This window comes from Sorex fumeus, unplaced genomic scaffold (assembly GCF_029834395.1).
Source record: "Sorex fumeus unplaced genomic scaffold, SorFum_2.1 ptg000003l, whole genome shotgun sequence".
Lineage (NCBI taxonomy): Eukaryota > Metazoa > Chordata > Mammalia > Eulipotyphla > Soricidae > Sorex > Sorex fumeus.
Genome location: NW_026606060.1, coordinates 36,261,074 through 36,405,252, shown reverse-complemented (window position 1 = coordinate 36,405,252; position 144,179 = coordinate 36,261,074). Strand labels below are relative to the sequence as shown.

The 144,179-nt window shown below is 41.7% G+C and overlaps 2 protein-coding genes across 3 annotated transcripts; both read left to right on the top strand.

Moving 5' to 3' along the window:
- The first annotated feature begins 23,812 nt into the window (after nucleotides 1-23,812).
- On the top strand, nucleotides 23,813-135,167 carry POC1B (POC1 centriolar protein B). Of its 2 annotated transcripts, XM_056117486.1 has the most exons (12): nucleotides 23,813-23,989; nucleotides 24,529-24,613; nucleotides 50,474-50,645; nucleotides 59,724-59,903; nucleotides 79,169-79,276; nucleotides 79,394-79,509; nucleotides 80,821-80,954; nucleotides 83,248-83,316; nucleotides 84,719-84,871; nucleotides 91,275-91,355; nucleotides 126,624-126,842; nucleotides 133,763-135,167. In XM_056117486.1, the coding sequence occupies exons 1-12, from the start codon at nucleotides 23,960-23,962 to the stop codon at nucleotides 133,865-133,867; spliced, it is 1,452 nt and encodes a 483-aa protein (XP_055973461.1). In that variant the 5' UTR covers nucleotides 23,813-23,959; the 3' UTR covers nucleotides 133,868-135,167. The 2 variants fall into 2 exon arrangements, with proteins under 2 accessions (XP_055973461.1, XP_055973462.1); XM_056117487.1 differs by lacking the exon at nucleotides 91,275-91,355.
- GALNT4 (polypeptide N-acetylgalactosaminyltransferase 4) lies at nucleotides 24,944-27,036 on the top strand. Its single transcript, XM_056117484.1, has one exon. It carries the CDS (start codon nucleotides 25,211-25,213, stop codon nucleotides 26,954-26,956), a length of 1,746 nt encoding a protein of 581 aa, XP_055973459.1. The 5' UTR covers nucleotides 24,944-25,210; the 3' UTR covers nucleotides 26,957-27,036.
- Nucleotides 135,168-144,179: the final 9,012 nt, after the last annotated feature.

The following is a 144,179-nucleotide window of genomic DNA, read 5'->3' as shown; positions in this document are numbered from 1 at the left end:
AACACAGTAACAATAAGTCTCACAATGAAGACGGTACTGGACCCACTCGAGAAAATCGATAAACAACGGGAGGACAGTGGCCCAAATATGGACAATTATTACACTCCTGCTGTTAACTTCTGGTCCAAACCATTGAGTTTTCACCTGAATTATTTTAACAGCCTCCAGACTGATCTCCCTGCCACTCCTCCATCCGGCTCTGCAGTCTTTCCTTCAAACAGCACCCAGAAATTTTTAAATTGCCAGTCAACTCAGATCAATTCCCTGACTCCGTTTCCTGCAATGGTACCCCCTTCAGATTGAAAGGAAAAACCAAAATCTTACAACGGAGAACAATTCTCTTTCCCTCCATTATTTGGTTGACCTTGTGTCTACTCCTCTCTGCATTACTCACTTCATCCTGATCACACTGGGTTTCTTTGTCTTGAACAGGTCACATCCCCACCTGCCCCTCTGTCTCGATTCTCTCTTTTCTGGCTAATATATTCCTCTTTATAGCATTTAAGTCTCACCCATTTCTGTGCTCTCTACCTGAACATCTTTTTTTGAAACCTCAAACTTCCCCCCGCCCCAACCCTTTCTGTTTTCTCTCCTCACCCTGTTTCCTTGAGTAGACCATATCAACTTATAAAATGCTAATGTAACTCATTTATTGTTTGTTCTTTGCCTGTTACTCTCCTCCCAGTAGACATCAGTTCCATAAGGACAGAAGTTCTGCTCTTTCATGTGGTCTCATAGTGTGTGGTGGATAGTAGACGCTCAATAAATATCTGTTCTATGAATTGTTTTTATGTAGATACACTGCCCAATCTAATGCAGCCACTTATATTCTAGGAATAAATGTGTGTTAGAGATGGGGAGTGGAGGGATGGCTGACAGCTGAGCTGAAATCATGCACTCATTCCACAGCATTTTATGAAAATTTCCAATCTGGTTTTTAGTTCATGGACATTTTTGCAAGAAGGTCATCATGATACAAAACACATTGAATTTTCCTTCTTGCTGATGTTTAATATGTGCATAAAGCCTACCTATCATAAGTGCATGACTTGCACTCATTTCACAAAAAACTTTCTGCATAATTGATACTCATAGGAGGAATCCCAGAATGCCCAGTGCCTAGATGCCCTCTCCCCCCACCCTCCGTACTTCCCTTCCTTACTTCTTACACAAATCGTAGATTTGTTTGAACATGTTTAACGTTGAAGATTCCTTCTTGGGGTGCAGCAGAGATGTGGCTTAGGGATAGAGCACTCTCCTTGTTGGCACGAGGCCAAGAGTTTTAATCCCTGCCTCAGCCACATACACTAGGTACAGTCACAGAGGTTCTGTTATGTAACTCCCAAAACAAGTCCAAAGTCTCCTGCACCCCATGGGTGTGTACTCTAACTGTGTGAGCACCAACTATCAAGGGTGGGACCCCTGGGGAACACCATAACCAAGAATGCACCCTGAACGAACACTGAGACCTCACATGTTCTACTGCCCCCTTTAACTCAACAACAAAAGGAAACTGTGTGTGGAAAAACAAAAGACTCCATCTTGGCATCCATTAATTCTCATATAAAACAAGTCTTTTCTCCCCCTCAGACAAAGAAAATATAAAACACTTTTTCTTTTTGAAAGTGCAACAGGACCAGACGTTGGACTTGTATGTACGAGACCAGGGATTTGATCCCCAGCACCACACCCCAAACTCCACTGCTGCCCTCACATAAATAAAAGGAATTAATCAGAAGTTCACATTTCAAGGAAGATTTTCTGGCAAAAAAAAAATCAATGAAACATACATATTGTATGTACCTACTTTTACCTCATGTATATTCAGGGAGAACTCTTAGAAATATCTATTTCTAATACAGTGCTTTATCGCTTCATTGGCCCGGAATATCGATTTTCTCACGCACAAAGGAAGCTTGCTGAAGAATCCTTCCATTTCAACCGAAGACTCACAGGCTTGCACATATGTGGGTGAGCTGTTATTCTCTTGCCTGCACATCCCCAGTTCTATTCTCAGAGCTTCTCTTCCCTGCAGAAGCAGATGACTCAGACTTCCTACTGCTTCCCGCCTTTCCCTCAAACCAGCCCTCAGACCGCATGGGGAATTCCCTGTGCCAATTACTCAGACGGGAGGGTGCTGGCCTGAATGAGGGGGGTCTCTGAATGGTGGGGTGGGGGGACTGTCAGGGAGTGGGCAGTCTCTCCGTGGGCAGAATCCCCCGTGTCTCCATCTGTCCATTTGTCAGGGAGAAAGAGAGACAACCTGAGCTTCCCTGGAAACAACAGATTCCTGGGCAGGGGCCGCTGGGTGGGCGAACTTATTGTGAAACATGATCGGAAGTGGGGCTGGAGTTATAGCACAGTGGGGAGGGCGGTTGCCTTTCACGCGGCCGACCTGAGTTCAATCCCCGGCATCCCATATGGTCTCGCGAGCACCGCCAGGAGTAATTCCTGAGTGCAGAGCCAGGACTAACCCTTGAACATCATCACAGGGTATGACCCAAAAAGAAAAAAAAAACACCTTGATCATAAGACTGGTGACAGGGCTGCCTGAAGGAAGAACCACCACACGTGGATGTTGTATTTGAAGCAATTCGGCTTCCCTGTAATACTCCCCCAGCCCCATACACTGCACAAAGGAGAAAAAATAGCCTGTGCCTGGATTCTCAGTGAGCCTTCTCTCCTGTCATCTCTACATGCTGGTGACATGTGAGACTAAGTGGCTATGGGAACAAGAAACATACGTGAGAACAACAGCATGGGCTTCCTTTCACCACAGCTGACCTGTCCACGGCAGCTGCCACATGCCCGTCTGCCTAAAACAGAAGGAGCCACTGAGGCCTTACTTGGTGCCACTTCCTGGGGACAGGAGCTATCTGGATCATTTGGGGCTACTTTGTTATGGAGGGGTCAATAATTTGCTTTTATCACAAGATTGCATATTCACTTAAAAACATATTTTTTTATTGAAAAGAAACTGTGTTGCAGGTGAGAGGAGCACTTAGGGGAGCTGAAGGCCATTCCTGTTGCTGACCAGCCCAGAGGGCCTGACAACTCGACGCAGAGCCCAGTGTTTGGTGCTGGGGCAATCGGGGACACCCTGGGTAGGGATCAAACTCAGGTTTGTTTGTTTTTTTCTTTTTTCTTTTTCCTTTTTGGGTCACACCTGGCGATGCACAGGGGTTACTCCTGGCTCCGTACTCAGCAATTACTTTTGGCGGTGCTCAGGGGACCATATGGGATGCTGGGAATCAAATCTGGGTCGGTTGCGTGCAAGGCAAATGTCCTATGCGCTGTGCTATCGTTCCAGCTCCAGTTTGGTTTTTTTCTAACAAAAATTTTACTGTATTTTCGGAGGAGTTGGGCCATACCTCGAAGTGCTCAGGGATTGCTCCGGGTTCTGTGCTCAGGGATCACTCCTGGAGGAACTCAGGTGGCAACAATGGCCATATACAAGGTAAGTGCCTTAATCCCCTGTACTTTCTTCAACCCCACAAACTTGGGTCCTTGCACATGCAAGTCATGTGCTCCTGACTTAGCTCTCTGGCCCCCGTGGCTGCACATACTAAAGGGATATCTTTCTCCCACCAGCATAGCTATATTTGAGAGACTGTAAAAATATGACGGCACTATCATTGCCTGTGGCCACAGAACTAACTTAGTGGGCAATAACTGCAACATTGTTGCAGAATTCATTCTTCTCCCTTCATCTGAAAGCAGCTAGGCAGATGGAATAATGGAATAAGCTAGTGAAAGCCCAGTGTGAGCGCCAGTTGGCAAACATCTCGGGAGGTGGGGATGCTGTCCTTCGAGTCGTTGGTTGGCTCACTGGCCAATACACGGTCCTGAATCTACCGTACTGGGAACCCAGGAAATGGAATAGACTGTGATTGTGCTCTCTGCTACACTTAAAATTGTCTTCAAGAGTTTTCCCTTTGGGCCTGAGTGGGGGTAGGTAGTTTGCCTTGCACTTGGCTGACCCGGATTTGATTCCTGGCACCCCATATGTTCCCCCAGCCTGGCCATCACAGATCCCTGAGCAGAGAGCCAGAAGTAAGCCCTGAGCACAGTCCTGCCTGCCCACCCCTCAAAACAAACAAACAAACAAACAAAATGTGCTTCCTTCCTGTTCCAAAATGTCATCTCGGGGGACCCAGGTGCCAGCATACCTCCCCCAAGAGGAACATTTCATCTCTGAAGCCTTGACAATAACCCCCCACCCTCTGTGGAATGGGACACTATGATTAAGTCTGTTTCTCAGGAGAGACTGGGCTGTTGTGACAAAATGGGGACAATGGACCCGAAAATGTGTGACTGGTGGTGGGTTCAGATTTCCCCTTTCCTGGGACCCAGCCGGAAAGAGCCCCCCCTCCCACGGTCCCCGTCTTCTATCCCCAACACACACACACACACACTCTCTCTCTCTCTCTCTCTCTCTCTCTCTCTCTCTCTCTCTCTCTCTCTCTCTCTCTCAGAGAGGCAGCAGAAAAAGGCAGCCAAAGCTTTCTGCAGCCCCACTGTGCATTCGGTTTCTGCCACTGAGGAAATGGGCTGCAGAGGTGGGCTGTGTGCCTGCAGGCAGGCCAGGCAGCACTCTGCTCCCGTTTGCCCTTTCTTGTCAGGCACTGCGACCTCGAGGAAACCCGAGGAAACCCATGTCACACTGACTTTTCCTTGCCCTCTGGTGAGAGGCTGGAGTGCCAGAGGTCAGCCAGGCTGGGGATTTTCTCTCCTGCTCCCTCCCTCTGCTCTGCCACCTGACACACACACACACACACACACACACACACACACACACACACACACACACACACATAGAGTCTCGCAGCCCAGGCCTGCCTGTCCTGTCCAGTTCCAGCCCCCTGCAGAGGCTGGGTCCCCCTCAGGTCTCAGGGGTGAGGGATGGGCCCTGGGTCACTCCCCAGTTCTTGTTGATCCTGGGAACCCTGCCTACACCTCGGTAAATAATCCCTGCAGGAAATGCTTTTCAGTTAAACCCACTGGGGGCCACCATCTGTTGCCTGCTGAGGCTTCAGTGGCGAGAGCAGGGAACGTGGAGAACGGAGAGAACTGAGCCACAGGAAAACAGGCTAGTGCGACAGACAACTGTGATGCAATGGTGGTGTGACAGGCAGACCACCATGCAATGCGTGTGTGTGTGTGTGTGTGTGTGTGTGGTGTTGGTACCAACCAGCCCAGACAGAAGCAGCCACTCTGTGAGCCTCCGGGTGTGATGGCTGAGATGGTCAGCTAGAAAGGGCCTGGGAAGAAGTTCAGGGAGTCGCACCCGGTCTTAACAGCTGCCTGAGAGGCAGGTCTGAGAGGACCCTGGTCTCACCTGGGGCCTCTGGCTCTGAGACTGGAGTTGGGACTCTGAGTCCTGCTCAGATGCCTGGGTGGAGAGGACGCTGCCTCCCCATACCCCAGCAGAGACCAGCACCACTGTGGCGGGGCTGATTCTCCTTATCTTTACACTCTGCCTGGAAGGCCTGACGACAGCCCTTCAGGCAGGTGGCCCTTCCAGTGGAGCTGTGAGTCCCTTCTCCCCACACCTCAAAGCGGGACCCGACCCTATAGCACTTCCGGAACTCCTTTGCCCTTACCCCCTTGGACCCTGTGGAAGCAGCCATCTGCTCAATGCAGAATTTTTTTCTGCTCATTGGCAGGTGGCCAAGCACTTATTTTGTCTCTGTCTCTCCAGCTCTGAAAACACTGCACAGGCTGACGGAGTATTGTGCGAATAACAGACCGTTGCGATATTAATGGAGTGCCTGGTGCTCTTCCCGAGGCTTTCGGCTGCCCTCTGTGAGAAGCTGTTGTTGAGCCTCTCTGCTCATTCACCCAGAGACACAACTCAGGCACTTAAAGGGCGCTTAACATTATCCAAGGAAGACAAGGCCCAGCATAGGAAGTTTCCCCTTTCCAGGCCTCTACAACCCTGCCCTGAGTTTGTTAGGTCATCAACATCCCCTGGACCGGGGAAGAGACAGGAGGCGGAGGTCCAGCACTCACAGTCACATGGCCGTTTCCAAAGGCCAAAACTGCTGAGGGAGGGATGGAGAAGAGAAGAGAGAGAAGAGAGGGGTCCTTATGGGAGGGATTCCTGGCCGTGTGACCCAGTCAGCGCTGGAACAGAGGTTCTCTGCTTTTCGAGATCTGGAGGAGTATACCAGGGTGACAACTATAGCTTTCTTTGTCCTTTACCTCTGTGCAGAGGGACTTTTGAAGCCATCCACAGCTGCCACAAGCAAGGCAGGGAGAGGAGCACCCTTTGATCTGTGTGGGGAGCCACAGACAGTTCTGCCAGAGAAGAAGCCCTTCTGATCCCGGTTCCATCCACAGGGGACACATTGAACCAGCTCCTGCAAAGAGCACATTGGATTCTCTTGACAGGCCCAGAAGAATCTCTAGAGGTAACCCTGGGCACTTGTCCCTCTTATCTTTAGAGGTGTACGGTTTGTTCCCACCCTCGCCAGAATCAGAAGACTGCTGAAAAGGAATGCTTGTTTATAAAGAAACAAACAAACAAAAAAGGTAAAATAAAAAATGAATTTTTGAAGACCTGATAATACAAAACCCGCTGACTTAACTGACTACATGCATGAAAGGACAGAACTAGCCAGAGTGGTCCAGAATAAGACAAGTCAAATCTGGAGTCTCTGGAATACGGAAGCCATGGTGGTATTTACCTCTCCGAGTTGTCATACTAAATGAGACAAGAACCTGGCACACAGTGTTTTTGCTGTTCCCGTTTTGTTTGCAGTGCTGGGGATCAAGCCCCTGGCAAGTGCTGGATTCCTACTCCTAGAACTAGGCACATAGTAAAAACTTTGATGTTCAGGGCCAAAGAAACAGTACCTCAGCTTAGACACATGCCTTGCATGAGACCAATCCAGAGTTGATTCCCAGAACCGCATGTGGTCTCCAAACACTGCTAGGAGTGATCCCTGATCACAGAGCCAGTAATATGCTCTGAGCAAAGCTGGGTGTAATCCCTAAACCAAAAGCAAAACATAACCACAAAAACGCCATGCTCATTTTCTTCATTGTAACTACAGATTGATAAAAGTGCAATATATCTGAATACGAAGGGGAAATTTCCCATCTAAAGAGCAATCCCTTTACACCTCCTGAATCTAAACCCAAAGATTTTTGCAGGAAATCCATTCAATCCTTCATCTCTGTTGAGGTTCCTTCTGGGAACCACTTAAAGGAGAGGATTAAAGGCGAGAAATCCTTGAGCGCCCTCTAGAGGTACTTGGCGGTACTAGCTTGAAAGTGCCAGTGCTTTCTGATATTCTGTTCTTCCGCTTTTGTCCCCACTGCTGTTTGGCTGTTTGTCTCTCTGGATCTACCTACCCACCTCTCTAGGAAGAATTCGAAGCTGCAGAGACGAATTCTACAAAAGAAATAGCAGCACACTCTTCCATCCAGTTCTTTCTGAAATAAAGACTTTGAAAAATCAGGGTCTTCCAACCCTGAAGACCCATAAAGCAGATTCAGCTCGGTGACTGGAGAAACTTACTCTCCCTCTTACGCTTCCATAGGTAAAGCTTGACCCTGGACAAACACTCCTCGTTTCTTGCCTCTTTGCTTCCTTTCCTCCATAGGGTAGGGTTATCTGGGGCTGGGGAGAAGGGGCAGGCCATTCCCAGCTCAGCCTGGACTGCTCTCTCTCCCATCTTAATTCACACCCACACATCTGTCTGCAAAAAGGGAATATTCTGATTTGCTCTGTTTAGCTGGCTGAAAGCAAAGCAGTTTCACTTCAATTCAGCAAGTCTCTTTGGTAGTATACCTACAATCTTCTTGCTTGCGTTATCTATATCAAAACCAACAGTTTGCCTCCATCTCTCTGAAACCTGAAGGGCTCAAATACTTCTCCATTTGGTTCGAAAAGAGCTCTTCTAGGAGGGTTTCCTTAAAAATCATAACCCACAGGGGCAGGAATGGGTAAGTTGCTTGCTTTACATGCAGCCAACCCAGATTCAATCTCTAGCACCCCATACAGACCTCTGAGCCTCCGGGAATGATCCCTGAATACAGATCCAGGAGTAAAGCTCTGAATACTACCAGTATGGCCTAGAAATACAAAAAAATTAAAATTCACAATCCACAGACTGGATTCAAAGGTGAAGGGGCACTACTAACATGGGCTTTTTTTTTTCCTAAATTGGTTCCCATGGGGGTATGGTGCTGCCAGCAGGACAGTCTGTACCTGTGAGGCGAGTGCACCAGCAGCCTGATGGCGCCTTCAGACTTCCAGATACTCCAACATTGCTGCTGTGCCTTTGACCAGACCCCAAAAACTTGGGGCAAAGTTTACCAAGAAAGTAAATGGCCAAAAGTTAGGTATGTGGGAGACGCACCCACAAACCACCTCCGGCTCAGCTATATAATTGGAGGCATGGCTTCTCTGGTTCCTGATTGAACTGGTTCCTGATTGAATGGCCATGATCCCAGGGACTCAAACAAATCTCGAAACCCAATGGCTTTTGGCAGAAATACATCCTGTCCCTGCAGCAGGTTACCGGCACCGGGCCACCCCATGTGGGAATAGGTTTTGTGCCTTGGCCTGTTCCCCCTGGCGGCCACCAGCTGGAGGCCACTGGAGAATCAGGTTTGGGCCTGCAGCGACAAGACACGTAGGGTCTCATGGGATGGGGGTAGAGCCAGCCCTTTCCTCAACTGCTTAATGGCCATGATCCCAGAGACTCAGGAACAAATCCCGAAACCCAGGAGGTTTGGGCAGAAATCCCTTTAGATTTATGTGTTAAAATTTCAGAATTTCAAAATCGCATGGCCACTACTGCAGCCACGCAACATCATATGTTATTCATAACCAGCAATAGAAAACAAATTGTCTACTCAGCAGATCTGCGTGTTGGGGTAAAATCCCAAATAATAATGGTAGGCTTGGTGTCAAAATATTGAATGTAATCAAAGTAGAGAGAGAGTAATGTGGAAATCATCTGCCCCACACATAGGGGATGGGTGTGGGATGGGGGTATACTGGAGTTTTTGGTGGTGGAGAATGGGCACTGGTGAAGATACGGGTGTTTCATTGTATGACAGAGACTTAAACCCAAAAGCTTTGCAACTGCTCTCACGGTGATTCAATAAATAAAATTATAATAAAAAAAAAGTAAGGTGGAGTTCATGCCCAATTCAATCAGCTAATCAGTGGCTGAATAAATAGCAGTACTCCTACATAAAAGAAAAATCACTGTCACTATCACTGTCCTCCCGTTGTTCATTGATTTGCTCGAGCGGGCCCAGTAACATTGTGAGTGTTATTACTGTGTTTGGTATATCGAATATGTCACGGGTAGTTTGCCAGGCTTTGCCGTGTGGGCAAGATACTCTTGGTAGCTTGCCGGATAAATTGGTTCCCAGTTCCCTAAAATTAAGGAGTTTTTGACCATAACTGACTTCTGGCTTGTGGTGATAATTTCAGTGACAGTGTGACTACTTTCCTTGAGAGAATCCCTGAGAGTTGCAGCTGTTCTGCTTCAAGGAGGCATGCATCTCCCAGTTCTCTCCAGTGTCCATTTAGCTAGAGTTGCAGGATTTCACAAATGAGGATGCAACACTAGTTTGGATGACTAATTTAAAGCAAAAGTTCAGATATAGAGTCATTTTATTTGTACGGCTTTTAGTGTATGTCCAATACAATTCATACAAATCACAACAAGGGCATCCTATAGTGCACCTGACAACACTATAATCTAGTGTGTCACACTGATTTTTGTTATTTTCTTGGACCTAAAAATTAAGAAAAGTTAAGGTTCTTGTCTGCATGCAGTGACCCAGTTCAAGTTCCCAGCACCACACATGGTCAGCCGAACACTGTCAGAAAGTGACCCCTGAGCACAGAGCCAGAAATAACCCTTGAGCACTACCGTGTGACCCAATGCCTTCCACCAACATTAAAATTGGTTTTTTTTTCTACACTTGGAATTCTTTTCACTTGTTTTTACACATTAACATGTTTTTTAGAAAGAATCGCCAGGGGTTGGAGAGAGATAGCAGTACATGCTTGGCATGCAGGATGTCCAAGTTGGATCCCTGGCACTGCCTGGCACTCCCAACACCAGCAGCAGTTACCCCTAAACACAGAGCTGCCAGCACCCCCTCCAGCGGTGGTCCCAAAACAAAACAAAATAAGAATCAATAGCCCCAAATGGATTTAGTCTTACTGATTGCTTTCGACCTAATTAATTGCAGTTTGAGCCTCTCTAGAAAAAGCGAAGATTTAAACTAACCAATAAGGAATTTCTAGGGGTGATGTGCATAAACTGCCTGCCAATTCAAGTGTTGGTTTGGGCTGAAATCTTCCTTCTTCTTTTTTATTTTGATGAGACTGTGTCCCACCCTTCTCCCACCTATGGAAACCTGATGTTTGGAAGATCTTGCAGCTCCTTTGCCTACCCAGGGCACTGCTAGATTTATTCAGCACTTATTAATATTTTCATTTTTTCAGATTTTCTCCCTTCCCCTTGTTGTTGTTGTTGCTGTTGTTGTTGCCATGTTGTCAACTACACATTGGCTGCATCACACTGGAGATCACACACTTGTGGCGGTGCTGGGACTCACAGTAGCAGTCCCATGGATTATTAACTCAGTGTGGGACTATGGCAAAGGTTGAGTTTGGGGCCCCATGAATGCAAGATGGTGTTTTACCAAAGCACATCCCCAGGCCCCCTTCAATTACTTAACAAGGCCAATTAGATCTCAAAAATTAACTTGGTTGGATTTTTTTTAATTTAACAATATCTGATATCCCCACAGAGTGTAGTGCTTAATGATATTAGTAGGATATGTAAATCCACATAGCCGCCAGGCCAAGATTATATTTCACAGGAAAGGGCACTGGTTATACAAGATGAATAGCAAGTAGTAACCTCTTTCTGAGCACGTCAAGTCAGAGCTGTATATTTGCATTTATTTGAGGGGCAACGCAGCACTGGATTTATGGAGAGTGGATTTTTAGGCTTGGTTCTGCCAACTCCCAGTTGAACCAAGTTGGGCTGATAAATAAGCCTACCTGGAACACTGCTTTTCTATTTTTAAAGGGAAGGAATGGGACAACTGGTTCTCCGGGGCTAATGGCATTGCATTTTCATTATTGTTGTGTTCTGAATATTCATCATAGAAAGAGTAGCACATGCCAAATTTGATCAGCAGTATTTGTCAGCAGCAGGAGGAAAGTCCGTTAATGACTTTGTAATTGGTGATAATAAATCGTCTAGAACATGAGTAGGTCACTTCTTCATGCCCCTTTGCACTATTTCAAGAACTGCAGACTTAGCACAGGAAATTGAAGCCTAGAATCTTGCAGAAGTATACAGTACATTGCTTTGACAAGAGCTTAGGATGCTATGAACTGACATCCATCTTAATTTGGTAATAGATAAAGTAAAGTAAAGTAAAGGCCCTCCCGTTGATCATTGATTTGCTCGAGCAGGCCCAGTAACGTCTCCATTGGAGACTTTGTTGTTACTGTGTCTGGCATATCGAATACTCTCGGTAACTTGCCGAGAGGGGCAGAGGAATCGAACTCGGGTCGGCCATGTTGGCTGCGTGCAAGGCAGACGCCCTACCCGCTGTGCTATCGCTCCAGCCTACCAGATACTTAGGAGAAAATAGATTAAGGCATTTCATGTCAATGCAGAAATTAAAACTAATTAAACATATTTTTATTGTAGTTCAAACCACGTGGTTAGGGTTAACATACATGGTTTTGGCAGTCAAAGTTACTTCATCTTCACCACCACCAGAGTGCCCAAGATCCTCCACCACTGCGTTTATGTCACACTTCTGGTCCACTCTTCTCTTCCCTGACCATCTCTCCCCACTGCTTGGTAATCTCAGATTTGAGTGGTTTAAGTGTCCTTTTATTACCCCTCTATCTGATGCATGTCGTGCAAGCATTTTGTCCATTCAGTACTGGGCTGGAGCGATAGCACAGTGGGTAGGGCTTTTGCCTTGCACACAACCAACATGGCTGACCCGAGTTCCAGTCCTCTGCCCCTCTCAGAGAACCCTGCAAGCTACCAAGAGTATCTCGCCCGCACAGCGAAGCCTGGCAAGCTACCCGTGGCATATTCGATATGCCAAACACAGTAACAACAAAGTCTCACAATGGAGACGTTACTGGGCCCACTTGAGAAAATCAATGAACAACAGGAGGAGAGTGACAGTACTGTACTTTTATATTTTTATTCTTTTTTTTCTTTTTGGTTCACATCCAGTGATGCTCGGGAGTTACTCCTAGCTCTGTGCTCAGGAATTCCTCCTGGTGGTGCTTGGAGAAGCATATGGGATGCTGGGGACCAAATCCTGGTTGGCTACACGCAAGGATTACCCACTGGGCTATCACTCCAGTCCTGTATTTTTATTTTAGACTGTTTCTTTTGCCATGCATAGCTTGTTAGTTTGATGTAAGTTCCCTTTGTTTTTTGTTGTTTTGCCAATGAAGTCAAATTACTGATGCTACCTATGAGGTTCGTGTCTATAGGAGAGTTTTGCCTAACTGACTTAGTATATTTTATGCCTTCTGGTATAATCTTATGGCCTTTAGGTCACTCTGGTTTAACTTTTATGTATGACTTGAGATACAAATGCAGTTTAACTTTTTTTTCATGCATCTACCCAGTTTTCCCAGCACCATTTGTGGAACAGATTTTCTTTCCAGATAGTGTAATTTAAAGTCAGAGAATGCTGTATCTCCCACCTTCTTTATTTCCTTAGAGTTGTTTTGTCCTTGAAGAATGTCATCGGAATTTTGATTGGATTTACACTGAATAAATAAAATGCTTTGGGTTAGGATGGGTATTTTGAAAATGATGACTTTAATCTATGAATATAAAATATTTTTCCATTCCCTGACGTCCTTTTATTTCTTTCAATAGCGACTTGGTAATTTTTTTTTTTTGAGGTTGGGGGACGAGGTGGTGTGTTATTGATGCCTCTGAAACTATGTACAATGTTGGGAGTCAGACTATGGTCAGCGATGTGCAAGGCAAGTGTCTTACCTCTGTATTATCTCTCCAGCACCCTCAATGGTCTTTAATAATATATTGTTTAATTTCTAAATGTTAGAAGAGGTTTGCCTGACCTTCTTTTTATAATTAATTTCTACCTTTGTGAGATTATGGTCTGAAAAGATGATTGCTGTTTTCTATTTTAATGACTTTATAGTTCTCTCCCCAGTATGTGGCCTATTTTGGAGTTCTTTGCATAGTTGAGAAGACTGTGGTCAGCCTTTTTGAGTTGAAATACCCTGAACATGTCTGCTAATCCCAGTTCTTCTGGTTCCTCATTTAAGGTTCCTGTTTCCTTATTGATACTCAGTTTGATCTGTCCAATGATGAGTATTAAATAAGATATTTAAAAGGTATTAAGGGCCCTCTGGAAAGAAAGATGGCAGCACATGGGAGCCTTGTGGAGAGCCAGGTGTGAGCCGGTGGTGGTGATGGGGTGACTAAAACCTCATGGGAAGGGGGGCATCCTTCACGCCCTACCGAGGTCACCAGTTGCCCCCCACGAGCGGCTCTCCAGCACGGCCACGGCCCCAGAAGCACAAGGACTTAATGCAGAACCCGGCAGCTTGGAGCAGAAAAGTGAATGGACTATGCATTAATCCACACCACCATGTCTGCCCGAAGGGGAAAGGGTGTAGCTCCATGGCTCCCAGAGCACAGAAACCAATCTCTTAATTATCTGACTCTCAGTAGAAATACTTCCAGGGTTAATGAGTAAAATAGCAGAAATCCAAAACCACGCGGCCACGATTGCAGCCGTGCAACATCATTTAATTCTTGAACCCAGCTGTAGAAAGCAAATCATTTTACAATGCTTTTTCAGCAGGTCTGATTTGGGGGGTAAACTCTAAATAATAATGGTGCATCTTTTATTGAAACAATGAATCTAGTCAAAGTAGATAGAGTGTTAACTAGAATTCATCTGCCTCACAGGCATTGGGAGGGGTGGGGGGTGGGGGTTTATTGGGGTTCTTCGTGGTGAAAAATAAGTATTGGCAAAGGGAAATGTGTTTGATATTTGCATGACCGAGACCTAAACCTGAAAGCTTTGTAACTTTTCCCACAGTGATTCAATAAATAAATTATAAAAAAATAAATAAATAAAAAAATTTTAAAAAATAAAAGGTATTAAGGTCTTCCACAACTTTTGTTTTGCAGTCAACTTTTCTCCTCCTATCTACTAGCAGTTGCTTTATAAAGGTTGCTGCCCCTTCATTTGGTGCATATATCTTAGTAAGAGATAATTCCCCTTGATTGGCTAACCCAGAGCTGAGGAATATAGCTCTAAAAATCATGTGGTCGGTTCTGGTCCATGTCAGAACAGAGACACGTGTTTATCATTGGCTGCCCATGGCCTGTCTGTAATGTATGATCCGCAAATGATGCTATAAATCTCCAAGTTGTCCTCGGCAGAAAGAAGTTTCCCTACCCTTGTATTCATCAGTATGTAATGTGCATCCCTACCTCTTATTGCTTTCTTTAGCTCGCAAACTATTTGGCCTGAGAAGTAAGTATGGCATCTCTGCTGGGGTTCGTTTTTAGTTACTTTTTTTTTTTAAGTCTACAACTAGACTGTTTTCTAAGCTTTCACTCTGAGGCTGTTTATTTTGAAAGTTCAAGTGAGTCCTTTGTAAGCAACAGAAAGTTGAATTTTTGTTCCCTGATCCATCCAACCACTTTATCTTTTGATAGAAGAGTTCAGTCCATTGATACTTAGGAAAATTATTGATATGAACGGATTTTGGTTGTTCTTGCCCTTTGCCTTTTTTTTTATAGATGGCCTTGGAGAGCTAGTTTAGAGGCAATACAAGCGTTCATCTATTGTTCAGGAGTATTTTTATCCCTCCCTCAAATATGAGTGCAGGGTAGATCATTTTTGCTTAAAGTTTTTTCCTTCCGCAGCTATAAACCTGCCAGATGGCACAGGAGCTATGAGCCTGCAGGGTGGAACCGGGCTGTGATGCTGCGAGGGGTTCCTGCCTGGGGGATAGCTGTTCCCAGGCGCGGACCTGTTTGTTCTCATACTATATGGGGCTTAACAAGACCCAGGACTCTTTCCCACTCAGGGACTTAAAGTGTAGAACTGAGGTCTGTAAGAAACCTTCATACTCAACACAGAGGCAGGAACTAGTGGGTGGGGTGGGGTCACCTCAGGTCAGGCAGCAAACCTGCAGGGGTGGAGCCAGGAGAGCAGCCCACTGGGCCTGGCTCACCTGGAGACTGATGGTTCCCAGCTCAGCTGCAGCCCACTGTGTGGGCGCAATAGGACCCACCCAGATTCCAACACAGGGAACGCCAACATAATGCTGAAGTTTCGTGATAACTTTGCATTCCGCTCCCTCCCACCTGAGTTTGGCATTGAATGTCTGGGGCCAGCTTGCCAGTCTCTTTTTTTCTTCTTGCTGTTTTGGCTTCTCCCCACTGTACCTCATACCCCCAAACACTCCTGAAGTCTGAATTTGTCCAGTTCTGTGTTCTGCAGAGCTTAATCTACCCACATTAGTAAAATTTCTCAGTAAGGCGCCTTGTGTGCTGATGTGCTCATTTCAGTTTTTCTGTCTTGGTGGTAGGGTGCACACGGAACCATTCCAGTCATCTTCATCTCACCTTCTGGTTTTATTCCTAAAAGATGAAATTTTAAAAAGTTTACGTAATTTGGGTCTGAGCGATATTGTACAGCAGATAGGGTGCTTGCCTTGCATGCAGACAACCTGGGTTCTAACCCTGGTACCACATATGGGTTCCTGAACAACACCAAGAGTAATTCTTGAGCACAGAGTCAGGAATAAGCCCTGGGTATGGCATAAAAAAATCAAAAGAGAATAATTAAAGATATATCTTGAAAGCTTTGATATGTGCAATGTTTAAGGAATTGCCAATTTCCTGACATATCGTGCACATTAGGGGAAAACTGGCCTATAATGATGAATAAATTGCTTGTGATCATTTAACAAGTGCCAGGCACACTGTTCTAAGCACTTTCATTTAAATCAAAATTCCTCCGTGTTGGCACCATTATAAAGCGTGGCTGAATAGTTGTGAGGGGCTGTCCCCTGCATGCCAGGAACTCTGAGCTCTACCCAAAAGATTCTGGTAACATCCACACCCCCAGTTGAGACAACCATAAATGTCATTAATGATGCTCAGGGGTGAAAGTGTCCCCAATTAAGAAACACTGATTCATATTATGCAGCTGATCTCAAAAATTCAGACAGCAGTGAGGTCTGTAAGTTTTGCCTTGCTTCAGGACTGGGAGGACATTTCTTCCTTGTCACTCTGATTTCTGGGTAATCTTCAGGGTATCTGAGCACTGCAACGTGCAATATAAAAAGTTTCCAGTTCATGTAGCTCCTCTTCCCATGAGACTCAGACTGAGTCCATGGGGATTGGGAAGCAGAGACTCATATGCGGTCTTGCCCTTTTCTCTCCTCTCAGAGATCCTCAAACCTTAGAAGGGTCAGAAGACAGAAGGATAAGACTAGAACTCCTAGTAAACATTTACGATCTGTAGCAACAGATGGTACTAATATCTATGTTGCTTCTGCAGTGCTAAACTCTAAAATGAATGGCTCATTTCATTTCTTTTTTCAAAATAAATGGAAAATTCCCTGTGTACGCTCTGAGTTCTTTTTACTGCCCTAAGCATAGTAATCCTTTCACTATGTCTTGTTTGTAATGTTTTCATACTGATTCCACAAAGATAATGGATGTAGACTTTACATGCTGGTAAAAGGTGATTATTGGTGTATTTAAATAAAAATGAGTGGTTTGGGACAGGGAATCTGGAGCTCAAAGGGTTGAAACACATGCCATGCTTATGCCAGGCCCTGCGTTCAATCCCCAGCACTCTATGTCCCCCGAGGGTCCTGCCAAGTATCACCAGGTGATGCTGACCCCACAGCATCACACTACCAGGCTGTACTTCCTGGTCAAGCATCACACAGGATGGTCCCCAAAGATTCTCTTGCCCCCAGCACAGTGGGTGTGGTCCCTACACAAAAAGTATTGTGTTTTAGTGTTTTGTTCAAATTGTAAAACTGTCCTCCTCTAACTCTTGAACATACCACCCCTGAAAGGAATTCCTTTCTCTTTAGTAGTCAGTTTTCAGTCCTTTCTTCCCCACACCCCCATCCCTATAGCACTGTCATCCTGTTGTTCATCGATTTGCTCGAGCAGGCACCAGTAACATCTCCATTATGAGACTCATTGTTACTATTTTTGGCATCTCGAATACACCACAGGGAGCTTGCCAGGCTCTGCCATGAGGGCAGAATACTCTCGGTAGGTCTCCGGGCTCTTTGAGAGAGATGGAGGAATTGACCCTGTGTCGGCCATGTGCAAGGCAAATGCCCTACCTGCTATGCTATCACTCCAGCCCCTGACAAACACTAATACTTTTTTCTTTATATATTTATATATTTTGAACATATTGTTTGAGTAGCATCAGATGTCATGTCTGGTTTCCATTACGAAGAATCTTTTCAAGTATCATTCATGTTATAGCATGTTATTCCTTTTTATTAACCCCATATTCAACTATATAGATGTACACATAGTTTACTCATTGGCATGTTAACAGGGGACCCTTGTCTTGTTCTTGGAGAGAAAGATTACAACTTTCCACCATTACAATTTTTACCTCTGAGTATACATTTATAACCAATATAGGTTGAGGCATGTTCCCTTTTACCAGATTTTATCATAAAAGGATGTAGAATTTCGTTAAAGTGCTTTTTTGATTAAGATGATCATATGGTATTTTTCTTTCTTATAAAATGAAATGTGCATTTTTTCATTTAAATATCCTGAGTTGTCCTTGAATCCTTTTTCCCCTTTTTTCACTATTACCAGACTAGTGGCTGTACTTCTGATTTGCAGTGTCTCCTACTATAGAGAATAGAAGTATCTCCTATACTTCTAATTTCCCTTATGACTACTGATGTTAGGCATCTTTCCAGGAGTTTACTGGTCATTTATATATTTATACAGTGAAAAGTCTATTCAGAAAATCTGCTTTTTAAAAAAGATGTGGCAATATGTATTTGAAGAAAAATAAAAGCAGAATGAGAGACTAATTTTATTTGTTTATTGAATCACTGTGAGATACAGATACAAAGTTGTTCAGGATTGGGTTTTAGCCATATAATGTTACAACACCTGACCCTTCACCAGTGTACACTTCCCACCACCAATGTTCAGGGTTTCCCTCTCCCACTCCCTCCCCCACCCCGGCCAGCCTACCTCCACTGCAGACACTTCCTTCTCTTTCTCTATCCTTTTAGATATTGTGGTTTGCAATACAGGTACTTACTTACCCTGTGTCTCACTTTAGCTCCTTTCAGCACTCAGTTCTTGCCCAGAGTAGTCATTTCCAACGACCACTGAAGAGACTAATTTTAGAGAAAGGAGAGAAGTCGGTCATGCAAAGATGTTGGGGCAGAGCTGTCAAGGCAGACAGAAGAGCAGAAGCTATGAAGAAAACGTGGTCACGGAATAAGGGAGTTGCAGCTGGGTAAGGCATGACCAGAAGGAGCCACAGTACGTCAGGAAGCCCAGGAAGCTTCTCTGGTGTGTGAGATGTTCTCATAAACCTGCCAGTCACTGCCAATCTCTCTGACAGCCACTTGACAAGTCTTGCTGAGGCTTCACAGCAAATGACCATCCAGTGCCTGGATTATCGTGAGGATGGAAATGGGGAGAGGGGCCTCACCACCTCCTTTCTAGAGGAAGGAGGGAGAACAATTCTGAGAATAAAAGTCACGCTCACAGCACATGGGCTAGACTATAGAAATAGTGAATGACTACCATTATATTTTTGTTCAGCGGCAGTAATAGCTACATTATTTTTAAATTTAAAAAATTGAAGTAGGAGAGCCAGGGAGATGACAGAGAGAGCTGCAGTGCATGGTTCGCATGTGAGAGCCCCAAGTTCCATCCCTGGCATCACATGGACCTTCAAGTACTGAGCTGGTTGCTGCTCTGAGCACCATGGGGTACGGCTACCAAACCAAACAAGAAACCAAACTAGTACCTCTAAAAATGGAGTTACCAGCATCTCTGGGTGGGGCAGAAAAGTCATTTGCCGGAGTGACTATGGATTCAAGAATGAAAGTAAAATTTCATGATTTTTCTGCTCCCTTCCTCTCATGATGTCACATGTAAGGACATCTATCCGTTTCTTTACATTTCCCTTGCCACTTCTCCTTCAGTGCCCAAATCCCACATTTCTACAGTACTCTCCATCCTCTTCAGTTTATGCCATGAACATGATGGTTAAAATCTGTTTTTTTCCCTCTTCAGTATTTTTTGCTTATTTCCAAAAGTCTTTTTTTAAAAAAAAAGTTAATCCCCTTTCAATCTACATTTCCATGTTTAAATGTATTCATATTTTTCATGCAGCATCACCTATCTCCAGAATTTTTTTTACCTTCACAAACTGAAACCCCAAGCTCTGGCAAATACCATTTCATTTTCTGTTACATCCCTACTTTGTCTCTTTACTTTTAGTTTGTGCATTGATTTAAGTCTGCGGATAACTTCGATTTAGTCTGTGGAGTGCCAACAGATAGCACCAGCCTCACACCCAGGAACTTGTGATACATGAAAATTATTGAGCCCCCATCAGACCTACCGACCGAAGCAGGAATGCTGACGTGAGACTAAGGTCTCCGTGTCTGAAGCTTCCTCTGGGGGAATTTACGTGTTTGCTAAATTTTAGATGACCATCAGTCTGCTCCAAGAGGTATAGATTTCAAAAATTACAGTCTTTAAAAAAAAAGCCCATCTTCCCCTATGAAATTACCCATCTCCCCAGTAAAACTTTCCCTAATTTTCCTAAGAGAAGTACATGTCCAAATACCAATTCCACCATAAGAATATTTGGTCTTGATTGGAGCCGTGGTATATGGGTTGTCTGTGCTTGATTCATCTGTGCACAACTTGGGTTTGAACCCCAATACCCCATATGGTTCCCTGAGCATCAGCAGGAGTTTGCCCTGAGAACTGCCAGATGTGCCCCCCCAATAAAAATAAAAACCCACAAAAGAATAAAAATAAGAAAGAATATTTGACATTATGAAAATATAATAGTATTCAGATATGTTGATTTTTTTTTGCTCATTATGAACCTATTTATATATATATATAACAGCCTTTCTGTTGACTGGGGTGGGGGGGTGCCCAGGAGCTATTCCCAACCTGGTGCCCGGGTACACCCCTCAGCCAGGAGGCAAGGCTTAAACCCAGGCTTCCTATATGCAAAATGTGCCCTGGCTCTTCTAGACCTTTGAACTACCAACCTGACCCTCACCTGTGGAATCTTGTCTTTCCGATTAGATTGAACTGTATGGACCATCATTATGGTCCTTTTGTAGCTTTTTAAGTGAGTACAGAGCTGCCTAGAGGAATTGCAGGTCCTAATCAATACAGAAAATATTTATTGAGCCTCCTTGTTAGAGATCCTTGTGGCAGCTGATACCAAGATGAAGACACAGCCTCTTGTCTCTATGGGCCTTGGACTACTATGAGAACTGTTAGCCCTGCAAGCATAGACATAACAGAGTGATATAAAATAGTGCTAAGGGTCTCTCTTAAGTAACCTGCCACAGAGTAATGCTTCCCAATTGCAGACCATATGCCCCACCCCCCACCCCCACCCCCAGCATATTTCAAGAGGGACACAGATAAAAAAGCATATAAATGAGTGGTTGGGGGTAGGGGGTCATAGCATGAGTGTAGGGGTCAACCAGTAAGACGGGGGTGGGGGGTGTGGGGGGAAACATAGGAAAAAATCATTCTGGAATGGCCAAAAAAGGTTAACAAACAACTGTTAACAGGAAACCAAAGAAAGACATTTTTTTTTCTTTTTTGGGGTCACTCACACCTGGCGAAACTAAGGGCTCACTCCTAGTGGTGCTCAGGGGACCATGAGATGCCAGGGCTCGAACCCGGGTTGGCCACGTACAAGGCAAATGTCCTACCCACTGTACTATCGCTCCAGCCCCTAATTTTATTTTTATAATGGGAATAGGGAGCTGATTTGGAGAAGGGAAGTTTCACAGATCTTTGTTATCTTCTTCAGTCCTGGGTGAAGGCTGGCAACGAAGACTAGCATAGTTCTAGCAAAGGCTCCAAAGTATGGGTATGAAGATGACGTTGTCTGCTGTGGTCAAAGAGTCAGCCTGGCGGAGGAAGGGTGTGAGAGTACTTGGTTTGAAACTCAGACCGAATCTTGACAAAGTATGTGTGAAAGGAGAACTGTAACATGATTTATTCAATATTTCCAAACATCTAGGCATATTATAATCATCTAAAGCTTGATTGAGGACACACATGTCATGTGGGGTTTAGAAAGTAATGGTCTTTTGGCAAGCTACCCAATTAATTTTTAGGTATTTGTTGGCAGTGTGCAACATAAACAGAAAAATCTTGGAGCTATAGAGTGATGTATCACACTAATACTTGGACAGGCAGAAGAGGACTACAGAGACAGAAGTCACAAGGGCTTAAAAGATAAAATGTAGAGCATTTGGAAACTGAATTATGATGGAAACAAATCGTTGTTTCAAAAAAGACTAATGCTAGAATGATTCAAACAGATCTGATACTCTTCTTAGATCTGATACTCTCCCACACTTTGGAGCAACTGTATCCAGATAGTTGAAATTCCTGGAAATAGATCACAAAGTATTTTCATTTCTAGTGTTTATAGGAATGTGAACAGTAGGTGGCAGTTTTGTGCTATGTCTGAAATTTCAAATTTTGAAGGGAACTTAGAAACTATTCTGGAGTTTGAAAAACAAATGTTCTCTCTCTCTCTCTCTCTCTCTCTCTCTCTCTCTCTCTCTCTCTCTCTCTCTCTCTCTCTCTCTCCACGGTGATTAAGTAGATAAACGCAGTTTCTTATTTGAAGAGAAACTGAGAAAGAAGAGTTAGTTAAGGTATTGACTTGTGTTACCTGCTTTCTGGTATTTGAGGATAGCTTATAGATTTTCAAATATTGAGGTTCCCATTCAGATTGGTAAATTCACAATTTGGGGAGGTTACAAAGAATTACTATATCTAGGGGCTAGAAAGACAGCTCAAAGGCCATGTGCATGCTTTGCATTCAAGAGCAAGAGACCTGGTTCAATCTCCTGAACCTTAATGGGCCCCTCTATGTGATCTTTGACAGCTATATGTAAACTATATAAGAATAACATTGGTGATTAATAAAGGGGAGCAAGGTTCTGGAATTCTACCAACTTCAAAGTACAGCTGATACAAAGTATAAAAGCCTGAGGTAGGGATGGCTTTAGACACCATGTGAGTAACCTGGACACAGTTTCCTTCTCTCCCAAAAAATTGTGGCAGTATGAGTGCTGCTCTGAAGCAGAGATAAAATTTTCTCACTTGGGGTTCCTTTTCCTGGAAGAAAAGCAACACAGGTCAGCAATACCAGAAACACCTAAGATTCAGAGTAAATTTTGAATAATTCTTTTTTTTTTATCGCTTCTATTTAGAAAACTTTTACTACTGTCAATTTTTTTTCCCCAGTAACACCACATTCCATTAGTGAAGACCCACAGTTCAAGAAGATAGCCTAGAAAGCATAAGCAGTGAAGTAGATAAGAAAAGATAGGTGTTGTAACCCTTATAGGTTACAGTGGGTGAAGGTGAAGTTGGGGGAGGGGGGTTGCTGCAGACAGATAGATGGGGAAGGCTGGTATGGAGTTTTATGGGAAATTAAAAAAAACTAAGAATTGTCTAGCCCTGAAGTAGCCCAAAGGCTTGAAGACAACATCCCCTTGAAATGCAAATTCTGAGTTTTTTGGAGACAGAGAAACCAAAGCAGCACCTTCCCAAAGAAGTTACAGGAGAAAGTAAGCTTAGTGATAAGACTAAGACGGGACTATCGAGGGTCCAAGACTTTCCCAGTGACAACACCCAGATTAATTTTTACAAGAGCATTAGAAAGGTTAGGGCATTAGAAACACCCAGCTAGATAACATGCAGGTCTTATTCTCCACCCTAGAGATGTGTACTTTTAGCTTTTCGCTTGACCTAATTTTTTATTACGTAAAAGTTTTTAAAAATAAGTTTATCTCCTCTTCCCCCCACCCCCACTCCCCCACGGGCCAGTTGTTAAGAATGCGCCTGACCCTAGTTAGATCCCATGCAGCACCACATGGTCCTCTGAGCACTGCTGGGTGTAGTTCTGGAGGTCCCCAAGGGCGATCCAGGTGGTCCTCGACTCTGCAGGACCCGAGTGCCCCACAACCAAGCCAGCCCCCAGAATACCTCTTGGAGGATCCTCTCTCCCCCGAAAACAGAAACACAACAACAAAAAACCGGTTAAGTGATGCCCATTCATTCATCTGTGCATCTTATTCAGGATCTACATTTCTATCACGCCAGTTTTGTGTGAAAACACAATGATGGGCTAAATTTAAACCTGTCACCCCCCGCCCCCCGCCCCCCTCCCCCCCCCCCCCGGGGTTAGTTCCCTGGCTTCCAGGAGCTAGCAAGCCGCCCCGCCGCTGAGCCGCGCCACCCGCTAGAACTCCGCGGGCGCCTCTCTCTTTAAGGAGGAATCGAACTCGGATCGCATCGATCCCAGATTCCGGGGGTCTCGCTCTCAGCGGCCTCCCCCCGGCCCATCCCCGGGCTAACACTTTCTTTCCAGGGGGTGCGCCTCGAGGTGCGCGAACGTGGCTTTGGCGGACGGTCCCGTCTGACCAGGAGGCGTCGGGCCCTGTCGGCGGCGGCGGGGCCTCGGGACTCGACTGGTCACGCCTTGCGGCGCGGGCCGGCCTGGACCACCGTTGTTGTAGTGACCGGGAGGCGCCGCAGTAGTGGGCACTCGGTTCCGCGTGCCGCTCGGTCCCTCCCCCTTCCCCCTCCCCGGGTACCCCCGCCGGCGGGGAGCCCGGCGCATGCCGCTCCCCCACATGGCCTCCTCCCCGGTAAGGACCAGATGCGGGGGACACCTTCGTGGAACTGCTCCCGCCAAACCCGGGCAGAGCCCGCGCCCGGCCGGAGGGGGCTGCAGGTGCGCGCGGCCAGCTCCGGAGCTGCAAACCCCTCTCCCCCTGTACCGGGGCGCCATCCTCTCGAACCCAGCTCCAGGAGCTGATTCGGTGCACTCTTCCCCTGCACCGCGGAGCCCTGGGCAGAACAGATTGAACCCCGCCATCCCCTCCTCCATGGTTCCTAGAATCCTCGCAGGGTTCCCCTGGAGCGCCTGCGTCAGAATCACCTGGCGGCTTGGGGGGAAAATAAAACAACCACAAAGTTCCTAAGTCGGGATAGCGGCTGGGGCGCGGGAGGCGCGGGATGCGCGGGGCCCCGGGATGCCCGGCGGGAAGACGGGGACTGGGCACCCCGCCTGTCCCCGCAACTCCCGCCCCGCCAGCCCCTGCGCCCCGCGCGGAGGCTCCCCGGCGGCACCCCTCCCTGGGGAATCTCTGCACCCGCTCTCCAAACTTGACACCTTCCCCTGCAGGAGGACCCCACCCTGGAGCGTTATTTTAAGGGCCACAAAGCCGCGATCACCTCGGTGGACTTCAGCCCCAATGGCAGGCAGCTCGGTGAGTTTCCGAAGGCGCGCGGCGCGCTGGCGCTGGGGCCAGTTTTGGCGGGTCTTTGGGGATGTGGCGTTCACGGCTCGGACCACCTGCCGCTGCGTCCTCCCGCGCCGGTGCCCGCGAGGGCGAAGCCGGGTGCTGGGGATGGAGAGCGGCCGGAGAGGGAAGCTGGATCCTGCAGAGGATCCCGCCCGCGGCCCCCCGTTCCTCTCGGCTGTCGGGTCGCCAGGGCGCAGCGTTGCTGGCCCGGACACCGTCCGGCAGGGGGCGGGAGAGGCCGGGGCGGGGTTTGCGCGCCCGCCCCGGGAGGGTGGGGTGCTGGCTGGCCGCGGAGTTGGTGAAAAGTTGTGAGCCGAGCTGGAGCAAGTGCGGGGCGCCGAGTTGCGGAGGGGCTGGAGGCCGGAGGCGTCTCACGGGGACCCTGTCCCCACGGTGGGCGAGCGTCCCTGCTCGGTGACTGCGGAGAGCCGAGCCGCCGGCTCGTCCGCTCCCTTCCCCGAAGCAGGAACTTGAGCGCCCGGCGGCTGCAGCGCTTCACCCGCCCCGCGCGCGGGGTGACTCTGGGCGGCCGCGTCTGCGCCCGCGCCCCCCAGGCTCCGCATGGCCTTGAGGTGGACCTGGGCCGGCAAGAGCTGCCTGCTGCTGGCGCTGTGCACGGCGGCCTACCTCCTGCTGGACTTATCTGTCTCCACCCTGCGGGCCGCCTCGACCCGAGGGCACCCCGGCGGCGGGGCCGAGCGCAGGCTGCGAGCGCCCGCCGAGCCGGGTAGCAGGACGTGGGACCCGTCGCGGCCGCTCTATGAGAAACCCCCGGCCGACCCGGGCGCCCTGGGCGAGTGGGGCCGAGCCAGCAAGCTGCAGCTGGGCCCCGAGGAGGAGAAGCAGCAGCAAGCGCTCCTGGAGCGCTACGCCATCAACATCTACCTGAGCGACCGCATCTCCTTGCACCGCCACATCGAGGACCGCAGGATGCCCGAGTGCCGAGCGCAGACGTTCAACTACGCGCGGCTGCCCACCACCTCGGTGATCATCGCCTTCTACAACGAGGCCTGGTCCACGCTGCTGCGCACCATCCACAGCGTCCTGGAGACGTCGCCCGCCGTCTTGCTCAAGGAGGTCATCCTGGTGGACGACCTGAGCGACCGCGTCTACCTCAAGGCCCGCCTGGAGACGTACGTGAGCCGTCTGGAGCGCGTGCGCTTGATCCGCACCAAGAAGCGCGAGGGGCTGGTGCGGGCCCGCCTGATCGGCGCCACCTTCGCCACGGGCGACGTGCTCACCTTCCTGGACTGCCACTGCGAGTGCAACACGGGCTGGCTGGAGCCGCTGCTGCAGCGCATCGGCGAGGACGAGACGGCCGTGGTGTGCCCGGTCATCGACACCATCGACTGGAACACGTTCGAGTACTACATGCAGACGGGCGAGCCCATGATCGGGGGCTTCGATTGGCGCCTGACGTTCCAGTGGCGCTCGGTGCCCCGGCGCGAGCAGCTGCGGCGCCGCTCGAGGACCGATCCCATCCGCTCGCCCACCATGGCCGGGGGCCTGTTCGCGGTCAGCAAGAAGTACTTCCACCACCTGGGCACCTACGACACGGGCATGGAGGTGTGGGGCGGCGAGAACCTGGAGCTGTCGTTCCGCGTGTGGCAGTGCGGCGGGCAGCTGGAGATCCACCCCTGCTCGCACGTGGGCCACGTGTTCCCGCGCCGGGCGCCCTACGCGCGCCCCCACTTCCTGCAGAACACGGCGCGCGCTGCCGAGGTGTGGATGGACGGCTACAAGGAGCACTTCTACAACCGCAACCCGCCCGCCCGCCGCGAGGCCTACGGAGACATCTCGCAGCGCCAGGAGCTGCGCCGTGCGCTCAAGTGCCAGAGCTTCGAGTGGTACCTGCGGAACATCGTCTCCGAGCTGCATGTGCCTGAGGACCGGCCCGGCTGGCACGGGGCCGTGCGGAGCATTGGCATCGCCTCCGAGTGCCTCGACTACAATGCGCCGAGCCACAACCCCACCGGGGCCAACCTCTCGCTCTTTGGCTGCCACGGCCAAGGGGGCAACCAGTTCTTCGAGTACACGTCCAAGCAAGAGATCCGCTTCAATTCGGTGACGGAGCTCTGCGCCGAGGTGCAGGGGTCCCGCACGATGGTGGGGATGCAGAACTGTCCCCAGGACGGCACCCCAGTTCCCGAGCCCATGATCTGGCACTTCAGGGCCGACCGCACCATTTTCCACCCGCGCTCGGGGCTGTGCCTGAGTGCGTTTCGGACACCTCAGGGCCACGCCGATGTGCAACTGCGGACGTGTGACTCGGGAGATAAAAACCAGATGTGGAAGTTTGAGAAATAGAAAGGCACGGCCTGTGCTTGGGATCTGCAGGCCGACATTGGCTTTGAGGAAGGCCATGGCGCCTTCAGAGAGCCTCGGTGCTGATGAGATTTCTGGGCATCCGTGGCATCTCGGTGAAGGCTGGTTGGTCTGGGCTTCGAGCTGCGGTCACTGGGTGCACACAGCTTCTGTTGCTCACTTCCAAGTGCCTTATAGCTTATTTAGAAAGGTTGATCCTTTTCCTTTATAGAAATTCCACTGTGAATTGAGATACGCAATACATTTAAGTGCCAGATTTAATATTATTAAGGAATGTAATAGTCCAAATAGCATGAAGGATGATTTGTGGTTGGTGGGTAAGTTTCCTGCACATGCTCTTTTTTTTTTTTTCCTTTTTCTTTTTGGGGCTTATACCTGGCAGTGCTAGGATAGAAAAGGAGGGTTGTACCCAGCCGCGCTGGGAGACCATGCTGTGCTTGGATCAAATCCAGGGCTCCAGCATGTAAAGCATATGCTTTCGCCCCCTAAGCTGTCTCCTTGGCCCTACATCTCCTTCTGTGCTGCTGGGGGCTACCAAGCAGTGCCCAGGGGCCAGGGGGCCACTCCCCCTTGTGGTGGATGGTTCAGTTCAGGACCCAAGGATGCAGTTTTGCTTGGGCCTTCGGTGCCACAAGCTCCAGAGTCACCCTGGATGTTTTTAGGGCCCTCAAAGATTGCATCCCGTGTTGTGGAGCTGGGCCAGGCTGGTATCAGGTGCATGCAAAGCATGTGTACCTTAACCCTTGCTGTGTGGTCTCTTTGGCCTCACAGTACCCAGCCCCCTTTTAAAACGAGATTCATCAGTGTGTGGCTTAGCTATTTTTGTTATTATTTTAATTGTTCACAGCATTTGAATTTCTTTGTTCCAGTGTAGGGCATTTTAGATTTTGCTAATTTTTAAAAATATTCTGATTTTTCTCTAATCAAATGGAAATTAAAAAGAGTTGATCTTAAGGAAAAAAAGGCCTAGTTCAGCTATATGACCATTTGAAGGGGCATTGGTTGGAATATGAGTTTGGAGCTCTTTTTAAGTATAAAGGAGACATCTCAGAAAAATATACCCACATCTGAATGAAATGGGTAGACATGATATTCTAGACTTTGTAAGCTTGAGCTATTGGACTTAATCTTTTTTTGATACCTCAGATTGCTTTGATTTTGTAGCCTGCCCTCTCTGTGAACTTGTTTGTGTGTGTTGGGCATTTCCTGATTGCATTTCCTTTTGTTGTGTTTGACCTGGAGAGTTTCATTTGAAGTACCAGAGTACCATACTTGCCTTTGCTAATGCTTACTTGCTTCAAGTGAACACAGTGGAGGCCTTGCTGAAGTTAGACCCTACTGTTGTTACTGGAAGGTGTGAAATGGAAAAGGGGCCTGCTTTGGAGGCTTGCGGTGTCATTCTAGGGAATCCTTGGTGCTTGGGGTTCTTGCTGATTAGCTCATGAAGAGTAGACTCTCAAGAAGATGGCCTTGGCAGGGCTAAATGCTGCTTTTCCTGTTGGATTTTTGTATTTAGCACTTGACAGCTTTTAGTAGGTGGGAGAATGATTGCCCCCAAAGGCTCAGTTCAGGATGAGCCAAGTTACTTAACCAAATGACTTCTTGGGCCTCAGGGTTCTCTCTGTACACTGTGGGTGCTGGTTTATCAAAGCACCATGAAGCTCCTGAGGTCTAGTATATGACTCAGATTGTATCTGACGGGGTAGTCTTTACATAACTTTCATCTACTTACACCCTCCCTGCATGAGGTAATTATGAACCTTATTTTAATTGAATGATTTGTTTGTTTTAACTGAAAGTGTTTATGCTCTTAAAAGAAGATTTAGAAAAAAATTTTCAAGACATAATTACAATAAATAAGCACTTGAACATTCATTAGAAAGAATATACGCACACCTGTGTTCATCGCTGCACTTAGTACAATAGCCAAGATACAGAAACAACTTAAATGCCCAACTACAGATGAATGGATTGAGAAGTCATGGTATTTATACACAATGGAAGACTTTGCAGCTCTTCTAAGAAAAAATAATATCATGTAATCTGCAGCAACATGGATGAAACTAGAGGTTATCATTTCACTTTTAACATGAGTAATTGTTCTGGAGTGGCTCCCATCTATTTATAAAGCTGGAAAAGAGAAATGGCTTTAAAAATTAAAGAGGGCCAGACCGATAGTACAGCAAGTAGGGCGCTTGCCATGCAGGAAGGCTGACTGGGTTCAATCCCTGGAATAACCTTTAAGTGCTGTTGGGATGGCACCCAAACAAATAAATAAAAATTAAGTGAGCTGAGTTCAACTTACAGGGTTTATCTTGGATTCATTAGGAAGTTGGAGCCAGTGTTAATTATTTCATTGTCACATTTGTTGGATCAATTCTGTTTTATCTTTAGTCTTTCATACTCAAAATGTAATCTTTGGGGCTAGGAATACAAATATTTCCAAAAATTCAAATTATTGAAAAGTAAGCATATTTCTAAAAGATTGGCTGATTTAAATCCCATGTTATATTCAAAACTAAAAGGTTAAACTTAGAGTTTAATCTCAACCAATTTAGCTTGGTATAGATTTAGGAAAATGCATGTTTTATAGAGAATCAGCCCATAGTATCATACATAAAGTTGTTCTTAGTGTCTAGTTGAGAATTGGAGGGCTAGCAACTTTATAATATCTGGATTTAAGGAAAAAAATTAGAATAACCATTTCAAAAAGTAAAATTGTTATATATCTTGAATATTTTGTTATGTTTTTTTCTTATCAGAACAAAATGTACAAATATTTTCCGTAAGTTTTCTAGAAACCTTAGAGTTAACTAAGGAATTGTCCAGATTTCATATGTGATGTGCATGGTTCTCACGGTACAGTTGAAAAGAGATTTATAATAATGTCTTGGATTTTGCAAAAGGGTTTCTTGGCAACAGATATTCTCTTAAACCTACCTTTTGCCTTTCCCCAGTCTGCCTTAAAAATAAAAAGTCACTTGTGTTTTTTAATATTGCTATTATTCTTGTTAGTCCTCTATCAAATAGAAGGACTAAAATGGATCTGTTTAGGAATTTACTGTAATTATTTTTATTCTACTATCTTATTGCTCAGGTAGTAGGGGAAAGCTGCATTTAATAGTGAAATACATATTTCTTTATTTTTTTTACATAAATTGCAGTGTGTGACATTTTTTCTTCCTAGAAGAAATTTGTGTGTGTTTCATATCAGCAACTCAGACAGGTGGCTTATTGTTCGCTGTAGCTTATTTAACAGGAGATTTTCACACTTTTATCCAGAGGCATTTCCAATTTAATTATAAAACAACATTGTAGACATACAAATAAAATGCAGTTGGATTCACCAATTCTAATTTATTGGTAACCAGTGTCCTCTTTTATTGTCAACGTTTGAGATTTGACCTCTTGAGTTAATTTACATGCCTAATAGAAAGGTAATAGATATTGTAGACAAGTTTCAGCTTAAGTGGCTGCTAATACCATTAGTCTCCAATTCTGTGAATGATTGGCTGCCTGAGTAGTCATTAAAAATGACAGGCTAGCCATCTGCAGGAGTTCTATAACTCCAACTCACAAGCAATTGTCAAAGAAAGTGTTACTTATCCAATGGTAGGCTTCTGAGTATTATCATGAAATATATAGGCAAAGCAAACTTTTCCAGGTTGAACACAAGTTGCATAGTCTTAGTTTGGCTAGAGTGTCAGTTTTAAATAATAAATTTTTTGTTTTGACTTGTCTATTGTTTTGAATTGTTGTTTTAATAATATTTTCAAATAAGCACAAAGGATGTTGAGTTCAGAGTAACTTGGCAGTGAATTTTTTTCTTGTATTGTGAGTGGTTTTCATTCTTTGCTGTTATTAATGGTGTTTTCTATATTGATTAAGACTCAAAATAAAATTATTTCTACTTATTTTTACAAACGGACTCTGATGGTTTTTTAATCTCTGGGAACACTGTTCCTGTCGGTACTCATTGATGGTAACAGAAGTAAGCTAAGGCTGCAGTATATTTTGTTTGAATTTGCAGACGGTAGAATATTAAAAAGTCAAAGCTTCGACATTATTTTGCAATATATTATTAATTGACAAGTATTTTAGTGTTATCATTAGTGCATACCAGCACCAGTTTTTTTGAAGGGGTGAGTAAAAGGTAAAGGTAAAGGCCCTCCCGTTGTTCGTCGATTTGCTCGAGCGGGCCCAGTAACATCTCCATTGGAGACTTTGTTGTTACTGTGTCTGGCATATCGAATACTCTCGGTAGCTTGCCGGGCTCTCCGAGAGGGGCGGAGGAATCGAACTCGGGTCGGCCATGTTGGCCGCTTGTAAGGCAAACGCCGAAGGGGTGAGTAAGCCCAGGTATTCAGGGCTTTCTCCTGACTCTGCACTCATCTCATGAATCACTCCTTGCAGGCTCAAGGTTAGGTGAGTTGGCCATATGCAAGGCAAACATTCTGCCTGTTGTACTATTGCTCAGGTCCAACCAACACCAATTTCATTTTTTTTGGTAGAAAGAATAGATTTTAATTCAGAATTGATACAAAAGACAACGGCATTGTATATTGAAAGCTTTCCACTTATCAAGTAAATACAGCAATAATATACATGTATATACTGAACAACAGAGTTCCAAAACTCATAGAGCAATGACTGATATAATTGAAGGGAGAATCCGCACTTCTACAATAGTGGGTAACAAGTTAAAAGTCCCAATTTCTATTTTTTGCTCTCTGTTTTATTGAGGCACAGTTGTTTACAATTCTGTTAATGACAGTTTCACGTATGCATCATTCCAACACCAACAGAAATCCTGCTTCCTTACACCAACGTCCTAAAGCTCCTTCAATTCACTCCTTTCACTTTAGGGAAGCTCAGTTTTGTGGATCAACTTTCCAGTTCTGTTGCCTTTGGTCATTTGTTGCTCCCTTACCATGCCTTTTTTTCTCCAGAGATTTGGTTTTATATTTATTTATTTATTTATTTATTTATTGCTTTTTGGGTCACACCCAGCGATGCTCAGGGGTTATTCTTGGCTCTGCACTCAGGAATTACTCCTGGTGGTGCTTGGGGGACCATATGGGATGCCGGGGATTGAACCCAGGTCGGCCGCATGCAAGGAAAACACCCTACCCACTGTGCTATCACTCCGGCCCCTTGGGGTTATTTTTAAAAGAAAAACAAAACTGAAAACTGAGGGTAATGTATTTGGGCCACACCTGATGTTCTCAGGGCTTACTCTTGACTCTGCATTCTGGGATCTTTCCTGGCCAGGCCCCAGAAAACATGTGTGGTGCCACGGATCAAACCCGGGTCAGGTGCATACAAGGCAGGTGCACTACCTTCTGTACTATCTCTCCAGCCCAAAGAGATTCTGGTTTTTGGTTGTTTGTTTTTTTTTTAATGATCTTCTCTGGTTTGTTTGTTTTTAATTCAGAAAATCCTAATTCATTTATTTTTGTTTAATTTCCAAGTTTTTGTGGCCAATTTTCATTTTCAAAGCCTCGTGGTTTGGGGGGATGGTTGACTATCTTCTTGATTTTATGGAGACATGTTTTGTGACCTGGCACATGGTTTGTCTTAGAGAATGCCCGCCCCCATTTTAGCACACTGGGCCCCGAACACCTTTTGTCAGGTTTTCCATCCTTTTGTCTCCTACCAACTCTGCCTCTTTTCCCTTTATTTCTGGTTAGTGATTGGGTGGGACTTGGAGCAATGCGGTGCTTGAGATCAATCCACCCAGGACCTCCCACTTGCACTAGCACGCGATGCACATTTCTGGCCCTGTATCCCACAATTATGTTTCCTGACCCACATCCTACACCCCTGATTCTTCCCAGTCCTGCTCACTGCCTGAAAAGCACTGTCCTGAAGATTTGACTGTGTACATTGCATGCCATGTAGTCACATTTGGGCTGTGTTAAGCCACACATATTTTTAAACTTGTACTTCCTGCCATTGAAAGAGACTTTAGATATGTGTCTGTGATCCCTCTTATCAAGTTAATTGAGGACCTCATGTTCCTCTTTTGCACAGGGTTAGAGAAATGCAGACAGATGTTTAAGGACTTATCAGCATTTCTTATCAGCCCTGTGCAAATTATTTCGAGTGTCTGTATTTCCATCTTGTGACTGGGAGAAGAGTCTGGGAGGTTCATAGAGATAGCATCTGAGAGGCTGCCAGGGACTGGGGTCGAACCTGAGTGACTCCTTCAGCCTAGAAGAATAGAGAATGGTCACCAATGAGGATGGACTTTGGTTGGAGATTAAGGGAAGTCAACTTTGGTTGATGGGGATGTTCTGAAATTGGATAGTGGCAGTGGTTATATGAGTTTGGGCAAAGCACTAAATTATACACTTCAAAAGGTTGAATTAGTGGTGTGTGACTTTTACTACTGTCACTGTCACTGTCCTCCCGTTGTTCATTGATTTGCTCTAGCAGGCCCAGTAACGTCTCCATTGTGAGACTTGTACTAGAGTTAAGAAAAAAAAAATCATTGTCACATATATGCACAGTGGAATTCTACCCTTCTATAAGGAAAAATTAAATGTTTGGATCAGGAAATTAGTACACTGGGTTGAACACTTTACCTTGCATGCAGCAGATTTGAGTTGGCAACCTTGGCAACCCTTGGCAATCCTTGGCAACCCATATGGTCCCCTGAGCCCTGCCAGGAGTAACCCCGGAGCACCGCCAGGTGTCGCCCCCCAAAAAACAACCACAAAAATCTAGCCATTTGTTACAGCATGGATGTACTGAAGGGGATTATGCTAAGTGGAATAAGGGGAGGACCTGAGTAAGTAGAGCAGGTAAGACATTTGCCTGGCATGCAGCCAACCATAGTTCAATCTGTTGAACCTCATACAGTCTCCCAAGCACTACTAGGAATGATTCCCTGAGCACAGAACCACAAGTAAGCCCTAAGAACTGCCGGTGTGGCCCCCCAATAAATAAATAAAAAAATAAAGTATAAGATTCCAGGTGATCTCACTCATGAGCTCTGAGTGTACAAAGCAGTGTAGCACACAGAACCCAAGTCCAAACAGTCCCTTGTACTCTGACCATGACCATGAGCATATGGTTATCAACAGGTAGGGAAGAAAGGATTGGAAAGGCAGGGAGCCCAATGGATGATGGTGGAGGGTATGGTATCATACATTTAGAAGCAGGATAAAAGTGTCCCCTAAAATGGCTATGACATGATAAACTAATGCTATCTCAATAAAACAAGATAAACGAGCAAATATACAAATCCAAAAATCCAGAATCAACCTCTTCCTTCCCCTTGATTGTGATTGTCAACTCGCTCCTCTTAAAACAACAGCAAAATGCGGGCAATAAAGTCGAGAATTTCAAGTGTTCTAGAAAATGTTTCTTTGTGGATACTAGTCTTTAGCATAGGCTAGCTGGATTTGTCATTAATATTTGAACCTTTGGATATTTAGCATAATGAAGAAAATTAAGATTGATAAGTGAATCTTTTGACTTATTATTAGGCTGCAGTGGAAATCAGTGAATGTTGTGATTTTTCCTGAAATTTAATAAAAAGATTTGAAGGTGATCAGGCTGCCACATCCGCCACCCCATTAATCATGAGTTGAAATTTTATAAAAACTATCTACTGAGATAAAATGAGTCCTGGGGTTGCATATTTATTGCCAAAGGCAGAACTGACTAGAGGAGTCCTTCTAAATGACTAGTAATCCCGTACCCACTTTTGCCATTAGCTTTCAGCACATTGCAGGCTGGCTCAGGAGATGTGTCTGCTGCATCCTTGGCTATATGCTTAAACATTTATCTGTATTTCTCTAACCTTGTACAAAAGGGGAACAGGAGGTCCTCAGTTTACTTACATATATTTAAAATACCAGATACTATCCTATGCCCTTGAGATGCACAGAGTTCAGTAAAACTAGGGGGATTGTGTGGGAAAGAGAAATACAGTGATTATTGGCCTATAGATAGTATTTAAAGTCATAGGAGTGGATGAATCTACCCAGGAAAAGCATAAAATGGTAAGAGCATATGTTTCATATCAGAGTCTTAAACTCTTAAAGTTGGAAATGATAAAGAAATCTACGAGGGAATTTAAAAAATGGTAGTGGGAAGCCATTATGGTAGGGTATCATGAGAGCCACAGTCCCAAGTAGGGTAGAAAGACTGAAAATTGAAGAAAAGATATTGAATGGTGATTGGAGAGAATGGAGAGATGTATTTCCGACTTAAGCACTGTATAGGAGGTCTGGAAGATTCGCGTGAAAATCCAGAATTTATTGTGTTTCCCATTGATTGGGTGTGTCTGGCAATTTTCACTGGCAGAGAAAAGGCACACTGGGGTTTTGCCAGAAGGACTGAAGGAGGGAGAAAGAATCAAGGGGTTGGATGCACTTGTAAGGGGATTCCAACTTGAATTGTGAAATGAAAACAATAAAAAGAGCCCTGAGGGAGAACATAGCTGTACATTGGATAGCTGAGTTTATAGCGGTTTGTCAGAGGATGCTGGTTTTCAGTTAGTGATCTGAGAAGTTGTTGAGGTACAGCCGGAACAAGATCTCTAAAGAAGGACCGCAGAATGGGTTGCTGAGAAAGCAAGGCCCCCCTGTTCTGAAATGTTCCCCACTGCCTCAAGTTTGTGGCTCTTTCTTGTTCTTCCTGCCTCCATTAAAGTGTCAGTTATCACTCTGGATAAGGAAGCAACGAACTTTAGTGTTCTATGCTGACAAAGTTCTCATTCTGACTTCCTGCTCTCACTTTCAGTTCTCTAGGCTCAATTTTAAAGTGCATTTCCTGCTTGGTAATGTTTTCCTTACTTGCCTTGAATTTAGGCTCTGCCCCTTAGAGATTTTTGCCTATTTTGTTAGTTAGGATTTCTCCCAGCCCCACCCATATTGCCTTTGATGTAATGGGGTGAGCTATCTGTTAACTTAACAGATACCCATATGGGAACAGTGAAAAGACTCTTGATGAGGCAGAGGAAATATGAAAGAGAAAAGGATGGCTGGTGGAGAGAGTCCCTATACAAAATCAAGATTTAAGTAGTTGGGGAGGGACTTGGAGATACGAAGATGAGGCGAATAGGGAGGTAGATTATTTATAGTAGGTGGCCCCAGGCAGTGAATCACTTAGGAGCAGAGAGAAGGCCAGATAAGGGCATAGCAGAGTACTTGGGGAGTGATATTTCATGGTGATTGATGACCATTGGGATTTAAGACATAAACTTCTTGGGTATGCGTGGCAGAAACCAAACTTGAGCACATAGACTTATTTCCGTCTGCCTCTTTGAAGGGGGTGGACACCTGGGTTTCACAGGGGTAGTGGAATGGTGATTGGAGGGGAGGAGAGCGGCTACAGGAAACAATACCTGGCAGTGCTCTAACCCCCAATTTTCGTTACAGAAATGAAAAGATGAGTAATTTCTATAAGCCTGTGTAGCTAGTATGCAGTGAGCCTGACCAAGCATGGTTTGCTCTCTGATTCTGAAGCCATGATCTTTGCATGAAGTCATTTAACATCTTTTTTCATAGGCTATACTAAAGTTTATATGAATAAGCTTTATTTAAATAGATTTACATCTATAAAATTTTAAAATTTTAAGTCTGTAAACCTATGAAGTTTATAGTTTAAAAGTAGCTTTATAGAATCTTTTATTCACTTTAATTCAGTTTAAAATGAAAACATTAAAGTGAATAAAATTTCTATTTGGGAGAGATTTTTGGACTCCACCCGGCAAGGCTCAGGGTTTATTCCTGACTCTGCGCTCAGGGATCACTCCTGGTAGTGCTAAGAGGACCTTATAGGGTGCTGGAGAAAGAACTAGGGTTGGCTGTGTGCAAGACAAGTGCCCCAAGTACTCTATTATTACCTCTCCAGCCCCCAAATTAGATAACTTTTGAATTGAAGTTGTAACCTTTTCTCCCCTTTTCTTCCTTATGAGTTGCCTTGTTGTTGACCCAAACTTACTTAATGAGTGACCTATTTGTAGAGTAAATGTTGGTAAAAAATAAGTTAAAGTTTCCTTTCTCTGACAGAACAGAAGCAGAATGAAATGAAGAATTGAAGGGGGCAGAGGGAGGGGTGTTGCTGGGAGTCACACCCTGCTGTACACAGGACTTTCTCTTAGCTTTGTAGTTAGGGGTAACTCCTGGCAGTGCTCAGGGGACCATATTCTGTGCTGAGGATTTAATAAGAGTTGGCCTCCTGCTATATTCAAGGCAAGAACCTAAACTCCTTTACTGTCTCTCAGGCCCAGCTGAAATTAAGAATTCAAAAATATTCAAAAATATTTTTACTTGCAGTGAAACCATAATAATGACTGGCCAGAAATTCTTTTCCTATAATCGAATCATTCTTTTGTTTTAGTTCTGAGCAATAGTCAGGACTTACTCTTGGCTGTGTTGAGAGATCTTTCCTGCCAGGGCTAGGGAGGGCATATGTGATGCTGGAGATTGAGCCCTGGTTCGGTCTTTGTTTCTCTTTTGTGATAATAAAGTTTCCAACTCTTTCAGTTTTGAAATTTAATTCCAAGTGTGACAGTAATTCTCTGCATACACTAGAAGCCAGTAGCAGAGTGCATTGTTTCTTTCTGGGTTTGTTGTGCTTTTTTGTTTGTTTGTTTGTTTGTTTGTTGTTTTGGGTCACACACGGTGATTCTTGGGTAATTCCTGGCTCACCACCCAGGAATTACTCCTGGCAGTACTTGGAGGACCATATGAGATGCTGGAGATCAAACCCTGGTTGGTTGCATGCAAAGCAAAAGCCCTGTCTACTGTACTATCACTCCAGCCCTTGAATGCATTGTTTCTTACATTTAATCATCCATGAGAGTCAACTAAGAAAATGGTAAAAATGAAAATTCCTACATCTTTCCCAAAGAAGCTAGCTTTTTTTTTTACCTAGCTTCTTTCAGATGGTGCTTTGTATGTAATGCTAATGGATCCGGTCTATAAATCTCCAGTATTTGGAGAAGCTCTGGGTTATTGGTTAAGTGCATGGACTTTGGAGTCCCATAGAACTGGGTGAAAAGTCAATCTTTTTAACTGTCAATGGTTATCTTGTTGGGCAAGTTACTTAACCTCACCAAACCTCATTTTCTAATCTGTAAGGAAGAATTCATGATATTTGCCTACTTTGTTGTGAGGACTGTAAGAGAATGCTTATAAAGTCTTTTAAAAGTACTTTATCCGCAATAAAGATTTGTATCAGTAAATATTTGTGTCAACCTTCATAGACATGTAGATTTTGAATGTTAAATTTCTTCAGATTGTCATTACTAAAAAGCTTTTTAAAGTATCCATAGCTCCTTTTAGATCATGCTGCCGTAGCAAGCTAATTACTTAGTATTACTGAAAGGGAATCATACTTATTGTCTCATTCAGAACAGAGACATTTTGAATTAGTGTCCTCAATCAGATTATTACACAGTACTTGGATAGTACAGACTAACTCTGAAAGTATAAGGGCTATTAATGTTTATGTAGTCAAGATTACAGTGATATCTTTTTATTGTGTAACACTCCTCCCCTACTTCCATCCAGTCTTATTGCTCTCTATGCTAAGTGATTACATTTTATTTTTCTCAAAAAAATATTTATATAGACTCCTCCTCTAATCGTTCCTTACAAGAGATCCTTGTTAATTCTCCCGTCCCCTCCCAACTGTCAAGAAGGCAGTTTGATATTTGTGTATATGTGTGACCTAAAAACCACCAAGAACTTGGAAGTACAGCAGAACATACAATGGGAATAGCAGCCGTGATCTAACCTCAAATTTCAAAACTGAGCTTATTTTTGGGCAGTGGATTTTAAAGTAAAAGATAATAAAGAAAAGATGATAGTTTCATCATTCATGCAGCATTCTTCTGAAAAAGTAGAAAATTTTAAGAATTTCCATGTGAAAGTGATCTGAATTATTTAGGACTTTCTCAAGTACACGGTGAAAAGGCTCAAGAGGGATCAAAGTCAAATTTCTAAAGTTGTGAAAGATACTATATTGTGAATTCTGACCTGTTCAATAAATACTAAATTATGGAGTTCTTTTATTCCTCAACAATTTCTTTAGGAATTTATTCCAGTGGTAAAAGTATACAGCTCCGGATCCACACCTGGCATTTCTGCATAATTTGTAAAAGCACAAGACTGTAAGCAGCCTAAATTGAGGGGAATGAATAAACAAAGGCAGGTATAGCAACACATGAAATACTATGTAGCTATGAGGAAGAAGGCAAGTCCTTGTCTGGAGTCCTGTGAGAGAGATTGGTAGCCTGGGTGCCACTGCAGACAGCTGCAAAATGAGACATTATCTAAGACCACTGCTTTTAGGGCTAGGCAACAATGAGTACTAAACTAGAACTGTTGCAAGAAGAGAAGGACAGGAGGAACCCCTCGTCTCCCACTCATCTCTCCTCACTTTGGTTTTCTTCCTGAGTGGAGTGGGGGTGCACCTGGCTGGGTAGATGAACCTAAGTCAAGGGTGAGCCTGGCAGAGCGGGGCCAACCGAGGTCATAGTTTGGGCGGTGACGAGGCTGAGCTTTGTTGGGGAGGTTTTGTATAAGACAATGCTGGACAGTGTAGATGGCCATTGAAGTCTGGGGTGAGACAGAGTGCAGTGCAGGGTCACCACAATTTTCCTGAGGGCCTGGTCACAGGCATGCAAGTTCAGGATCTGTGAAGTTAGGCAAAACCACTCACTACTGGCCTAAGAGCTGAGTGGTGTGTCCAGGGATGATGGTCCTGGATCTCTAGCTGGACCAGAGAGTAAGTACCACAGGCTTGGGTCAGAGATAGTGGGAAAGCAAGATCTTGGAATAGGTCCATTGCCGAAATGGAAGGTGAGTCCTTAAGTCTATCTAACCTTGACCCAGAAGTACAGTTACACCAACAAAGAAGAAAAACCAAGTCTGCTGCATCAAAAAGGAGCAAAGCTAAATCCTGAACTCTGGGTAATAGAATTTGTTTTTAAATTGATTAAAATGTTTTCCAACTATTTAAACACAATGGTTTGCAGAGTTGTTTGTTCATAATACAGTTGTTTTGGGCACTCAGTGTTCCAACACTAATCCCAGCATCAGTGTTGGATTCCCCATTGAAATCCCATTGGGGGATTAGAATCCCATTCCCCAAACCTGCCCCCTTAACAAACACAAAAAGATTTATTTTATATTGCTTGATACAACAATGAGACCCATTGTAATTACTGGTTCTAATAACATCATCGTTCTAATAACACCAAACATTAGCCAAGCGACACAAATGCTGGCCGACTTCGACCGTGAGTGTGGAAAGGTCGGACTACAGATGAATCTCACAAAGGCAAGGTTTATAAGAAACAGCCTCTTTCCTGACGCTCCATTCGCTCCCAAAGGAACGACAGTCTCCAAATGCAACAGTTATGTATGCCTAGGTCGTGAAGTCAACATGATGAATGACCTGGCACCTGAGTTGCGCAGGAGGAAAAGAGCGGCTTGGAACACCTTCAAGAGCGTTGAAGAAATAGCTAAGAGAACAAAGAACATCCAGCTCCAGGCACATCTCTTCAATTCCACTGTTCTTCCTGCATTAACATATGCCTCAGAGACCTGGGCCCTAAGAAAACAGGATGAGAACACTATTTGGGTCACTCAAAGAGGAATCAAAAGAGGTATGCTTTGAGTATCATGTTTCACTCAAATGAGAGAAAGAGTTCAGAGTTCTGACCTTCATCAACGGTTAAGAATCGGGGACGCTGTCTCGTTTGCCAAGGCATCAAAAATCAGATGGGTTGGACACGTAATGAGATTTGGAGATGACCGCTGGACTAGAGCCGTTATCGGCTGGATTCCACAGGATGTCAAAACTGTGTGGCCACCCACCTACCAAATGGTCAGACTTCTTCATCAAGATCCTGAATGATCGGTTTGAGGCTCTTCGTGTTCCTAGAACGAACAGATGCCATTAGGCTACACTAGCACATGACAGGGACAAATGTAGACGTTACTGGCGCCTGCTCGAGCAAATCAATGATTAACAGGAAGTCAAGTGATCAAGTGCTTGATACAACAGTGAGGGACGAAGGAATCGAGGAATCAAGAAATACAACAGTAGGCTGGAGTGATAGCACAGTGGGTAGAGCATTTGCCTTGCACGCGCCGACCTGGGTTTGATTCCTCCATCCCTCTCAGAGAGCCCAACAAGCTACTGAGAATATCCCGCCCACATGGCAGAGCCTGGCAAGCTTCCTGTGGTGTATTCGATATGCCAAAAACAGTAACAAGTCTCACAATGGAGACGTTACTGGTGTCGGCTTGAGCAAAAATCAATGAACAGTGGGAGGACAGTGCTACAGACAGTGATACAACAGTATAATGGGCTTATTACAGACTAGTTCAGTAAAAGAACATTTTTGAAAATTGTTATTTCACACAATGGTGTTTTTAAGTCGTTGTCTGGAACTTGCTGAGCTGTTTGGTGCTAGTTGAGCCTTTTGTGTTATTGTTTTCACTTATGAGCTTAGCAGGCTTCTATACTATTTTCCCATCTAATTACACCAACAAAGAAGAAAAACCAAACCCATCTAATTGGCTGTGCTTCCACTGGGCTGTCAGTATTGTGGAATTTGAAGGTATCATACAACTGCCTATGCGGCTGTGGATTCCAGAAGCTGTAGAACTAGCATGATTATTTGGCTTGGTTTCTCTTGAGATTAGTTGTGAAACTAAAATTCTTTTTGATAGCAGCATGAGTTAGTGATTCTCAAAGACTGCTTGTGTGGTCTAGACTTGAGCACAAGTATACTGAACATATCACAGGAGATAGATTTTTCACTGTGGGGTGATAAGTATGAAAATGGAGGATCTGGACGAGGGACTTTGGAATGATTCAGGGAGTCAGTGGCTTCTGGTGCAATTAGGGACCATTTTTGGTTTACTTGAGGTTGAATTCCAGGGGCACACAAAAATTTGCAAAACTCAAACTCTAGAATGTATTTTACAATGTTAGATTAGCACTGTATCACTGTTGCACTGTTCTCTTGTTCATCAATTTGCTCGAGCGGGCCCAGTAACATCTCCATTGTGAGACTTCTTGTTACTGTGTTTGGCATATTGAATACGTCACGGATAGCTTGCCAGGCTTTGCCATGCACATGAGATACTCTCAGTAGCTTGCCGGGCTTTCCGAGAGGGGCAGAGGAATCGAACCTGGGTCAACCAGGTTGGCCATGTGCAAAGTAAATGCCCTACCCACTGTGCTATCGCTCCAGCGCTTAGATTAAAATAGAGTTATTATAAACTTCTGATTTTCATATCTTTATCTTCAAATATACATCTTTATATGTCTAACTTCTTAATTTTTCCCAGTGAGATTTCTGATTTTTATCTCATTGCTTAATACTGGTAACATACTGGTAACAATGAACAAACACCGTCCCCAAATTATGGTTTCTAAATACCATTCTCCACTAAAAAGAATCAGAGTTTCTCAGGGGGAAAAATGGGCAAATTCCAGGGCTGGGGTAAGGAAAGCGTGTGTTGAGTGTTTTACATCCCCAGAAGTAAGGAAGCACTCAAAGACAAATGGGCCTCGCAATCAGTTCTGAATGACTTTCACAGTCAGATGTGGAGCAAAAAGTCAATAATAATGATAGTTGTAAATTAAAAACTCAAGTAAAATGATCTGAGTCCATACTGACAAGTAAACCATTAGTTTATAGTAATAATTTAGCAAGTTAAGTATTAGTTCATTAGCTAACAAAATTGCTAGTTAATATATTTAGTAGTTAACTGTAGAAAAAAAGTTGAAGGATTGAAAGATCCTTAAAGGATATGAGAATTAGTGTGGCCATTTAATTTTTTTTTTAACCACATCCAGGGATTCTTGGGGCTACTTCCTGTGCAGGGCTGAAGCAATAGCACAGCAGTAGGGCATTTGCCTTGTGTGTACCCAGCCCGGTCGAGCCGGGTTCGATTCCTCCGCCCCTCTCGGAGAGCCGAGCAAGCTACTGAGAGTATCTCGCCTGCTCGCTAAAGCCTGGCAAGCTATCCATGACGTATTCGATATACCAAATACAGTAACAATAATTCTCAAAATGGAGACGTTACTGGGCCCACTCAAGCAAATTGATGAACAATGGGAGGACAGTGCTACAGTGCTACTTCCTGTGCAGTTCAGTGCTGGGGGGGTTGTACCCAGCCATTCGTGGTGTGCCATGTGCTGCCCGGGATCCCAGCTTGCAAAGCAGGTGCTCTGCCCTTTGAAGCATTTTTCTTCACCCTAGCACATGACAGTTGTTGAGGAGGAAATTTATAAATCCTTAAAGTATCTCACCACACCATTCTAAGTACACAGGAGAAAAACAAAACTTTATAAGACAAGCAGCATCTAAACCAAGTAATCAGACTTAATCCCAGCAGTATTAGGACTGACACCGAGCGTGCCCTGATAATGATGATCTTATAAAGACCAAATATTTATTTTTGTACGTTGTTTAGAAAAAATATATATTTATCCTGGGGCAGAACAATGATAGCTCAACTGGCTGAGCACATGCCTTGCATGCAGACAGCATGGTTCAGTTCCTGCCCCTGGCACTGCTAAGAGAAACCTGAAGTTTCCTCTGGGTGTGCCCCTTCCCCCGCCCCCACAAATATATATCCTGAATCTAAACTTCAGTGATATGGGTGGGGGGGAGTGATGACATGCTACAGAAATTATAGACCTGCAGTCCTCAAGAATATCATGGTCAATGACAATAAAAGAAAGACCTAGGAAATCTTTCTAGTTTGCAGGAGATTAAAGATACAAGACAATTAAGACAGTGCAAGGCATATCTTGGATTACGTTGTGGACTTGGGAAATAGGAAGTATTGGAAAATACATGTATGTGCTGTGGATTAGATTGTACATTGAATGATTTTTAATTTCCTCACCAGTACCAATACTTACAGTGTGGTTTATTAAGTGAATGTCTGGTTTCTAGGTCATAGAAATCTGACGTTTTTGGTAATTTTTTGGACATTTTTCCCCAGTATTGTTTCAAATGCTTTGGAAAGAAATATGCATCTGTAAAAATGTTTGTGTAGAGACTAGTATCTAAAATGACAAAATGCCCATGGAAAAATCTAAGGTAAAGACTGCATTAGTATTTTTGTACTGCCTTATGACATTTCTGGTAACTTGAAATTACCAAAATAAAAACTGTATTGAAGATGAAGGGACAGATAAGGCAGCAGGTCTATGATTATTAAAGCAGTATCTCTGTATAATATTAAATACTGGGGAGCAATATCTCAATGTGTAATATTAAATGAACTGGGGGAGGCGAGGACGGAGGGGTCAAATGTGGAATGGTGGGTAGAACATGCTAGCCCTTGGAATAAAAATACTTCTGAATGGATGTACATATTTGTTTAAGCATGTAGGATTTTCAAGAAAATGGTTAGCATGATTGCTATTAGGTTGAGGAACCAGGCTGCCAAGGCTACAAGATTTTCGTAAATATTCTGATATAATCTATAATATTGTGTCATGTGCATTTACTCCCAATTGAAAAGATAATTTAACAAGACAGAAACTAGAAACATTACTATTTCTTAGTCAAAAAATTTTTTTGACAGGAAACTTTCAATTACTTGCTTTTGCTTTTAAATCAGCAGTCTGGGTTGAGTAAGGAAAAGGTATCGCTGCTTAAGTTAACACAACAGCATCTGGTTTTCCGGATACCTGAAGAGCAAATATTTGTTCCCCATTGGCTTGTTCCTTGTCACTTACAGAGGCAAAGCACTGGCTTAGTTCACTGTGCACTTTGTTCTTTTCTTTTTTTTTCCTTTCATGAAAGCAAAGATTTCTTGAAACAATAGGTCATTATTATAGAACACAAACAAGATTTTTTAAGTGGGCAGATTTACTAGTTAGCCTTTTCTCTGCACTTCCTCCTTTTGACATTTTATTTCAAAATAGAAGTCAGATTATGCGTGGTAAGCATTGACATTTTAAAATATGTGCTAATGTTTAGATAAGGTGTGGTTTGATGGAAATGTTAGGAAAGCGAATTTCATGTTGACACAGTACAACATTGACATCAATAGATTGTATTATCATGGTATTAAATTTTTGTGGAATAAGATTAAGGAAGTATGGGGAAAATGGACTTGTTCAGTGCAGTTTACAAAAGACAGACCAATTGTTAATAAGTCTGAACTCATGGAGTTTTTAATAGGCTGCTGGTTTTGTTTTTCTGTTTTCCTGAAATTTAGAAAAAAGCAGTGAGAGTACCCGGAGCCACATGGTTGTAATTGGGCATCTCTGCTTCTGTCTTTGATAATTCATAGCCCTCTGAAATGCCACATCACCCTAAGGTGAAGCTCTCACACTCTGTCCCTCTGCTCCCTGCCTCTTCTCTCATCGACCTCATGCTGGTAACAGCAATTGTTGCTCCCATTGTGACTGTGTAGCTATCTACTCGAAATATCATTTTTGAATATCCAATTTTGATCAAAGATGGTATTGGACTCTCCTGACAAAATATATGAAGTCTCAAATTCTGTCACTTTCTTGATTAAGCAATATATATATATATATATATATACAGAGAGAGAGAGAGAGTGTAGGGTGGGTAAGGGTGGATTGGGCTCTTTCCACTGGTCTTATAACTCTACCCCTCTCATTGCTCAGGGATTTTAGAAGACTTTGCTGTATCAAGGAAGTTTCAGGATTCTTGTGTTGTTGATTTATTTTGAGCGGGCACACCCTGCTGTGCTCAGGCTCACTGGTGGCTCAGTTCTCAGGGATCACTCCTGGGACCCCTATGCAGTGCCAGGGACCGAACCTGAGTCAGCTGGGTGAAAGGCAAGTGTCTTAACCCCTCTCCTGTCTCTCTAGCCCCTTTAGCTTCCTGCCCTTATTTGCTTTTTACCCCAACTGATGGTTTCCATATGAACCTATGTCCCTTCCTTTTTTTTTTTTTTAAATCATACTAAGTGTTGCAGACCTTGTTAACTACTTCAGTGAGTGAATGAATCAGTTGTTTATAACAACTCACTTTGCTCATTTCCTCCCAGTTTCTCTCCACCCTCACCATTCCACCTCTTTTGCCAGTGCTTTACTGAGATAGTTCTTACTGCCAAATCACTGTCTGGTTCTCACGCCTGAGGCTATGCTTATGTAGCCACAGAGGCAATCATGCTTAGTTCAAGGCCCTGCTGTCATTGCCCTGAAGTTCTCAATATATTTCTATAAGGACCTCATATTCATCTTTTACCCCGGGACCCACAACTCATGTAGCTAAACCTAGTCAATAAACTAGTTTAGTTATTCAGCTTCTTCCAAGCATTTGACAGAGCTCATCCCCTTCTTGGAATACATGTCAGGTTTCTGGAGAACACAAACTTGCTTCCTACTACTTCATTTATAGCTTTTTCCTTTGCTCTTTCTCTCAAATTTAAGTACCTCCACATTCTGCTTTATTTATATTCTCTTCCTAAGTGATGCCAGCTACTTTTTTTAATTATTATTATCTAGTTGTTTCTCCCCACAGTAGGGCAAAGTCAGTGTTTATCTTCATATTATGTTGTAACTACACTTGACTGTTTCCTCTGAGATACAAGTATCATTTCACGAAATACTTTAAATACCCAGGGCTGTCTTTTAGGTAAAGGATTATGTTACATTCTTTTGTAGTTTTTGCTTACAACATAATATGTAAGAACTCAAATAGAGTCCTGAGCATAATGCATATAAAAATCCACTAATTTCTTTATTTTACCTTCATTAGCTCCAGATAATTCAGACCCTGGAATTTTATTAATTGGATGAACTATGTGGGAAACCAGAATTTTACACATTTTTAAAGGGGGATAGTATTGCTTGAAACTTACAAATTTATTTCAACTATTTTACATGAAAGCAGTATAGACTAAATCCAAAGTAGTTTTACTTATGTCAAAGAACTTACAAATTATTCAATGACTTTGTATTTCTCTTCTGACTTTCATTTCAAATTTAGAATGTTGCACTTCCCCCCAAACATTCTACTTTCTTGACTTTGTGATTCTGGTTGACTTGCTTCCAGTTATTTTGGCACTACATTTTGGGACTACAACTATTATGTCTGGTTTGGGGGGCCGCAGACATAACACAGAAGGTAGGGTACTTGCTCATGGCTGATCTGAATTCAATCCCTGGCACCCCACATGGTTTCCCCAAGCCCACAAGGAATGATCTGCTAATTGCAGAGCCAGAAGTAAGTCATGAGCACTGCCTGGTGTGGCCCCAAAACCAAGAAAAAAAATCTGATTTGGAGTAAGAGTACATTAATCTTTAATTTTTTCATTCTTTGTTCAAGCATTTTCTCCCCACTGTTAATTGAATTGGAATCCTTTTCTTCAGACCTTCAGGTTAATATCTGACATACATTATTCTCTTAACAGTTAATAGAATGTCATAAAACAACAGCAGAAAGAGATTTGGTGGAGGTTGGCAAGCTGGAAGGAGAGGGAGACTGTGGACCACTCATGGCTGTGCTCAGGGACTATTCCTGGATCTGTGCTCAGGAGTGACCCCTGGTGGTGTTTTGGGGGAACATGTTTGGTGCTGGGGATTGAAACCTGGTTACAAAGCGAGTGTTAACCCCTTTACTATCTCTCATTCCAGAAAGAGACTTTAAAGATCACCGTTTCAAGCTATAAATCGCACTAAGAATAGACATAACTAGAATATAATTGGTAAATTTAGGCATTGCCAGTGATAAATATCCTGAAGTTGATAACTGCTATGTATGTGTAAAAGAATACCTTTAATAAAACAATATCTTTCATCTTAGACAAATGCACACTGAAATATTTAGGAATAAATGTGCCATCCTCATACATATACTTACTTTTAAATCACTGTATCACTGTCATCCTGTTGTTCGTCAATTGCCTCGAGCAGGCCCCAATAAGTCTCCTTTGTCCTAGCCCTGAGATTTTAAAAAGTGCCACATTTGAGTTTCTTTCATGGTCAGGAGAATGAGACCCACATTGTTGCTGGTTTTCGGCATATTGAATACACCACAGGGAGTTTGCCAGACTCTGCCGTGTGGGCAGGATACTTTTGGTAGTCTGGCCAGGCTCTTCAGATTTGAAACTTGATAATAAGATGTCACTGGGCTGCAAATGCAGCCGCGTGCTTCCTGGAGCAGGGTTTTATAGTCTCTAGGTCTTAACTGTTGATGGGATTACATGGCGCGGGGGGCATTTGGTGGGTGTAACGCCTACATACTGGAAGATGGGGAATCTGGGTGGAGGAGGCCCCAGTCCCAGTCCAAGCAGAGTTGGAGATCTACACTCTGGGTCCCACACGCCTGGGTTCCTCTGCCGGTTCCTTCATGTGTGAGGCTCGTCTGAATGTGTGGAAAGTGATCTTATGCATGGTTGTGACTGGAACCAGAGGTCTTCAGCTGCCAGAGCTCTGCTCGGGGTGGGGAGGGAAACTCAACCCACCCTCCTCCAAGGGGCCCCGGTGAGGACAGCCAGGCATGGAAGCAGGAGACTCTGCGCTGTTCTTACCCTTAAATAATTTAGGAAAAAGAACTCTGTGTATTTGTGTTTTGCATGTGTGTTTTCTGTACACAATTTCTGTGTCTGGAAAGAGAACAAGCACACACACGTGCAGAAAAAAATTATAACTCAAATGGGGCAAAATAATGGAAACAGGTGGATGTGATAAAAGGTATAATAATGCTTCTAATGGGTCAGAGCAATAGTACAGTGGGTAGTGTTTGCCTTGCACGTGGCTGGCCCCGGTTTGATCTCCAGTATCCCACAGGGTCTCCTGAGCACTGCCAGCAGTAATTCCTGAGTTCAGACCCAGGAGTAACTCCCGAGCATCACTGGGTGTGGCCCCCAAACAGAATAATAATAATAATAATAATAATAATAGTAATAATAATATTCTTTATACTGTTTACTAAGTGTGAAGTTTCTTTGCACACGAAGTTTGCTCCCTCTCCTTTCATTCGCTCTTGTCATTGTTATGACCAGAGGCCCTGCACTTCATTATAGTGTTTGCACACTTTGCTCATGTGCTCACACACACCGGCTTATGTGTGGAAACGGCACACTTTGTTCTGGAACAGGGAATTGCCAAAAGCAGAGTTGCAGGGAATGGCAGGATGCATTTCCCAGGCCAAGAAGGAAGGCGGGCACTCTGCCCCTGAACCAAGCCCCTGGCCCAGGAACAGCTTTGAAAAGTTGTCTCAGGGGAAGATGCCAAAAATTGGGATTGCTGGGTCATATGGAAGCTCGGTTTCTAGGGTTTTGTTTGTTTGGGGTTTTGGTGGTGGTGGTGACATCAGCTGTGTTTTCAGTGTTCATTCCAGAGAGCTCCTGGGAACCATATGGGGTGCCAGGGATCAAACGCCAGCTGGCTTCATGCAAGGCAAGTGCCCTACCTGCTATACTGTCACTCAGGCCCTCAATTTCTAGTGTTTTTTTTTTTTTGAGCAGTGTTCATGTTGTTTTTTTAAAAAAAACTGAACCTGTTGACATTGCAACCAGCAGTGGATGAGGTTCTTTTTTCCCACACCCACGCTGACACAAGCTGTTATTGTTCTTTCTGATGTTTGCCCGTCTTACTGATATGAGATGCCCAGAGAACAGTCAGAAAAGACAATGCAGTTCTATTCACAGTAGCCAAAACTGGAAACACCACACATGTTCAAAAAGAGATGACTGGATTAAAAAACTGTGGTACAAATACAAATATAAGACTACTTAGCTACAAGAAACAATAAAATCATGCAATTAGCTGTTACATGGTTGGGTCTGGAGCTTGTCATGCTGAGTGAAGTTAGTTGGAAGAGGGAGAGGCATAGAATGTGGAATATAAAGAACAAAGTAAGGGTATAGCAAATGCTCAAAAGCAACAGAGAACCGGTCTTTAGTAGAAAGCAAGAAACTGAGAACTGGTCTTTAGTAGAAAGTAGGGAGAGATTGGGGGAGGGGCAGGGGAGACACCAGGACAATGGTGGAAGGAAGTGGAACTCTGTTGAAGGGTGTGGTGCTGCATTGTATTATTCGTGAAACCCTAACATTAGCAGTGTTATAAATCGCAGTGCAAAAACTTTTTTTTTTTTTTACAGTGAAATTTGTTTTTAAAAGTCGTCTCAGGCTTCTCTCCAAAAACAGTGGTCCTTGTGACAGAGTTAAGTGACTTTCTCAGTCATCCCAAGAGACAGTTGCAGAACTGACTCTTCGCCTTGGGTACTCTTTCCAGATGGCGAGCTGACACCTTCTGTAGTGACTGAGCACTAATGGAACACAGAGGCTGGGTGTCTTGCTCTGGGGTTACACAGGAGACAGCCAAGCTTGCATATTTAGCGCTACGGCTTTGGGTTTCGTTTAGAAGTATTTTTTGCCATCACCCAGTTCACCTTACAATCCCAAGCCTCCATTACTTGGGTGCCTGGTCATTGGATATGCTGCCCCTTGACACCCTGCGTTCCCACTTCTGCATTTTAACAAACGATGGTTTTGTTCTATTTCTTGACAGCCACTGCTTCCTGGGATACATTTCTCATGCTATGGAATTTCAGGCCTCAAGCTCGCGCTTTCAGATATGTGGGTCACAAGGACGTGGTCACCAGTGTGCAGTTCTCTCCAGTTGGAAACTTACTGGCATCTGCTTCACGAGACAGAACCGTTAGACTCTGGATTCCCGATAAGTAAGAGAAGAAAACCCCTAATAAGCTGTGGATGTAGAGATGCAGAAGAGCCTGAGTGATAGTATAGTGGATAAGGAAAATTGCCTTGCACATGGCCAATCTGGGTTCAGCAGTGATCCCTGAGCACAGAGCGAGGAGTAAGCGCTAAGCACTGCTGGGGTGGCCTAAAAACAAACAAAAAATGTGAAAGAAAACAGGAACAGGCTCTTTGTTCATTTCTCAGAAGCATGTGAACTCTTGTTTTCTTGCACCATATTTAGTTGGAGTCACATGCAAGGTGTGCTGCCCTGGCATACAGTCTAACTTTTCATACCATTTCCCCGTCTGCTTTAATTTGCAGTTATGTTCTGTGTGAAACTATATCTAACCTTGAAAATATGAGTTTAAGGGTTATATTTTTTTGGAGGTGGGTAGCATCGGATCCCTTTGTAAATCTGATCCCTTTACAGATCTGATGTCAACTTTTGATTGTTTCATCCTAAAAATATGTTAGCTGGTGTGATCAAAATTTCATTTTTAATCAATCTAATATTCATACATGGAATTCTTGGGAACTTTTCACCTAATAAAAACCCCTATGTAAGAACTATTCTTTGATGCATATAATTAATTAATGGCCTCCAACTTTTCTTATTAAAAGAAAATTTCTAATAAAAGTGTGTATTATTTCACTTGTGTAATGTCATCCTGTTATAACATGTACAAGAAACTTTTGAAACACAGGCCAGTAGCCCATCTATTATTGAACTATGATTTTTAAAAATCTTTGCACTCTAATTATATAAAATTTATATATATAAGTTGTATATAAAAATTCTACTTTGTATTCAACACTGTCAAACACTGTCCTCCCATGGTTCATCAATTTGCTCAAGCGGGCCCAGTAACATCTCCATTTTGAGACTTATTGCTACTGTGTTTGGCATATCGAATATGTCATGGGTAGCTTGCCTGGCTTTGCCTTGTGGGCGAGATACTCTCGGTAGCTCGTCAGGCTCTCAGAGAGGGGTGGAAGAATCGAACCCGGCTCGGCCGGGCTGGCAAATGCCCTACCACTGTGCTATTGCTCCAGCCCACTTTACATTATAAAAACAATATATAGTACAACTCTCCCTTTTCATATTTAGCATCCAGATTCGACATTTATTAGCATCCTGGTGGCTTTATGTCATCCCTGCTCCCTCCTCAGATTTACTTTCGTTGGAATTTTTTTTAACTGACTTCCCTCCATTTAGTATTCTCTAAACTCTTCAGAAAATAAAACTTTGAGCATTTTTCTTACTAAGTCTTTGAATCAAAAGAAATGTAGGCACCACGTGATTTACAACACTCTTCACAAAAGGCCTTCACACATGCAATGCCACAATACCAGCCCCTCCATGGGAGTACTCTGAATGCCTGCCAGGGTCAGCTCAGTTCTCTAGACCAGTCCACAGGCTCTCCTTGGTCACTTGTTATTGCCCTCAGATAATCTCATTTTATCCCATACATTGTAGAGGTAATTCTGTGTCTTTTCACTTTCTGTCTTCACTTAGTATGATATTCTTCAGATCCATACACGTAGCAACAAAAAGCATGATTTCATCTTTTCTTACAGCTGAGTATTATTCCATTGTATATATATACACCCCAGTTTCTCTGTCCAATCTTATGTGCAAATCTCTTTCCTCTATAGACTGTTTGGGCTCTTGGGTAGATGTCAAGAAGTGGAATTGTGAGTTACATGGAAGTTTAATTCTTAATGTTTTGAGAAGTGTCTGTGTTGATTTCCAAAAATGATTGAAAAACCGGCCACCATTGCCACCAGCTGTTGATGAGGGTTCCTTTTCCTCACGTTCATGCCAGTACTAGTTGTTTTTGTTCTTTTGGATTTAACATATTTTTTTACTCTGTTGTGATAAGATTTATTGTCTATAACTAACCAGACTCAGATACAAGGAAAGAATGTTTGAAGAACATTCTGCTACTAGTAAGCCCTTTTTTCCCCTCTGCTATTACCCAAGGGAAACTCCATGCTGAGAAATATGGGTGTCAGGATAATAGTAAAAACTATTGCAGAGAAGTGACTTGCTGTCCTGACTGTGGATGGCAGTGTAGCAGGAAATGATAAGGGGAATAGACAGTTTAGGGTTTCAAAAGGGAAAGCAGTTTCTAAAATCTTTTCTTTGGGAATTTAGGAACAGGGGTTGCACTACCTCTAATAAAACACAATCTCAGTCTTCTGAGTAGTTCAAGGAAATATCAGTGAAAAAATTATTTGGGTAGATGAGTTAAAAATACACTAACTCAAGACTCGCAAATAAATCTCGGAAGAAATCAACAAGCTGTAGAGATGCCTCCAGACCCTGTGCAAGTCTGAGTCTCATCTGGAGTATCCTGGAATGGGGAGGAAGAGCTCACCACCTGCCTCAACAGAGGCCTGACAGCAGAAAACCTCCAGGACCCAATTGCCTCCATACTCACAGCCAATCTTCACAGGCTTAGGGGGAGCCTTATCCATGAGTAAATCTGTTGAAAAATTCAGGTATGCGAGTTTTGTGACTGAAATCTCCAGGCTCTTCAGCAGTCAGGAATAGGTGACCTCCCCCCATCTTCCTGTTCTTCCAGGAGCCTGGCAGCCATTCCCATGAGCTGCCATATAAGGTCATTAATGGCCATGACCAAGAAACTCACAAAAAAATCTCAGAAGAGAGCTACAAGCTGCAAAGATGCTTTCAGACTTCAAAGTCACCATCCAGTTAAAAATTTAACTCTTGGGTCTGGAGTGATAGCACAGTGGGTAGGGCATCTGCTTTGCATGTGGCCGACCTGGGTTCAGTGTTCAGCATCCCATATGGTCCCCTGAGCACTACCAGGAGTAATTCCTGAGTCCAGAGCCAGGAGTAACCCCTGAGCATCACCGGGTGTGACCCAAGAAGCAAATAAATAAATAAATAAATAAATAACCCTAGCTGTATCACCCTATGTAAAATTTTAGACTTCCTGAAGCACGCAGCTGCATTTGTGGCTGCGAAACATCTCATACTCTATACCACTGATGGATGCGGAGTACACATTGGATGGGGTGTAAAGTAGAAAGCAATGGATCTTGATTAAAATGAAAAAAATACTAGTACACAAGGTTCAGCATATAACAACACGTTAGTAATCTCTTATACAAGGGCTTAATGGCTCCAGGGTGAGATACAGCAATCTTCACACTTTCTTCCAAGGAAGCTTTTCTGGATCATTTTTAGTGGATTATTCATAACAAGTAGCACTGTAGCACTGTCCTCCTGTTGTTCATCGATTTGCTCGAGCGGGCCCATAATATAAATTATTTAGAGCTTGCTATTGGGGCAGGCTTGGATGGTGGCTGGGAAAATTTGAAATAATGGTGATGGAAAGGTGTAATAGTGGTGGGATCAGTATTGGAATATTGAATGCAATAAGTTACAGTGAACAACTTTATAAAAACAATTAAAACATTAAAAAACAGAAAATAATAAAAATTTTGGTTAGATGTCAAAAAACACTTGTTGATTTGTGTTGGTTTATATATAATTAAATATATCTACTATTTATGAGGGTGTATAAACAAGTATATTTTATATGTATATGTACATATAGTATGTAGGTTATATAGAACTTATACATATACTATAAGTTATATATAGACATATCTATATAGAGATATAATACATATTGCATATCTATTTATGTTATGAGTGATAGCACAGCGGGGTGTTTGCCTTGCACCCGGCCAACCCAGGTTTGATTCCTCCATCTCTCTCGGAGAGCCCAGCAAGCTACCAAGAGTATCTCGCCTGCATGGCAGAGCCTGGCAAGTTCCCTGTGGCGTATTTGATATGCCAAAAACAGTAACAAGTTTCACAATGGAGACATTACTGGTGCCCGCTTGAGCAAACCGATGAACAACGGGAGGACAGTGCTACAGTGCTACATATATTGAGGATAAATTTATATAAATCATTTAAACAATATATAATAGTTTATATATTAGTTATATGTCTATTATGTATACTTGAGCAGTAAATATAACAGTCTACTGATATGATATATAATTGTACAATATTGATGTATTAATATACTAATAAGACAATATGAGAAATTGTTATATTGCATATTATATATATTAGCCAGCATAAATCAATGAGTTAGTGTGCTTTTAACTCATCTTTAACTCATCTATCTTAATAGTTTTTTTTCACTGAGATTTCTTTTACTTACAGAAACCTGAGGTTGTGTTGTGTATACACAAACACATTTTGGCTTGTATGGATGACTCCTCTTTCTAGATCACATCATAATGGGGCCAAGACAATAGTGGTTTGCCACAACAGTAGGAAAGAGTATGTTACTTCTGCAATGCTATGCGCCAATTTGCAAAACAGTAGCTAACATTCCTTATAGTATTGTGGGTTATATGGAAAAATGTTCGGCCCCATTTGATATTTGCTCTATTTTGGGCTACTTCATTAAGCGGACAGTAGGACCGACTTCACTCTCTCTGGGGCCCTGGTACTGTGTCTGAGCTGGGACAAATTTTTCCTCCTTTGACTCTTTCTCTATCAGAATGAAGACTTCGTGAAGTATCACAGCTGTGTTCTAGGGGAGCAAATGCAGCAGCTGCTAGACCTTTAAATAGCTATGCCTGCAACTTAAAATAAAGTAAAATTTCTACCCTGATCTTGGTCAAATTAAGTCACAGCACCAACTCACATCTAGAGAGACAGGGACATCTCTTATGCTTCCTATATGGAGGACTAGGGAGTATTCAGGGATGAGATGGAGTGGAGGCAGATGTTAACAGACAGATGCCAACAGTTGGGTAACTGGAAGTTGACGGAAGAATAGTAGAGTCAAGTATAGAAGCAAGTCTGCCTGGAGTTCATCAGAGTCAAGAGAATTTGGGAAGAAAGGGCAGGTGTGTAGGAGATGCAGCCTATAGAAAGCATAATGAGGACCTAGAAATTGGGTCAGCACCAACACAGGAAGCCCCAATCACTGCTCTCAGTTACCTCTCTGCTTCCTGTGGAGCCTGACCAGGCTGGAGAAGAGAGGAGTGCCTTTCAGAGAGAAGGCAGGAGTGTGGAGTGTGGAACTCAAGAACAGGGCAGATTTTGATGATAATGGTTTCTTCGCTTTCATCATAGCAGAGGTCAATCTTTTTTTTTCTAGGACTTACACTTAAATGCAGGTCAGACTGTGAATGCTTTTCATAGAACTTTCCCTTGAAATTTCACTATATATATATCTGTATATATATCTCTATACATTTACATACATATATGCAGATATATATATAAACAAAAATTGGTTATTCATGGTATAATATTAGGTGATGGAGATATATGGCAATCACCTTTGCATTGTGCAGGCCACTGGTATGGCTCGCGGGACCTGTAACTATTCTTCAATACTAACTCTTTTGAGAGGAATTCAATGAAAAGTATTACAATTCTGTGTAACTCTCATCATACTACATGCTGCTAGTTTTGCAGATTAATAAGTCATTTCTGACCTTAAAACTGCTTAGTGTTTTTCTCTCTCCAAAGGACATGTACACACCATTACTCATTGCTGCACTCAGTACAATAGCTAAGATAGGTGTCCAATGATGAATGGATTATAAAGATGAGGTATATACAAAGTGAAGTACTATACAGCTGCAAGGAATGATGAAATCATGCAATTTGCTGCAACATGTTTGGAACTGAAAGATATGTTGAGTGAAGTAAGCCAGAAGAAGAAAGACAAACAGAATGTCATCACTTATCTGTGGAATATAGAATACTGGGTGCAGAAATGTAGTGTAGTAAAAGATCACCCTTGACCTCAGTGTTTAGAGAGGAGGTTGACAGAGAAGGAAATAAATCAAGTGGGGAAGAAGAGAATGAGAATGGTGAACAGGCATCGGGTTATACTAGTGATATGAGTGATGGGTATAGCCTATATCCAAAACACAGACTCAACAAAACTGAAAATATAACATCTAAGTGGCAACCACTGAAACTTTGTAATGTGCCTGTCAAGACAGATGGGGGTGAAGCAGTTGGGGTGGGGAGGGAATCTAGAACACTAGTGTAGGAAAGTTGACATTGGTGGAGGGATTGGTGTTGAATTGTATGCCTAAAACCAGCTGTCAGAACTTTATAAGTCATGGTGCTTTAATAAAAAATTATTTTAAGGGGCTGGAGCGATAGCACAGCGGGTTGGGTGTTTTCCTTGCACGCAGCCTACCCGAGTTCGATTTCCAGCATCCCATATGGTCCCCCCCAGCACCGCTAAGAGTAATTCCTGAGTTCAGAGCCAGGAGTAACCCCTGTGCATCCCTGGGTGTGAACCAAAAAGCAAAAAAAAAAAAAGAATTATTTTTTTTAAAAAGTCAGTGTTTTGGAATCTGAGTATAGTACAGTGGGTAAGGCACTTGCCTTGAACACTGCTGACCTGGGTTTGATCCCCTGAACACCACCAGGAGTGATTCCTGAGTGCAGAGCCAAAAGTAACCCCTGAGCATTGCTGTGACCCAAAACTAAAAAAACAGTTCTTAGTGTTTAATAAAAAAGAAACATCTCTGTTTTGTCAAAAGCCAAAGATAAAAGCAGCTCAGGAGCAATTAAACCTGTGTGGGTGGATCAAGGAAAAGGAGAAAGTACAGAGACAGAGGTTTTTGTTTCAAGACCTTTGAGGGTATTAAGAGTACAAAGTTTAGCACAATGGCTGGGGGCCTTACCAAGAGTTTGGACATTGTGCTTCTCCTTGGAGGTTAACTGGTAACAAAAAATGAGCAACCTTTAAGTGATGGGAGGTATGGACCATTGGGATGGGGGATCAGTAAATTAAGGGCATTTATGGTAATTTGGGAGAAGGATGTTGAGGGCATGTCTGTTTCAGTGCAAGTGTAGCTGGGATGCAGAAGAGGGGAGACCCAAAAGATATTTGGGAAGTGATGAAGATAAGTTTTTACCTCTTAGATGTGGGAAGAGTGGAGGATGATTGGAACTTCCTGACTTCTGCTCATTGCGCTGCCTAAATCAGAAGAAGCTACAGCCAGCCTGGGTGATAGCGCAGCGAGTAGGGCGGGGTAGACTCGGGTTTGATCTCTGGCATCTCATATAGTCCCACAAGCACCGCCAGGAGTAATTCCTGAGTGCAGAGCCAGGAGAAACCCCTGACCATAAGGCATGACCCAAAAAGCAAATATATTCATGTGTGTGTGTGTGTGTGTGTGTGTGTGTGTGTGTGTGTATGTATGTACTGTAGCATTGTAGCACTGTGCTCCCGTTCTTCATCGATTTGCTTGAGTAGGCCCAGTAATGTCTCCATTGTGAGACTTGTTGTTACTGTTTTTGGCATATTGAATATGTCACAGGTTGCTTGCCAGGCTTTGCCCTGCGGGCAAGATACTCTCGGTAGTTTGCTGGGTTCTCCAAGAGGGGTGGAGGAATCGAACCTGGGTCAGCCAAGTCAGCCACGTGCAAGGCAAACGCCTTACCTCTGTGCTATCACTCCAGTCCTAAATATATATATATATATATATATATATATATATATATATATATATATCACTGTATTGTAGCACTGTCCTCCCGTTGTTTATCGATTTGTTTGAGTGGGCACCAGTAACATCTCAACAAATTGTGAGACTTGTTACTGTTTTTGGCATATTGAATATGTCATGGGAAGCTTGCCAGGTTTGCCATACAGGCCGGATACTCTCGGTAGCTTGCCCAGCTCTCTGAGAGGAGCAGAGGAATTGAACCCGGGTTGGCTGCGTGCAAGGCAAACGCTGTGCTATAGCTCCACCCCATACATATATATAAAAAAAATAAAACTGGAGAATTATTCTTTATTAAAAAACTATAGCCATTTCCCCCGTAAGGTAGAATCTGTAAACAAGATGCTCTGAGTGAAAACCCTGCTAAGCCTAGGTGTAGCCTAGAGTGCAGATTCCATGGCACATGGGACGCTGACAGCAGATCATTTTTCAAATGCTACCTGCAGCTCTTTGGCTGTGATCTCTACTTTTCATTATTTTTGCCTTGGTGTCACACCTGCACATTATCTTTGTCATTTTTTCCATATTCTCCTTTTCGTACCATAGCAAAGAAAATAATTTTTCCATCTGACATGTCAAGAGAACTGAAAATGACATTACCATCTATCCTTGGTTTTGTGTGAATTTAAGGTGGGGTCCAGGAGTGAGTAAGAAAGCCTTAAATACATACCAGGGATCCCATGGCTGAAGGGTGAAAACTTAGAGGGGAATGGAAAATCAGATTCCGCAGGGATGTTCTATTTAGAGGGAAATAGAACAGAAACCATCATCTCTTTCCAAACCCACACTCCCAATCCATACAGGAGTTTAGAAATACTACCTTGGATCTATTGATCTTAGTCTATGAACCTTAGTTCTAGGTTGCAGATTATTTTTGTTGTTTTGTTTTTGTTTGCGGGCCACACACAGCTGTGCTAAGGGCTTACTCATGGCTCTGCACTCAGGGATAACTTCTGACAGGTCTTGGAGGACCATAGTGGGTGCCAGGGATCAAACCCAGGTTGGCTGCATGCAAAGCAGATGCCCTGCCCACTGCACTATAGATCTGGCCCCTAGGTTGCAATTATGTAAACGACATGGTGCTGTTTTTAGAGGAACATCAGGAATCTAAATGCACAGAAGTGATTTTCTAGCCTCCAATTAAACCAAAGGGGACCACCATGTTAATTGTGGGTTGTGACTTTAAAATGACAAAAACAGGGGCCAGAGTGATAGCACAGCGGGTAGGGTGTTTGCCTTGCACGCGACCGACCTGGATTCGATCCCCAGCATCTCATATGGTCCCCCAAGCACCGCCAGGAGTAATTCCTGAGTGCAGAGCCAGGAGTGACCCCTGAGCATTGCTGACCCAAAAAAGGCAAAAAAAAAAATGACAAAAACATTTTGAAACCATATTGGACAAAAATCTTGGTTTGCACACCAAATGTTAGTGTTTTAAAAAATTTTCAATTTTGGGGGGTACTGGTTAGCTCTTATTTATTATTAAATGAGTTATAAATATGCAACTTTCTTTTCAGGAAAGGGAAATCATCTGAATTCAAAGCTCACACAGCTCCAGTTCGTGGTGTAGACTTTTCAGCCGATGGTCAATATCTAGCTACAGCCTCTGAAGACAAATCCATCAAAATATGGAACATGTACCGCCAGCGCTTCTTATATTCCTTGTACCGGCATACACACTGGGTGCGCTGTGCCAAGTAAGTGCAAACCTTTCTGCGTAAGATCCAGGTTCCCTAAAAGGGGATTGAGGGCAAATTTATAGATGGAAAAATCCTTATTGTGTGCCTGAGACACAGTTGTGCAGGAACAGAGGTAAACAGCAGCCAAAGGCTTTCTCTTCAAGAAGATTTTTTTTTGAGGGGGGGGTCTCATCTCGCGATGCACAGGGGTTACTCCTGGCTCTGCACTCAGGAATTACAGCTCGCTGTGCTCAGGGGACCATATGGGATGCTGGGAATCGAAACCAGGTTAGCTGTGTGCAAGGCAAACGCCCTACCCGCTGTGCGATCGCTGGAGCCCCAGAAGATATTTTTAAGCAGGGGAGACAAGCAGTAGCAAACATGGTGGGTCAGATGCCACCTAAGTTTTGGATCACACCCAGTGATGCTCAGGGGTTACTCCTTGCTCTGAACTCAGGAATCCCTACTGGCAGTGCTCGAGGATGGGGATATGGGATGCCAGGAGTCAAACCTGGGTCAGCCGTATGCAAGGTAAACCTGCTGTATGGTCACTCAAATCCCTGGACTGTACCTTTTTTAAAGAGGGTGTCAGGAAGCTCCCTCGCAATGAGGGTGATTTTGAGCAGACTAGAGGAAACCACCTGTGAAGGTCCTGACCTGGGAACCTGATTACTGAGCATGTGCAAGGAATTGGGGGGTAGCAAGGTGTGCGGGGAAGGAGGAGAACACCCCCCCCCCCCCCCCCCGCAAGGACTGCTGAAGCGAGGTCTGGAACAGCTCTGACGTTTGCTGTTACCAACTGTCCTCCCGTTGTTCATCGATTTTCTCGAGCGGGCCCAGTAACGTCTCCATTGTGAGACTTTGTTGTTACTGTGTTTGGCATATTGGAATATATCACGGGTAGCTTGCCAGGCTTTGCCGTGGGGGCAAGATACTCTCAGTAGCTTGCCAGGCTCTCTGAGAGGGGCGAAAGAATCGAACTCGGAGATAAAATGCCGTTAGAGCGAGTGCCTCTCTCTGACTTCTCTTAACAAGGCACTACTCTGGTTGTGTGTAGAGAACAGACAGTTCAAGGTCTCAGGGAGGCAATGGAGCGAGGCCGTTTCTGTCGTGATTCTGTTTCTCAGTAGCAATTTCAAGAAAATTTGATTATGGGTCACGTTTGATGTTCTGCATGGAGAATGTTTATGTGTCTGCACTAATATTGTTGTTCATTTTGGTTTCTGTATGTTCCGATTGAGCATTTTTGTTCTTAACACAGCTCCTCTTGATAGTATCCTTATTTTGCTAGGTCCTGAGGATTTTTTCTTTTTCATTTTTTGTCACTTTTTTTTATTGTTGTGTGTGTGTGTGTGTGTGTGTGTGTGTGTGTGTGTGTGAATGATTATATGAAATTCTTCAAAGGCCTCTTGGGAGGAATGTTCTTCAACAATAATTTGGTTAAGTTGAACGAGTAAGGATTTCACCTTCTTGATTACTTTCCATGGAAGTATTCTAGATTATGAGTCTCTCTCAAACCTTTATTGTATATCCCTTTAACTCTTTGTTTGGTCTTATTTCAGTTAAAAATCTAGAGAGTTGAGAGGGTGTGACTGGTTCCCTAAGCCCGGCTGCCCAGCATGTTTTTGCAACTTTCTTTTGGGAAACTTTCCTGGCTGGGGTCATCCTAGTCTAGGGCTTTCCTTCAGCAAAGCATCAGAAGGACCAAAAGTTGTGCTTTCACTCTTTACTCCAAGGGCAGAATGCTCAGGGGCAAATTGTATCCCATGCACTGTAAACTATGGAAAGTCTGAAAGAAGAAACCAGATGGCAGTCCTGGCTTTCCAAGGTCCCGGGCAGAGTGTTCTCTCACGGCCTTTGTCCTGTACTTAAGAAGGTGGAACAATGACTCCCGTTAGACCTGGGACCAGAAGGAGAGAATTTGCTGAAAATAAATCCAGACAGGTCATTTTCCAGTAAAGGCAGTGCAGTGAGGCTTTCTCTGCTGAGTCTACACATCTCCCAAGAAAATGGGGTCTTCCTATTCACGTTCTTTGTCTCTTATGGTGACTCACCACCTTTTCTGTGTTGACATAGGGAGGTGATTCCAGCAGAGAGACAGCACAGGGAAGGTAGAGCTTAGAGTCATTGGCATAGGATCCTGGAGACGTGACCCAACCACCCTTGGTCTGCTCCCTTAGAAAAACCAATACAGAGCGTTTCCTTATTCACAGTGGCACAGTGGACACTAACCAAGTTAACATTAAAATGTCAATTACTGTCAGCTTTGAACGTCTCTAACTTCTGTTTTTTTCTCCTAGGGATTTACTAGGACTCTTCTCCTAGGGATTTTATAAGGTTTATATTCTTGTCACAGTTTGGAGCATAGTGTTTGGGGTTGTTACTGCAGGTAGCTATTATGCATTGAATGCATGTTATGTATTTAACTCACAGAGGGACTAGTTCAGAACCCTCAGGCCTGAAAATCATTGCCTTTTAATTGGAGTGTTTCGCCAGTGGAAATGCGTAACTAGTTCTAGAGTTAGGTTTAAGCTTAGCATTTTATTCTTTTGTTTGCCAGATTTCTATTTATTTCTTTTTTCTTTCCTTTTATTTTGGAGCAGTCCACTATTTTTGTTGTTTTTTTGTTTGGTTTGGAGGCCACACCTGACAGTGCTCAGGGAGTAGTCCTAGATCTGTGCTTGGGGGTCATTCTCAGCAGTGCTCAAGGGACCATTTTTAACCAGGGGTCTGAACCTGTATGCAGAGCATTTGTTCAGCCCTTGAACTATCTCCTGAGCCCTAAACTATTTCTTTTTTAGCATCCTTTTAAATGTCCTCTGTTAGTCTTTTAACTTTTCTTTCTCTTATTTGATTAATGTTATCTTTTAGACCTTTTCCCCACTGTGACCACTTTTGACCTTGTTTCTTTTCTTTGAGCCCCATTCCACTGATTTGACCTGCCTAGTTTTGTGCCATCACCACCACCTGCACACACAGTCTCTCTCTCTCTCTCTCTCTCTCTCTCTCTCTCTCTGTTGATTTTCACCCATGAACCCCCTTGAAATATACTGGGGGTGCCCACGGAGCACCTATATGACTCCCAGTTGAGAAACACTATTCTAGAAGTTACAGTATATATCATAATGTCAAAGTCTATATTTGAATTGTGTTCCATCTTCTTTGTAATGTTAGAACTTACAAATATATATATAATATTTCCGTTTCCCCATTTCTTGACAATTTTACTTTTATGTGTCACGAGCCTACAATGCATTAAGCAATCATTTCCTTTTACAGAACATTAAAATTTTCTGTCAATTAATTTTTGTATTTATTCCTTTTGTGAAAATGCAAGTTGTCAGGTAGTGTCATTTTTATTCAGTCTTATGAATTCTTTCAGCTTTTTGTTATTCTTTTCAAAGAATAATTTTACTGTCCACTGTCCACTGTCCTCCCATTGTTCATCGATTTGCTCGAGTGGTCCCAGTAACATCTCCATTTTGAGACTTGTTGTTACTGTGTTTGGCATAGTGAATATGTCATGGGTAGCTTGCCAGGCTATTACTGAGATGTAGAATTTTATTTCTAAGGGACATTTATCTCTTAGCATTTTGAAAATGTTATTTACTGTCTTCTGATTTTTTTTTAATTTTATTTTTTATCTTTTACCTTTTTGGGCCACACCCAGCGATGTTCAAGGGTTATTCCTGGTTCTACATTTAGGAATCATTCCTGGTGGTTCACAGAGAACCATATGGGATGCTAAGTATCAAGCCCAGGTGGGTCTCATTCAAGGTATACACTTTCCTCACTGTACTATTGCTCTGGCCCCTGCATTTTTTTACTGTTCAGGCAGCTGTCATTTTTATATTCTTCCTCTATATGTAATATGTCTTTAAAAAATAAGACCTCTACTTTCTCTAAGATTATCTTCTTAATATTTTGTTTTTTAACAATCCGACCATAATGTGCCTAGGTATGATTTTGTATATTTTTATGGTTGATCAATTGATAGTTTTATCATATTTGGAAAAGTTTTTTTTAATTTTTATTTTATTGAATCACTTTGAGATAAGAGCATTACAAAGCTGTTCGTGATTAGGTTTCAGTCATACAGTGTTCTAACTCTCTCCTCCACCAGTGTAATTTCCCAGCACCAGTGTCCCCAGTTTCCCTCCCACGCTCCCAAACCATCCCCCATCCCCACCTGCCTATACGTCAGGTACCTCTCTTCTCTCTCTTCCTCTTTCTCGCTCTCATTTTAGGCATTGTGGTTTGCCATACAGATGCTGAAAGGTTATCATGTATATCCCTTTATCTACTTTGAACACTCAGTTCTTGTCTAGAGTGTTTCCAATTAATGTTGTCATAATAGACCCTCCTCTATCTTAACTACACTCCACCACCCACACTGTTGTGGTAATTTCCAACCATTGATCAGTTTTCCTGGCCTTGGCTGTAAGTTTCATACATTTTTATATATCCCACAAATGAATGCAGTCATTCTGTATCTATCCTCTTCCTTCTGACTTATTTCAGTGAACATGAGACTATCTAAGTCCATCCATTTATAGGCAAATTTCATGACCTCATTTTTCCTAACAGTTGTGTAGTATTCCAATGTGTAGATTCTTTTTTCCAGTTGTCTGTTCTTGGGCACTAAGATTGTTTCCAGCTTCTGGCTATGGCGATTAGTGCTGCAGTGAACATAGGCATGCAGATACTGTTTCTGCTGTGTGTTTTTGGATCCCCCAGGATATATTCCCAGAAGTGATATTGCTGGGTCAAATGGAATGTCAATTTCTAGTTTTTTGAGGAACGTCCCTATTGTTTTTTTAAAAGGCTGGACCAGTTGTCATGAAAAAGATTTTTGATGTATTTTTCTGCCCTACTTTCTTGTGTGTGTGTGTGTGTGTGTGTGTGTGTGTGTGTGTTTGGGTGTGTTGGGGGGGGAGTTTCCAAGTTCACATATGTTTTTGCCACTTGTTATTGACACATAGCTTATTGAGACTGTGTTCATTTTTTTCAAATACTTTTTTCTGTTTGTGCTTCAGTTGGTCTCCTTTTTATTGGCCTGTCTTTAAGCTCTCTGCTGTTTTTATCCCTCCAGGGTCCAGGCTACCCTGAGTGGGTGAATGTATCTGTTTCTCTAAGGAGATTTCCCACTTGTTTCATTTCATCCAGATTTTTCTTTCAATCCTTAAACATAATGACTTATTGAAATTGTTTTCTTCTGATAAAACAGTCCATCAAATATAATATCTCTGTCACATTCAGATTAAAAATGTAAGGTTTTTTTGTTTGTTATGTCATGTTTTTCTTGTGTATTCAAATGGTGCTGAGTGTTTGTGAGTTTGGGTTACTCTATCATTATCTAAGTGCTTAGTTTTGATATGTTTACATTTAAGTAAACATTGAGGGTACAGGGTGCATAAATGTGTGTAGTAAAAATTCCTTTTAACTTAGTTCTCTACATAGGTGTGTTCTGCGTTGGACCAACTTAATCTGAGGTTGGTTGAATCTGAATGAAGAATCTATGGACAGAAAAAGATGTTCATTAAATGGATCTATATAGTGCAAGGATCAGCTGTTACTAACTTCTGCTGGCCTGGTTAGATTCTGTTGTGACTTGGATTTAGACTTTTAGGGTGGACTTGAGTAGCTTTTAATCTCAGACTGTAGTATTGATATTCAGCTGAGACCTTGTAGTAGTCAGCAAAGTTTGCATAGAACTTGAACATCTCTTGGTACTGTGTAACCTCAGTAAACTTTGTTCAACTCAGGCATCCAGCAGTTGTTCCTGCCAAGTCTTGTTGCCCTGTGAATAAGCAGCTTTGTATTTGACCAAAGGCTCAAAGGATTCTTAAGAAGATGAGGATGGGGGTGCTCTTTATACCTTTTTTGTACCCTGTCCTCAAAACCCCAGCCCTTTTGTAATTTCTGAGTTCTGATTCTATTTCCTTTGCCTACTGAAACTGCTGCAGTCTCCTTGGGTTCTACACTCATGTGCCATCGTGTAGAAGATCTCGCCAGGAGAAATCTGGTATGGAACTGGTATTCACAGTATTTGTTTTCCATTTCTTAAGAGTCACAAACTCTGCTGTATCTTACCCAGTGCCTGAAAGACAGTTGCTTTATACATTCTGTTCAGTTATTTGATTGTTTTTGGTGAGATAGTAAGACTAGAATTCCAACTAGAATATTCTTCCCATAGAAGTTGGGTCTGGTAGAGGGATTGGTGTTGAATTATTGTATGCCCAAAACACAACCATGAGGGGCTGGAGTGAGATAGCACTGCGGGTAGGGCGTTTGCCTTGCACATGGCTGACCTGGGTTCAATTCCCTGTATCCCATATGATCCCCTGAGCACCATCAGGAGTAATTCCTGAGTGCAGAGCTCAGGAGTAACCCCTGAGCATCAACAGGTGTGATGCAAAAAGAAAAACACATACACACACAACTATCAGTAACTTTATAAATCATGTCACTTTAATAAAAATATTTTTAAAAAATAGAGTATTCTTTCTATAACTAGAAATTTTTCCCAAGGAATTTATTGGAGTCTGAAAAACCAGTGTTGAAATGTGTAGAGGTGAATAATATATGCAGGAATATAGCCAGGAAGAGGAGCCAGGGAGATCTGAATGACAAATGTGACTGTTATGTTCGCCTGATGCTGGTGAGGCTTCAGGTTCAATCCCCAGCACTGCCTGAATGCTCCACTGGAATCCCAGAGGCCCGCAGTTTGGTACCCCAGTGCCATGGCAAAGTGTGCAGTCTGTAGTGTGAATATATGTGTGAGCACTGAAGCCAGTTCTGTCACCCTTGGCAAGCATTGTAGCCAAGATATGGGTATGAGTAACACAACAGAAATGAGTGCCACTCCCGGAAGAACACATGCAAGTACCACAACCAATAAGCCATTGCAACAATGACAAAATTGAAGGGAATGGGAATTGGTGGTGGTGATGAGGATCACCGAGGAAAAATATGTCAGAAGAAACTTTGTCCAACAAGTTCACAGAAAGTTAATGTAAAGCTAAAGGGATTAAAATGTCACGTTAATGATGCAGGATTAAGAAAATAGGTCAGGGAAAACCTAAAAGCAACTCCATATATGTTTTTAATGCAATGGCATTTCCAGTAGAAAAGTGGATGACTTATTTCATATGTGGGCTGGAGCGATAGCACAGCAATAGGGCATTTGCCTTGCACTCAGCCAACATGGCTGACCCGAGTTCAATTCCTCTGCCCCTCTCGGAGAGCCTGGCAAGCTCCCGAGAGTGTCTCGCCCGCATGGCAGAGCCTGGCAAGCTCCCCGTGATGTAGTCGATATGCCAAACACAGTAACAACAAAGCCTCCAATGGAGACGTTATTGGGCCCGCTCGAGCAAATCGATGAACAACAGGAGGACAGTGATGATGGTGAGTATTTCATATGTAGTTGGATTTCTATTTGGAAGAATATGAAGTTGTATCTTTATAACAGGGAGCATGCTACTAAGGGGAGGGAGAGCAGAGAAGGGACCATTATGACAAAGAGTGTTGGAAATGATCATTTGGGACACAAACTGAGTGCTGAAAGGAGGTAAATTAATAACAGTATTGCAAACTACAATGCCTAAAAAGAAAATGACAGACAGACAGACAGACAGACAGACAGGAGAAAAGTGTCTGCCATAGAGGCAAACAGAGGGGTTGGAGAAGAAAGGTGGGCTAGAAGAAAACTGGGAACATTGATGGTGGGAAATGTGCACCAAATGAAAGGACTGGTGTTGGAACATTGTATGACTGAGACTTTATCATGAACAACTTTGTAACTGTACTTCAGGGTGATTCTGTTTTTCAAAAATTGCAGATTAATTTAACAGCTAGATATTACAAATAGTACCAATGATACTGTTTATCCTCCCAGTGTATAGACAATGTAGCACTGCACTGTAGCACTGTCCTCCCATTGTTCTTTGATTTGCTCTAGTGGGCCCAGTAAGGCCTCCATCATGAGACTTTGTTGTTACTGTATTTGGCATATCTAATACCTCATCTTGCTAGGCTTTGCCATGCAGGCAAGATACTTTTGGTAGCTTGCCAGGCTCTCTGAGAGAGGCGGAGGAATTCAACTTGGGTCAGCTAGGTCGGCCACATGCAAGGCAAACTCCCTACCCGCTCTGCTATGGCTCCGGCTCATAGACAATGTAGTTCAGTGAATGTAGAAAATCAACAGAGCAATAATTTCTCCCTTGATTTTTGTAATTGAACTGTGATTGTCTGCCATGCACTAAGTGACTAGGATCCTGTCTGTTTCTGAGCCTTCTACTTACTTTGAGGTTATTTCTGGAGCCCAGATTTACTCCGTGGGGCATAGAGAGCCCTCTCACATGGAAGAATAGATGACTAACTATAATCTTTAGAATTATCATTGTTTGTCCTTATATCTTGAAATATCTTGAAAAAGTAAGGAAATCATAAAGGCTCAAAGGCATCAGAACCTAAGAGCTAGTGGACAGAACTAAGTTTACCATAGTGGGGGCTGAGAAGAGGTGTGAGGGTGTGGATGGAGGGGGTCAGATCGAGGGGAAGAATTGGGACAGTGTGGAGGGAGGTAGCCACTATGGAGGATGTGTACTGGAACATTTGCATAAAGCCCTGTCATTAACATTACTGTAAACCGTGGTATCACTGTATCACTATCATCCCGTTGTTCATTGATTTGCTCGAACGGGTACCAGTATAGTGTCTCCATTCGTCCCAACCCTGAGATTTTAGCAGCCTTTCCTTACTCATCCTTCCCAATGGTGCCATATTGGAGGCTCTTTCAGGGTCAGGGGAATGAGACCCTCTATTGTTACTGTTATTGGCATATTAAATACGCCACAGGGAGCTTGCCAGGCTCTGCCAGGCGGGTGGGATATTCTCGGTAGCTTGCCAGGTTCTCTGAGAGGGATGGAGAATGTATATAAGAGAATTCAAGCAAATATGTTAAAACCAAATGACATGTGTGCTGCTTTAGATACATCAGTGGACTGAACTATAAAAGGCTGCTTGGTTGCAAATGCAGCCACGTGCTTCCGGGAGCCTTGTTTTATAGTCTCTGGATCTTGGCCATGATGGGACTACATTGTAAAGCATGGTATCTTAAAAAAAAAGAAAACTAGTATATATATTATATTAGTATTATATATTTAGTATACATTATATATAGTATATACTCTGATATGTATATTAGTATAGTCTGTTTAGAAGTAGTCTTTTTTTGCTGCAGTAAAAGTGGTTTGCAAAACAGTATACGTTTGTTAATGCAGCTTCACATCAAGATAAGTGTATGTACAAGACCACATAAAACACAAAAGGTTTAATTACTTTCTCTAACCACTCAATTGATCCTTGCTACCCATTGTGCTAATTTCATACCTCCTCAGCCTCCGGTAGCCACTGTTCTTTTGTCAAAAATCTAAGAGTTGATTTTGTTTTGTTTAATAGCTGGATTTTCATTCTGCAGGAGTGAACTCATACAGCAATTGCCCTTTTTCTTTCAGACTTATTTTCCTTAGCATAGTCATCTCAAGAACAATGCTTACTGTCACAAAGAGCAAGATTTCATATTTTCTTTGAGAGCTGAGCATTGTGCATACACCACATCTTCTGTATTACTTTATATGTATTCAAAAAATGAATACAAGGCCCATAACTCTTATGGCTTGCGTTCAGTGGTCTTGCACCCCTTCCTCAACCCCAGGGTGGCTGATGGCAACAGGTGGATGGAGAAGAAAATGAGACCCAGGCTGGTTGGTATCAATTGCAGTTTATTCCAATCTCATCTCCATTCTCTCCTGATTCTCCTTCCCGGATTCTCCTTCATCTGTGATTCTCCCTCATTCCACCTCTTGGATTCTGCTCCTCCATTCTTCTTGCCCACTTTTATGGCCTTAGTTATCTCCCAAATCATGAGGGGTTGGGGTAGCAATTACACCTAAGTGTGGTCATACAATCAAGGGATGGAAGATCCCTCCCTCAGGGGAAGCTTCTTCCTGGACAAACTCATTCACCAAGAAGAACTGCCCAGGGGTGAAATACCATCTATTAGTGCATTTCTCCTTTCCTTAGTCCAACAACCGTTTAAACATTATTCTTAATTTCTTAATAGTATTAGTCATTTTGTATGGATACGGTAAGAGATACATTAAGCATATAGGGTGGCTCTCCTGGGGACATCTCGCTGTAGATCTCAGACTACAGTGCTCAGGCCAGATTAGTCTTTCCTAACCCTAGCAGGATTGTAATCTAGTAGTTACTTTTTGAATCATGAGGGAATTTGTCCATGACCATGTTCTTAACTTAGAGTTAAGAGTTATGGTGCTTTAGCCTGGCCCATTTTGATTCACAACTTGCCCTGGGTCCATCCAGTCCCTCGTTGGGACCCTGCTTTGGGGGGTGCTAGGAGCTAAAGGCAACTTGAGGCCTAAGTTGAGAAAACAGATGTCCGGGAGTGAATATTATTCAGAGCCAGTTAATTCCCAAGTTACAAAAGCATAGCATTAACTGACTTCTTGTTTCTATACAAAAAGAACATTGCTCTAAAGTAACTATGCAAAGGACATAAGGAGAAGAGAAAAACAATATTCGATTTATAAATGAAAATCCAGAGTCCTTCGAAGGATCTGAGTTACAAGTCAACAGAGTCTGATTGGGGATAGAGGTGAAATACTGGTTGGGGAAGCAGAGCACAGAGAAAGAGGTTACAGATAAACAAAGAGGAATGGGAGTGCCTTGGGAGCACTGTGATGTGTGTAACACAGTAAACCTAAGCTCCCTGTGGCAAGAGAGACAGAAAATACCAATGTTATCCTAAAACATTTAGAGCGATATTCCCATAAACAGAGGAATGGGGGTGCCTCAGGAGCATTGTGATGGGTATTAGTAAATCTAAACTCTCTGTGGCAAGGGAGAATTACATACAAATGTTATCCTACATCTCCTTCTTCTCTGTTTACAAAAACAAAAATTTGAAATAGAAAGAGGAACAATTCCAATCACAAAACAGTCTCATTTTTGTTCTAAAACTTCAGCCCGCTCCTGGACCCAGAGCAGTGCTTTTGGTAAAGTGTCAAATTGTCCTGCACTGTCTAGGGGTGATAAGAGTCATTTAGTCATGTTTTGAATAAATGAAGTGTTGGGATCAAAATTTGAAGAGTTGTTCCTGCAACAGCAGCAGTAGTGGTTCACAGTAAGGAGTCCTAGGGGAGCGTCTATTAGAAGTCTGATGAACTTCAGGGAGCACTGGATCAGGAGCATCACAACGTCTGTCAGGAATCCTTTAGTAGAGAAATGCAGCTATTCTTTTTATTATTATTATTATTAGTAAAACACCATGAGGTACAGTTGTAGATTTACAAATTTTTGTGCTTGGGTTTCGATTATACAATGATCAAATACCCATCCCTCCACCAGTGCCCATTTTCCACCACCATGGATCCCAGTATCCCTCCCACCCCCACCCCCCCCCCCATCCCACCCTGCCTCTGTGGCAGGGCAGGGAATGCAGCCATTCTCTGGTCAGGTTCACACGCAGTTAACAGATGTGCAACCTAGCTTATGTTTGAGAAAGAACACTTTTTAAACGGTATCAGAGGTTTTGAGCATCGGGATTGGGTTTGGTACATCTCCATGCCTGGAGGCCAAGAAAAAGACATGGGGGAGCTTCGACACAAAATGATATCCTAGAGAGAAATGGAAAGGTGTCCCCGCTAAAAGTCACTCCTCCTCCGGGAACTGAAGCACCTGTGAATTCCAAGGAGAGGGTAAAAGTAAGGAATTGTTAATCCCAAATATGAGGTGCTGGTGTTGTCCAGTCCACAACCTGTAAAAGAAGGGCTTAAGGAATGTTCCTGATGTGACCTCATGGTATGTTAAAGGAACAAGAGGCCTTTGCTGCAAGGCCTTTGCTGCTATCTCCTCCTCTGAGTTCCTTGTGACTTCCAGTTGAAATGGGCTTGGCAATGGCTTGGGGCTGGAATTTGGAGGGTTGTGAGTCTCCGATGGTCTGAGAGCCAGATCAGGTGGATGAATTTAACTCCTGATGAGATGTAATGGGAGCCAAAGTCTCTTAGTAGGGTTATCTGTTGAAACAAAATCATAGACGTTTCCTCAAATGAGGAGTTTCCCTGTTACCTATTCTTTATCAATTTTAACCCAAATAAGAGAGTTAATTGTTTCCTGAGTCTGTGCACCTTCCTGAAAATGCCTTTCAGCTGCTGTATATGGCCCTCCTCGAGGTAAATTTAAAAGTTTAAAGAGAATAATGTCAAAGACAAGGAGTCAAATGGGAACATACCTCCATGCCTCCATTTTTTTTTAACTGTGTCCAAGTCATAGGTCCAGGAAGACCAGAATGAGATCTGATATGAATAATAAATCAGTTTCAGAGCACTTTTGTAAAAGAGCCCATAGCTGCTGAAGCAGTTGTTGAACTCTAGCAACTTTATCCATTAATGGACATCTAGATTGCTACTTGGTTATTTTAAGTACTCCTGCAGTGACTATAGGAATGCATGTATCTTTTCAAATCAGTATTTTTAGATTTCATGAGTAAATACCCAGCAGTGAAATTGCTGGATCATATTCTGTATTTAGCATTTGGAGTATTCCCCTTACTATTAGCAAATGCATGCGTGTGCATTCCCTCCAGCAGGACTAAGTTCAGCAGTTTTCTTTCTACCCCCTTACTAGTACTTGTTGGTGTTATTTGGTGGGGGAGGGGCCACGCCTGGCGATGCTCAAGAATTACTCCCGGATCTGCACCCTGGTTCCCTCGAGGTACACAGGGACTCAGAGGGAACGCTGGGGATTGATCCAGGTGTGCAAGCCAAATGCCCTACTCACTGTGTCCCAGTGGTGGTATTTTTTTACATAAGTGATTCTCCTGGGTGTGATGTCTCACAGAAGTTCTGATTTACATTTTCCTGTTAATAAAAAATGATGAGTTTTATGTCCTCATTGACCATCTGTATGTTTTTGAAGGGGTGTCTGTTCAGGTCCCCTGCCTGCTGATTGCTGTGTGTATGGTAGTTGAGTTTTATGGGTCTCTATATATTTTGAACATTAATCTTTTGTCAGATGTGGGGGTTAGAAATTGCCTCTTTTTTTCTGCTGTGTGAAAGAAATTTTTCAGTAAGTTGCCTTTTCTTTTTTCCTGCTTTGTGAAAGAAATTTTTCAGTTTTGATTAGTTCCATTTGTTTTGTTTTGACTTTTTTTTACATTGTTGTTGAATCCTCCAAAACATTTGTAAGGCCAGTGTCAGTTTATTCCATGTAATTTCTTATCTCTGTTTTATGGTTTTAATTCTTAACCTGTAGTTAAGCTTTAATGCCCCCTTTTTTTCCTTTTTGGGTCACACCTGGCAATGCACAGGGGTTACTCCTGGCTCATGCACTCAGGAATTACTCCTGGCGGTGCACGGAGGACCATATGGGATGTTGGATATTGAACTCAGGTTGCCTGTATGCAAGACAAACGCCCTACCCGCTGTGCTATCACTCCAGCCCCAGTTTTAAACCATTGAAATAATTTTCATATATGTTGTAAGATAGTGGTCTAGTATCATTCTTTTACATGTGGTTGTCCTGTGTTCCTTGTTGTTATTTGTTATAGAAAGTTTCCTTTCTCAACTCTTAAGTATAAATATGAATTCTTCTTTTTCTTTTTCTTTCTATTTTTGTCATGGTTGGAGCGATAGCACAGTGGGTAGGGCATTTGCCTTGCATGTGGCTGACCCAGGTTCGATTCCTCTGCCCCTCTCGGAGAGCCCGGCAAGCTACCGAGAATATCTCACCCGTACGGCAAAGCCTGGCACGGTACTTGTGACGTATTCGATATGCAAAAACAGTAACAACAAGTCTCACAATTTGTTGCGAGACGTTACTGGTGCCCGCTCAAGCAAATCAATGGAGGACAGTGCTATACAGTGCAATTTGTGTCACAGGTGGGGAACCACATGGGATTCAGGGAATCAAACCTAGGGTTAACCGTATGCAAGGCAAACACTCTACACACTGTACTATCACTCCAGCACCAAGAATTATTCTAAGAAAATTTACTGACATGCTAACTCAGTGGGGGTGAAGAGGGGGAAGAGACCAGGAAAGGCCTTTCTCAAGGAAGTGACACCAAACGAGACACTGAAGTAAAATTCATTAAAATATTTTAAATGAGATAATGCATAGAGGAAAAAGTTTTGTGGTACAGGAAATAGAATGCAAGGAAATCCTTGAGGCAAGTGCAAGGATTAGAGTAGAGGGATTCAGCTGTGCCAGAAATAGAAGATGGATAAGGAGATGAGAGGGTTTAGTAAGCACAGGGCAGCCATGCTTCTCCCAAGGATGTGAAACCACTGACGAGTTTTAGTCATAGAAGAATTGATTTAAGAGATAGAGATAGAGATAGAAATCCCCATCAGTTGCTTCTAAGGAGTGCAAGAAAGCAGAGCCCATTGTGTTTTGAAAAGACCCGGCCTGATAATGAATTGAATGTGGGAGAGTGAAAGAAAAGGAGAACTCAAGCTTGACGCCTATGGTTTTGGCTCCAAGAACTGTTTACTAAGGGGAGGGGTTTACCCTGGGCAGGAGCAGTTTGGGGAGGAAGATGATGTATTCAGATTTGGGTAGTCGGTCATGGCTGGGGATCCCATGAAAAAAAGCCATGGATGCTGGAGCATTCTCTCAGGCTGTAGGAGACCCCGGTTCCATTCCATGGTCCTGCAGTAATCCCGGGAACAGCCCATTTGAGGTGTGCCTCCCCACCGAAAAAGCAGCATGCTTCATGATGTACTTGAAACATTTATATCTCTCTCATCTGCTTTTAGTCTCTTAAGAATTGAAAGAATAAATCCAGTTGTTTTGTCCAACAGATTGTCTCTTCTAGTGTTGACCAAAAGAAGAATCAGTGAGACTGGAGACAGAATACACTGGCGGGGGGGGGGGGGGGGCGGGGGGGGGGGGAGAGGCGAGTGGGTAGGGCACATGCCTCACACGCAGCCAACCCAGGATCAATTCCTGGCTCCACATATGGTGCCCTAAGCCCCACCAGGAGTGATCACTGAGCTCAGAGCCAGAAGATAGTTCAGGGTACCACTGGGTGTGGTACCAAAACAAAACTGCCAAAAAGGAAAATTTTAAAAAGAACAGGCAATTTTCTTATTGTCTTAGCTTTATTTTCAATATGTAAGCACAAAAATCCTACCAAAGCAAAATCTGATCCCATGCATCTGTATTTAAAAAAAAAAGATTTGATGAAAGTTTTAGGTTTGAAAGTGATCCAAATTCCCTCTGTATATGATCCAAATTCCCTCATTATACAAATAGAAAACAGCACCAGGGTGGATGTGAGTTTTTCAAGATGATGTATGCAGGCAGTTTAGAGTTGGCGTCATACTCAGTACTCTAGCTAGGCACTCTTGGTTTCCATGACTTTTTATTGTTTCCCCCCGCCTGTGAATAGCCCCCAGTTTAAAAGTACCTCTGACTAATTTGTTTCTTAAGGAATGAACAGTGTCTGCTCTGGTTTCAGAGCCAGAATTTTTAGAGCCTTTTTTTTCCCAAAACTATATAATCTACATGGTAAGAAATAACTGAAAGAAAATTCTGATCTCGGATTAAGGCACTTTAAAACATCCCATGGTTCTTAGGTTCATGAACCCCTTTGACTTTCAAAACAGTGACTCTATGGCATGTGAATGGAATGTTCAATTTTATTCGTTTCAGTTTCTTTAGATTCCAAGTTCAAGAGCTTCTATTAGACCACTTGGGCTTTTTAAAACATGGGAATCAGTCTAAAGAGAAATTCAGGAATCTCTTCATTCTCACAAATGAGTACCATAGATTACTAGGGACTCAATAGTCACAACTAAGTTAACTTTTCAAACCCTTACCTGACTCTGTCTGCTGATGCGTTAGTCACCATTGACTCATGTTGTATTTAGCCTGGTGACACACTCTCCAGAACTTTTAAATGGTGGGAGACTAGAATTGAATTAGAAATTATATCTCAGCAAAAGCATTTCCTTCTTAAAAAACATTAAAAAAATGCCCCACCTAGATGTTGCTTGAGCCCTGGGTAGATAAAGGATTAGACTTTTCTTAGTTAATGCTTGGTCAGAGAGAAGTCTGTTTCATAGATGCAGGCCTAGAATGAATGTATCTAATTTTAAAAAGAATGGTGGAGCCAAGGAGGAGGGAGAAAATCCTAGCCACTCTCCACTTTCAGATGCTGCACAGATGAAGAGAGGCTCTGTGTACTGAGAACATAAGCAAGGGTTACTCTGTAGTCCTGGTCCGAGAAGGTGGAAGCCCTCAGCCCTCTCTTTTTTGGTTATGTTGAGAGGGAGCTAGAAAAGTCCTCTCTGCCTGACACAAGCTGTTGGTTTTTCTCTCAGCTTCCCCTTTTGCCCCTCACTTCCCTGACATTCATATCCCTCAAATTTCTTCCACACTGAAACTTTCTCTCAGAACCTCTGTGAGAGCTACTTGAGCACAGAGATCTTAATCTCATCTGCCTCTCTATTTTTGCATTCAAGATGGCTTGGTGCCTGGTTCTGACAGACAGGCATTTGGTAAATAGCTGTATAAATAGGTGAATAAACACCTTCTCCAGATGCCCTTCAGAGATGGTTTTTGTTAGCGAGAGTCTGGTGGTTCACCTGTAAGTCCGTCAGAGCCTCACCAGGAAGTCGTCAATGAACATTGCTTCATGGCTTCACATCACTTCAGAACTTTTTGGTAACACAGAAGCCACGCAACCCACTGTGCATTAAACCAATTTTTGTTACCCTCACATTCATTGACATGACCCCATATGGAGTTATGTTTAGGAAATTGGGCTCAAGGTAATTTGCTCGGTCTGTAGAAGAAACTGTGCTTCCTCCTGACAAATTTAAGTGGAGTTGCTGAGAGGTTTGCTGTGGAACCGGGCTGCCTGGGTCACATCCTCTAACCTTGCTGCTCTTGTCAGTTACTGATCCTTGGCATGCTTGGTTCATTCATCTGTAAAGCAAGGCTTGTAGCATCACCTGTTTTTTATAGGACTATTTTGAGCATTAAGTAGTAGCTATGGGTATTGTGTTAAGAATCATACGAGGATCTCTGTGCTCAATAAATGCTTGTCTAAGGTAATGATGATGATGGTGGTAATGGCATTTGATCAATAATGCCATAGGGTATTTTTGTTTGATTTTTAACAAAAAATAAAATTTAAAAAAGTTTATTTTAAAAATATTTTAAATAATTATTTTATATAATTATCATATAAATTATAAATTAAATTTATATAATGTATGATGTTATTATATTATAATGGCAGCAATGGTAGACTATATTTGAAAAAATAATGAGAACATATATTAAAACGAGTCAAAACTTTAAAATATATACTATATTAAAAGCAAATATCTTACTATTAGTGTCATATGCTCTTGAAGCATATATATGATATATGATATTAAATAATATACAATATTATATATATACTAAATTATAGAATTAATTTATATAATTTAGTTTATGCTAGAAATTAAAATTTAAAAATAATTATTAAAATTTGTTTTTAAAATATTTAACAAAAACATAATATTCTCTATTCTTAATCTATTTTATATAAATTTTTAAACTATTGTTTTCTTAAAATGAAAAATCAAAGCATCTTCCAAAATATTCTAGGGGCTGAGGATATAGCTCAGAGGTAGAACCTATAAACTTCTAAGGTATCATGCTCTCAGGTTCATTTCCTGGTACAAAAAAATTACAAAAGAGGAAACTCTGTTTTGGTGGTTTATCTTTGGGCCATGCCTAGCCTTTGCTCAGTGGCTGCTCCCTGCTCAGTGCTCAGGCATCACTCCTGGTGGTGCACGACTGGTGCTTCCTGCAGGAAAGCAAGTGCGCAGCCTATTGATCTACCCCTCCAGCACCTATGTTTTATTGTTTTCTCCATAAATTCCAACCTTCAAAATTGAAACTTCCTTACATATTTTGTAAAGGGAAAGAAAATATGGTAAAAATCCAACCCAACCCAACCCAGCACAGAAGATATTTCCTTACAATCCTATTTTCTTGATTTTTTTTAAAAAAACTATTTCACATAGAACTTAGTTACACTTCACGTGTCCTCTTCCCATCTGTTTTTTTTTTTTTTTTCAAAAAAATGGAAAGTCCATAAATGGCAGACTTAGAATTTTTTTTGTCAGTAAGAATTATTTTATCAGCTTGAAGTACAGGGAGAAAAAACAAAAGAAAAACCTTCCATTGCAATCCACACCTTTAATTGATGATTTTCTTTGTAGCCTGGGTGGAGAGATAATCTACCAAAAAGTAAAAATTTAAGCCTAATCTGTTAACTATGGCAATTTTTAAAATTACTGCTAACGTACTAACAATACTGTTTATAGTTTTCTAGTTGTCTAAGGTTTTCATTTTCTTTATGATCTTCAGATTGTCTGTTCTGAAAAATGCACTGGTAGGTTGGACAGTGTCTTTAAGATCTCAGGAAGGATCTTAAAGGAGGAGCGCCTAAAGACAAGATGTCTAGCGTGTGTGTGATAGGTGTGTCCGTGAAGGAACTTCAGTTCTGTATAAGTGATTTGTCCTATTTTCATTCCACTGGAGCCTGCTAGTCCTCCATTTCTAGGAAGTTGCAGGCTCGCAGAGTTAGTTCTTTTGTTAGTGATATAATTCAATATTAATTCTGAATAGACCAATATTTTTGGGCTTGATTTTGGGCCACACCCAGCAATACTCAGGGATTACTCCTGACTCTACACTCAGGGATCACTCCTGGCAGTGTTCAGAGGACCATGTGGGATGCTGGAAATTGAACCCGGGCCAACCACATGCAAGGCAAGCATTTTACTACTCAACTGTCTCTTTCCAGCCCCCCAAACCAATTCTTTACTAATGGCTTCATTACAGTTTTGGTAGTATGAGTAATAAAGCCTTCTTGGGTCATATGAATAACACTAGTAAGTAGAAGAAATAGAAGAAAGAAATACACAGTGGTTTTCAAAAAAATAAAGGTGCTTGGCTTGAAGGGAATACAGAGTTGAATGAAACTTACAGTAGATGCCATAAATCAGAATGATTTAAATAAAAGGGAAAAAGGGAATGTGGTTGGTCTGTCTAGTGTGTTTTGATCTTTTAGTCATCTGCGTCATTCCATACTTATTTTAAGTGCTGCATTTTGAATTAACAGTGGGCTCCAGCCTGATGTGCTGCTAGTGGTGATGGTAATTGTTGGAACACTTCTTTCTTGTGCTTTCTAGATTTTCACCAGATGGAAGACTAATTGTATCATGCAGTGAGGATAAAACTGTTAAAATTTGGGATACAGCCAGTAAGCAGTGTGTTAACAACTTTACTGATTCTGTAGGGTAAGCTCATTCTCTTTGTGCATTTATCTGGGTTGCTTAGCTAAGAAGACATTTGATTATTTTAATTAAAGAAAGAATCAAGGAGAAAGAAACCTAAAATATCAATTTTTTCCCCAGGTTTGCAAATTTTGTGGATTTCAATCCGAACGGTACATGTATAGCTTCAGCAGGTTCTGATCACACGGTGAAAATCTGGGATATAAGAGTGAACAAATTACTCCAGCATTATCAAGGTAACAATTTCCACAGCAAAGCTTATGCAGCTGTTGAATGAGCTCCTCCGGGAAACTGAAATGGACAGATCATACTTCTCAGTATGGACTGCACCTCCTAATGAGAGTCAGGACTTGCCTTTAAACTGACTCGAGAGTCACTGATTCTCATTGAGGGCAAGAGGGTCATATAAAGGTGCAAGAGTACAGAAAGAGATAGCGAGACCATGACAGTGAGGCCAAACTGAGTAAAGTTCAAACTGTAAGGGTTTGTCTTCTCTAGGAGATACCTGGGATAGAATTTATCTCAGTTCATATAAATAAGTAGTAGGGGCCGGAGAGATAGTACTGTGTAAGGTGCTTGCCAGAGTTCAATCCTTTGCATCCCATATGGTTCCCTAAGCACTGCCAGGAGTAATTCCTGAGTGCAGAGTCAGGAGTAGACCCTGAGCATCACTGGGTGTGGCCCCAAAACAAAACCAGAAGAAATCAAACAAAACCCAAAAAAAATCCCCCCCCCAAAAAAAATAGTAGAAAACAGTATTTTAGTGTGCCTATAAATACAATTAAAAGAGAAATGAATCAATGCTTTGCTTTATATTGGATTTACATTTTATCTGCATTTCCCCTTTTTAACAAGGTACATGTTCAATGTAACTGACATTGTGCTAAATTCTCCTAACATCCCTAAGTTCCATGGTAAAAATAAGAAATTGAGACAAAGAGTTTAAGCAACTGTTCAAATAATTCAGAGCTGCCTTGGATCTTTGCCCTGTATAGGGAAGGTTAAACATTTGATCATTGTATTATACTGCCTCCTATTGGAATGACAGTAGTATTCAGAATTCAGAAAGTTTTCAGTATTCAGAAAGGCTTTCCCAAACAACTCATTGTTTGGGAGGAATGCCTCATTTCCAGGTATCACCCTTAGTCCCAAGCCACTAATTGGTAACCTATCAAATTTGGCTTGAACCATTTATTAAGTTCAACTTGTCTAGCTTGTATACTTATATGATCTAGTGGAAAATTCAACTATATATTATATTGGTAATAAGTCTTCATTCCTGAAGACTTTATAGTTATGTGGACAGTAAGATCCCCTTTCTTGACACACTCACTTTTAAAGCTATACTGTCTCATTTGCTGGAAGCTTAACAAGTTAAGATGATAAACTACCTATTCACACATTAGTGTGCTATTTGGAATTCTGGTGTTGTGGAGATATTGCCTTTAATAAATTTCTGCTGTCAACTAGTATTGTTAATACATGAAAGGAACATCTTTATTATTGAGAATTGTTCTCTAGTTTTACTTTTATTTTCTGCAAATCAGTTCACAGTGGTGGAGTTAATTGTGTGTCATTCCACCCTTCGGGAAACTATCTCATCACTGCTTCTTCAGATGCTACGCTTAAGATTCTGGATCTTTTAGAAGGAAGGCTCATATATACGCTTCAGGGACACACGGTACTGATATTAAGATATTTGCTTTTAATATAGTATATATTTTAAAGTTTTGATCTACTTTTAATAAATTTTTTCATTATTTTCCCAAATGTAGTACATGTAGCAGCCATCAAACACCCCTTTCAAGTCTTTTTTTTTCAGTCCTCTCTAAGCAATTCTTAGGAATATTAGTATTGTAATTCTTGTCAAAAATCAGAACATATCTTTCAATATCCATAAAATATCCACTCCAGTATGTGGTATAGTAAAAGGTAAAGGTAAAGGTCCTCCCGTTGATCATCGATTTGCTCGAGCGGGCCCAGTAACGTCTCCATTGGAGACTTTGTTGTTACTGTGTTTGGCATATTGGAATACATCACGGGTAGCTTGCCAGGCTCTGCCGTGCGGGCGAGATACTCTCGGTAGCTTGCCGGGCTCTCCGAGAGGGGCGGAGGAATCGAACTCGAATTGGCCATGCTGGCTGTGTGCAAGGCAAACGCCCTACCGCTGTGCTATCGCTCCAGTATTGTATAGTATTATATTTATATATTACTAATAATTTATATTGTACTTAACTGGTTAACTTGTTGTAAATGCCCTTTTTCTTGATGTGGCAACTGTTTCACTAGCTCTCACACTGTCTTTACTATGTTCTCTGACTTTTCTTGGGAGGCCTGCCTGGGTCCAGTTTAGTCAAATCAAACTCGTCTGGGATTCCGTTCTAGAAAGTCCATTTGTGCACAAATGAACCCACATTCTCTTTTTTGTAAGCCTCAATCAGTATAAAAGATATCTGGGTTTTAGTGTATCTTATTTATTTATTTTTTCAGTTGACTTTAGAGCCTCTTCTGGAGAAATGGCTTATTCAGACATCACCCACCCCCCCTTGACTCCCCCCTCCCCACCTCAACATCTGTGCCATTGTATAATGTACCAGAGAACAACTTGTTTTTGAAAGTTCTTATTTATTGGCAAGTTCAATGAATACAAGAATGTAGGTACTCTGTAGATGATACAGATTAATACTATCTGTTTATGATTCAGTTCAATAAATATTTATTGAAGCCTAAAGAGTCATTTTGGACAAATTATCTACTTATATAAGAAAACTTTAAACTATGCCTCCTTTCTGGAAGTTCTCAAAATTTGGGAAGGCATCCTTTTAAGATAAATAAGTAAATAAAGGCTTAGTTGGTACTTGCCTTTAACCAAGTGTAAGATGCACTGCGGTTTTTGTGGTGCAGGGGAGAAGAGGTTCTCTCTGTTTTCATCTATCATGTGCTTCACTTCCTCATTTGCTCAGCAGCTGTGTTTGAGTGAAATAGAAATAGATACTAACTAGCTCCTATTTGTGTAACCATGGATTTAGGGTGAATAAACAATCAATAAAAGCAGATCAGAATTTATAGAAAAATAAATTCCTGGGAAGTACAGGTTAATAGGGAAAAAAAGTTTTAAAATATTTTAGGAGAAAAACATTGTACACAGGATAGAGTTTTTCAGAGTTTGGAAAGTGTTTATGAGGATATAATAACCTCACTCTGTGGGTTAGTCTGCTCAAAAAATACAAGATTCCCCCCCCCCCAAAAAAAAAAAAACATTTCTTCTACCAATGAGGAGCATATAGTCTCAAGTAATATTCATATATTTTAGAATAAAGAGAATAATTGCTCCTGTCTGGACTGGCAGACTAAGAGGTTGGGCCCCGTGCTTGTACTGTCACTGTACATGGGACATTGCAGTCACTACTCAGCTGCATACTGTCCTCATTGCTCACTCAGATTGTTCTAGTAACTTCCTCACTGGCTTTCAGCCACTCCTTGCTCTGATCCAACATTCCCACAGTTGTAATTTCAGTTTTCATCAATTTCGGCTCACCTCTTCAAACTTTCAGTGACCTACTTTTGCCCGAGTGAAGGGAAAACTTCGCGAAGATCGTTGAGATCTGAAAATGGCCTTTGTTCCTGGCACCCATGTAGTTAGTCAGATTCTACCAGTGATTTGTTTTTTAAAGATTCCCCCGCCAGAAAGCCTTATTAGAGATCCTTTTGAACTTGCACATGACAAGCTTTTTATCTTTAATGGAAATAAAAGTGCATTTTCTTATCTTCAAAGAATGTACTATCAATATGTTTGGTATCATTGGGTTGATTCACTCATCGCCTTAGCTTGTGTTAGTTGCTAGTAACTCTATGTGTTCTGTCAAGTGTATTGCAAAATCTATACAAATGAGAATAGAAATAAGTTAGTGCTGTTAACCAAAAGAAAGCATCGCCAGGTAATTTCATTTTTTAAATCTCCTTTTATTTATTAGGGGCCTGTCTTTACTGTTTCATTTTCAAAAGGCGGAGAGCAGTTTGCATCAGGAGGTGCCGATGCACAGGTTTGCAAATCTTTCATCTCCCTCTTTGACTTTAAGTAGGGTAAAAGAGTTCAAGACTTTAGCTAAAATGTTTGCGGTCATCTTGTTTGTTTGTCATGATGATTCTCAATTGAGTTTATGTTCTGATTTAATGCAAGAAAGTCAGCTGTCCTAGTTGGAACAGCATGAGTACTGAAAATTTTTTATAAGAAGTAACATTTATTTTATTTTGCTAATCTTTCCACTCAATTATCCACATAATGGACATTGATGATCTGATACTAGTGTCACACTTTCACTTGAATTGTAACCTAATTGTTTGTATATCTGATTTTTTTAAAATGGTCAGTTTCCTGAGAATGGTAAATATAAATTTTAATAGAGCAAATCAGCATTTATTTGAAATGATCAAAAGCCATTCATAGATTTATTGAACAAGACAGATGATCAAGACAAACCTATGGTATGGGGCTTACAAAAAGATTTTAAATAGTAAGTAATTTTCACAGTTGGAACTATCTTACAGCAAGTAAAGGGCTTGCCTTGCATGTGTCTCCTCCTACCCCAGGGTTTGGTCTGGGCATCCCACATGGTCCCTATTCACCACCACAAGTGACTCCTGAGTGCAGAGCCAGAAGTAACAACTGAGTACCACCAGCTGTGGCCCCAAACCAAAATAGTAATATTAATAAGTCATATTCTGGATAGGAATTTTTATTTTATTTTTTATTAGTGAAACACCATGAGGTACAGTTATAGACTTACAAATTTTTGTGCTTGGATTTCAGTTATACAATGATCAAGTACCCATTCCTCCACCAGTGCCCATTTTCCACCACCACGGGTCCCAGTATCCCTCCCATCCCCCATCCCCACCATCTCACCCTGCCTCTGTGGCAGGGCATTCCCTTTTATTCTCTCTCTCTCCTTTTGGTTTCTGTGGTCTGCAAGAGAGGCATTGAGTGGCAATCATGTTTGGTCTATAGTCTACTTTCAGCATGCTTCTCCCATCCTGGGAGGATCTTCCCAACACCCTTTTTTTGGTGCTCCTTCTCTATCTGAGCTTCCCTTTCCCCCAGCACGTGTGGCTGGCCTCCAAGTCATGGAGCAAAATTCCTGGCACTAATCTCGGCCACTCTTGGGTGTTAGTCTCCTATTTTGTTACTTTATGTTCCCCAGATGAATGCAATTTTTCTGTGTATGGATAGGAATTTTAAACCAGGCATGAAGTCAATTTGAAGTTCTAAATCTCTTCTTTGTGTACTCTGAAAATAATATATCGAAAGTTGTAGAATTTTTACTCAGTTGACACACTTGTGTAGCCTTTGCACTATTATGAAGGATGATTCTTAATAGTCAATTTTTAAAACTTCAGTGATGTTTTATGTCTAAGTAAGTAACTGCCAAAGTGATTCATTTATAGGTGTTGTTGTGGAAGACCAACTTCGATGAATTTAATTATAAGGATGTTTCTAAAAGAAATCTCAAAAGATTGCATTTTGATTCATCACCACATCTTCTTGATATCTACCCAAGGACTCCACATTCCCATGAGGGGAAAATTGACACAGTTGAAGTGAGTACTCTGTGTATGTATTTTGCATCCTTAAGACATTTCTGGGTGACAGTTTATTGTCATCTCCTGCTTTCTCCTCCCTTCCTCTGCGGTCTCTTCTTATTCGCTCCCTCACTCCAGTTCTTTCTTTATAATTGACCTCTACTCTTAGGTATTTCAATTCATCTCAGGTACATACACATATATGTAAGTTTGTTTTTCTTAATTTTTAGGACTTTTGGACCATCTTCCAGATCTTTTTTCTAGCCATAGTTGATTATTTCTGTACTTGGTTTGCCTTGGCAGTATTTATTTTCATTTCTTTTATTTCTTTACTGTAATTTTTATCCTTTTTTTTACTTCATACCATCCTTCTACTTCTTCTAAATAAATGATTAACTTTTCTACTTTCTTTATTTCTACTTTCTGTATTTCTTCATATCAAACCTCCTCTTTAAAATAATTCTGTCAAAGAATATAATGCAATCTATTTTTTTGTTGATCATATTTTTCTGCAGTTTCTATACTTATAAATGCATCTGATAATCCCGTGTTACCATGTTTTTTTTTTCATGTGAGGTGTTGGGCTACTCTTAATGTAACTAATGTCGTTTTCTGCAATTTGATGCATGAGGTGTATTTTGATTAGAATATTTTTCTTTCTTTCTTTCTTTCTTTCTTTCTTTCTTTCTTTTTATCCATTTTAAAAAATTGACTCTCCGGTGTTTTTATTTATTTTTTTAATTAAAAATTATTTTTGGTTTTGGGTCACACCCAGCAATACTCCAGGATTATGCCAGGCTTTGTACTCACAGGCCTGGGGGACCATATGGGATCCTAGGGTCCACTGCATGCAAGACAAGCACCCTACCTATTGTACTATGTTTCCAGTCCCTCAGATGTTTTAATTGTTTTTAATTCCTGTGACAAAGATATAGGCTGAAGCCAATCTTACTCCTAAGTGGAGTTTCCATGATACCATGCTACTCAGCACTGGATACTCAAGCCATTTTCTCTGTGATTTCCTGTGGGTCACCTCCCTTTGAGAAGACTGAATTTCCTTTTAATATCAACAAGACATCTGAGTGGCTCTGACCGTGCAGTCAGAAAGCAGAGAAACTGTCTGAGGCAATTTGTATGACTCAGTCACTAGGTCAAGATGTCCCCTAGACTGCCGCCCCGCACGCAAAGCTCTCAATCAGATGCATTTTAAAAGTGTTATTAGTATGTCCTATTGAAAGCTGACTTTTCATCATGGAATTAGTACTGAATGTTGAACATTGTGACTGAATTTTGCTCGTGACCATAAGAGAATTGATCTCTTAACAGTAGTAGTAGTAACAGTAAGAGAATTGGTCTCTGAACAGTAGTAGTAGTATTAGTAACTATAATATCTGGCACAGAGAGACTTATTGGGCTGGAGTGATAGCACAGCAGGTAGGACATTTGCCTTGCACGCAACCGACCAGGGTTCAGTTCCTCCGCCCCTCTCCGAGACCCCAACAAGCTACCGAGAGTATCTCGCCCACATAGCAAAGCCTGGCAAGTTCGCCTTGACATATTCGATATGCCAAAAACAGTAACAAGTCTCACAATGTTACTGGGTCCACTGGAGCAAATCAAAGAACAATGGGAGGACAGTGACAGTGACAGAAACATAGAAATTGAGAGCCCAGCAAGATACCGAGAGTATCTCGCCCACACGGCAAAGCCTAGCAAGCTACCTGTGACATATTTGATATGCCAAACACACTAACAAGTGTCACAATGGAGACATTACTGGGCCCGCTTGAGCAAATCAATGAACAATGGAAGGACAGTGCTTAAGATTATTGTCAAATCTTTAAAACTCAGTGAAGCAAGCACCATTTTGATTCCATGAAAAATGAAAGCACTTGTAGACTGAACTAGAATTTCAACACAGGCACTCTTCATTGCATTCTCTACTTTTAGAACTTTTAAAGCTGCAATACTTGAATATAAGCAAAATTAAATTACATCCTCTTAACAGGTGCTACATATCTATGCAGTTTGTCTGTGCCTTTTAGGGTCTGCAAGAATGAGTATGGGGGCATAATTCCTCATTCTTCATAGTTTGTTAGTAGCAGGCTTTGTGTTCCTGGACTCCTCAGTACCCAGAACATTTAAGCTAACTACTTCCATGACAATGGGGCCTTCAATTGGATCCCTGTAGTTTTTTTTTTCTTTTTGGATCACACCCAGCATTGCACAGGGGTTACTCCTGGCTTATGCACTCAGAAATTACTCCTAGCGGTGCTCAGGGAACCACATGAGATGCTGGAAATTGAACTCGGGTCAGCTGAGAGCAAGGCAAACGCCCTACCCGCTGTGCTATCACTCCAGCCCCAGTGCCCTGTTCTTTGATAGAGAACCTGACCTCTCAAAGGCAGCCTACCCCATTTCTAAGTTATCATTTTTCCTTTAATGGAGTTGGGGAACTAGAGGATGCTGTTTGGTATTCCTAGTGAATTACCATGTAAAGAACTATGCTACTCCCTCAGCCTACTTTTGTTATGGAAAAGGCTAATTGTATAAAGGAAGAATTTTCAGCTCCATTTAATGTACATGGCAACAACTCCTGCCGTCACTGTCACTGTCACTGTCTTCCCATTGTTCATCGATTTTCTCGAGCGGGTCCAGTAACATCTCCATTGTGAGACTTTGTTGTTACTGCGTTTTTGGCATATGGAATATGTCACGGGGTGCTTGCCAGGCTTTGGCGTGTGGACGAGATACTCTCGGTGGCTTGCTGGGCTCTTCGAAAGGGGCGGAGGAATTGAACTTGGGTCAGCCATGTTGGCTGCGTGCAAGGCAAATGCCATACCCTCTGTACTATCGCTTCAGCCCAACTCGTGCCGTATTACCAAAAAAAAAAAAAAAGAAAAGAAAAAATGCCATTAGTTACATTAAGAGTAGCCTAACTTGTAGAAGCTAAAGGACTTCTCTGTGAGAGATGCTGATTTGGATTGTTGTTGATGTTGTTGCTTTGTTTCTTTGAACCACACCTGGTGGTGCTCAGGGCTCCCGAACTCTGCACTCAGGGATCATGTCTGGAGGTGTACAGGGACCGTACGAGGTGTCAGGGATTGAAACTGAGTTGACTTTGAGCAAGGCAAACACATTACCCACCATGCTTTCTCTTCAGCCTCTGATACATATATATGTATATATGTATATATGTATATATATATATTTTTTTCTTCTCCATATGATTTAGAGTTTCTGGAGCCATTCTGGTTTGATTTTCAGATGATAAAACCAGATTGTGTTTTTCATAGGTCAATAACTGCCTCTCTACGCTAGGTGGCAGTAGACAAAAGAGAATCAAATGTTTGCAAGCTATCTCCTTGCACGGCTGGCCTGAGTTTGAGAAGTGGTATAGTTAGATATCCAGATAGATTGCAGAGTCCCAACATTGAACACAAACCCCAGTAATCAAACATGCCTGGGCCTCGAAGGTCTACATGTCTGTTGGTTGTGATATAAAGCGCATTTCAGCCTGCAATCTAGTACACGGGGCGGCTCTTTTCTCAGATTTCCTGCACCTTCCGCAGGTTGATTTTTTTTTTCTCTTTGGGTCACACCCAGCGATGCTCAGGGGTTACTCCTGGCTCTTCACTCAGAAATTACTTCTGGCGGTGCTTGGGGGACCATATGGGATGTCGGGGATTGAACCCAGGCTGGCCACATGCAAGGCAAAAACTCTGCCTGCTGTACTATCGCTCCCGCCCCGTAGGTTTGCCTAACTTTGTCAAACTTTTCACTTCCGCTGCAGTGCAGGTGGGTCATGTCAGTGTCTGCTTCTATCCTAAGGAATGTTCTATCCCTCATCTCTGACTGTTTGGTTTAATAAACCCATTTTTCAGGAGCCTTCTGGAGCTGTTTTTTCTGCCTAGGAAACCTCTCTTACCAAGTGCCTTGTCAACACTTTCTTCTCTGAGCTTCTTCAGTGGACTTAGAGTTGACACCGTTGATCTGATGGAGAATTTTTGCTCTTTCTGTTGCCTTTCTTTCCTTCGTTGTATTCATCATGTTTAATAAATATTCAGCTATCTCTTTGCTCTTATCTTTAATTTTCTACATATGTTTGAAGGTAAAATTCTATATTATTTTGGATGGGCTTAAACATATAAATTAAATAAAATTATAATGCTTTCTGTAACCTCGTATTTTTTCACATTTCAGAGAGGTTTCTACACTATTTAGCCTACCAACCTCTTTTCAGAAGGGAAATCTACCCTCCATATGAAAATAAACATTAAGAGCACCCATGAAAACTAATACCTATCACCACCTCTCCCTGCCATCATTCCAGCACCCTCAGAGTGCTGGATATAATATCGTCCACTTGGGGAAAGAATTTAATACTGAAGTCCAGGAGGCTTGCACTGTGGATTTTGAATCCGTAAATTCATGCCAGTGCACATTATTGTGTTTCATTCATTTTTACAACTGTATAGAATTCTGATGAATTTGCCACAGAATTAAGACCGAAGACTTATCTGTTCTACTGTTGACAAACATTTGGGGGTTGTGTGTGTGTGTGTGTGTGTGTGTGTGTGTGCACGCATGCGCATATTTGGGATACTACAAATAGAGCTACTATTAACAATGTCAGCAACACTGACTTTCTGGTTTTCATAGTCTAATAGTAGTATTTATTTTCTTTCTTTATTTTCTACTGGTGTTCCTAGTCATTTGTCCATCTGTTGATTAGCTGCCATGTTTTTTCTTCTATAATTTCTTTACCTGGATTTGCATTCCTTTTTACTTGGTTGTGTATTTTTCTTGGATATTTTAGATATTTGTGCCATTTTAGGCATATGGCCTCCTGTTCTACTAACATTTTGGTGTTCCTTGCTAAGCAGAAATCCTCCATTTTGATTTAATAAAAGCATTATTTTTTTCCTTGGCCTTCTGGATTTGCTTTGGCAGTGTTTTAAGAAATTCTCAAACACATATCATGGAGACATTCTTGTACATTTACTACTGGTAACTGTAGCTTAAACAAGCATTTTGGGTTTCTAATTTATCTGTACTTCTCTTATGTACTTAACATTAGTCAGAGATTCATAGAGAACTAGTTTCCTCAACCCTAAATGGTCCTCCCCCTCCTTCTCCTCCTCCTCCATTTTAAAATAGACATCACTGTCACTGTCACTGTCCTCCTGTTGTTCATCGATTTGCTCGAGCAGGCCCAGTAAAGTCTCCATTGTGACAATTGTTACTGTGTTTGGCATATCGAATATGTCACGGGTAGCTTGCCAGGCTTTGCCGTGCAGGCAGGATACTCTCAGTAACTTGCCAGGCTCTCCGAGAGGGGCAGAGGAATCGAACTAGGGTCGACCATGTTGGCTGCATGCGAGGCAAACTCCCTACCCACTGTACTATCGCTCCAGCCCGAAGTAGACATTAGTCCTGGCAATACTTGGCTTGGTGATGTGCATCTGATGGTCGGTGCTTGGGCCCAGTGCTAGGGTGCTGGGTGGGGGGTTGCCCAGAGATCACCAAGACCACTTCTGGTGGTGCTCAGAGATTATCCAGTGATCCCAGGTCAGGCAGGGAGTATAGGAATCCAAATCAGGACTCCAAGACCCCAAGCAAGGGTGGTGTGTCTTTTGCCCCTTTGAGTGACTTCTGGCCTGAATTCTTCCTCCTAGTTATTTTTGGTATAATTTTTAAACTATTTAGATAACTTGTGAGTTCTTTATGGTAAGTCTATTTATTTAAGACTTCTTTACTGTCTTTGAATTTTGTTTTATATTAAATCTGCCCCCCTCCTCCATTAAGGTCTTTGAGCATCTTTGTATGCTTATTCTGATGTATTTTAAATTTTTAATGATATTGTTAGTGATGTCTTTCTAATATTTACAAAGGCATTTTTTAACTCAAAACTAAAGTGCAGAAATGCAGTTAATTTTGTTACATTAATGTTGGCGCTAATAAACTCTCTTATCAATTCTAATGTTTTAGCAATAGATTCATTATGGATTTCCCCATTGATAATTATCTATTAGTGACAATTTTATTTCCACTATCCCAATTCTTACAATAATATGTTTTATTTCCTTTCTTTTCTTAATGAACTGGCTAGGATTTTTTTCTGCATCCTTGAGGAGGTGGGTCATTTAATTTTATTTCCAAAATAACTTTATAAGTGAAGTTAGCTGATTTTATAATGTAAAATAAACTTTTTAATACAAACCTGGGAGAGATTTGTCTTATGACGTTTTCTAGGTTAATTTCTTTTGTTAGTTTAAAATCATTTGCCTTCTTGCTAATAAATATACCAATATATTTTAATTTTAGAACATATTAAGAATGTTCTAGTGGTTGTTACAAATGGCACTCAGTTGGATATGATGTAAAATCTAACATTGACTTGTTTAATGTATGTACATAGATTAATCCAAAGCTTGATGTAATCGATATGCAGACCTCTACGCCCCCTGTTGTCGACGTCCTGTCTTTTGATTCTACCATGGTAAGCAGACTTTGACAGTTAAGTGGTATTTCATTATTTGGAATATTCTTCCCCCCCCCCCCCTTAAAAGATAATTGAGAAAGAAGATTAAAAGTGAATCTTAGAGCCTGGGTTTTAACAGAAACAGTGGGAAAAAAAGTCCTATTTACAATGTGTCTAAGTGACCACAAGGGGGAGCAGCATCCATTTTCAGGAATCCATAGCCTGAGTTCATGGAACACACTGTTATTCCTGGGGACAGATTTATTCAGATAAAGAGACTATCGTCTCCTGTAAACCTGCCCACATGTGACATTTCTTCTGCTCTCATGAAACAAAAGGCGCCAAACATACTTTAGTCTTGTCTTCAGAGGGATTAAGACAGGCATCTCCTTTTGTGAATCATTTCTGATGGATTATTTGGAAATATAGTACTTCCAATGCTTGGAATTTTTTTAAATAAAAATTATAGGTATTGTGTATTCAGGGATTTAAAATATTTGGAGTCTCAGCCTTTCATTTTGAGTCTATCTTTGCAAGGAGAGAATTGCTGCTCTTGGTTCCACTCTTCATAAGAACGGGGGAGCAAATGACATCTTTGATGACACTGTTATGAAGGTGTCAGTATTGTTAATATTTGGTGGAAATTTTTAATGTGTGGCCAATCCCCCCTCAGCCCATAAGTAATCTTCATATTTTAACTTTGTAAACTTTATAATGGCTCTCAAGTTACTGTATTTGTTGCAGAGGAATTCTGTAGAGAATTATGTCATCCTAAGTCTGTTCTATACCAGAAAGAACTCTGGTCATGAAAGTCCATCAGAGTTAATCCAATAGCAGAGAAGATTCCTTGGTCTCTCCTATTTAATTCTCCAGTAAAATGAACTCAGCCAGCCAACCAAGGGACAGATTAAAGAGGCTTTGAGAATCACCGCTCATATCTAGGACCTTACGCAAGTCTGTGATTTTGTACAAAGAATGTATATATCTGCAAAATAACCTTCATATCTCTGGATAGATCACTTTCCTGATTAAAGATTATTAGACCCTATGTTCCCTACCATACTGCTTAGTTCATTGTATAGCGTCAAAAGAATTTATGGTCAATAGACTACTCAAGGGCTGGAGTGATAGAACAGTGGTAGGGCGTTTGCCTTGCACACAGCCTACCCTGCCAACTTGGGTTTGATTCCTCCGCCCCTCTCGGAGAGCCCGGCAAGCTACCAAGAGTATTTTGCCCGCATGGCAAAGCCTGGCAAGCTACCCGTGACATATTTGATATGCCAAACACAGTAACAACAAGTCTCACAACGGTGACGTTACTGGGCCTGCTCGAGCAAATTGATGAACAACAGGAGAACAGTGACAGTGACAGTGACAGACTACTCAAAAGGTTTACTATGAAATGTTAAGATTGTGGTGACTGGGTTTTTTTTGCCTCTGTGAGCTAGAGGGAACCAAAGATGGGTAGGTCTTGAGGTGTAGTACCTATCTGTCAATTAAAATTGTTTTTCAGACTTAGAGGAGAACGTAGATCATCAAAAATAAAAAAAAAAACATGAGAACTTAGACTCACTCTTCCTGACAGTGTCCTTTAAACGTTGCAAGGCTGTATGACCCAGGGAATCTGGATGTTTTTGACAGAGTGTGTGCTGTGTCCAAGGAATTAACTACCATCGAGCAAGTGGTAGCAGGTTTTCTGTCCATTTATGGCAATCATAGGTGCCAAAGTCTATAGAACCTTAGCTCAGGAGTATGGTGTCTATGGGACTTTGAGAAGGCAATTCTTTATAAAAGCACACAAGTGTCAGTTTTATTATGAATCAGTATTAGACTAAAGAGTTAAATTGTTAGTTCCATAAAGGAAAGTATTAGGTTAACTTACATGAATTGCTATCACGAAGGCAAAAACAATTTAATTTCTCAGAGTTTGATTCCAAAGGAACAAAGTAAAAGGACTCTGACATTACTCTAAGTTGTAATTCTTGATGCTTAAAAACAAAAGATGGCAGGGGTATGGTGCCACCAGCAGGTCAGTCTGTACCTGTGAGGCGGGTGCATCAGCAGCCTGATGGCACCTTCAGACTTCCAGATACCCCAAAATTGCTGCTGTGCCTTTGGCCAGACCCCAAAAACTTGAGGCAAAGTTTACCAAGAAAGTAAACGGCCAAAAGTTAGGTATGTGGGAGACACACCCACAAACCACCTCCAGCTCAGCTATATAATTGGAGACATGGCCTCCCTGGTTCCTGATTGAACTGCTTAATGGCCATGATCCCAGAGACTCAGACAAATCTTAGAACCCAGAGGCTCTTGGCAGAGATGTGTCTGGTCCCCGCAATGGGTTACCGGCGCTGGACCTCCCCAGGGGGAGAAAGGGTGTTGTCCCTCCACCTGCTCCCCCTTGGTGGCTGATGGCTGCCATCTTCCAGGAGCCATTGGACAGTCAGGTTTGGACCTGCAGTGACAAGGCACATGCAGCTTCACGGGATGGGGTGGAGCCAGCCCTTTCCTCCCCACCCCAACGAGACCCCTGAGTTGCCACCCACGAATGGCCTCTCTGGCTCCTGATCAAGCTGCTTAATGGCCATGATCCCAGAGACTCAGAAACAAATCCGGAAACCCAGCAGCTTTTGGCAGAAATGTGTCCGGTCCCTGTAGTAGGTTACCGGCCTCGGGCCCCCCAGGTAGGAATAGGTTTCGTGCCTTGGCCTGTTCCCCCTGGTGGCTCGGTGGCCACCATCCTCCAGAGGCCACTGGACAGTCAGATTTGGGCTCGCAGTGACGAGACACACGGAGCCTCACGGGATGGGGGCGGAGCCGGCCCTTTCCTCCACGCCCCAACAAGACCCCAGGTTGCTGCCCACGAACAGCCTCTCTGACTCCTGATCAAGCTGCTTAACAGCCATGATCCCAGAGACTCAGGAACAAATCTCGGAACCCAGCAGGTTTTGGCAGAAATCCCTCCAGATTTAATTGTTAAAATTTCAGAATTCCAAAATCGCACAGCCACGACTGTGGCCACATGACATCATATGTTATTCATAACCAGCAATAGAAAACAAATTGTCTACTGTTGCCTTTTCGGCAGATCTGTGTGTTGGGGTAAAATAGTAATGGACCCAAATAATAATGGTGGGTCTGGTGTCAAAATATTGAATGTAATCAAAGTAGAGAGAGAGTAATATGGAAATTATCTGCCCCACAGGTAGGAGGAGGGTGTGGGATGGGGGGTATACTGGGGTTTTGGGTGGTGGAAAATGGGCACTGGTCAAGGGATGGGTGTTTCATTGTACAACCGAGACTTAAACCCAAAAATTTTGTAACTGCTCTCATGGTGATTCAATAAATAAAATTAAAAGAAAGGGGGGGGGGAGAGGAAGGTATAGTTCATGCCCAAATCAATCAGCCTAATCAATGGCTAAATAAATAGCAATACTCCTACATCAAAAAAAAATGGGCCCGAGAGATAGTACAGTGCTTGCCTTGGACATGTCAACCCGGGTTCAGTCCATGGCACTCCATATAGTCCCTTAAGCACTACCAGGAGTGTTTCCTGAGTGCAGAGCCAGGAGCTACTCCTGAGCACTGTCAGGCGTGGCCCCAAAACTGGAAGGGAAAAAAAAAAACAGAAGAAAGCAACAATTTATTTGTAATATATTACAAATATATTAGGTTTAGGGATTAGGTTGCTGAAATCCCATGTAGGTATCTAATCTGGCAGATAAATATTTACCTCCAGAAAGTGTATAAAGTCTCCAGTCTTTGTTTATTTTCCTAATTCATTCTCTGATTTCATTTCTATAAAGAATATCTTGGGGGCTACCATGATAGTAGAGCACTACAGTGGGTAGGACACCTGCATTGCACACTGCTGACCTGGGTTCCATCCCCAGCACCCCATATGGTTCTCCAAGTCTGCCAGGAGTGACCCCAGATAGCAGAGCCAAGAGTAAGCCCAGAGCCCTAAGCTGGGGATGTGGTCCAAAAAGGAAAAAGAACCCACAAACAGTAACAAGAAAGTATCTCTACAGTGTTTTCCTTTTGGCTCACTGATAGAAAATTGTTTCTTAAAATTACTTAAAATTGTTTCCCTCCCATTACTGTACAAGTAACTTTTTTTTTTTTTTGCTTTTTGGTTCACACCCTGCGATGCACAGGGGTTACTCCTGGCTCATGCACTCAGGAATTACTCCTGGCGGTGCTCGGGGGACCATATGGGATGCTGGGAATCAAACCTGGGTTGGCTGCGTGCAAGGCAAACACCCTGTGCTATCACTGCAGCCCCACAAGTAACTAATTTTCAATCTCTAGTCTCTTTACACACTGGCAAGTGTTGCTTTGACAAAACATTGGATTCTTCAGAGAACTGAAGCTGTTCTTACCTCCTTTCCCACAACCATGAGAATATGAATATAATTTTAAATACCTTTGTTTAGAATTAGGAATGTATTTCAGGCCAAATTAATTCTTTACAATAGCTAGAGTTTTGTAGTTGCATTATAGAAAAATAAAAGCAAGAGTCCACAGTATTTCTTTGCTCTCTCAGTCAAAATAGTTCTTCCTAAAGAAGTCATTACATCAGATGCTAAGAGGGAAGTCATGCTTGCTGTCCAGCCTCAAGAAATATAAAATCTAGCAAGATAGAAATAACCACATAAAGAGAAAAAGATACTTTCAGTATGCTCGCTCATGTGCTTGTCAAATGAAAGTCTATTAATCAGAGCCTTCAGAAAAGAGCTCCAGGAAACTAAAGAGCTTCTCTAGAAGAAATTCTCTGTCTACTGCCTGATTTAACTGGACATGGGTAGGGGTTTTAATGAGGGCATTCCCAGTAGGGAAAGCAAGATGTTAATACATACCACAAAAGTAAATGGAAAACAAGCACCCCAGTAATGAAAATGCATTAGTCTAGTTTGGTTCTCTAAACTGCCTGAAAAATGTATTCAGGTCTCACACAGGCTTCCTGCTCAGTATTTACTAACATATCTCTACACTCGCTCTTTTGGACTTAAAAAGAAAATAAAGCCAAAGGAAGAAAAATACCTGTCCCAGTGAAACCTACATATAACATTCCCTCTGAGGGAGGAGTAGGCAATTCATAGGAACACCCCTCCCCCTGAAAAAAAGAGGAAACCTAAAAACTAGTGTAGTGAATCCAAACAGTGCCAAAAGGAGAAAAACACTGAAGGCACATGAGGATAGTAGAGTATTTCAGGGGGTGTGGGCAGGGTAAGTGTTTTGTGAAAAATGGCACTAGAGTGAAGAAAGGACCAAGTCATAAGACTCTCAGGGACCTAGAGTGGCAGCCCTCAGATCTTGAAGTGGAGCTGGTAGGGAAGGGAGAGAAATAAAGGGAAAGAAAAGGGACTCTTTGTTGAGGAGATGCTGAAGGTGGCCGTGGAGGAACAAGAGGCTTGGATATGTTTTGGAGGAAGAGCTGATAAGACAGATGGGATATCACCAGCCATGCGAGTCCCTAAGTGCCTTCCTCAGGGATGCTGACATGAGCTCAGGGTTGATGAGATGAGCTCTTGGCTCGAGGGCTAGCTAAAATGGAAGGAATTGTTGTTTTCTTTTTCTTTTTTTCCTTTTTGGTCACATCCGGAGATGCTCAGGGGTTACTCCTGGCTTTGCACTCAGGAATTACTCCTGGTGGTGCTCTGGGGACCATATGGGATGCTGAGAATCAAAGCCCTGTTGGCCGCATGCAAGGCAAGCACCCTACCTGCTGGGCTATCGCTCGAGCCCTGGGGAATTGTTGTTTTCTTGTCTTATTTTCTAGGATCAGGAATGGGATCAGTTGATTCACTGTGAGAGATGCTCTGCTATACGTGTGGCTTTAGGAAGGGCCACAGGGGAACATATCCCTCCTTCCCGGAGGCCATTTCCTTTGCACCTTGCAGCAAAGAGCATTGGTTTGCCTTTCCAAAAGATTCTTGTCATCAGTCTGTTTGGGGGAAGAAAAAGGTTACATGCTTTCACAGAGATTGTCAGGTGGCAAGTGCTCTGTGAAAAACACAAATGTATTGACAAAATATATGGACATTCAAAGAGTAAACTTGCAGAATCAGAGAGAATATTTCCATGATGTTGTGGCAACAGTTCGTCCTGGTTACTAGACAACATTGCATAACTGCTTCAGAGTTATTCCAGTTCTGAGCTGCTTATGTAAGCAAAGATTTGGAAAGACTACTGACTTGAAAGAACACAGTGTATGCAAACCTGAATGTCTCAAAACTGAAATTTCTAAGAGTAAATGGTGAGACAATTGATTGGCTCCAGATTATGATTTCATTTTTAAGAAAATCAATAATTTTCAAAACCTTCTGCATTCACTCCTTTTCTGTATGCTTATATTCCTGGATTTGTGTATTTTCACCAAATGAGGAAGGCAAGTTTCCTTCTTAAAGTTTTGAACTTTGCAAATATGTATAAGGTGGCATTTAATGTATAGGTATAGTGTATATATTTTTAAGCTCGATATATTTGTAGCTTTATTGCCTTCCCTTAAGATTGAGAAAGAGATTTTTTTATAAATATTTTAAGATATTGGTTGAGTCACCCTGGGTATCTGTACTACACCTTTTAGTTTAAGGGAATGAAAATAAATGTTTGGGGAATCCAGGTTCCTGCACTTATTAGAAGGTACTTTCCACAGTTTATTCTCCTTTTATTAAAAGTCAATCAATTTCAAATGAATGATACTGAGTATGTCAAGTGGGATAGAATAATTTTTTTTAATCCTTTAACTAAAAAAAAATAAATAAAATGTAGCTCCAAGATGCTTAAATAGTAGTAAAGGACAAATTCTCATCAGTTGAGAAATAATTTAAAAACGTTGCCTTTTCTGTTATTAATTTTGGGGGGGGGGGCACATAGTGCTTAGGACTTGTTTCTCCTGGCTTTATGCTCAGGGGATGACTCCTACAGGACTCAGAGGACCATATGAGTTGCCAGGGATTGAACCAGGTTTGGCCACAAACAAGGCAAGAGTCTTACAGCTCCGTGCTATTTCTCCAGCCCATAAAACTGTCCTTTGAAATGGTGAGAGATAAATTGTCAAAGGGATTTTAAAAAGGAAGATATCCATGATTATTGACTACAAAGGAAAATAAAACATTTTTGTTTATTTGTTTTTTGAGCACACTTGGCAATGGTCAGGGCTTACTTCTGACTATGGTCAGGGATTACTCTGAGATGCTGGGAATCTAAGCCAGGTCACCCACATCCAAGACAATCTTTCTACCTAATGCATTATCTCTCCAGCCCTGGAACATAAAACATCTTTACCAGTCTTTTACTGCTTAGAAATAGAAAGCACAACTTTTTTTTCAGATACAAAGTTTAGATGTAGAGCATATTTGTGAAAGGCAAATACTACTTCCAAATTAGTTGTGTCCTTGCTTTTAAAGAACATCTGACCCATATGCTCTAAAACCACCAACAGTTGTACATGTGATAGCTGACCTTTAGAAAATGTGTTTGGGCATTGTAAAAGCAAAAATTAGACTAAGCCTTTTTAGTTTGGTAAGAATTGTGGATTTTTAAAAGAAAATGAAGATCTTGGAATCTATAAAATTTACTAAGAGATTGTTATTGCAATTAAGGGATAATAGTGTGCATCAGATTTCTCTTACCCTCCCAATAAAATACACTTTTTAATAATAATCATAATAACTAGTAATCCCTAAGGGTTTCATTGGACTGTACTGAAAATTATACTAACTTGAGCTTTATTCTCTTTGTGTTTCAAAGTCACAGGGAAAGAAAGCTGACATAGATTTTTTTTTAACCAAAAGTTTAATGCTAATTTATTTGAAAGTTAGTTAAATAATACTTTGTGCAGTGAAGCTGTTCCTTATACCTGGTGACAGTTTAGACCTTCAGCTCTTCTGTGTGAAATAGTTAAGAAAAGACTTCAAAAAAAGATTTCATAAAATATACATCCTGTGAAGTCCATCAGAGTCAATACTTTTAAAAATGATTTCCGTTAGAATAAAAAAAATCCACACATTTCTGGGAACCAAAGGTGCTGGGGTTCAGGTATTATTTCTGTCTTACTTTCCTGAGATTCTGTCGCTCTTCACTGTGATTCTCCCTGCTGCAGTATCAGCGCCTGGCCAGGGCCTGGGAATCTCAGCCCTGTCCCCAGTTCCCACAGCTGAGGCCGAGGCATGCTGAAAATGCCCGACAGCTCACAGCCCACACAGCCGGCAACAACTGGCTTCTTCCTCTTCCTGTGGAAGGGCAACATCCTCTGAGATGAGAAGCAATGCACCCTGAGGAATGCAAGAACAGCAGTGAGCTTTTCACACAGGAAATTGCTATGGTAGCACTCTGAAAAGTGCTGTCTCCTTGACTGTCAGTCCTAAAGAGCTTCCTGCTGAACTGGAGGGCAGCTTACTCTGGAGCTAAATGCCATTGGCGGGAGTTTCATGTTAAATAGTAAATTTAGCTTTTAACCGTGCTGTACCTCTCTCTCTCCCATCTAGTTTTGAGTTCTTTGGGGCTGTTTAGATGGTAAAACCACTTGGCTTTATTCCTTTTAACCACTACATAGCCAACATTTGGTGAATGTAATCAGCAAGTCTGTTGGTGTGCATCTTTTGGTTTTTAGTACCTTAGCAAGTCAGGTAATGAAAGATGTATTACGGCTTCAAAGAGAATACAAACCCTTGCCAACAAAGTGAACTGGCTACTAAAGTCCAGTACTGGCTGGCCCTTGCCTAGTTTTCTTCTGTTTCCGTCAATGTCCTTGTTTTTACTTTCTGAAATAGTAAGCCTCAGTGGAAGGTGTCATGCCACACAACAGTCATACAAGCCCAGGAATACCAAACTTTGTTGGTTTAAGCAACCCATATCATTTAGTAATTAGTTGGATGCTTGACTTGGTTTTCACAGTTGAAGGATGTCTTAAGGTAGTTTGACCCTCTATCCCTGCAACCTTCTACAGTATTAAGATAATGGCTCCTACAAAAAACTGGGTTTGTAGTAGCTTTTAAATCACACGTGCGGGGCTGGAGCAATAGCACAGTGGGTAGGGTGTTTGCCTTGCACACGGCCAACACGGGTTTGATTCCCAGCATCCCATATGAGCACCGCCAGGAGTAATTCCTGAGTGCATGAGCTAGGAGTAACCCCTTGTGCATTGCCAGGTGTGACCCCAAAAGTGAAAATTTAAAAAAATAAAATAAATACAAATGTATATGTTTTAAAAATAAATAAATAAATTACATGTGCTTTTAGAACTAGCTTCAGAATCACTGCAGAATTTTGGTAGGTTTCAGTGTTTATGATGGCAGAATTCCTTTAGTTCTCATATATTTGTTTGGGTTATTGTACGAAATCACATAAGAGCTCATTGTTGTTTGTTTGAAGTTGAAGAGGAGATGGAAAGGAATGACAGGCATTTCCTCTTCCTTTTCAGAATGTCCTTTTAATGACAATTCCTCTTCTCTCCTAAGAAGGAACCATCTTAACTCAGTGAGGGGGTTCTCTGAGGATCTAGTTTCTAGCAGTCCAAGCTCTTTTCTTTGTTCTGCCAGCCCTGAAGGATAGTTGCTTCATACATTGACTCCACACTCCTCTTACTAGCTTCCAAACCTGTTTAACCAGTTCCCTTTATTATATTCTCAATGTCAAAATAGCTGTTGTGGTTTCTGTGTTCCTGCTGGACCCTGAGTGAACATTCTAAAGATCATAAATCTTTCTTTAAAATAATTAGATGAGGATAGGGAGATAGTGCAGGTTCTGCGCACTTGCCTGGCTGGGGTTCACAGGGTATCCTGGGCATCCCAGCGAGAGGCACTGCAAACCTGTCCCCTGTGCCACAGGGTATGAGAGACACAACTTCCTGGAATCTGTTCACTGGCCAGCTTGGTTGAATGTCCTCAGGAATGGCCCTGGGCCCCCTGAGAGAGCTTGGGAGATCCAAAAAGAAATAAGATAAAATATGATTATGTCTATTCAAGGATGTTTATTCCAACATTATTTATGATAATAAAAAGTAAAGTCAAACCTAAATTTCCTTTGGAGGAGGAAACAACTTTTTCATGAAATTTGGCTAAAGAAGAAATTTTTTAAACAAGTTTTATAACTTAATTATTAGTTAAATGAAAGTTGAATATATTAATAAGATATGATATAGCCATATTACTTAATGACACATAAATACAACCTGTATAATTCTGTGTTGTGGAGGGTTGTTTTTTATTTTTTTGGGGGGGGGTCACACCCAGTGTTGCTCAGGGGTTATTCCTGACTCTGCACTCAGGAATTCCTCCTATCAGTGTCCCAGGGACCATATGCGATGCTGGGGATCTAACCCAGGTCAGCTGCATGCAAGGCAAGTGGCCTACCTGATGTCATTTCTTTCCAGCCCCATCAACCTGTGTAATTCTAAATTTGCAAGCAGAAAAATTGTTGTATGAAAGATAATTAGGACACATGGCCAAAAATAAATGTATATGAGCTTACTAAGCACAGTAGTATCAATGCTTAACTTTTAATTTTGATCACCATAGTGTGATGATATGAAACTGTTATTTCTCTAAGTGCCTTACCCTTACTTAACGGTACTATCTCTCTGGCTCCCAGTTACTCCATTTATGCTTTATTTTTGACAAATGTTAAAAACTCCATAGATGAATTAGTTCTTATTTTGAGATGTAAGTTTATAGTTAACAAAGTATCGTTTCCCCCTTCATTTGAATTAACTTCATAAAACATTAAGTTCTTATGTTCAGTTGTTCATAGACTTTCTCCTCTATCTTATTAATCTGTTCGTTTTGAAACATTTATAATAGTTTAAAAATTATCATGGCTTTAAAATATTTATTCAAAACATAGTGAACGTTTTTTCCCACAAAACTTCTTAGATAATCTGATCTATTATTTTCTCCAGGAATTTAAAAATTATTCTGTCCATTTTCCAAAAACATCCTGTTGGAATATTGATTGGCGTTGCTTTAGGTTTATAAAGTAACTTGGATTTCCAACTTTAACATCTTGTGTTTGTTCATCTAGGAGCGTAGTGATTTAGATTAGTTTTTTACTTATTTTGGTTTTGGTATCACATCCAGTGGTGCTCAGGATTTACTCCTCATGCCGCACACAGGATCACGCCTGGCAAGTATTTGGGGGCCATATGGGATGCCCAGGGCAGCCATGTGTAAGGGAAGCATCCTACTTACTGAACTATCGCTCTGGTCCCTAGACAAGTATTTCAAAGTCTTGCTGAGTCATATTTCAGGGCATTCTCACCATATATCTGGATCCTATTGAAATAGCCACCATATGTCCATGTCCTACCAAGCATGTTCCTCCTTACCATGGATGCATATAGATTTGCACCACAATTTAGCCTCAAGGATAGATAGTAACTTGCTCAAGGTCATACCAGCTATTAAATAGATGGAAGCAAACTAGAGCCCAAATTAGAATAAATTTATAGCCCAAACTCTGTTCCCTTACTTCCCAGATTGTTGTTGGCCAGACCACATGCCAAGATCCTGTTTTTTGGTTCTCAACATGGCTTAGCCTGATCTTTTTTTTATTGTCAAACAGGGTAGTAGCCAAAAATTTCTGATTAGTATCTCTGGTTGGAAAAAGCAGAAAAGAGGATGTACTGTGGACCTCTGGTTTTGATTGGGGAGCATATGGGGAAGTGAGTCAGTGCTTGGAAGGAATTGCTTGTGGAGGTTACTTGGGGATTTTGTGCATCGGCAAGTCCCACTTGCCAACTATGGCCTTGGCATGTGCCATATTTTATCAAGTGAAATCTTTAGCATTAGAATTCACAACATGAAGAATTGAATTTAAGGCACACTTGTCTCTTACTGATCATTCAGAAGGTACCCCATATGGTGGGCCCGTCACACATTGTTTGAGGCTAATGGGGTTTCTAACTTCCTGAAAGTGAATAGTTATTTGATCTGTCATTTTTTTCCCTCTTTTTATTTTTTTTTTATGTTGACTAAAGGGCTTTACCTCCTTGGCAGAGCTTTGTTGCTTTTCTCTAACTGTTCCCCAGGTCTTCAGCCTCACACAAACACCTATTTTCATGTTTTATTTGTTGTTTTGCAACAAAGGATAATCTTTGTGGCAAGAATTGTGTGTGTGTAAGGTCTCCTTGGATCAATGCCCTTCTGGTAGGCACAGGTAGTTTTCACTTTGTGGATTGTAGGATAACATCAGTTTCCATCCGATTTGGTTACAATTTGATTTTTTTTACAAGATGAATTCTGTTTTCCGTTAACACTTATTTTTTAAAAAGAGCTGTCTTTTGGTAAATAGCCTTAGTTTATTGGGCTGGAAAACTTGTGGGCGAAACTCAAATACATGCCCAAACCTACCTAATATGTTTTTATTTCTCCTGATTTGAGACACCTCTGACCTTGTTTGCAGAATTCTGTTTCCTTCAGCCTTTGTTTCTCTTTGACACTGTTACCCGTCTGTTCCCCTCATTGTCATTCCCCACAGATCCAAGAGGGTCTGTCCGTCTGTGTCTGCCAGCCCTCAGACTCAGTTGCCGTCTCCTCTTTGGGAGTCATTATGTCCAGACCTTGGCTTTCTCCTGGTTCTGCACCCAGGAATCATTCCAGGCAGTATTCAGGGGACCTTATAGGGTCAGGGCATCGAACCCTGGTTAACTGAATGCAAAGCATGTGTTCACCCACCGTACTCTCTCTGGTGGAACTTTGGAAGACATCTTGTAGTTCAGTTGGGCAGTTCTAATGTATGAAACTTTAGTTCAGTCAAATAAAGAATTGTCCTATTTTGTCCATTCTCTAAGGATTGTCACTGTCACTGTCCTCCCGTTGTTCATCAATTAGCTCGAGCGGGCCCAGTCACATCTCCATTGTGAAACTTGTTGTTACTGTCTTTGGTATATTGAATACATCATGGGTAGCTTGCCAGGCTTTGCCATGCGGGCGAGATACTCTCAGTAGCTTGCCGGGCTCTCCGAGAGGGGTGGAGGAATCGAACCGGGGCAACCCGGTTCACTGCGTGCAAAGCAAACACCCTACCCTCTGGGCTATCTCTAAGGATATTATATAAAATGTATTCATCTTAAATGATATCTTTCTTGGGTCAGGCAGAGAATCTCACTAAAAGTCATTCTCAGTGAAGCAATCATGACAATAGTAGTTGGAAATCATCACTCTGGACAAGAACTGAGTCTGAAAGGAGGTAAAGTGATATTCATGATAACCTTTCAGTACCTGTATTGCAAATCTCAATGCCTAAAAGGGGTATGTGGGGGAGAGAGAGAGGGGGAGGGAAAAAGAGAGGGAGAGAGAGAGAGAGAGAGAGAGAGAGAGAGAGAGAGAGAGAATCTTCCATAACAGAAAGACAGGCTTTCTGTTGGAGGTGTCGGCGAGAGGGGACACCGGGAACATTAGTATTAGGACATGCACATCAGTGAAGGAATGGGTGTTGGAACATTGTGTGACTGAAACCTAATCATGAACAACTTTGAAACTGTGTATCTCACTGTGATTCAATAAGAAAAAGAAAGAGGGAGGGGAATTCAAAGCTCTGTACTTGGGGGATAACAGTGGAAATTTTGAGATAATTACAGTACTTTAAAGTTTTTTCATTTATATTTTGGGGGAACACACCCAAATGTGTTCAGGGATCATATACAGTGCCAGGGAGCAAGCCTAATTCAGTTGCTTGCAAGGCCTTACCCGCTGCACTCTCTCTCCAGCCCTAGTAATTAGTTATTTTAAACACAACTGGATATGCATTATTTATACCCCTTTCCCTTCCCTCTGTTGATGTTGTCACTTCAAGTGGGGGGGGGTGTACACAGGCTTGAAGGGCAGGGTGGGGGATCATGGCTCTTGCACATTCAGGATAAAGCTGACCACGGGCTGCGTTCTCTTAGCTAGTGAGCTCGCGTTCATGCTCCCTGGCTTAGGGCCAGTGGTCCTGGGATCACAACAGCAGAACAGCCCAGATTGCAGAGGGGCACGGCCTGGTGGCCTCAGAGAGCACACCCTGGCTCTCAGTCTTGCGAGGCAAATACTCCCCCTGAGCCATCTCCAACTCTTCCCCCCACCCCCACCCCCACACACACACCTCTTGGAAATACATTATTAAGTGAAGACTATTGCTGTGAACTGAACTCTCTCCAAATCATACTCGTGGGAAATTCTGTGTACAATTCAGAACAGAGAGAAAAAAGGTTGGTGAAATTCAAGGTATTAATATTATTTAATTTTATGTGCTTTTCTCTCAAGAAATTGCATATATTCGGAAGTTGTTCTGTGAATTCCAAATGATATAGAATTCTGTTTGACATGTGGGGCACAAATTTACTAAGAGTTCACATTCTTCTGTCTCTGGCAGAAACAATCTTTGATACACATTTAAATAATGTGAAAGTTGGGGCTAGAGCAATAGTGCAGTGGGTAGGGCATTTGCCTTGCACGCGGCCCACCCGGGTTCAATTCCCAGCATCCCATATGGTTCCCTGAACACCACCAGGAGTAATTTCTGAAGGCAGAGCCAGGAGTAACCCCTGTGCATTGCTGGGTGTTACCCTAAAAAGCAAAATAAAATAATAATAATAATAATAATAATAATAATAATAATAATGAGGGTTGGAGCGATAGCACAGCAGTAGGGCATTTTCCTTGCGCGCAACCAGCCCGGCTGAGTTGAGTTTCATTCCTCTGCCCCTCTCAGAGAGCCCAGCAAGCTATCAAGAGTATATCGCCCGCACGGCAAAGCCTGGCAAGCTACCTGTGACATATTCAATATGCCAAACACAGTAACAAGTCTCAAAATAGAGACGTTACTGGGTCCGCTCGAGCAAATGGATGAACAATGGGAGGACAGTGTTTTACATTTAATAATAATGTGAAAGTTTTCGAGCAAATAAGAACACACTAAAATAATGTTATCATTTTCCTTCTTATCTTGAGAATCAAACACAAGTCTCATGCAAGTGAGGAAAAAGATTTACCACTGAGCCATATCTTGGACCCCTGTTACCATTTTGAAACTGAGCATACTGATAGGTTTATGAAACAGAATTGCGGAAAAAATATTTAAAAATAGATCAGCTTTCCCTTCAAGTTATAATTATAACTTCATATTTAAATAATGACAGTTCTCTCAAAATACCGTATTATATTTTAATCAAGTGTGAAGATCTTTTTATTTGTCTAACTCCGTGCTATGATTATTTTTATGTTTATTAGTCAAGGGAAATGTCATTCTCAAGGTTTATATCTTCGATTGTGCTTTATTTGCTTATTTTTAGTTCATGGTTTGGCACTCTCTGAGCAGTTATCTTGGCAACGGTGGTGTTACTTCTGCCTGTCATGTGTTTTATAGCAATTAAGCCTTTCCATTATATTCGTCAGCACAGTTTATTTCATGCAGATATTCTAGCTGTTAAATCCAGTTGCTAACTTACATAATTTTCCCACCCTATTTTTGGTCAAAATGTTTCTTAAACATTAAGAAGAAATGAATTTTGTGAGAGCCAGGGAATGAATATTAAATGGGGAAAAAAATCCTGAATGCTGTAAACCCTTTTGTCTTTTCCGCCTGTCTCTCCCCATTCCAGGGTCGTTCTTCATACCAGGGTGGAGGGTTTGGATGTGACCCTCATAGCTCAGATTTGCTTTCACCCCCTCTGCTTGGTATCTGTAATGCTTGTAGACTGTATGTGGAGACTATGACCGACCAGCTGGCTGGAGTCAAAAAATCTGCCCAGATGGAATAAATTATTCCTTAGTCATAGCTCAGCCAAGCCCCAAGTGAGTGAATCTTGGCAGGAATAAGAAAATCTCTTCGAATACTGACCACAGAGGAGCTTAATCTCTGCAACAGCAAAGCTTAGGCTATGAACCTGGTGTGTTTGTTCATTAGCATTGCAAAAAGGAGTAACTAGGTTTAAGTCGGGCGTCTCAACATCATCGTGCATCCATTTTTCAAATCCAGATGTGACTTGTAATCACTTGGGTAGGAGCTGGATGAGAAGGATGTTTGACGGATGGTAAGCATTATGATGAGTTATAGGGGGACATTAAACAAAGCCAGGAGAGTAGGTCAAGTGAGGTTCCCCAAGGAAGAGGTTTAAGCTGAAATTCCTACATAGGGACTGGAGAAGGGACTGCCTCATGGAATATTGAAGAGTCAAGAGTTTCTGCTTTTGCGGGGACAGGAGAGGAGGGAGATGAGCCTAGAACTGCACTTACACTTGGGCTGCTGGGTAGCTAAAGACCCCCTTTTATGGGGATAGGAAAGTAACAGGCTTGGGGCAGCCACAGGAGCAGATTGAGCTTAAAATATAAAAAAATGTCCAATTGATTGATCAAGCCACAATGTCTTATGGGGGCTGAGCCCTGAACCGAAGCACCATGGTAAATATGTTAGTTATGATGATAAACAGATCATAGACTTCCATTCCAAATCTTTTATGATCAAGACTTATTAGAAAACTTTATTTGAATAATGCTGGCTACTTGGCAGATACCATGACTGAAATATGAAGCAAATAAAACTGGTTGTGTTTAATCTCTGAAGGTAGCAGCTATGCTTTAGTGGTGTCATTGCTTCCTCTTTAAGAACTTCCTGAGTGCGTGCAGGCTCGTGTGTGTGCGTGTGTGTGCGCGCGCGCATGTGCATGTGTTGTGTGTGCAGTAGTTATGATTCTTAATCATTCCTCTTAAAAGTTATGGGATCACATCATATTCACTGTGACTCTTGGCATCTATGGAAAGTATTTTTGGATTTTATAATGGTATACAACTTACTTCTCTTGGGCATTTCCCCTCATGATAATTAGTTTTTTAAAAGAAAGGGAAAATAAACACAGACATTGGTTTTCATTTTTGGTTTTTTTTTCCTATTGTTTCTCAGTTTCTGCACTAGTAATAGAGAGGAATGCACACACACACACACACACACACACACACACACCTTTCTACACATGAAACTATAGGGAGATATATAGTATTTATCTATATATAGTATAGAAATATGTAGTATTTCTGTATAAAGTATCAAATATATAGTATTTTAATCTAGCAAGGTACTGTTATCATAACATCTTATTTTCAGTTATTTATAAATAAAAACTTATAAAATTCTGATATTCTACTCATAAGCTATTCCTCAAGAAGTTTTTTCTTCTTTTTGGTTTTTGGGGCTTCACCTGGTGGTCCTCAGGGCTTACTTTTGACTCTGTGCTCAGAGATGATTTCTGGGTACTCGGGACAGTAAGTGGTGCCAGGCATCAAACTGAGGTTGACCACATGCAAGTCAAGTGCCCCATCTGTTGTACTATCTCTCCTGCCCTGGAGTTTTTCAACTATGTCCAGTTACATAACCTTTGTGAAATGCTAAATATTTTAGATCATAATTACAGATTTAAAATGCTTGATACTAGACCAACTTCCTATATTACTAGAAGTAGAATCTTTGTCTTCTACATTACTGGAAGTGGAATCTGTGTCTAATTGCTTTTCATGGATTATTTATAGGACCTTGAAAAAGTATCCTCATGATAGAACATATACCCAGATGTTGAAGGCCCTTAGTTCAATCCTTAGTACCAATATTCTCTTTCCCCTACCACTACCATTTGCAACCCCAGTGGCTCCTGAGCATCGCCAGGTGTGACCCGGTTGTCCCCAGTTAAGTACTAGCCCGAGTACTACACCAGCCACAGATTTGGGGGTGGCAGGAGGTGTGAGCTCTGCTGGGTTCTGGACATGGCCCCTGTAAAAGTCCTTCATGTTTTAGGTCATTGCCGGAAGACAATTTCATTTGTCCCTCTGTCCCTCTTGTTTGTTTGCCCCTTCCCTTCCTATCTTTACTGTTGTTGCAGAGACTGGGAGTTGCATATGTTGGTGGTGATTCTTGTACCCTCAGCCACAGTGCATCTTGGGGTTATATTCTTTCACTGAAGCGCTCAGGCATATTCTGGATTGGAGCACTTCCCAGTGGTTGCTATGGGGCTACCATTCTTGCTCACTGGGGCTACATCAGGGATTGTGCCCTTTAGTCAAACTGCTTGTGGAGGCTCGATGGTATAGTGGGCAGGATGCTTGCCTCACATGTGGCCAATCTGGCTTTGATCCATAGCACTGCATATGGTTCCTTTAGCCCCACCAGAAGTGATCCTGAGTGCAGAGTCAGGAGTAAGCCCTTAAGCACCACTGGGTGTAACACAAAAACCAAACAAATGAACAACAACAAAAAAAAAACTGCTTGCACACATCATGACCATGTGCTGAAGATGCATCTCTTGTGAGTTAGGGTATTCCATACAGCAGACCTCCCAAGACCATGCTTGGTGCCCATGATGACACCAAGAACAAACTCATATTCTTATTCTTGCTGTGCATGTGTCATTAACCACTGAGTCATACTTTGCTCCCCTCCCCCCCCACACACACACACTTTTTTCCCCTTTAGAAACAACATCTGTAGGCAGGAGAGATAACAAAGGGCTGGATTGCAAATGCTGGGTCCTGGGTTCAATTCCTGGCATGCATGGCCCCTTATACACAGCTGGATATAACCTCAGTATCCCCAAATACCCCCAGAGTAGTCTGGTGACCTATAGAATAGCCAGACCTTAGCACTAAACTGTCAGACCTGAATATCTAGCGACCAGGCTTCCTGGCACTGCTTGTAGTTCCCTCCTGTCCAAAAAATATACATTGGGACTTGAGAGACACTCCAGGGGTTAAGGTACAGAGCTTAAGTTTTGGGACTTACTAAGCTCTAAGTGTAATAATGCTACAGGGAGAGATAATCCACAACAGAGAACTTACAAACAGATTTACACACATATACATGGCTCAGTGTGAAAGACCTGGCTTTGCACATTCATGCAAACATATGGGGTGCTGAGAACTGGACAAGCGTTGGTCCAATCCGCTGCACCCCATATGGTTCCTTGAACCCTGCCAGGAGTGATTCCTGAGCACAGAGCCAGGAGTAAGCCCTGGGCACAGCTGGCTGTGGCCACAAAACAAAACAAAAATATATCCATCTGAAAATGTTTTGTTAAGGATTTGTTCAATAGCGATTTTCCTTTCAAATGTATATTTATCATAGTCTTATTCATTTACTACTTAGTTGATATGTTAAGGTGAATTCATTAGTTATGAATTATTTAATGAACTACTCCCTTCCCTTAAATAGCTTACTATTTATTCTGTAAAGCTAGACATAAAAGAATTTAAACATATTTTGAATAACGTATAAATATTTGATTCAATAAATTGTATTATCCTTGAGCTGCACCTGGAGCAATCCCGAAGTGCGGAGTGAAGAGTAAGCTCTGAGCACCCCTGGGTGTGGTTCCAAAACAAAACAATAAATAAATAAGTTAATTTTAAAAAGCTATATACAACTTCTGTCTAGTAGGAAGATACAGTTTGGAGTTGTGGCATTTGATGTGATTTTTTTGTTTGTCATTTTGGGGGGCACGTTCAGAGGTGCTCAAGGCTTACTCCTGGATATGCACTCAATGATCATTCCTGGTGGTGCTCAGGGGACCATATGCGATGCCAGGGATCAGACCCACATTGGCCTCATACAAGGCAAGCACCCTGCTGTACTGTCTCTTTGGCCATGATATGATGTGATCTTAATCATGATAAGTAATTGATATAAGCTACAAATTAAACTTTTTATGTAGGGCATCACAACCCGACAGTGTAACCCAGTATTATTTTCTCTGTTGAGAAAACTAAGGAAATTATGGCTTAGAGAGATCAAGAAATTTGTTCAAGACCATGCAGTTAATGTATGGAAGAAACAGAATTAAACCGCATCTGTGTGGCTTCATATTCTATTAATATATAGGAATCAGTATATGATGGCATATATAAAAAAAGGTAAAGGCCCTCCCGTTGATCGTCGATTTGCTCGAGCAGGCCCAGTAACGTCTCCATTGGAGACTTTGTTGTTACTCTGTCTGGCATATCGAATACTCTCAGTAGCTTGCCGGGCTCTCCGAGAGGGGGGCATATATAATAATATTATATAAATGCGAAGAAGCTTGATTGTTTTAGAGGCAAAATTTATTTCTTTAGAACTTTAGAAGAAGTACAAACTTTATGTGAATATAAAGACAGTTTCTTGTCATGCAGATGCAAATTAAAGCCATAATATAATGTATACCATGTATTTTGACTTCACATAGAAAGCTCTCACTGTTTTTTGAATGATTAATGAATGATAAATGGAAGGGTAGTTTCAGTACCCAGCTGCGACTATACATTATTGTTACAGTCACAGTTATTATTAATCACATGAGAATGTTCACATTATGCTAGATGGCAAATAGAAAAAAATATATATTTGTCTTCTAAAAGATGTTTTGTAAAGCTTGCCAGTTTTCTGAATGTAGCTTTGTTAAATGATTGTATGAATTCTTGTTTTAAAATTGTCTCTCCTTACAATTAAACAAATATAGTAAGAAGAACTAGTCGTATTCAAGTGAGCAAAGCATGATTTATTGTGTGTGATTAATTAAAATTATCTCATGATTTTTAACACAGCTCACAGCTGTTGACTTTAGTGCATGAAGACTTTTGAGGAATCAAAAAGTAGTGTCTTTAAGAAAAGTCAAAGAATGTCATTATTTATCTTAGAGAAGAAGCATACCCAGGAAACAGTGTTCAAAATTGTGTTCTTAATAATACTTCTTATTCTGTGTTAACCTTATATTTCATAAAAATGATGAGGATAATAATCTGAGGACATAATTTGATTTTTAGATTTGGTTAGATTTCTTTATATGTTATACTGATTCTCATAATAATAGCAGTAGTATGTTTACTTTTGCAGCATATAGTATAAAATTGAAATGTTCCAGAGTTACTACATGGCCTCTGTTACCTAAAATAGAAAATATTCCACGTTTTAAAAGTTATCGTTATTGATAGAGTGTCTCTGTGTCATAAAAATGTTACTTTTTCCCAAATAAATATATGAATTCCAGGAAATTCCAATAAATATCCTGACAAGTTTTTTTTAATGAAACTTAAAAATGGTTTAGTAGCTTATATAAAAGAGTGAAAGGACAAAGAAAAAAAATCCAGGGAAAATTTGAAAAGATGTGAAGTTTGAGGACTCATTAAACTCTAAGTGTGATAATGTTACGGGGGAGAGAGTTTGCAGTGGAGAGCTTACAAACATACAGATAGCACTGTGTGAAAGACCTGGCTTTTCACATTCATGCAAATAGTCATTAACTGGATTTCTTAATAAGTGTTGCTTGGACAAATAGATTATACATATACTGATACATATATATGAATGTATATAAGACAGTTACATTCTTTTTCAATAGCAAAATCAATACCAGATTGGTTAAATGTAAAAAAACAATGGATCAAAACTTCATTTTGACTAGAATTCCTAAAATTAAAAAAAAATCATAGAGGAAAAGATTAACAAAAATGACAATACTTAAAGCAAAAACGTGGGTTTTCAAGTGGCTCAAGTTGTCAAACACAAGTCTTAGATGTATGAGGTCTTGGATTTGCTCAGGCCACATGTGAGGCAGCTTACACATTGTACTATCCTTCCAACCCTGAGGGTGAATTTTAAATCTTCTGACAAAAATGAAGTTTTCCATTTGTTTGTAGATGAAAAATCAAGGCCCTCTAAAAACAAACCCCAAAGCAGAAGTTTACCTCTTTGAGAAAAGTATGTATGATTTCTCCCAAGGGACAAGCACATCTTTCTCAATTTAGTGAATTTCCTTTGGGAGACAAATTTCCTATGGCAGCCTCTGATTTTATATCCTGGAGCCTCGTTTCAATCAGTATTTGATCAAGTGAGCCTGCTTTTAAAGAACTGGGACATATACTGTGTAAGACGGGGGGGGGGGGGGGGGGGGGCGCAGGATGTGATTCTCTCAAGCCCTACAGCCTTTCGTTCCTCAGAATTTCAGAAACTGTAAAGGAACCCTTTGTTGTGGTACTGTGTCACCAGTGACTCTAGAGTTCTTTTTTTCTGTGTTCCCTGATCAGTCTGTCCACTGGCTTTTGATCTCCAGGCAACAACCAAAGACAGAGCAGGACTCTGAGTCATTTCTAAAAGAGAGCTGTTCTCTCTGTCAGGATTCTCAGATGGACCCAATGACTGTCTAGAATCCTTGTGCTGGTGCTAACCTCATTGTAAATCCTCCCACCCTTTAACCACTTCCTCAGTGCTCCAATTTTAACCGTTCGTTCCCTTCAGATGGACCTCTGATTTTCTGAGCCTCGTGCTCACTGCTCACTTCCTGTCTTTGTTGTCTACCTGACTTAGTCTATAAAGGACAGGCACAGTCTAGCTGACCTCGCTCTCCCTTTGTTGTACTCAACCCAAAACACCTCAACTCAGTCAAATCTATGTTGTTGCATAGTCTACCTGTGCAACTGAATGTGACTGACTAACCTTTCTGACTGACCTGTACTTCCACAATGCTCCCTGACCACTTGGGAACAACACTTAGCCCTCTTATTTACTCAACGACCAGCACGTGTCGTCCTGTGATTACTGTGCTTCTTTCCTACTTGATATTTTCTGTCAACAAACATTTGTATTGCAGTTCTCATTCTTCAAATGGAACTTTATTGGTCCTGTTTTTTTCTCTTTCCAGCTTCTGTCTCATTTGCTTCGCTCCCCCTTTACAGCAAAACTCCTCAGGAGAGTTGTCTGAATTCCGTCTTGCTTTCTTCCCACTCATCTTTTCTAAACTCACTCCAGTTAAGCTTTTGTTCCCACCATTCCACTTGGCTTTGAGTCCTTCCAAGTACCCAGAACTTGGTCCTGAAGATCACGCTCTTGAAACTTCTCTTCCAGGGCTCTGAGCCGCTCTCCCTTTTACCTCACTGACCACTAGTGTTTCCTGCTTCTTCTCTACCTTCTTCTAAAGTCCTTGCAGCTTTTCTCTCATTTGGCTGTTTGCATGAATGATCTCCAGCCTGTGGTGGTAAATATTTATATGCCGGGCATTCCACTCTCGAGGGGACCAAAACGCTCACACTTTAGATCCTTCCAAACGTTTCCCCACGTGCCTCTTGTCCTGGCTCTTCATTGGTATCCTTGAATTTTAAACATAGTAAACATTACGTGTATATCTTGATAGCTCCAAAATGTATGATCCAACTCTAGCCCCAACCCCTCCACAGAAATAATATTATTTCCAGTTGTCTTCATGGCTTTTTCCCCCCTGAAAAGTCTGGTAGGTATCTCAATCAAACATACCCCAAATTTATTCTGTTCCCCCACTAAAAATGCATCATATGTTCTCGTGGGCTGGAACACATGTTTTGCATGCAGGAGGCCTGCAGGGTTTGATCCCTGTCACCATATAGCCCCCCCTTAACACACTGGGAGTGACCTTTGATCACAGAGCCAAGAGTGGTCCACAGGTACCACCCTCTGTCACCTCTATACTGAAACAAAAACAAAAGAACTCACTTCACTAATCTAACGATACTATAACATATTACCTTCCCTAGCATTCCTTTTCTTCATACCCCGATTACTGCCTGACATCTTATTGCATTTCTGTGTATTTTCCTACATCACCCACTGGAATATAAATTGCCTGTCATTGAAATAATTTTGTCTATTCATTCATAGCAGGCAGAATAATGATCCTGTAAAGATGTCTGTGTCCTTATCACCAGAATTGGCTAATATGTTTTCTTGTCAAGTGAGACTGCAAATGTGATAAAGTTTAGTGGTGAGACTATTCCTGGTTAAGGAGTCAGATCAAGCTTTGTGGCTTTTTTTTTATAAGAGGAAGAGGAAGGCATGGAAATTAGAGGATGAAATGTGATAAAGGAAGCAGAAAACGGATTGATATGAACAAGGACCATGGAATGTGGGTAGCCTCTTAAAGCTAGAAAAATTAAGGAATAGATTTTACTCAGAGCCTCCCAAAGGATAATTGATTTTAGTCCCATAAAGTCTATTTTGGCAACCAGAGAGAAAATTCAAAGGACTGGGGTGCATGTTTTGCATGCATGAGACTTTTGTTTGACCTCCAGTACCTCATGGATACCCAAGCATTGAATTTGGAGTAGCCCCCCAAGCACTACTGAATACGGTCCAAAAGCAAAAAAAGAAAAGAAGACCAAAAAAAAAAAACCACTCACCACAACAAACCTATTTTTGACTTCTGGCTTCAGAACTTTAAAATAATAGATTGGTGTTGTTTTGAGCCTCTAAATTTGGAGCAATTTGTTCTAGCCACTGAAGGAAACTAATGTGCTCTCTATAGTCAGGATGTAGAATTCTCCTGGAACATAGGTGCTAAGTGATCTTCTTTGAATGAATGATATTTCTTCATTATTTTAGATCCCAGATAGGGATTGTTGAAGTTTCAGATCCCTAGTCTAAATGTTGACATTGAAAATAAATGATCCAGTCTTTCTTTTAAAAATATTTGCTTTTATTTTTGTCCAGGCAAAAGATGTTTTTGTTTTCCTAGTCTATTTCAGGCAGGAATTTTATGACTCCGTGTGTGTGTATCTGTGTGTCTGTGTGTGTCTGTGTGTATCTGTGTGTCTGTGTGTGTAGTGATTTAAAAATATGAGAATGTCAGGAATGGAAAGGACTTTAAAGGGCACTCAGTTGAATTTCTCATGTGGCGTTTGTATATTTCTCACACTATCCTGACAAGTGACTATCCCAAGCCTATTTTAGAACCTTTAATGGTGGGAAACTCACTTTAAATGGAGGAGGTCAAGACCACTTTTAGAGAGACTTTTCTGATGTCTGTTTTGTTGTCCACTTACAGACAGAATTAAACCAAGACTAAAATATTTTAGTTCAAAGCCCAAACTGACTTCATTGCATGTATTAAGGGTATATCTGAAATTCAAGTAACTAATTATATTAAATATGAAATGACTATTCTTGCTTTCACTTTTTTAATTTTTTTTTTGGGAGGAGGGTTGCTTCACCTGATGATGCTCAGGGTTACTCCTGGCTCTGCACTAAGGAATTACTACTGGTGGTGCTCGGGGGACCATATGGAATGTCTGGGATTGAATTCATTTGCCTCATGCAAGGGAAATGCCCTACCCATGTACTATCACTCCGTCCTCTCTTGCTTTCACATTTGTCAGAGAACTCTATGCTCATCAACTGGGTGCCATCAGCTGTACTTGGGGAGAATAAAAGTCAAGAAGTTACTTTCAATTTAGAAATAAATGCGTTTAATGCTCCCTCCTTATGCCTCAAATGAGGTATTTTAAGAAAATAATTTTCACAGGGAATGGTATTGGCTTAGTCTTGGGCTTATACATCCCTCCAAATATAGGCAAATTATTATTATTTACATTTCATAGATAATTTAGCTGACATGGGACTCTAAATTGAATTAATTAAATGATGAGCCTTTTCTGGGTCATATGCACTATACTAGAAATCTAAAGAGAGAAAAGATGGTAAAGTCATGGCTCCTATTCTCAAGAGCCTCGTCTTCATAGTCTAGTAAAGAAAAAAGTGAGGACATGTGTATAAACTCTTTAGGGGGCGGCCAGGGGAGGCCCCAGTGGCTATTCCCCTCACCGCCTGCATTCGGGTGGGCTTGGGCCATTCCCCCACCTACAGACATGCAAGCAGAGATGTAACAGGAAGTGATCAATGCTCACAAATATTGTGGTCAAAGGCTTGCGAGTGAGGTGGCTATCACTAACCAGTGATTAGTTCTGAGTAACCAACCCAGACAGTGGGTGGGTGGGAAGACAAAGTAATAATGGGAAAAAGAAAAGAAAAAAGAAGGGAAAGAAATGAAAATGTGTGAACTTTCAATATGTAACTGAATCCCATAGTATCTTGAGAATCATTCATTGTTAATTATATGATTTATGCTTATTATGTTTTATTTTTGTTTTTATTGTTTAAATTAAGAAGATTGTGTTGCTATCACTGTATCATGGAATGTTCATGTTTTTGCTGTGTATCTTTACTGCACCTCCACTGTCTCCCTTTGGTGACCAGCACTTGCACTACTATTCTTTTGGACTTCCGGTCCACTATACCTTCTTCTTCTCCAAGTCCCCCATATCTCCCTTTCATAACATTCGTTCTGTTATAAAATTCCAAGAGTTTATTTTTCTGTTTTTCCTTGGAGGGTAACCAGATTTGGGCTATATCCAGTGGTATTTGAGAAAATGTGCCGTGCCAGGGGTTGAACTGGGGTTTACCACATGTAAGGCAGTCACCTTAACCTCTGTACCAAAGATTTGTTTTCACTGGATTTTTTCCATTTCCTTGCTTTATTTCTTGGCATTCCACATTGAGTTAAGATCATCTGTTTTTTTTTTCCTCCCTCTGATTTATTTCACTTAACATGAAACCCTCTGGTTTCATCCTAATTGCAGCAAAAGGCAGTATTTTTCTAAAAGGCACTATAATCTTTTCTTATAACTAATAGTTTCCATTGTACATGTGTGTATACACACACACATACACACGCCACAATTTATCTGTTAATCTGTCAATAGGCATTTGGATTATTTTGAGATCTTACTACAGTGAACAGAGGTGTGCATATATCTTTTCAAATTTCTGGCATTGGATTCTTGGGATAGAGAGCAAGGTGTGGAGTCCCTGGGTCAGATGGAAACTCTGTTTCTAATTTTGGAAACTCTCCTTACCATTTCCATTAGAGCTGAACCATATGACATTACCACCAACTGTGAATGAGGATTTCTTTTTTTATTTTTTTCTTGACTACCACTGGTTGTTTCTGATCTTTTTGATAGATGCCATTCTCAGTAGTGTGAGGTGATACTTATTTGCATTTCCCTGAGAGTAATAATAAACTCCTTTTCATGTGCCTGTTCGCAGTCTATATGTCTTTTGTAGGAAAGTGTTTGCTGCTTACTTCTCCCCCTCTTTTTTTTAATGGTATTATTTTGTTGTTCAATTCTGCAAGTGCTTTATGTTAATTATATGATTTAGATGTGTGGCCCTTGATGATTTATTTGCTAATAAAAATTTGTAATTTACAAATACTTATAGTTTTCACTTTCTGAGGTTTTTTATTTTTGCTTTGTTATGATTTATTTGGTTGGTTTTTTGGCCACACCCTAACAGTGCTGAGGGGTTACTCCTGATTCTGTGCTCCAGAATCACTGCTGGTGAGCTCCATGGATCATATGGGATGCTGGGAATGGAACCCAGATCAGTTACATGTAATCCAAACTCCCTACCCACTATACTATCATTCCAGCCTCTCACTTTCTACTTTTGTAAAAATTGTATTCTTTTGAATATAAGAGACAAAGAAAAATATAAGGATTAATATTTACCATGGCTCCATGTGTCCCCAGATTATTACAGGTTTTATATCAAGCTCTCAGGGCTGTGTTGTTTATATTCATCAGCTCAGTGTTTTACTCTATTTTTATCTGTTCAGTTGAGAATAGAATCTTTCAATCTATAGAGAAAATTTCTCAGTCAGATCCATTCTTGTGCTTGATGAGACTACGTTTCCTATCTTTGAGATGGCAACCATCTCGTCTCCTTTTTCACAGAGACTTGGAGGACAATTGCTCTGAAATTCCTTGGATAAAGCGGTTCCTTAGATAACTGTAACTTCCATGAAGGAACTAACTGGTTATTTTCTGTAGCTCTAATGCCGTTCATAGGTGGCCTTTGTGGAATAAAGCAGTGTATGAATTGTTGTTGTATCACTGCATTTCAAATGCAAGTGATAGAAGAGGTAGGAAATAGGAGTGGAGTCTGATTGATTCCCCTTATATTCGTAAGCACTTGCTCCTTTTTGCATACAATCTTTTTTTTTTTTTGCTCGAGCGGGCCCAGTAACGTCTCCATTGGAGACTTTGTTGTTACTGTGTTTGGCATATCGAATACGTCGCGGGGAGCTTGCCAGGCTCTGCCGTGCGGGCGAGATACTCTTGGTAGCTTGCCAGGCTCTCCGAGAGGGGCAGAGGAATCGAACTCGGGTCGGCCATGTTGGCTGCGTGCAAGGCAAAGAGGTTATATGAAAATATCTATTCTGTGGGCTGGAGCGATAGCACAGCGGTAGGGCGTTTGCCTTGCACGCAGCCAATATGGCCAACCCAAGTTTGATTCCTCCGCCCCTCTCGGAGAGCCCGGCAAGCTACCGAGAGTATCTCGCCTGCACAGCAGAGCCTGGCAAGCTACCCATGATGTATTCAGTATGCCAAACACAGTAACAACTAGTCTCATGATGGAGACGTTACTGGGCCCGCTCGGGCAAATTGATGAACAACGGGAGGACCGTGACTGTGACCTTTTTTTTTTATTAGTGAAACACCATGAGGTACAGTTGTAGACTTACAAGTTGTTGTGCTTGGGTTTCAGTTATACAATGATCGAGTACCCATCCCACCACCAGTGCCCATTCTCCACCCTCACCAATCCCAGTATTCCTCCCACCCCTCCCATCCCCCATCCCACCCTGCCTCTGTGGCAGGGCACTCCCTTTTGTTCTATCTCTCCTTTTGGGTACTGTGGTCTGCAGAAGAGACATTGGGTGGCAATCATGTTCTGTCTATAGACTACCTTCAGCATGAATCTCCCATCCTGGGCGGATCTTTCCAGCACCCTTTATTTGGTGCTCCCTTCTCTATCTGAGCTGCCTTTGCCCCTACAGTGTGCGGCTGGCTTCTAAGCCATTTGCATACAATCTTGTGCTTGTACTTCTTGTTCATTTTTGCAGTGTTCACGATGTGCCAGGCACCACAAGGGAATCTGCCCTGCTTTGTCTTTATTCTTTCATCACAATAGTGAATCCTTGAGAGGATTCACATCACCCACTAGACTATCTCCTCAGTTCCCCCCAGATAATTTTAGAACATTTTCATCATCCTCATACACAATACCAACCACTCCCTATTCTTCTCTACTCTCAGTTATTGGCAACCACTAATCTGTCTCTAGATATTTGTCTATTCTGATCTCATATAAATTGACTAAATAGCTTATTATTTAAGCTACTTATTGTTCTTTTTAGCTTAGCATAATGGTTTCAAGGTCTATCCATGTTGCAGCATGTAATAGTACTTTATTATTTTTTGTGGATTAATAATACTATGCTTATACCACATACTTATCTATTCTTTATCATGGCATTTGGATTCATTTTTTAAAATTTTTTACTGAATCGCCATGAAATACAGTTACAAAGTTGTTCGTGATTGGGTTTCAGTCATAGTGTTTCAACACCCGTCCCTTCACCACTGTACATTCCCAGCAAAGTGTCTCCTGTTTCTCTCATACTCCCCTCCCTACACCTCATCATCCCTCCCCTGCCCACCCACCTCCCAACCCCCACTGGCTCTCTCCATTTTTCCTTTTAGACATTGTGGTTTGCAATACTGTTACTGAAAGGTTGTCATACATATCATTATACCTCCTTTCAGCACTCAGTTCTTGTCCAGAGTGATCATTTCCAACTACTATTAACTCAATGGTCCCTTCTCTGTCCTAACAGCACTCCCCACCTAGCCCCCACCACCCAACAACTGTGGCAAGCTTCCTACCATGGACCAGTCCTCCTATTCCTCATTATTACTGTCTTTGGGTATTATTCTGATAGTATGTCTTTTTGTATCCCATTTTTGTATGAGTACAATCATTCTATGTCTGTCCTTTTCTTTCTGACTAGTGAAATAAATTATTTCCTTTATTTCTATTTGGCTCTAATGATATTGCTGCTATGATATTTATGCACAAGTTCAGTGTTATTGCATGTTTTCATTTCTCCAGGATATATGCACTGTAGCACTATAGGACTGTCCTCCTATTGTTCATTGATTTGCTTGAGCAGGCACCAATAACATCTCCATGCCTGCATGGCAGAGCTTGGCAAGCTCCCCATGGCGTATTCGATATGACAAAAATAGTAACAACAAGTCTCACAATGGAGACGTTACTGGTACCCGCTCGAGCAAATCCATGAACAATGGGAGAACAGTGCTACAATGCTACAGTTTTTAGTGATAATAGTTCTATGTGTGTTCTATATGCTCTCCAATATGATTTGAAAATATTTTTTCATATTCTTTGGTTTTCTTGATGGTGTCTTTTGAAGCATGGAAGTCTTTCATTTTTATAAAGTTCAATTTATTTATTTTGTTTTTAATATTTTGTTATTTAGCTAAGAACTTTTTGCCTAATTCAAGGTTAAGAAAATAATATTACCATGTTCTCTTTTAATAGTTTCATAGCTTTGGGCCTGGAGAGATAGTGTAGCAAGTAGGGTGCTTGCCTGGCATGTGGGTGACCCGGGTTAGATCCTGGACTGGAGCCCAACAGGAATGATTCTTGAGCACCACAATGAAACTACTCCCTGCCCTACCACCCCGCCCACGCCAAAAAAAAAAAAAAGCGTTTTGTGGTTTTAGCTTTTATATTTAAGTCCAAAATACATTTTTAGTTGTTTAATGTTATGTAGTAAAAACTAAAATGCATTCATTTCAAATTAATTTCCAATTTTCACAGTGTTGTTTATAAAAAAAAAAAACCTATTGTTTCAAATTGTCTTGACAGCTTTGTCAAAAGTCAGTTGATCATAAATGGAAGGATTTTTTCCCCTAGGTTGCTAATTTTGTTCTATTGTTTAATATAGTTATCCTTAAGCCAGTGTCATACTGTCTTTACTATTGTAGTTTTATAACAATTTTTGAAAATTGGAAGTGAGTTCTCTGACTTTGTTCTTTAATATTATTTTGGCTACTGGGGATTCCCTGTCTTTTCATGTGCATTTTAAGATCTGCTTATGTATTTCTGCTAAATAAATAAAAGGCAGATAGAGTTCAAATCCATATGCATTATTTAATATTTCATCTTATCAATATTGGCTTCGGGTCTATGAATGTGGGGTAAGGAATGTTTTTCCATTTATTTAAACATTTAAAAAAAATTAAATGATAATCTGTAGTATTCAGTGTACCAGGATCATACTTATTTTGTTAAATATGTTTTTTATTATTAATTTTAATTTCAGGTTATGTTTGGAGGATTTTTTTGTTGGGGTGGTGGTAATATAAACATAAAACCATCACTGTAAGCATTTTAAGTGCCACTCATTGATACCATGTTTTCACAATGTTATATAACTCTTAACACTGTCTATTTTGAAAACATTTTTTTCACCAGTGCAAACACAAAATTTTGTGGCTGAAGAGATATTTCAGGAAGTAGGGCTGAGCCAGGTTCAATCCACAGCACCCCCTATGGTCACCTGAGCACTGCCAGGAATGACCCCTGAGCACAGGGCCAGGAGTAAGCCCTAACCACCTCTGGGTGTGGACCCAAATCAAAAATAAAACTCAAAAAATTTGGACTCATACAGCAGGAACTCCACATTTCGCTCCCCTTAAGCCCATAATAACTTCTACTTCTCCTGTCTTTATAGAAGTTGTCCATTTGACTTTCTTTGTATTAGTTGAATCGAATAGTATTTTCTCATGTCTGACTTATATTTTTTTGTCTACATAATATTCTATTTAGTAAAATCATGAAAATTTCACACACCATGATGATGTGAGCTATACTCTAAGATAGAAAGAGGATTCAACATCAATATTTAATAAATAAACTGTATGACATGCTATTCTAACAAGCTGAATGACAAAAGTCCTATGACCCATTACATATTATATAGAAATAGGGAAATGATGAAATTCAACATCAGCCTTGACAAATATTCTCAAGGAAATGATTATAGAAGAAACTTTTCTTCTTATAATAAAGGTCATGTATTAAAATCCCAAAGCTAAGATCTTGGTCAGTGGTGAGTAGAAAGAAGACAAGAATATCTACTCACATTTCTTTTTTTTTTTTTTTCAACATAGCTCAGACAAATGGGGTGGGCGGGGGTGAGGAGAAAGCATCTAAATTGTAAAAGAAGTAGTAAAACTGTCGCTATATGCTGATAACATGATATATTATATAGAGAAAAAATAAAGATGCTACCAGTTTTTAGAATTACTATATTCTGTAAAATTGCTGCATACAATAATTAATATATGAAAATGTTGCCTATTTTAGTAACAAAAGATCCATAAGAGAAATTTTAAAAGCAGTCACATTTACAGTTGAATCAAAAAAATAATAAAATACCTAGAAATAGATTTAACCAAGGAAATGAAAGGCCATATATTAAAATTTTAAGATATTATTGAAAGACATTGAGCAAGACATAAATTTGAAATATAATCTATGTCCATGAGTTAGAAGAATATTGTTAAAATGCCTTGACACAAAATGATCTACTTATTAAGTGTGACTCCTATCAAAATTCCAATGGGATTTTTCATAAAAATAGGAAAAAAAGTCCCTAAATTTATATGGAGCTACAAAAGACCCTAAATAGCCAAAGTGATCTTGAAAAAGATCAACACAGCTAGACATGTGACACTCATTGACTGCAAACTCTATTTACAAAGTTTTAGTAGTAAAAATGCATAGTATTCATATAAAAATATGAACAAAGATCTGTGAAGCAAAATAGAGAGCCTAGATATAAACCCAGAATACCTGATCAATTAAATTAAGAAAAGGGAATCAGTACAACAAGTAGGACAATGAGCACACACACACACACACACACACACACACACACACACACACACACCACATTGTAAATTATATAGAAAAGACTGCCCCTCAGTTAATGGTTTTGTGAAAAACCGGACAGCCTCATGAAAAAAAATAAAACCAGACCACTATCTTATACCACACACAAAAATCATATCCAATTTGACCATAAGATCTGTAGTTCTGGAAATGGCATAACTGGAAGAAAACACATGTCATAAATTAATTTCAGCCAGTAATTCATTGGCTTTAACAACACAAAGAAAAAAGAAATATAGATCTACCATAAACTAGAAATCTGCTACAAAACAAAGGAAGGAGATTATCAGTAAAGATGGTCTACTGAATGAAAGAAAATATTTCTAATCATATATTTGATAGTATTAAAATTTAAAGTATACAGCACAATTAAGATTTTTTTATTTAAGAAAATGGGCAAATGAACTGAATAGATATCTTTTTATAAAAATGACATATAAGCTCACAGGCACATGAAAAAAAATGTTCACTATCACTAATCTTCAGGGAAATGCAATCAAATATATAGCACATCACCTCACACTTGTGAAATAGCTATTAACACTAAGACAAGAAGCGGCAATTGTCAGAGAATGTACAGCAAAGGCAACGCATATGCTCTATTGGTGAGGTTGTAAATTGGAGCAGCCATTATGGGGAACAATAAGGAAGTTACTAAAAAAAAATGACAATAGAACTGCATTTTGAACCAGCAATTCCAATTCTGGATATTAAGAAAAAACACACACACAGAAAAAATAAACCATTATGGATATGAAAAAAAAAAATAAGCCACTAACTGGGAATATCTATAAAATACTGCAGTCATGTTATGTGTGTATACATGTATGTATGTTCAGTCGAGGCATTATTTGCTGCAATAGCCAAGATATGAAAACAGCCTTAAGCATCGTGAATGGATGAATTAATAAAGAAATGTGCCATACAGGGCTAGGGAAGTAGCACAGGACTTTGATCCATGGGACCACATAACCTCCTACGCACCCCAGGTATGGTCCTGCTGGTCCCTGGCAATGCAGGGCCCAAGCTGAGTATCACTAGGTGTTACCCCTCAGTCCTTATTTAAAAACATAAAATTCTATTTGTTCACCATGGTATACCATGATACATCATGATGTACCATTGAGGATAGGGTTTCAATGCGTACAGTGTTCCAACACCAGACCTCCCACTACCTCCTCCCACATCTTGGTGAGTTGTTCTGTAGACTAGTTCTCATTTTCTGTGGCCTATGACCATGTATCTCAGTCCTGGATTCTTCCACATAGTTTCTTCCATCTTTGTTTGCAATGGTTGTCTGCAACACTTTTTCTGCTTATGTGCTGTTTTGCTTCTCTTGTTGTCCTGTAGGTGGTGCTGTGGTTTTAGTGTCGGATCTCTCCTTTGTTTTCTATGATGATGAGGGGTTGGAGGACCAAGGTGATTGATTGGGATAAAAGTCAAAACTGCTCCTTAGCGTCTGTGGCTATTTTGACCCGCTATTTCTGCTCATCTCAGTTTGCACTTCTATGTCCCAGAGGGTTTTATGGAGGAGGGAAGGAACTCAGCATGGTCAACTGTCTCCATGTTCACCTCCCAGTCTCAGGATCCTTTTAATATTCCAGAGCCTGAGTTGCCATCAGTAGAATCTTCTACCCCTGAATGGAAAGTAGAGTGTGTCTTCACAGTTCCTTCCCTCTCCCTGCCAGATCACACCTGCCCACCAAAATGCTGCTGCTTTGTTGTGTACTGAGAGCTATGGGCTCTCCTCTCTGACTGTTCCCCCCTATCCGATACTGCCCCATCAAATGCATGAATGCATTTGTGTCTCAGTCAGCTAGGTTTTGCGTGGGTGCAGCTTTCCCATGATGTGTTGTTAATTTCCGGTTGTACTTTAGCCAGGAGCTCTGCTTGCTAGTATCTATACTTCCAGTTTGTGGGAAGTCTGATGATTATTTAAAAAATAAAACTTAGTCTGACCTAAAGCATGTTTTAATTAAAAAATGGAGAATGTGATGGGCATCAGGTAACCCTGGGAATCAAACACAGGTCCCTGCCCATGGAAGGTATGTATGTACTTTACCTCTATCTTTTCAATGGTAGAAAACTTGAACATGAAATGAAAGTGTATTTTATGAAAAAAAGCATCAAGAAAACATGTGAATTCTCTGTGTTTTTTGTTGTGGTTTTTGTCCTAGAATTATCTTTTTCATAATTTGCTACCATTAAACAGCAATCAGGGGTCCAAAAGAGTAGTATACCAATTACCAGGTTTGATCCCTGTGACCGAATGTCCCCTCAATCTCGCCCTGAGTATTGCACTACCCAGGTGACCTGGGTAATCCCCATCTCTTTGATTGAAGGGATAAGATGGTTCCAGGCTCTTGGGCTCTTGTTTGGCTGAGAATCACTGGTGGATCACTAGGCCTCTTGGTGCCACATGAAAAGACACCTCTCCCCCCAACCCCATGTCCAAATAATAATACTTAAATGAAGGATAGGCTTTTAGAAGAGGAATATTGAAATATACATATATAATAATACATGACTTTATCATTTTATACTTCTGTAGATACTTCTATTAGACTATGGTTTCATATACTACTATATACTTATAGGAGCCACAATTCTCTTTAAGTTTGAAAATCATCACTTTTTATCTTTTCTATGCTATCAAAGTCAACAGAAAACATAGTTAGAACTGTACCAGAAAAGGGCGAAGAAGTCTGCGGCTATTTCTTGAACCCTTCCTTAATGACATCGGAATGTGCACCAACAGCTACGAAAAAGAAAACAGAAGATGTGAGTGACCTCCCCACTGAGAGCCAGAGAAGCATACCTCTCGCCATGACTGAAGCCCTAGAGCATATTATGGAACAGCTCAGTGTTTTGACACAGGTGGGTGAGCATGTTTTGGACTTGGGGGTAAGAGATAAAATAAACAGCCCTGGTTACAGATTGCATGTTGCAGAAATAGCAGACCAGAGGGGAAGCTTCCTTTCAAGGCAAGTTCAAGACAGCAGTCAATAAAAGCAAAGCATGCGCCGCATGTATCTAAAAGCAGTATCTTTTTTTTTTGTTGTTAAATTTCAAATCAATAAATATATTGTAATGGGTTCAAATAATTATATATAGAAGTAATTTGGAGTGATTTTTTTCCTTCAGTAACAATTGGATTTATTTAACATTCCAGTGAATAATTTCCTCTCATTTTATGTATAAAATCCCCTTTAGATTGAACAAAAATGGCACCAAAAAGTTTTATTATATTTATACATATGTATATTGTTGACTGGGCTGGAGCAATAGCACAGCAGGTACGGCATTTGCCTTGCATGCAGCCGACCAGGGTTCGATTCCTCAGTCCCTCTTGGAGAGCCCAGCAAGCTACGGAGAATATCTTGCCCACATGGCAGAGCCTGGAAAGCTCCCTATTGCATATTCGATATGCCAAAAATGGTAACAAAAAGTCTCAGAATAGAGACGTTACTGGTACCTGCTCCAGCAAATTGATGAACAATGGGAGGACAATGCAATACAGTGCAGTGCAGTGTTATGAATAATCTGCTAAAAATGATCTAGAAAAGTTTCATTAGAGGAAAGTGTGTGAGTGTGTGAAGATTGTTGTAGCTCACCCTGGAGCCATTAAGGCCTTGTATATGAGATTACTAACATATTGTTACAGGTTGAGACTGTGTGAATTTTTTTCTTTTGTTTTTTTTTCTTTTTTAAAATTTTTATTAGTGAAACACCATGAGGTCCAGTTGTAGACTTACAAATTTTTGTGCTTGGGTTTCAGTTACACAATGGTCAAGTACCCATCCCTCCACAGAGGTAAAGTCAGAGTCCCAAGTATTCGCTCTTTCTGCTTCCTTCCTCCACCTCACTTTCCTTTTTTCCCTCCCTTTCTCCCTTTACCTCTCTCCCCCTCTTTCCTTCTCTCTCTCTCCCTCTCTGTCACTTTTCTTTTTCTTTTCTCCCGCCCCTTCTCTTCCCCTTTCTCTTTCCCTCCCTCCCTCTCTATACCACTCACTCTTTTCCTCTCTACCCGTCCCTCTTTTCCTCTCTCTCTCTCTTCCTTCCTCTCTCCCTTTCTCTTCCTCTTCCTTTATCTCTTCTTTCTTCCAGTTCCTGATATCTGGAAGTCAGAAAGGAACAGTGGAGATAAGGGTGAATAGTGGAGATGTCCATTTTCTTAATATGATTTTTTTCCCCTAGGTAGTCAAGTTTTTCTCTAGGACTTTCTGATCTTATATTAGGACATTTAAAAAATGAAATAATAGCAATGCTTATAATTCTTCACTCTGAAAATATTCCAACTGCCCAAATCCTATCCTATCTTATCTCCAAATTTCCCAAGTCCTGTCTGTCTTCTCTCATCCCAAAGCTTCTCTCATCCCCCGCCCCCACCAAAAAGGAAAAGGGAAAAAAAAACCTTTTTTGTATATTCTAACTGGTGGTTTTTACATTCCTGGTTTAAAATTCTACCCAGGAGTTAATGCCAATTTACCTAACAAAGAAGGAATTTATGTGTCTACTTAGTATACTGAAGGCCCTCCAACTCTGATCAGGACATAGAGATATGCTGTTTAAGGGAAGCGGTATGCCAGAAGTTTTTCTTTCCGCTCTGTTGACTATTTTTCCTTTGCATTTTTCCCATTCCTCTTTGTTATATTGAGGAGGCATCAGTCTCTAACAGAGCAATCATTGTCACAGGTTATCCAGAAAGAAAGATGTAATGTGATATCGACATGACTTCTCTAGAATAAACATTACAAGTTGAAGTCACTGTAGTTTAAGTAAAAGTAAAGTAAAGGCCCTCCCGATATAAAGCAACAAAATATGAGATCAATACCTAAGAATAGCTGAGATCAACACCAGGAGGATTACTCCATAACTTAGAGGCCAGCCGGATATTCTAGGGGAAAGGGCAGTTCAGATAGAGAAGGGAGCACCAAATAAAGGGTGTTTGGAGGATCCTCCCAGGAGGGGAGATGCATGTCGAAAGTAGACTATGGACTGAACATGATTGCCACTCAATGCCTCTTTGGCAGACCACAACACCCAAAAGGAGAGAGAGAACAAAGGGGAATGCCCTGCCACAGAGGCAGGGTGGGAGGGGGGGGGTGGGGGGAAATGGGCACTGGTGGAGGGATGGGTATTTGATCATTGTATGACCGAAACTCAGGCACAAAGATTTGTAAATCTACAACTGTACCTCATGGTGCTTCACTAATAAAAAAAAAAAAAAGTAAAGGCCCTCCCGTTGATCATCGATTTGCTCGAGCGGGCCCAGTAACGTCTCCATTGGAGACTTTGTTGTTACTGTGTCTGGCATATCGAATACTCTCGGTAGCTTGCCGGGCTCTCCGAGAGGGGCGGAGGAATCGAACTCGGGTCGGCCATGTTGGCTGCGTGTGAGGCAGACGCCCTACCCTCTGTTCCCAACCCCTGTTGTACATAATAATGAACTATACAAACTGGAAAATGTAGTTCTACTACACTAGCCTAGTGCAGTTAACTACACTAGTGCAGTTCTTCAGAGAATCAAAAGTTGGAGCATCAGTCTGTTAAATACTTTTATGACTCTGTTTTATGTCCCAGGGTTTAGAGTCACTAAGGAAATAAACATTTTTACTTTTTAGTAGCATCACAACATCTTTGGATTTAGGGGACATGGGACTCTGGTTGTAGGTAGAGACCACGTGACAACCTGGAGTCCCACAATTTTAAAATAAAATCATATTAAAATCTTTCATTTTTTTCTTTGCAGTATTGTGGCAAAAGTGACTTTCAACTTTGATCATCAGACATTTTTGTTCCCTTTGGAGGCAGTTTTCATCTCAACTACATGCCAGTTTTCTCTTCTTTCTTTTTTTTTTTAACAAAGCTATTCATGGTTAGGTTTCAGTCATATAATGTTTCCATACTCATCCTTTCACCAATGTATGTAAATTTCTCACCACCAGTGTCCCCAGTTTCCCCCTCCCTGCCTCTATGCCTCACTTTTCTTCTCTCTCTCTCTCTCTCTCTCTCCTCTTCCTGCCCTTCCCCCTCTCTCCCCCTTCCTCCCCTCCCCCCCTTTGGGCATTATGGTTTGCAATACAGATCCTGAAAGACTATCATTGAAAGGCCATCATGTGTATTCCTTTACCTACTTTCAACATTCAATTCTTATCCAGAGTGATCATTTCCAACTACTATTGTCATTCTGGTCCCTTCTCTGTCCTAACTTCTCTCCTCAGACCCCCACCCCGACACACACACTTCCAGTAAGCTTCCAACCACTGACCAGCCCTCCTGGGCCCCGTTTTCCTTGGCCTTGGATGTTAGTCTCGTACTATATTTTTTCATATCCCACAAATGAGTGAAATGATTCCATATCTGTCCCTCTCCTTCTGATTCAAAGTACGGTTTTCTTATTTTTCAATTTACTGCAACTTCTTTATCCACGCTTACATATATGCTAGGTCCTCACCCAAGCAAATATTTCTATTCTCAATTCTTTTCATGTCATGGCCATTCTCTCTCTTCCTTTTTACCAGACTTAAGGTTAATAAATAAATCACTTAAGCTCTACTGAGCATTTCTATGATTTTTTTTTAATTTTGAAGGGCTGACTTAATTTTACACTGATATACCAAGGTTAGAACAGACACAACATAATTGAAAATGAGAGCAGGGAATCTGTGGGCTAGAGCAAGCGAAATAAGCATGTTGGAACTCAGTTTAATTACAGATGACTAAACATCCCTAACTCAGAGCAGTGTTTATAACCATCTGTACTGAGCTATCATTACAAATAAATTAAAAACTAATTATGTCTTAGATGATAGATAAATGGAATCTACCAGTGTTGGAGGTGTTGATAATGTATATCCAGAACTGTAGTGTGTATAATTATGATATCTAAGTATCTGTTATAATGCATAGCTCATAGTGGGTCCTCAGGAGATAGTAAAAAATATTATTAACATTACTATTATTTTTAATTTGTCATTATATGTCATCTATATGCACACATATAATAGCTATGATTAGAGAGCTAAAACTAACATTTGTTAAATGGTTAGCTTCAGAGGATGATAGGATACCAATTCATTATCTTGAAACTTAAGTCAAATAAACATTTATTCTGATTTTTCCTTCATGAACTCTACCATTGTCTAACTGAACAGTGAATGACAGTAGGATCCTTGTTTATGAATTATGCCAGCCACTTATTTTTAAACGTGTTTGGGTTTTGAGCCCTGCTTGGCAGTGCTCAGGAATTACTACTGGCTCTGTACTTGCAAGGGGTCACTTGCAGTGCTCACAGCACTTAGACAACACCAGGGCTAAAATTCAAAACCACCTGCAGGCAGAGCACATGCACAGCCTACTGAGCTCTCTCTGGCCTTCTAAAATACGAATGTTTTTGCATGTAACGTGTATGTCTTGGGGTCACACCGGGCAGTTCTTAGGAACTACTACTCCCAGCTGTGATCAGAGGACCATGAGGTACCAGGAACTGAACCCAGCCTCCTGCATGCAGGGTGTGATCCAGCACTTTAAGTTGTCTCTCTGGCCCTAAGTTGTTTTATTTTTTATTTATTTTATTTATGTATTTTGCTTTTTGGGTCACACCCAGAGATGCACAGTGGTTACTCCTGGCTCTGCACTCAGGAATCACTCCTCGCAGTGCTCGGGAGACCATATGGGATGCTGGGAACCGAACCCTTGTCGGCCCGTGTGCAAGGCAAATGCCCTACCTGCTGTGCTATTGCTCCAGCACCCCCCCCCCCGGAGTAGTTTTAAATGATGAGATTAGACTATCACCATGTGTCTATATCTAGGCATTGAATAGGTGATACTGTCATGAAAAGAGAGAAGTACTGAGTGTCCTCTAATGTCCTCGAAAGGCAAGATCACCACCTTGTCCTACCAAGGAATCTAGCCACACCTTATTGACAATGGACGGAGAGCATCCTTTCTAAGGTCCACACTGCTCGACACTCTGCAGGGGACATGGCTTGAGTAGGTCAGCAGAGAAATTACAAAGAAAAGAAAGGGAGCCTAGAGATTGAGTGGCTTTCAGTGATATAATAAATACCAACGTTTCTAAATGAAACCAACCAATCAACCAACGTTTCTAGACACTCTCTAGGGGCCTGCTCCTGACAAAATTATAGAGATGTCAGAATGTGATAACTGGGGCTGGAGAGAGCACAGTGGTAGGGTGCTTGCCTTGACCCCAACCAACCTGGGTTTGATCCAGGCATCCCATCTGTTCCTTTGAGCCCCACCAGGAGTAATCCCTGAGCACAGAGCCAAGGATAACCTCTGAGCAACACCAGGGGTGGGGGTGGGAGAGGGAGGGAAGGAGGAGAGAGGGACAAAGGAAGGGATGAGGGAGGGAGGGAAGGAGGGAGAGAGGGAGGGCAGAAGGGAGGAAGGGAGGAAGGAAGGAGCGAAGGAAGGAAGGGAGGGAGGGAGGAGGAGAGAGGGAGGGAGGGAGAGAGGGAGGGAGGATCTCAAAGAAAATTTGGTTTAGGAAGGAAGAATGGGAGGGACGGTGGAAGGGAGGGAGGGAGGAAGGGAAGGTGGGTGGAAGGGAGGGAGGGAGGAAGGGAAGGTGGGTCAGGATGTAGCTGTTATGTGGGTGTGCAGGGGTGGTGATTGGATGGATGGTGCTTGGAGTGTCCGTCTGGAGATCCAATCTTGAGCTGAGTGCTGGTTATAAAGGCAGTTTTTTGTTTAGTTTTGTTTTTTTAATTTTGGGTTCTTTTTTTTGGTTTGATTTGGTTTTTATTATGGGAGCTCATAAAGTGACAAGTGTAGCTTCCTGAATCCTTATCTTTTCATACAAAAAAAATCTCCATATGAAAGAATAAAGATGAAGTATTGGATCACTGTCCACTGTCCTCCCATTGTTCATCGATTTTCTCGAGCGGGCCCAGTAACATCTCCATCATGAGACTTTGTTGTTACTGTGTTTGGCATATTGAATACGTCATGGATAGTTTGTCAGGCTTTGACATGCGGGCGAGATACTTTCGGTATCTTGCCGGGCTCTCCAAGAGGGGCAGAGGAATCGAACTCGGGTCGGCCATGTTGGCCGCTTGCAAGGCAAATGCCATACCCGCTGTGCTATCGCTCCAGCCCGAAGTATTGGATATCACAAAAAAATTCTATTTCCTAAATTCTGTATGTGTAGTCATAAACTCATGTGTTAGCCAGAGGAGTAAGAATAGCTAATATTCATCACATCCCATGTACCAACCTAGTGCACTTCACTTGCATTATTTTATTATTTATCTCCTAACAACCCTGTGTAGTGCTATTATCCCCAGAAATTAAGATTTCAATGTGAACTCAGCATTTCAGTGTCAGGGGTAGTAGAGGAATGGTCCATTGCGAATGATTGTGTCAGACCAGTCACTACACTCACTGCCGTAGCACCTAGCTAGACATGTGACCTCCACTCCCCACTCCACACACTCCCCTGTACTAGTGACACCACCTAGAACCTCTCAAGTGGGCTTTTCTCTGACGGGGTGGCTTTGGAAGAGCAAGCATGCAGAATATCTACAGAGCCTTGGTCTTTGTACTTTCTTCAAATGCTTCCCAGTTGGTTGGTTTTTCCCCTTTTCTCAATCTATTTTGCTGTATCCTGAGGAGGAGTCAGAAGCAATGCAAGATCTTACACTTCACTTTTGAGTCAACTTCCTGGCAAAGGGGCTGGCGTTTCAATTCCAGAAATGGCGCTCCGGTGCAAGACTGTCCCTGTGGTCTTTCTCTGAGCTCACCAGGTATTGACTGTCCTGTCCTCTTTGCAGACGGTCTCAATCTTGGAGCAGCGACTGACTTTGACAGAGGATAAGTTGAAAGACTGCCTCGAGAATCAGCACAAGCTTTTCAGTGTGATACAGCAAAAAAGTTGAATGGAAAGTATGAGCAGAGACATGATAAATGAACACATGTACAATTCCCCAGGAAGGCAGTCCACGATGCTTCGTGCAGCAGTCATGCTCCCATTATCATGACATTTCTTAAAAGGGTGAGCAGCAGAACAAAAGGTGAAAAGGGCAAAAATTAAGCACTAATTACAGCAAAAATCAATGTCAGGGGCTGATTCAAATACCTTTTATAATTGTAGTAATAAAGTGATAAGCATTCAAGTGACTCTGTATTTTCCCCCATGTTATTTAAATGTCAGTTTTCAGTTATAATCCAAGTCCTTCCAGGAAAGTAATCAAATCTGTGAACTGCATTGTTGAATGATCTCAGATTGACAATGTTCAGGCAATTCCTTAAGGCAATTCATGTTTGAGAGGCAGCGAATGAGTTAATGATCTGACTCATAGTTCAGAAAAAATATTCTTGCTTATCATTGCCTTGAAGAGGTTATCTTATAAAAGTTATCTTATAAAAGTCCCAAATGATAGTAAGCATGCACTTGTTTTAACTGGCAGTACATATATGTCATAGGACAGTGTTTATTTTTTTAATTTAATCATGGTGCTCATTGATTATCCTTTGACCAATCTGAAATGAAATAGTTTAAAATATGAATCTTTAATAGATGAATGCACTGAAAGATATGAGATGGATCTGAACCTGTGAATTCCAGTTCATAAAGATTATGTTAGTGTGATTTCAGTCAGTATGTTCAGCATTTGCCAGATGATACAACAGTGATAATTAAACATATATATATGTGTATATATATATGTAATCATGTGTTTTATAAATGGTGCTTAGAGTGATTGTAACAACTGAACAAAAAGTACCTTTAAAAAAACACATTCCCATGAACACCTTACTATTATTTTTAATGTATTGTGATTTGAAACACAAATATGAAATGAAAGTTAACCCAGGATTCTCACAGGTCTTGGCTACAAACTGAGAGTTTTGTTTTCTCATAAATCTGAGATTAAATCAAAGAATATAAATTTTAGCTAGCTTCTCTGTTTACCTATGTCAAAAGAGCAAAGAAGGCGGTTTCATTTATGAAGTTATGATATCTATAGGTAACACTGGGGAAATTCTCTTTGTGTTTTAAAAAAGATGGAAAACAGTCCTAATTTTGGTAGGGGGTCTATATTTAGAATTTTTCTCCAAGGAATTTTTATTGTATCTATGTGGTGGATTTTTTCTTAATCAACTCATTGTGTATCTTAGTGCCTTTTAAAAATCAGCTTTTGATCATTTTCAAGAGTTTATAAAGACTCAATCACATTGTATTTTTATAACAATTAAGAACAATAAGAAATAAAATGTCATACTGATTTTTGTTTACTATTTTATATGCTTCAAGCAATAAAGATATTTTGCCATTTTTCAAAAAAAGTGTCTCCTTTTTAAATGTTTAAAATTTTGTTGTACTGGGGCTGGAGCGATAGCACAGCGGGTAGGGCGTTTGCCTTGCATGCAGCCAACATGGCTGACACAGGTTCGATTCCCAGCACCCCATATGGTCCCCTGAGCACCGCCAGGAGCAATTCCTGAGTGCATGAGCCAGGAGTAACCCCTGAGCATCGCCGGGTGTGACCCAAAAACCAAAAGAAAAAAAATTTTGTTGTACTAAAATTGTTAAGGGTGGGGTGGGGAGTGATTTAGATCATGTCTGCTATGCTCAGGGCTTCCTCCTCACTCTGTGCTTAGGAATCACTCCTTGACAGAGCTTTGGAATCTCTCCTTCTAGGGCTTGGGGACCATATGCAACATCTGGGATTGAAAGGAAGTCAGCTTCGTGCAAGGCAAGCATCCTACCTGCTGTACTCTTTCCCATACTAAACTTCTTATCTTGCTCATTCAGTATGAACTTGTATAGTGATCTTGGGCCTGCAGCAAAAGCATAAGCAGGACAGTGAAACTTTTGTTTGCCAGGGGCCACTTGGATATTTATAACATTAATCATAAGCCATACAATAGTTACATACACTAGATAGTGACCAAGTCGTGAAGAAGTATAGTATCTGTCCCATCATGTACCAGGGCCGAAGCAAATAATTTCATGGACCTGAAATAATCCCTGGCTCAGAGTATCTTGCAAAGATGTGGGCATGAGTTTAAATCCCTGTTGTGCCTCATGCCCTGAGTTCAATCCTGGTAGCTCTGCTATCTGTGCTCCCCTGTGCTTCAGGATATTTCTTAGCAGCACCACAGTCAGGTATGTGTAAGCACCGCAGAAAGGAGTATGACCCCTAATAAGTGTGAGTATGACCCCAGGAAGTGCAGATTCCAGCAGCACATGTATGAGTACTTTAACAACTCCTGGTGAGCCCTGCAACCATAACTTGTGTGAGCCCCAGTAAGTACCATAACTAAAGGAGTGCAAGCTGATGAGTGTTGCGGCTGAGCATGTGAACACCATAGCCTGATGTGCAACCCACAGCCAACACCACCACTAAAGTGTGAGCAGCACAGACAGGCATATCTGCACCCCTGGGAACACCAAGGGGGAGGAGGGAGAAATATAACAATAATTACTTTTTTTTACATGTGCAGAACAATCTTCCTGAGAACTTGTCAATCATTTCTTGAGCCCTTTGGTCCATGTTTATGATTTCTAGGTTGGGTGGAGCCCAATAATTTGCATGTCTTGTGAAGCTGCCCGTGATAGTGGTAAGGTAAAGGCCCTCCCGTTGATCGTCGATTTGCTCAAGCGGGCCCAGTAACGTCTCCATTGGAGATTTTGTTGTTACTGTGTCTGGCATATCGAATACTCTCGGTAGCTTGCCGGGCTCTCCGAGAGGGGCGGAGGAATTGAACTCGGGTCGGCCATGTTGGCCGCTTGTAAGGCGAACGCCCTACCCGCTGTGCTATCGCTGCAGGAGATAAAAACATGAATGGAGCTTAAGCTACTTCTTATAATTGAACTTTGCCACGTATTTTTTTACAGCCACCACAGATCTTTGTGATATAAAACATTGAGGATGTGTGGTCAGGAATGTGAATCAGCAATACAGCCCTCACTTTGCATGAGTGAGACCCTGACACCAGACACTCTCACACACAGACACACATACACATACACACACACACACACGCACACATACACTTAAACAGAAACAAAAGCCACTTGAAGCCGTGACTGTGGCTTAGTAGTAGAACTCATGCCAATGGATATGGAGAACTTGGGTTCAATTCTTGTTTTGACAATAAATAGATAAATAAATCAATGGAAAATAGTGATAATATAAATTAAGTTGCTTTGAAACTTTTTCAAGAGTCATTTCATTCTCCCTCACCTCCCATTTTTAAAAGTTTAGCAGATTCTCCTTATCACATTCTAGCGTTTCACCCTTCCTCACCTCAATTGCCTGATCAACAAATCCATTTGGTGTGGCTGGAGCGGTAGTACAGCGGGTAGGGCATTTGCCTTGCATGCGGCCAACCCAGGTTCGATTCCCAGCATCCCATATGGTCTCCCGAGCACCTCCAGGAGTAATCCCTAAATGCAGAGCCAGGAGAAACCCCTGAGAATTGCTGGTGTGACCCAAAAAGAAAAAAAAAACAAAAAAAACCCCAAAATTTCCATTTGGAAGACTTGGAGGCTAATTCCTGCTGCCTGCCATTCTCTCTTCCCCAGCCAGCTGCTCCCCTACCCCCCCTAACTAAAAGCGCACTTGGCGTGAAGTCCTGGAACCATCCTTGGTGCCTATCTTACACCCCACATTCCCTTCCTTCAGCAAATCTTGTCAGAATGTTTAAAACACACATCACTTCTCACTACCTCCCTCAGCTACCTTGGGTCAAGCTGCTATTTCTCTTCCCTAGATAATGACAGTGGCTACCAGACCTTTCACCTGGCTGTCATCCATCATCACCTTTGCACTGCAGGATCCTCATTCTTGAAAGCCCTGAGTAAAATCTTCACCTGAGTTAAAGCTTTTCAGGCCAATACCCTTGATGTTTTTCCATCTGAGACTAAAAGTCCAAGACATGGAAGTGTATGTCTGTCCCCTTCCTCCCTCTCAGTCACCCTCATCACCCTCTGGCCCTCATGGCCTCTGTCTGGGTATCTCTTTGAAGAAGCCACACCTAAGGGCAACTCTGCCCAGAACTCTGCCCAGAGAGCCCGCTCAGCACTCCTGCTCCATGCACGAGTTGCTTTTTCCCAGCTGCCCTGATGGCCACCTGGTAGAAAATACTTACCTTCACACACTTCCCACTTACCCAGCCCTCCCATTCCCCAGCATGTCCTTCTGAGCTGGCAGAAGTGGGGATTCAAGGGTGCATCCCCCAGCACACTAGCACATCCATTAGAGTTGGAGGAAGTGAGGGTTCAATGGTGCATCCCCCTAAAGATTGAGCCCTGGGTGGGCAGGGACCCTGCCTACTTATTAGTCACTAATAAGTAGTGGCTGGAGCGATAGCACAGTGGTAGGGTGGTTGCCTTGCACGCAGCCAACATGGCCGACCCGAGTTCGATTCCTCCGCCCCTCTCCGGGAGCCTGGCAAGCTACCAAGAGTATCTCGCCCGCACAGCAGGGCCTGGCAAGCTCCCTGTGACGTATTCGATATGCCAAACACAGTAACAACAAAGTCTCCAATGGAGACGTTACTGGGCCCGCTCGAGCAAATCGATGATCAACGGGAGGGCCTTTACCTTTACCTTTTATGAGGGCTCAGCTGAGCTGCGAACGGGGTGCAGAGGAGACAGAGATGAGATACAACTGCATGTTTTGTGAATCCATGAAAAGAACCTCAAAGTTATACATTCTTTCCTCTGCTCCCCCAGAAGTGACTTCTCAGCCACGACTGACCTGAGAACATCTCAGAAACCTATTTCAAGAGACTATTTCTCATGAATGGCTGGGAGGGAGTGAGTATTCAGGATTTATGGGACTGGTCAACAGCAGCAAAGAGGCCAAATTTGTCTTCACCTTGTATTCATCTTCAGTCATGTTTTGTTACCCTCTGACCTCCTCAGTGAATATGTGTCCATCAAATAGAATTTAACTCACCTCAACCAAGTTCCTGAAGATCTCTCTTCCTAGCCGCTACAGATGGAATTTCAGTTTCTTTTTTCTTTTTTTCTTTTTGGGTCACACCATGTAATGCACAGGGGTTACTCCTAGCCCTGCACTCAGGAAATTATTCCTGGAAATGCTCGGGGGATCATATGGGATACTGGGAATCGAACTTGGATCGGCCACAGTAAGATAAATGCCTTGAAGATTCACTGTACTATCACTATAGCCCCGAGTTTTAGTTTCTTGTATATAAATATATTTTATGCTCTCCCATAGTTGAAGGTTTCACAAAGACTTTACAAAAAAAAAAGACACCATTGGACCTGAAAGATAGTAGGTAAAGTAGTAGGTAAGGTGCTTGCCTTGCATGGGTCTGGCCAGGGTTTGATCCCTGGCATCCCATATGGGCCTCCAACCACAGTCAGTGAGTGTAAAAGCCAGGACTAGACCTAGAGCATCCCTGAGTATAGGCCAAAAGCATAAACAAAAAAGCAACTCCTACATTACTGGGTCCACTAGAGCAAATCTATGAACAACGGGAGGACCGTGATCGTGACCGAGTTATATAGGATTATGTATATGTACACAGTATTTATCATTGTAAATTGAATACTCATTAAGTCAGATTTTACAAAGGAGTTATGATTTTGGATTTGAGTTAGTTGTCTACAAAGATGGAGAAAGATAATTGCCTGCAGGAAGAATCTGAATCCAGCTGCCCCACTGTTTTGCCTGATTTATAGATTTTCTTTCAAGAAATTTTATTATTTGCTGATATTTAAAATATCAGGGATTTCATAGTAAAATCTAGATCTCTGGGTTCTGGTAGGAAAGAGAAAAAAGACAAATAGGTCTGGGATTGTTGAGAATGCATTCCTCTAAGCAGCAATGAACTAAGGGTTAGGGGAGACAGTTCATTTGTGGGAGCAGGCGTATCCCACTCCCAGCTGCTGTTGCATTCCTACTGCTCGCATTACCTATCTGGCTTCTGTGGGCATTTGAGCTTTTCATTCTTTCCCGGTTTAAACCATAAATCTCCTGCAGGGTTTCAAAGGCTTACGGCGTTCCATCTTATTTAGTTTATTATGAGACTGTCACACTGTGTCCCTAGTTTTCACTTTACTGAGGTTATTTTCCACACATACCTCTACATGCATCTTACCTCAACCCACTGAATTCTGTGCCTCTGTTGAGATGGAGAGGTCATTCTCTTCAACTCCATTCACAAAGAACATGCTGTTCCTTACTGAGGAGCCCTTCTTGAGTCCTTCTCTGCCAAGACTCCCAGCTGTAAGACGGTAGCTGGAGTATGCCTGATTTTTCTGGCTCTCAGTAGATTTCCTGTGCGGCATGCATCACACAGAAGATGCAGTTTCTGTCTCTTGGGGATGGAACCTTCTCACAGTCTCCCAGAGTGACAATCTCACTCCTCTTTAGATGTCCCACGTGGTTCTGAGGAAGGCTTCACCAGAGGAAGTATTCTCAGAGAGTTAAGAAATAAATGATAGGGGCTGGAGTGATAGCACAGCGAGTTGGGCATTTGCCTTGCACACGGCTGACCCAGGTTCGATTCCCAGAATCCCATATGGTCCCCTGAGCACCACCAGGGATAATTCCTGAGTGCAGAGCCAGGAGTGACCCCTGTGCATCGCTGGGTGTGACCCCCCCCCCAAAACAAAGCAAAAAAAAAAGAAGAAAGAAATGATAAATTCCATTTAAATTTTTTAAAAATAACACTCCACTTCACTTAGAGCCAAAAGCATTGAACGCTGTTAAACTCAGGCTAGGGGAAAGGAAGAAATAGCACAGGTGAAGACTGACCAACTCTATACTCTGGTCTGAGCAGGCCTTGCTATAACCATGCTCTGTCAGGTAGTTCAACAGAGAGCTCAATATGCAGTCACTTTGAAGCTGGAACTTTGTTAAAGGGTGTAAATTCTGGCTTTGGTTTTCTGTAGCAGCGTGACTTCAAGGAAGGCACAAACGTTAGTTTCCTCTGATCTAAAAGGTGAAACTAATATGAATTGCACTGATGAGATCATTAGATGACAAAATGTTGTGTTTAATGAATGGAAGCTCTTACTGCTTTTTACTAAATTTGTTTCCCTGGACTGCATTTCTGATAAATACTATCTCAACTCTTAACAGTGGAGAAGATATAGTGACTGGTGACGAATGAAAGTATGATATTTAATCTCAGCTTAATGTTTTGTTTTTAGAAATTTAGTAGGAAGTTATCAAAGAAAGCAGCCTTCTATACACAAAACACCTCAAGATCTTGCCAAATGTTGGCCTCTAGCAACTCTAGAGGTATTCAGAGAGAGAATGCAAATACCATAATTATCCTAAGGAAATACAGGGCAAAAATCAGAAGTAGGAAAACAGCCTGGAGCAAACATACACCCAGTGTCATTGACCTGACTGGAATTCATACTTTCCTTGCCCTTTGACCATTGCAGGCTGCCTTCTTTTGTAAGGACCTGGGAGTCCAGATCCTTGTTCATGAATAGAACGATGTCAGAGTCTTATTAGCCTCCAGATGAATTACATGCAAGTAAACTGACTGAGAGATAAACCACCAGTTCCTGGGAGAAAATATTTGATGGGAAAAAAAAGTAAGATGCTTGTATATGGAGGTTATTAACAAAAGATCGTGTTCAACTGATAATAATAAAAAAGATGCATTGTTGTAGGTATTGATGTGGAGTCATATCATGTAGTTCATTTTATGTTTCTTTTTCCTTGATGACTTCTGCAACGTTTTTGTCTTAGCATGTCACAAGGTTTTAGTCGGCATGCATCAGAGAATTTATGACTGTACATTGACTCTAGGAACAGTTAATTGCCAGGTTGTCCTCTATAATAAGCCTGAATGTGACTCAGGTCAGTAACACAATGGCAGCCTAAGCTTACTAGGAAAATAGGTCACTGATTGCCAAGAGGCAGAGGTTAATGGGGTTGGAGAGAGTTTGCACAACTCTTTCCTTTGCAAAGTACAGTGGTTGAATTTTCTTTGAGGTCAAATCTCAAGTGAATTCCTTTGAAAGATAATCTGATTTGAGATTCTTCTCCTGATAAAGTAGATTTTACCAAAATTAGGAGTAATAATCATCTACACTTCTAGATTTTCAAATCAAATGTTACACGAAAAGAAAAAAATGAGCAGAATACAACAAACATAACGAGAAAAATCAATTTAGAAGTAGAATTTAGTTTGAAATCTACATGATGTAGAATTACTGAATATTAATAAGGTAAATTTAGCATATGCACAAAGAACTATCTGGATATATTTTAAAATGTGCTTTTATTGCTTAAGTATATTTTAAACAAATATTCACAGTGTCCTAGACAACGTGATATAAAAAATATACTCTGTATTCAATAGGTAAAAACTGTGGAAAATATTTGACTTTTAAAATTTTTAATCAACCAACAAAAATTATTTAAAGATTTGTCTTATTTCAGAGTTAGAGAGATAACATGGAGATTAAGGCACTTAGCTTGCATGTAGATGTTCAGATTCTATCCCCAGCACCACATATGATCATCAAAGCACTGCAAGGAGTGATCCCTGAGCACAGAGTCAAAGTAACCCCTGAATACTGCTCATGTGGCTTCCAAACAAAGCAAAACAAAACTTGTTTAATATTTGGAATTAAGGAATATAGACATGGTAAAGGGCTGGAGCGATAGCACAGCGGTAGGGCGTTTGCCTTGCGCACAGCCAGCCCAGCTGAGCCGGGTTCAATTCCTTCGCCCCTCTCGGAGAGCCCGGCAAGCTACCGAGAGTATCTCGCCCGCACAGCAGAGCCCGGCAAGCTACCGAGAGTATCTCACCCGCACAGCAGAGCCTGGCAAGCTACCCGTGACGTATTCAATATGCCAAACACAGTACAACAAGTCTCAAAATAGAGACGTTACTGGGCCCACTCGAGCAAATCGATGAACAACGGGAGGACAATAAATACAATAAGACATGGTTAACTAAAAATGATCATTCAGGGAACCATTAAGCATTTTTTTAAAGTAGTCATCAGAGCATTAAATTTAGAGGAAGGGGCCGAAGTAATAGTACAGCAGGTAGGGGGGTTGCCTTGCATGTGGCCTGGGTTCGATCCCAGACATCTCATCCCATAGGGTCCCCTGAACACTACCAGAAGTAATTCCTGAGTGCAACATTAGGGTTAATCCCTAAGCACTGCCGCGTGTAACTTCCAAAAAAATAATTTTTTTTTGGAGAAAGAAATCAAATAGGAAAATGGTTATTTAACATTTTAGTGGCTCTGGAAAACATCTAAGAGCATATTCTTTGCTTAGTCTTTTTGTTGAGAGGAGATGGCTGTGTCAGTTGTAGCTCTTTAACATGAATCCTTTTCCTTATTGTCATAACCTAATCCTTCTGCAGCCGCTTGGTTTAGAATAAAAAGTGACTCAGACACATTTGTAAAGTACCATGTTGGGCCTTTTGAAATCACAAAAGCCTGCTGTGAGCAGGGAACATTTCCCTTTCATCTCTTTCTTCATACAGTGACTTCTAAGATATATCACCAGGAAATTAATCATCTGTCTCATTCTGCATCTCATCTTTTCATTGAGTCAGCCCCATTCACTGGGAGGATGAAAATGGCACCAATTCATTGTTAATGTTTATTCCTGAACTACAAAATGTCAACAAAATAACACATGTAAAATTTTTTGAAAAATACAAAGGAAAACGGGGGACAAAGTGAGATTGTATCTCTTTCAGATAGGATAAAAGCTCTCTGCTTTATTCAAGAAACCAAGCTACTGTTTGCCTGAGATATTCTCACAGCTAGGAAAGGAGATGCATTCACCCAGCTTGCCGCAGGCTCTGCAGACAGCATTTTCCAAGATTGAGGGAAAGGGTTTCTGGTTGAGTTGACTTCAGGATACTTCATAATTCCAATGAAACACTATCTCCCTACCTTAGGTTGTTTCCTCTGCTTAATCCCCGAAGGAAATCCCTTTGCTTTTCAGAGATAAAAAAAAAAAAAGTTAATAGAACAAAGAGAAAGTCAGGGGAAGTAAGTGCCTGGGCCTTTGCTATTAAATTTCACTGAAGCCTTTCCAAACCCTGGGGATAGAACCTGAGGGCTAGACTGTTTTTTCCTACACCTGGATTGAATATCAAGGTCTGTAAGCAGATGAATCATTCAGAAACCCCATGTTCTTGTAGGGGGCACTGGCTTTTCTGAGAGCGCTAAATAACAAAAGCGTCAAAGGCCCAAATCACCCGAAAAGTTCA

What these genes read in the sequence shown, in the direction of transcription:
- POC1B (XM_056117486.1), top strand. Translation starts at nt 23,960, where the DNA reads ATGCCGCTCCCCCACATGGCCTCCTCCCCG. An exon ending in CCCCAATGGCAGGCAGCTCG is followed by an intron (nt 24,614 to 50,473) that starts GTGAGTTTCCGA and finishes ATTTCTTGACAG; the next exon opens with CCACTGCTTCCTGGGATACA. An exon ending in CAGGAGGTGCCGATGCACAG is followed by an intron (nt 83,317 to 84,718) that starts GTTTGCAAATCT and finishes ATTCATTTATAG; the next exon opens with GTGTTGTTGTGGAAGACCAA.
- GALNT4 (XM_056117484.1), top strand. Translation starts at nt 25,211, where the DNA reads ATGGCCTTGAGGTGGACCTGGGCCGGCAAGAGCTGCCTGCTGCTGGCG.